The 144,179-nt window shown below is 43.0% G+C and overlaps 2 protein-coding genes across 2 annotated transcripts; both read left to right on the forward strand.

The window, feature by feature from the left end:
* The first annotated feature begins 6,037 nt into the window (after positions 1–6,037).
* On the forward strand, positions 6,038–27,164 carry clic3 (chloride intracellular channel 3). The gene is made up of 6 exons (XM_060935563.1): positions 6,038–6,432; positions 6,875–6,984; positions 15,227–15,352; positions 15,510–15,616; positions 21,271–21,446; positions 26,895–27,164. Exons 1-6 carry the CDS (start codon positions 6,397–6,399, stop codon positions 27,057–27,059), a joined length of 720 nt encoding a protein of 239 aa, XP_060791546.1. The 5' UTR covers positions 6,038–6,396; the 3' UTR covers positions 27,060–27,164.
* Positions 27,165–30,974: 3,810 nt separating this feature from the next.
* pnpla7a (patatin-like phospholipase domain containing 7a) lies at positions 30,975–113,859 on the forward strand. The gene is made up of 37 exons (XM_060935564.1): positions 30,975–31,113; positions 31,381–31,418; positions 38,329–38,366; positions 52,466–52,537; positions 52,705–52,792; positions 54,561–54,640; positions 54,960–55,048; positions 55,193–55,333; positions 64,225–64,384; positions 64,713–64,793; positions 64,897–65,025; positions 68,899–68,979; positions 69,767–69,905; positions 69,989–70,075; positions 72,301–72,386; positions 72,485–72,637; positions 75,929–76,006; positions 76,180–76,385; positions 80,247–80,378; positions 80,979–81,102; positions 83,894–84,007; positions 84,129–84,195; positions 85,367–85,516; positions 85,747–85,810; positions 86,455–86,623; positions 89,688–89,870; positions 91,610–91,728; positions 94,088–94,244; positions 101,301–101,417; positions 101,514–101,583; positions 101,671–101,787; positions 102,063–102,211; positions 102,307–102,459; positions 107,159–107,275; positions 107,864–107,948; positions 108,166–108,281; positions 111,952–113,859. The coding sequence occupies exons 2-37, from the start codon at positions 31,406–31,408 to the stop codon at positions 112,084–112,086; spliced, it is 4,059 nt and encodes a 1,352-aa protein (XP_060791547.1). The 5' UTR covers positions 30,975–31,113; positions 31,381–31,405; the 3' UTR covers positions 112,087–113,859.
* Positions 113,860–144,179: the final 30,320 nt, after the last annotated feature.

Here is a 144,179-nt window from a genome sequence, read left to right on the forward strand (position 1 = left end):
CTTTAAAAAAATCCGGGATCCAGAAGGTGATCCGGATCACCGCCAAAATTTAATGGATTGTTTCTTGTGCCCAGTCACACCTCTGGAAAAAATTTCAGAGCAATCCGTTTGTAACTTTTTCCGTAATGTTGCTAACAGACAAACCAACGCTACTGAAAACATAACCTCCTTGGCGGAGGTAACAATGTGTGAAACATTTGCTTCCCTTCTTCCTTAATAAAAGACAATCAATGACACCTGTTGTTTTTTTTTCCCACAGAATCAATGAATGGATTCTCTAATTAAACTCCACCCTGCTATTATTTTGGACACGCCCCTTTCAGTGAATAAGTCAGTTCCTCAGAGCAAGCAGCAGCGTGCATGTCATAACAGTCGGGTCTGTTGTTTTTCTATCACACTACTACACCTACAAGTAAACTATTTGCCATGCAGATATATTACTACTACTAATAACAGTGGTTCATCAGGTTACTGATGTTGTGCTGCTACTTATTTTGAACACAGCTGTATGTTATTTTGGTCACCATTATGATAGAATAATAAGTATATTATTCTATGCCACCAAAGTAAACCCCAGAACACAGTGAAAGTTTATTTCAGTCATTTTTGTAATGCTATCCACGTGATCTTTAAAGATACGATAAGTATATCAGGTTTTATTCTATCCGCATTCACTGGATATGAGCAATCGTGCACTCTGATTGGCTACTCTACTACGAGGATATCAGCTCATATACCATGAGTAGAGAAAAACAAAATGGCGGAGCGTGTTGCTGAACCAACCGAGGACGAAATAAAAACTCGACTCGAAAACAAAACCCCCAAAAAATACAAGCAACAAAATATGGAATAAAAGTATTTGATGGTAAGAATGTATCTTTTTTATTTTTCAAGAATTATTATTATTATTATTATTATTAGAGCATTTTTCACAAACTGCTACCGGTTTGTTTATATTATAAGTGGAAATTATTATGTCGAACGTTTTGTATAAAGTGTTTGTTTATCGAATTTGCAAAAAATTAAAATAAAAATGTTCCGTTTCTGAAAATCCAGTGAATGTGGATATTATGAAACAGTTATTCCACCCAATCTTGTCATACATGGCTTATAGCCAACTTGGCACTACGCGCCTCGTTGGCTCTAAGTTCATGTACGACTCAATTTCATGGAATAACTGTTAAATATCCTCCCAAAACATAACTACTGTACTATATTTACAAATACATTCAAGCTTATTTGAGCAACCTTTTATTTCTTAAGATCTTACATTACCCTACCCTTGATGTACTTTGATGGACAGACATGGGACCAAGTTATTGCTTTGCAAGTCACAAAAAAGTGTTGCCAGGCAAAACAAACCTCGCCCGGCAGCACTTATTTTATACCTGTATGTTGATAATGGTCATATTTCTCAATCATCAGCTGTCAGGTCATAGTCCTATGAAAATCCATGGCCTTGAATTTGACATTTCAGAGTCGTTCAAGGTCAAAGGTCATGGCAGCAACTGAAAGCCCATATGGGACTTCTTATATGTTGATAATGGCAAACGTCTGGCTATCATGAACCATTTAAAAATTTTGCCCTTTGAAAACCTATAACCTTCAGTTTGACCTTTCAAGGTCACTCAAGGTCAAGGATCATGGTGCCAAATGAAAGCCTATATGGCACTTCCTGTAAGTTGATAATGGTAAATATCTGTCTACCGTCAACCGTTTTTGATTTATAATGGAAAATATGTTATTTTGACCGAAAGGTTGACCTACCTGATTTAATCAGGTAATCTACGGACCGTTGCCCACCTACAATGAAAATTTGAAGTCAATCGGTGCAACTGTCTAGACGCTAGATTGTTAACAGACAGACAGACAGACACACAAACAAACCGTACTGAGGCTAAAGTGAGCACAAGCTCACCGAAATTTGACAAAACAGTCCTTCCTCCCCCACACCATGTGGTGCATAGGGTGGCACCGATCTCCGTTTCCGTAGCCCTTGGCCTCTCGCCTATTACATAGCTGGGGTTACAGTGGGGGGCTAGACCTCTGGTAACCGCAAGAGTTTGACTCCCCACTTGCATCTGTATTGCAGCGTGCCTTGCCAGACGGCAGTAGGTACCATTTTTATGATGGTCTTTGGTATGACCTGACCGTGAGTAGAACTCCCGATCAAGAGGCGGACACGCTAACCACTAGGCCAACTTGCAGTTTGACAAAACAGTACAGTTGAAGATTGATTGGATAATTGCATGAGTAGTGAGCAGAGGTACAGGCCATTGAGGGTATACAGGATGAATCAAAAGTTTGTACACCCCAACTCATTCATAGGTTGTTTTTTTTTCTGTATGCTGGCTATTTTCTCCATTATAGAACAAATACTGAAGACATCAAAGCTATGAAATAACATGGAACATGTATGGAATTAAGTGGTAAACAAAAAAGCGTTAAACAAAATGTTTCATATTTTAGTTTCTTCAGCGTCTCCAGCGTTTACCTCGATGACGCTTTGTACACTATTAGCATTATCTTAACCACCTTCATGAGGTAGTCACCTGGAATGCTTTTCAATTAACAGGTGTGCCTCGTCAAAAGTTAATTAGTGGATTCATTTCTTGCCTTCTTCATGTGTTTGCGATCAAACAGTAAATAATAATAAAAATACAGTAAATAGTCCTATTACACAACTGTAGTAATTCATATTATGTCAAGAACCGCTTGACTAAGTAAACAGAAATGATATCCATCATTACTTTAAGACATGATGTGTCTTTTAATTAATAAAAATAAAGAAAAAACATTGAATCAGAAGGTGCGTCCAAAGTTTAGACTGGTGCTGCACGTGGGAATTTCTGTCTTCTATATAATAAGCGGCAAAGTTTGTTTGTTTGTTTGTTCGTTTGTCTTGAGCTAACGTCGACATTTCTCAACGGATTTTCACCAAATTTGGTAAGTAGGTCTGAAAGGAAAGGAATAACTGCATCTGATAAAAAGTAGGAAAAAGAAAAGCTGCATATTAGATTACTATGAAATAAACTAGATAGCAAACTAATGTGTCGTGCACACAGTCAGGGATGCATATGTCATTGGGATGGTGGAAGAGCAAAGTGGGAAAGGTAGGCTTTTAGTTGCGTTTTTAAAATGGAGGAAGGAAGGTATAGGCAAATACTAGACTTTTAGTTTTATTATACATGTACACTTATATGTATTTTGTATATGTACTTTGCCAAAGCCTTATGTGCACACAGTGGGGCAAAAAAAGTATTTAGTCAGTCACCAATTGTGCAAGTTCTCCCACTTAAAAAAATGAGAGAGCCCTGTAATTTTCATCATAGGTATACCTCAACTATGAGAGACCGAATGAGAAAAAAAAATCCAGAAAATCACATTGTCTGATTTTTAAATAATTTATTTGCAAATTATGGTGGAAAATAAGTATTTGGTCAATAACAAAAGTTCATCTCAATACTTTGTTATATACCCTTTGTTGGCAATGACAGAGGTCAAACGTTTTCTGTAAGTCTTCACAAGGTTTTCACACACTGTTGCTGGTATTTTGGCCCATTCCTCCATGCAGATCTCCTCTAGAGCAGTGATGTTTTGGGGCTGTCGCTGGGCAACACGGACTTTCAACTCCCTCCAAAGATTTTCTATGGGGTTGAGATCTGGAGACTGGCTAGGCCACTCCAGGACCTTGAAATGCTTCTTATGAAGCCACTCCTTCGTTGCCCGGGCGGTGTGTTTGGGATCATTGTCATGCTGAAAGACCCAACCACGTTTCATCTTCAATGCCATTGCTGATGGAAGGAGGTTTTCACTCAAAATCTCACGATACATGGCCCCATTCATTCTTTCCTTTACACGGATCAGTCGTCCTGGTCCCTTTGCAGAAAAACAGCCCCAAAGCATGATGTTTCCACCCCCATGCTTCACAGTAGGTATGGTGTTCTTTGGATGCAACTCAGCATTCTTTCTCCTCCAAACATGGCAAGTTGAGTTTTTACCAAAAAGTTCTATTTTGGTTTCATCTGACCATATGACATTCTCCCAATCCTCTTCTGGATCATCCAAATGCTCTCTAGCAAACTTCAGACGGGCCTGGACATGTACTGGCTTAAGCAGGGGGACACGTCTGGCACTGTAGGATTTGAGTCCCTGGCGGCGTAGTGTCTTACTGATGGTAGCCTTTGTTACTTTGGTCCCAGCTCTCTGCAGGTCATTCACTAGGTCCCCCTGTGTGGTTCTGGGATTTTTGCTCACCGTCCTTGTGATCATTTTGACCCCACAGGGTGAGATCTTGCGTGGAGCCCCAGATCGAGGGAGATTATCAGTGGTCTTGTATGTCTTCCATTTTCTAATAATTGCTCCCACAGTTGATTTCTTCACACCAATCTGCTTACCTATTGCAGATTCAGTCTTCCCAGCCTGGTGCAGGTCTACAATTTTGTTTCTGGTGTCCTTTGACAGCTCTTTCGTCTTGGCCATAGTGGAGTTTGAAGTGTGACTGTTTGAGGTTGTGGATAGGTGTCTTTTATACTGATAACGAGTTCAAACAGGTGCCATTAATACAAGTAACGAGTGGAGGACAGAGGAGCCTCTTAAAGAAGAAGTTGCAGGTCTGTGAGAGCCAGAAATCTTGCTTGTTTGTAGGTGACCAAATACTTATTTTCCCGAGGAATTTACCAATTAATTCATTAAAAATCCTACAATGTGATTTCCTGGATTCTTTCCCCCATTCTGTCTTTCATAGTTGAAGTGATGAAACCTATGATGAAAATTACAGGCCTCTCTCATCTTTTTAAGTGGGAGAACTTGCACAATTGGTGGCTGACTAAATACTTTTTTGCCCCACTGTAAATAAAGGGAATTTTTTGGGGGAAAAAGTTCCCATACTGATATACTTACAAGAACATCACCAATCAACAACAATGACAATTGGGTGGCACGGGGATGTAGTTAGCCCTGTCGCCTCACAGCGAGAAGGTTCTGGGTTCAAGCCCAGTAGTCGACGGGGGCCTGTCTGTGTGCAGTTTGCATGTTCTCCCTGTGTCTGTGTGGGTTTCCTCTGGGTGCTCTGGTTTCCTCCACAGTCCAAAGACATGAGGTTAGGTTAACATGCAACGACCATGGCCTGAAGGTTGGACTGAAGTGTCCTTGAGCAAGGCACCTAACCCCGAACTGCTCCCTGGGCGCTGTAGCATAGCTGCCCACTGCTCTGGGTATGTATGTGTGTGTGTTCACTGCTTCAGATGGGTTAAATGCAGAGGAGGAATTTCACTGTGTGCTTAAATCTGTGCTTGAGTGTACATGTGACAAAGTCTTCTTCTTGTTATATTCATTGTCCTTTTGTCTTTAAGACTTATGCATGTTTCTACTTGTATGTTGCTCTTTGGATAACACAAAGTTAATGTGTCTGATTTGGGCTGTCACACCTCATTACTGAGTCACTTTTTCCTTCTATATCCAGCTCATGTATCTACCCTGGTTTGGTGTTACAAATGAGACGGTTGTTAAATATGAAGAAACTGCTACACCTTGAAGGCCAGTCAGTATTCACAAAGCAACAACAGATTACTGATGGCCCCACAAGATCTCACACTTTTACAGCACCCTATTTCATTTTCTGTAAGTGTATACATCACTAGCAGCTCCTTATGCAAGTTTGTCTCCATTTTTACCTCAGGAGTTCAAAGGTGAAACTCAAAATGACGTGTATTTGGGAACCTGGCCCGTATTTTAGCAGCAGTTTGGTGTCAAGTTACACAGTGTCATGTCATCAGCATACAGTACTGACATGAAAAAGCCATGTGTATTATCATAGTTCGTGTGACTATCGTGTCTTCCATATACGTCACTAAGAGATGTTATAAAGATAACAAAAATCACATGACAATAATGAAGATAAGCATAACATTTGTTCCTGTCCACAAACTTTCTTTGTAGCAGTGTTGTGACAGAGAGAAGGAAGATGATAGGAGTGCACTGATATGTCTTAAGGCATGTCAGTGACTGAAGCAAGAGTGAGAGAACGAGAGAATGAGACAGGTTGGACAGGTCAGTCCAGTGGGCAGGTATTCTGAATGCTCATCGGGTGTGGTGAGAGACAGGCAGCGAAGAGACTCAGATTGAAACTGGTAGTATAGAGAACATAAAAGAGCAAAGTATACTGAGTATTGATTGAGGGGGGAAAAAGTGTATTTTACATGTTGAATTAAAAGTGCTGCTCAGGTTTAAAAAAAAAAAATCAATCCTAAAGGACTACTCTTTGACTAGGATATTTGGACTTAAGTGGATGATTGGGCTTACATGGACACAGTGATGTAAACATTGCTCCTAGGTTGGCTAGTGAAGGTTTGACAGCTGAAAGACCATAGGAGGTGAGGACGCAGAACCAGAGACATGGCAGACGCACCAAAGATTGAGCTCTTCATCAAGGTCAGAGATTGACTTGCTGACATACTTTTGGATTTTCTAGTTGAAATCAGCACACTGTAAAGTTGTGAGTTTAGACAATGTTAAATGAACTACCTGTGTAACGTAATGGACTAAGTTTGTCCTGTTTGACTAAGTTTTGAGGCTTGTTTACTTCCAAGACTTGGTGTAAATGCCTGCACTTCCTGACAAACCTGTGGCAAAATCTCATAATTCGTCAACAATATTTGAAATGGCTCCATTCTGGAGAAGACAGAAAACCCCAAAGAACCAAAGAACAAACAGTCTCCTGCTTAAAACAGCTGTTTTTGTTTGTTTGTTTGTTTACAGTTATATCAAAAACTTGAATTTAAAATGTGTGAAAATACCAGGCATTGCTATATAGTATCTAATTTTCAAATGAAGCCTTTATTTTTTTTAAGAGATCAGCCTTTGTTGCCCACAGGCAAGTGATGATGGTGAAGGAGTTGGCAACTGTCCATTCTGCCAGCGGCTCTTCATGATTCTCTGGCTCAAGGGGGTTAATTTTACCCTCACCACAGTGGACATGAAAAGGTGAGAGAAATACTTGGTGATTATGCAATAATTAAAGATGTCATTAGTGTTCAACATAGCTACCCAACACTGCTATCAGTGATGTTCCACCCTACAGAGTTTAATCCCTGCCCTAATCTAATTTACCGGATAATTAAAGGTTTTTGAAAATGATAGCCACTTATAAATATTGTAGCCACTCTGTAGCATGGTAGATCTCCAGAAGTTGGGCAGGGTCTCCTGGTTCCTCATTCTTTAGATAATCATCTCATCACATCTCATTATCTCTAGCCACTTTATCCTGTTCTACAGGGTCGCAGGCAAGCTGGAGCCTATCCCAGCTGACTACGGGCGAAAGGCGGGGTACACCCTGGATAAGTCGCCAGGTCATCACAGGGCTGACACATAGACACAGACAACCATTCACACTCACATTCACACCTACGATCAATTTAGAGTCACCAGTTAACCTAACCTGCATGTCTTTGGACTGTGGGGGAAACCGGAGCACCCGGACGAAACCCACACGGACACGGGGAGAACATGCAAACTCCGCACAGAAAGGCCCTCACCGGCCACAGGGCTCGAACCCGGACCTTCTTGCTGTGAGGCGACAGCGCTAACCACTACACCACCGTGCCGCCCTCTTTAGATGATCAATGGTTCTATATTTTGAAAGATCTTCTACTTGGGAACTATTCTGAAAAGAAATCTCCGGAATAGAACCATAAAGGGTTCCCCCAGAGTGCAAACTGAAGAACCATTTAGGTGCTAGATGTAATCTTTCTTTCATTTTTTTTCTTTCTAAGAATGAACTTAGTGATCACCAATCTTCTTCCTGAGGTAAATCTATTTCCACTCTTGGGAGAAAGGTACTAGTCTATGATCTCAAGGTACAAACACTTGTCCCTGAGTGGTATTCTTGAGGTTATGCCTGTTGTAACATTATACTCTAAAGGGGTTTCATCTAGAACCTGTTATGAAACTCTGTTTGGTCTTGTATTGAATCTTTGTGGATTCCCCAGTGGGGCAAATCAAAGAAGCCTTCACAGTGGTAAATTTTATTTTTTCTAAGAACGTACCCAGTGATCACCAAGAGCCATCTTCATTGTCAGGCAAAAATATTCTCTGCAAAAGTAGGTCACTAGATACAGGATTGGTGACCTTCAACAGGGTACACCTAGAAGGGCAAAGTAAAGAACCTTTGAGGGTGCAATTAATTAAAAATAATTAATCCAGTTATCACCAAACTTGCTTCTAAAAACAGTTCCTGAAGGGTTTTTTTTCTAATTCCTTATTTTTTTTCCCACTTAGAACCTGTTATAAAATTTTATGTTGTATGGTCCAGTACTGAATCTTCAATGGTTCCCTTAGTGGGGCAAACCAAAGACCCCTTTCTGGTGGTAGATTTGAACATTTTTTTTAAAGAATGTACCCAGTGATCCCATGAGCCACTTCCATTCTCAAGTACAAAGGTACTAAACTAAGGTTTTAAAATACAATGCTTAGCTTTTTTTTGTACCATCAAAATGGTATGTTATTTGTCAGTTTATCTTCTTATAAAATATATTCTCTCAAGAGTATTTGATGGTTAATTGTTCTAACTTACTAAAGGGGTTCTTCTTGCAATGATGTACTCTTGAAAAGGAAACTATGGCTGTGTCCAAAACACCGTACTGGATACTGGTTGTCTACTGATCTTGGTGGAAAAGTCGTGAGTCATATGCAGTAAGTGCAAAGATAAATACTGCAAGTAGAAATACTTCACCTGCATGAGCATCAGTGCCGTACCTCCAGTGTAGATTCAACGCAGAAGTCTGCCACCAGCACCCTGTATGATGTAGCCTGTGATCATACAGACGTACTAGTCTATAAAACACTACACAGAAGTTGTTCATAGATGTCAACCCCTCACGGCTCTCACCTGTACTCCCTGGTAAAGAAATCCATAATTTCCATACCAAATCCATAGTAATATTTCATGCATAATAAAAATGTATCAGATCTTACCTAATACCTAATGTCAGATACAACCTTTGTTGGCTTTTGCGTGAAGAAATTAATTGACGGCTGTCTCTTTTTCTGGTTTGCATTCTTCACATGCATTTGAGATTTCATGTGTTCCCTCACGTCGTAAATTCCAGAGGCAAACACTTTCACGTCTCTACAACAAATTGTGCATTTGACATACTCACCCATTTTGGAAGCGATAATTATTCCATTGAATGTTTCTGTCCATTCGGGAAGAAAGCGACCTCCAGTTTTAGATATTTTGAGTTTTTTCTTCGGTGGTGCCGACATCTTGACCTCTTGACCTGTCTATTGTTACGCTACATGTGCTATTATTTCCCGCTCGGTGTGCGGGAAAATCACAATCGCGCATGCTCAGACATTTGGAATGGCTTGTTGGTACTAGTGGAAGTACCAGTTGAGTAATTCTAAATGTAGAAAATGGCGGCTCCCATGCATTTTCGTATTTCATGATGATTTTTTTGATGGTAATAAATCAAAATAATTTTAAGGTGAAAATGTAGAAAAATCCATAGTTGAATACCACTACGCCCGTACCATTTTTAAAATGCCAAAATCCGTCGGGAATACGGGAAATCCGTAGGGGTTGACATGTATCCTGCATACTATACTGTATACTAGGGTGGGGAGTAGCGTGCAGTACACAATGCATCCTGGGCCAGTACCAGAATCAGAATCAAGTTTATTGCCAAGTACGTTCTCACATACAAGTAGGCATATCGGATGCTCGCTGGCCGTGCTGTGAAAATTGTACATGCAGACGCTCATCTACATTTCCAAATCTGTCATTGTTTAACTCTTGAATATTTTCTATCGTGAGTACTATCATTAAAAAGCTTATAATTTCTGCTTTCCAAAGAAATTCATTTCGTTAAGATCTGTTCAGTACTTTGGGAGTAACGGCAGGTTGAAGTTGGTACAACAGAGCGCACTCTATTGACTACTTTCACGTTCAGAATCAGAATCAGAAGCACTTTATTGCCAGGTATGTTACACACACGAGGAATTTGACTCCGGTTCAACTTAGCTTTCATAGTACAGACAGAAAGAAAGTATAGGAAAAAAAAACCCCACACACAGAGAGAGTCTCACTGCAGTGAACTCCAGGGGGAGAATCGCGTTTCTACAGTGACGACCTTGAAGGCAGTGCTGGCTGGGAGAGCCAAGATAAGATTGGAATTTGTTTAGACTTAAGATGGGTAGACGTGTCCTTTTTCGCTTAACCCGCTTGTCCATTCCGGCCACCAAAACGATCCATTAATCTTTGCAAAGCCATCAACTTCTCCATGATGTTATCAATGTTGCGACTCAAATTCTGAATAGCCATTATGTTACCCATAATGCTTTGCACCTGGGGGGGTAACCAAAATAAACAAACTAAAACAACATGGTGTTGCACACTGACAGTAATCTTTTGAATTTAAATCTCCCTGAAACCTTCAAATAAGTGTCAAAACTAACTAAAACAAAGCTTAAAGAAATCTGCAAAGCCTTTTCTGTGGACTTTGAGAAATCAGTCGGTAAAAAAGCGCTTGTAAATATCGTATCGAACGCTTTGAACATCTCTACTTCGGGTGACAGTGAGTCAGCAGCCTTCTTCGTCTGTCAACATGGGTGTTCCAACAATTACTGACCTGCACAAGTTAAAACATTGGCAGAATAGCTGAGAAAGATCGACACCGATCATAGAAGAATCCACAGTGAAATCGTTTTTGCTGGGTGCTGGTTACGACGAGAATGTCGTAAGAAAATACAAAACGCTTTGTGCGTGGGAACACAAGCAAGGAATTAATTCAGTCATTGAAATACTGTAAACGCAGCAGAATTGTCAAATTTCTTTTTTAAGTTGATTTTGATTTCCTTCACTCTGATTTTCCTCGAGCTCATATGCCATTAGATTACAGTAATCTTTGGGCTGTTAGAAGAAGCTGTTCGGACTACAGGGTCAAATACTACATTTGATCTACCCATAGAAACACTGAAAAGGGAAGGACATGTAAGCTAACATACACTGCATCGTTTTCACTTTGTTTTGGGAGTTGAACCTTCAATAAAGTTGTCCTTTTCAGTTCTTTGATTTGTCCTTGTTTTTCGCACTTTTTATGACTAAACACAAAGACAGAGGGATTGTAGGCTTCGTGACTTGGGTCATCAGACTTTACTCCACCATTGAAGTGCGCAGAACACAGTCACGTGTTGTCCGTCGGTGTAAAATTTTGACGGCGAATTCTGTCTTACCACACTTTTCAACGCTTATCCTCTTTACAGTAGGTATTCTATAAAACTTTAAATCAGGAAAAGTCATTATCTCCCATGTGAATTCGAAGAAATGACTGAGGTAATCTGACTTAGTAAACAAATATAGCACCTGGTTACCCCCTCCAAGGTGCAAAGCATTATGGGTATGTGAAAGTAGTCAATACTCGTGTGACGTCGGGAAACTGCCGGTGATTTTTGAGCCACGGGAAAGTGGTCAGGCTCTCTTCTGATGGTTTTCCGACTAGATTACTCATGGATACCAATCAGATAACGCCTATTCGCCCCTTTCACATACAGTATCCCACAATCCACTGCACGGTTGGGAACTTCCAGTGGCCAGGCCCAGGCTGCAGATAACGGTACAAAAACCGATACCAGGCTTTATACTCAGTTTTGATGTTCAAATATCAGATGCAAGCTGAAATGTGATGTTATTAGATTACTTGTATATGTCTAGTTACTGGCTCCATGGTATATTTCATCAGCACAGAAGCTTTTAATCGGTCATCCTTATATTATCGCCCATACAGCCCTTTCACTTTCACTGTCTGCATTGTTTACACAAAATACATGTTCCAACTACTCAGTACTATAACTCTGGCCAACAACATTAACAGTGTACATTTACACTGATGACAAATTGTAAATGTGCACTCATTTTGAGTAGTGTTAATCTAGAAAATGTCTGAGAGACCATGTAAACCTATAATATTTGAACATCCAATATTTGAACATCGAAACTGATTATATAGCCCAATATTGGTATTATACCGTTATCAGCAACCTGGGTCTGACCACCGGAAGTTCCCAACCACGCAGTGGATTGTGGGATATGTGAAAGGGGCGAATAGGGATGTTCTCTATTTCTTACTGTTTCTGATGACGTATTCAGCAAAATTTTCCGTCTGCTAGTTTTGATGTTATGTTTCACCAGAGACTCTGAAGTGACTTTTCATAGCTTTGCCTACTTGTTTTTTCAAATCAAACTGATTCATGTACATAAACAACTATTCTAGAATATAATTGTAGTTGTTTTGATTAAAAATATTGAGATCTTAGTGGTTGGAATGAGAGTTTAAAAAACCAAAAGTCAGAAACGTGAGTGTCAACTTCAATTCAATGAACTGGAATTGTTTACTGGATGTGGCTCACAGAGTTTTTTCGAGGTTAGCCTTGAAAGCTGTGACTATTAATCGAAATAATTTTATATTATTTCATATAAACACTAGTAGGGCCTATTTAGAAATACAAAGGCCTACAGAGCACAAAGAGGGTATTAGAAATATTCTTTGATTTTGATAGAGAACGGTAGATGTGAATGACATTCAATGCTTATTTTTGCATATTTTATCATTAACATTGATTTCTCCTTCTTTGTGATGTATAAATGAGAGTTAAGATCAGCTTTATATTGCACAAATAAAGCCATTTGGTGAAAGTTTGAAGAAGAAAGTGTACCGATTTAACATCTTTACCTAATTAGCATAATTAATACGAATTAAATTCTAATTTTCATAAATTTTTATATACTTATATATATATATATATATATATATATATATATATATATATATATATATATATATATATACTTTATTTTAATAATTTTTCAAACTTTACATTCAGTATACAACCATCTATGTGCCTGCCAATTTCCATGTAAATATCTTGAAAAATAAGTGTACCAGACGGTGATGGAGGAGGTGAGGATGGACTCGATGATGGTGGTGTAAAAGTGCACCATCATTGTCTTTGGCAGATCGAAGTTCTTCAACTGCTACCGGAAGAACATCCTCTGCTGTGCTTTCTTGGTGAGAGAACAGGTATTCGTCTCTCACTTACGGTCCTGAGTGATTTTAGTGTTCAGGAAGCAGAAATACTCCATAGAGGTTACTGGGGAGTCAAACAGGGTGATGGGGGAGGGAGGGTATGGCAGAGCTCCTCCTGAAGTCTACAATCATCTCCACTGTCTTTAAAACATTAAGCTCTAAGTTGTTCTACCTGCACCAGGACACCAGATGGTCAATCTCCCACCTGTAGGCAGACTCAGAGTCCAATGAGGGTGGTGTCATCTGTGAACTTTAGGAGCTTGACAGACTGATGACTGGAGGTGCAGCTGTTGGTGTCCAGGGAGAAGAGTAGAGAAGAAAGGACATAGCCTTGGGGGGATCCGGTGCTGATGGTTTAGGAGTCAGAGACATGTTTCCCCAGCTTCACGTGCTGATTCCTGTCAGACTGGAAATCAGTGATCCACCTGCAGGTGGAGTCAGGCATGCTCAGCTGGGAGAGCTTGTCCTGCAGAAGAGCCAGGATTATAGTGTTAAGGTGGAACTGAAATCCGCAAACAGAATCCTAGCATAGGTTCCTGGGGAGTCCAGGTGCTGGAGGATGAAATGAACAGCCATGTTGACAGCATCATCTGCAGATCTGTTGGGTCTGTAGACGAACTGCATGGGGTCCAGGAGTGGGTCAGTGATGGCTTAAAGGTGGTAAAGCATAAGGTGCTCAAAGGATTTCATAACCACAGAAGTCAGGGCGATGGGTCTGTAGTCCTTTAATCCTGTGATCCTTGTCTTTTTGGGGATGGGAATAATGGTGGAGGCCTTGAAGCAGGCTGGTACATGACATGTCTCCAGTGAGGTGTTGAAGATATCTGCGAACACAGGAGACAGCTGATCAGCACAGTGTTTCAGGGTAAATGGTGAAACTGAGGTGGGGTTTACATTAGACCGTATCAGCGGATCATCAGATTAACGTTTTTAAAACGATTAACATGCGCACAGCAACACCAATACACGATTCGCCTGCACACAGCAACGCCAATACACGGATACGCTCGGCTCCGCAGGCATCCTGCGCTCCAAATCACTCCGCCCTGAACAGCGAGTGCCCTCTGGAGGGTGCGCACTCCGGCCCTGCGCAGCTCACAGAGCACGCGAGTGAAGTGCACGAGCAGTAATTCGGGACTGAGCCGCTGTGTGTGTGCTCTCAGTGCATATCGGGTATGCGCGTCACTTACCACTTGCAAGTGGAAGGATGGCAAGCCTAAAGACAATCATAACTACACAATGGGCAGTATTTGCATCAGTATTTGCAGTATTTTCATACTTTTATACTCTTTAATGAAAGGTGATACAAGGCGGAAGTCCGCGCCGTTTTCAGCAGTCGCGTCACATGACCAACGCCAGCGAATCAGGAAGGTGGATGTCACAGTGACGTTGTCCAATGACGACGCCAGCTAGAGCTCAGCACAGCGTATCCGCGTATTCTCAATGTTTACACAGCACCGGACCAGACACGATCTGGATTGAATACGTGGACGCTGGCGGATTCCCGTTTCCCGGCGTTTCCAGGCGTTTTAATGTAAACGGACAGTGCATCCGCGAAGAAAACGAGACAGATACGGTCTAATGTAAACTTGGCCTGAGTTGGGACCTGCTGCTTTGCAGGGGTTCAGCTTCTTAGAGTATACAGTGTGTAGTACACAAGTACAGAGTTTTGGACACAGCCTATCTGTTGTAGGACTCTCAATAGATCCATTAAGTTCTCCTACAGATGGGACAATCAGAGCTACTGTTTAGGTACCTAGGTTTAACATTATTTTCTAGGTATGTGTTTAGAGAAATGTAATTGGAAAACAATGTATTAATAACCATACTGTGCCTTGTGGACTGCAAATAACCTTTGAATTATTTGGATATCTGGTACCAAAATGCACCCGTTTAGTACATTTCCCAAATGTGCTCCTACTATTTGATAATGTAGATAAACTGTGTTGAATTCTCTACAAAGGTAGATTACCGAAAACAGGGCTGGTGATCTTCAAGGTTCAAACTGAAGAACCCTTTAGGGGTTGTCTAACAATTAATCCAGTGACCACCAAACCTATTCCTGGGCAATATCTGCCTTCACTCTGGCACAAAAGGTACAAAGGGTGCTAATCACCATTTGATTGCTTCTTTTTTTTCTCAAGAGCTCCAGAGGTCCTGAAGGACCTTGCTCCTGGCTCTCAGCCCCCATTCCTCCTTTATAATGGAGAGGTACGCACTGACACTAACAAGATTGAAGAGTTTCTGGAAGAGACTTTGGCACCCCCACAGTAAGTTTCACCTCGTACCATTAGGGAGTGTGTTGTATTGTCATGGTGGCATTCCTAAGAATTGGTCTTGCACAAACATTACACGAAGGACACTGAATACGTTTGTATGAAATTCTTGATAAAAGATATGACTATGTGCGCATGTTTATCATTCCAGATATCCCAAACTATGCTGTCGCTACAAGGAGTCTAATAGTGCTGGTGATGATATCTTCCACAAGTACTCTGCTTACATCAAAAACCCCAACCCTGGACTTAATGATAGTGAGAAATAGTTTTTTTTCTTCCTATGGGGGAAGGGGGGCCTGTTTTTATAGCTCGGTGAGGACCAAATGTCCACACAAGCATATACATGTGTGCGTATATATAAGGAATATCTAACAGTTTGGACGTCTTAGCAAGATTAGGCATTCCCACAGGGAAAACCTTTTCTTTTGGTTACTGAGGTTAAGGTTAGGTTTAGGTGCAGGAATAAAGTTGATTAGCTGCATTAATAATTATGTCAGTGAGAATTCTTCACAAAGAAATTATGACAAATGAGTGTGTGGGTAGGTGTAAATCCAGACAAGTTCCAAATTGAAGAAACATTCGGAACAAATGCAAATGAGTGAAAACAGTCTAAAACATTGTACACTTCAGCAATTATGATCCTACCATGCTTTGTGGCATGTATAAAAATGCTGAGCAGGCCCATTTGACCTCATTTAAATTTGAATCAGGATGGAAAGAGGAAAATATATTGGTATCTTTGAAAAAAAAAAAGCTTAATTTATGGGATAAGGGCTTGTTGCAAAGACTGCTCACAGCAGCAGAAAAGATTTCACCTTGGAATAGATTCTACAAGTCTGGAGCACCGCTCTAATGGTGCACATTTACTGACTGTGATTTTAGTGTGGTCTGTAAGCAAAACCCAGAAAAATGTTCTTCAAGTGACTGTGAACAGTCCATCTACAACTCCAAAGAGAAAGATATAGTACTTAAACAAAGACGTCGTTACAAAGACAAAAGCACCTTAGAGAGCTCATTGGTACAAAAACCACAGTTCATATTGTGAAACCAGTAATATGGTGAGATGAGTCATCATTCACCATACGCTTGATGACTGTAGTCAAGTCAAGTCAACTTTATTGTCAAATATGCTATACATGCTCGACATACAGCACAGATGAAATTTCAGTCCTCTCTGACCCACGGTGCAAACAGGCAATGCAATAAATAAAAATAGAATAATTGAAAAAAAACAAACAAACAATATAAACAGTATAATCACTCTAGATAAGAACTAGACATAGACTAAACACTCAAACAAACAATATAAACAGTATAAACACTCTAGATAAGAACTAGACATAGACTAAACACTCATATACACACACACACACACACACACACGTAAATTGGTGCAAATAAACAAACAGTCAAGGGCACTTGAGGTACAGCAGGTAAACATGAAATAAGCAGTATAAACAAACTAGCAGCTGTTAAGGTGAGGTAGTGCGGAATAGTGCACATGAGCGAGGTAAAGTGAGATGTGCGGTCCCTGAGTTCAGTGTGTTAATGAACGATGAGATGTATGTACAGTGGTGCTTGAAAGTTTGTGAACCCTTTAGAATTTTCTATATTTCTACATAAATATGACCTAAAACATCATCAGATTTTCACACAAGTCCTAAAAGTAGATAAAGAGAACCCAGTTAAACAAATGAGACAAAAATATTATACTTGGTCATTTATTTATTGAGGAAAATGATCTAATATTACACATCTGTGAGTGGCAAAAGTACGTGAACCTCTAGGATTAGCAGTTAATTTGAAGGTGAAATTAGAGTCACGTGTTTTCAACCAACGGGATGACAATCAGGTGTGAGTGGGCACCCTGTTTTATTTAAAGAACAGGGATCTATCAAAGTCTGATCTTCACAACACATGTTTGTGGAAGTGTATCATGGCATGAACAAAGGAGATTTCTGAGGACCTCAGAAAAAGCGTTGTTGATGCTCATCAGGCTGGAAAAGGTTACAAAACCATCTCTAAAGAGTTTGGACTCCACCAATCCACAGTCAGACAGATTGTGTACAAATAGAGGAAATTCAAGACCATTGTTACCCTCCCCAGGAGTGGTCGACCAACAAAGATCACTCCAAGAGCAAGGTGTGTAATAGTCAGCGAGGTCACAAAGGACCCCAGGGTAACTTCTAAGCAACTGAAGGCCTCTCTCACATTGGCTAATGTTAATGTTCATGAGTCCACCATCAGGAGAACACTGAACAACAATGGTGTGCATGGCAGGGTTGCAAGTAGAAAGCCACTGGTCTCCAAAAAGAACATTGCTGCTCATCTGCAGTTTGCTAAAGATCACGTGGACAAGCCAGAAGGCTATTGGTAAAATGTTTTGTGGATGGATGAGACCAAAATAGAACTTTTTGGTTGAAATGAGAAGTGCTATGTCTGGTGAAAGGAAAACGCTGCATTCCAGCATAAGAACCTTATCCCATCTGTGAAACATGGTGGTGGTAGTATCATGGTTTGGGCCTGTTTTGCTGCACCTGGGCCAGGACGGCTTGCCATCATTGATGGAACAATGAATTCTGAATTATACCAGCGAATTCTAAAGGAAAATGTCAGGACATCTGTCCATGAACTGAATCTCAAGAAAAGGTGAGTCATGCAGCAAGACAACGACCCTAAGCACACAAGTCGTTCTACCAAAGAATGGTTAAAGAAGAATAAAGTTAATGTTTTGGAATGGCCAAGTCAAAGTCCTGACCTTAATCCAATGGAAATGTTGTGGAAGGACCTGAAGCGAGCAGTTCATGTGAGGAAACCCACCAACATCCCAGAGTTGAAGCTGTTCTGTATGGAGGAATGGGCTAAAATTCCTCCAAGCCGGTGTGCAGGACTGATCAACAGTTGCTGGAAACGTTTAGTTGCAGTTATTGCTGCACAAGGGGGTCACATCAGATACTGAAAGCAAAGGTTCACATACTTTTGCCACTCACAGATATGTAATATTGGATCATTTTCCTCAATAAATAAATGGCCAAGTATAATATTTTTGTCTCATTTGTTTAATTGGGTTCTCTTTATCTTCTTTTAGGACTTGTGTGAAAATCTGATGATGTTTTAGGTCATATTTATGCAGAAATATAGAAAATTCTAAAGGGTTCACAAACTTTCAAGCACCACTGTGTGTGTGTGTGTGTGTGTTTGGGGGGGACTGCGAGGATGACATGTCAGATGCTGAAGGGGGGGCAGGGGGTGTGCAGGCAGAATCTGTGGCAGGGGGCAGAGGGGGGAGGAGGGGCAGAACAGGGAGGGAGTTGAGCCTCCTGACCACCTGGTGAAAGAAACTGTCCTTGAGCCTGCTGGTTTTGGCCCGGAGACTCAGCAGTCTCCTCCCCGACGGCAGCAGACTGAAGAGGTTGTGAGATGGGTGGGTGGGGTCACCTGCAATTCTGATGGCTTTGCGGGTGAGGCGGGAGTTATAGATATCCATTAGAGAAGGGAGAGAGACACCAATGATCCTCTCAGCTGCTCTCACGATGCGCTGCAGAGTCTTGCAGCAGGACACGGTGCAGGTGCCGTACCACATGGTGATGCAGCTGGTCAGGATGTTCTCGATGGTGCCTCTGTAGAAAGTGTGCATGATGGGGGCCGGGGCTCTTGCTCTCCTCAGTTTGCGGAGGAAGTACAGACGCTGTTGGGCTTTTTTGGCCAGTGATGCGGTGTTGTTGCTCCAGGACAGGTCTTCAGAGATGTGCACACCCAGAAACTCGGTGCTGCTCACCCGCTCCACTGCAGCACCGTCGATAGATAGTGGAGCATGCTGGGTGTGCTCTCTCCTGAAGTCCACAACTATCTCCTTTGTCTTCTCTGCGTTCAGACGGAGATTGTTGTCCTTGCACCACATGGCCATTTCTGTGTGGAGTTTGACTGCAAGAGCGCATGTGTTGCATACATCAAGAAAATCGTGAAGGTCTGAATGCAGGATTGCTATACTGAAGCAGTCTGGTGGCTCTGTTATGCTGTGGCAAGGTGTTTTGCTGGAATGGTTTGGGACCACATGTCCCCTTAGAGGGTCCTTCTACACAAAGACTCATTGGATGGTTTGATGAAGATGAAAATAATATACAGTAAATCATATGCTATGGATTTTGCAGTCACCAGATCTCAGTCAAACTGCAGTCCTATGGGAGATGTTGAACTGACGTATTAATGGAGCAGAGCTCCATACTTAAGAGAATATGGTAATGCATACACCTGATTTTTGATGGTTTTTGCAACCCTATGACAGCCATACGAAAGACGTATGTGTAGCACCACAGGGTACCCGATCGTAAGCACAAGGCAACGTATCTCAAACACTTGACCACTGGACAAAGAAATTTGTATCTTTATTTACATAAGAGGGTGGCATTGTGGTGTAGTGGTTAGCACTGTTGCCGCACAGCAAGAAGGTTCTGGGTTCGAGCCCAGTGGCTGACAGGGGCCTTTCTGTGTGGAGTTTGCATGTTCTCCCTGTGTCTGTGTGTGTGGGTTCCCTCCGAGTGCTCCATTTTCCCCCCACAGTCCAAAAACATCCAAGTTAGGTTAATTGGTGGCTCTAAATTGACCATGAGTGTGAATTGTTATTTGTCTCTATGTATCAGCCCTGTGATGATCTGGTGACTTGTCCAGGGTGTACCCTGCCTCTTGCCCAGAGTCAGCTGGGATAAGCTCCAGCTTGCCCATGACCCTGCACAGGATAAGTAGTTACGGATAATGGATGGATTTACATAAGATGGACTTTTATCCAGCACTTATTTTTAATTTACTTTAGAAAAAAACAAAACATAGGATTACTTACTGACACATTTTATGGAAAATATTCACGACAGTTTCATATAAAACTAGTTAAGACAGTTTTATTAGTCCACTAGCTTGTTGAACAGTTGACAGTTCCTGTCTTGTAAGGGTGGTAGACGGATGTAAGTGCAGGAAGAGTTTTATTGAAAGCACGCCAGCAGACAGATCCAAAACAGAGATAAAGGTAAAGTATAACAGGTAATGGTTGAGCAAGGCACAGACAGGATATCTGCGGTAATACAACACTCATAGTCTAAAAAAACAAACAGGATCAAAACCAGAAAAACAATACAACATACAAGGCTTGGTAACATCAGACGCAGGGTACAAAGCATATACTTCACAAAATATGTGTGTTACTGAGAGTCCTTATATGTATGCGCTGTGATTGTGCTCTACTCAGGAACAGGTGCAAGGTAATTAGTCCTAATAGCATTACATCTGCATGCAAATGCGTGTGAATGTGAAAGATGTAACCAGACAGCTGTTTGACATAGAGTATCAACTTCGATATTCGATCGTACCTCTATAGTAATGATGTAAAGTGAAAACACTGGTTCACTGCTGTCCACCAGGCACCCAGCAGAGTCACACCATAATAAATGTCGTGGTGTTGTTTCTGGTGCGTGGCATGCGGTGTCAAAGAAAGGAAAAAAATATGTATTTGCAACTGTGATGTGTATCTCATTATTGGGATCACTGTCACAAGACAATGCAGCAATTTACCGATGCAAAATACACAACGATACACAATTCAGTGGTTCGTATGCTATAATATTATTATTCCATTCAGGTTGATTTTGCGCCCTTGCAAATATTTTGCTCATATACTCATCAGGAGCTCCGCTTTTAGGCAGTGCCTCAATATCAATATTAGAAAGCGCCTCACCAGGATCTTCAAATGGATGGAAATGTGAGGGATGTTTTGTATATTTTGAAAGAATGGTGTTCCAGACTTGTTGACTCTATGCCAAGGCAGCTCATGGTGGCCCGAAACCTTATTAATATTCTTTATACTGGTTTTTCCTTTAATTATTTGCATACATATTAGCCTTTACTGTATGTATTTCCAGTGCTGGAAAAGAAGTTTCTGAAGAGCCTGATGAAGCTGGATCAGTATTTGCTTACCCCTCTTCCATACGAGTTGGATAAGAACCCGAATTTGACTCAGTCTACCCGAAACTACCTGGATGGAGACTCACTCACTCTCGCTGACTGCAACCTTCTCCCCAAGCTACATATTGTCAAGGTTCTAAACATTATGTCTTTTATTATGTGTTTGTCATAACAGGGGCAAACGTTAAGAGTCTAGACTACTGACACAAAGGTCGTAATCTAAGTACCACAAAGTTATTATTGGATCCCTGAGCATGTCCTTCAGTGCTTAATTATTTAGCCCAAATATAAACCTGTATAAAAGCGTCAAATCTCATCTCATTCATCTCATTATCTCTAGCCGCTTTATCCTGTTCTACAGGGTCGCAGGCAAGCTGGAGCCTATCCCAGCTGACTACGTGCGAAAGGCGGGGTACACCCTGGACAAGTCGCCAGGTCATCACAGGGCTGACACATAGACACAGACAACCATTCACACTCACATTCACACCTACGGTCAATTTAGAGTCACCAGTTAACCTAACCTGCATGTCTTTGGACTGTGGGGGAAACCGGAGCACCCGGAGGAAACCCACGCGGACACGGGGAGAACATGCAAACTCCACACAGAAAGGCCCTCGCCGGCCACGGGGCTCGAACCCGGACCTTCTTGCTGTGAGGCGACAGCGCTAACCACTACACCACCGTGCCGCCAAAGCGTCAAATGAATGTTTGTAATTGTAATGCAATACTTGACAGAGAAAATATTCAGAAGTCTGAGACCACATTGAAAATCTGGGATTTTTTTTATTTAAAATTGGAAAAAAATGAATTTTCGAATTTCAAAATGTTTAAAACAAAGGAAGTACATGTTCAGTATTTGGAATATATAAAATATTCAAGGTCCTGTACTACTTCTAGGTCTCTATTTAAATGTAAGTGTGCATAATCTCCTCATGCCTAATCTCTTCTGTTGAAGTATGTGTTCACATGATACTGCGAAGGATTTAAAATGTAAAATCAAAATAGAAGATGGATCATAAGATTTGGCACCAACCTGTAGAGTCTGTGCCAGCTTGCGTGCTGTGCGCCGTCATTAAAGCAAAAAAAAAAAAAAAAAGGGGGACATACCGAATACAAAGAAACTCTGAAATTCATGTAAAAAAAATTCGAAGATTCACTCAAGTTGTTGTCAGTGATATAATTTGTAATGGAAATTGTTGCATTAAATTAGAAAACAATGCAAAATTGAAACATTTTCCTTTGTGGTCTCAGACTTTTGGACCCCACTCTATCTTCAGTTGGCATTGTCATTGCCTTTTGTTTAAAGTGACTTGCCGCTGAGAGCATTCCAAGCACTTCAGGTCTAGCAGCTTTTCAGCTTTTCTCACAGGCTCAATAGTGAAACTCTGGGATTTGAACCTCAACCTTCTAATCACTAGTACAGAGCTTTACCCCGTAAAACAAACACTGCCCCATTCGATGCTATTCACAGCCCTTCCAATCGTCACACATTTTGTGCAGGAGCACTGCATTTTAACATCAGAGTATGTTTATGTTACAGGTCAGAATAGTAGATCAGGTGGAATTTTTCAACCTAGGTTAGAATTTTTAACCCAGTTCATAATTTGATACTTGTATTAAAGAGACTTATGGCCCTTTTCCACTACCCTTTTTCAGCTCGCTTCAGCTCACTTCAGCCCGACACGGCTCGCGTTTCGACTACCAAAAACCAGCACGACTCAGCTCGTTTCAGCCCTGCTTAGCCCCTAAAACTCGCACGGTTTTGGAGTGGGACTGAAGCGAGCCAAACCGTGCCGAGTGAGGTTGGGGGCGTGAGCAGACACTCCCCTGTGCACTGATTGGTGAGGAGGAGTGTCCTCACATGCCCACACACGCCCCGCGAGCGCGCTGGGATCTGTAAACACCGCAAACCCGGAAGGAGAAGAATTACGAATTACGAGAATTTCTGAAGCCTTATGCGCCTCGCCTCATCTATACGCTCTTGCCAGTCAGTATCTGTTGGCGTTGTCGGTGACAACAAGCCACAGCACCAAGACCAGCAACACTAACGACTCCATGTCCTCCATGTTTATTGTTTACTATTCGGGTCGTGAGACTACCGCTTAAAAGATCACTGAATCAGTGACATACAGAGCATCGTGGACGAGTTCGCGGAGCGCAAGGCTCGTCGTATGCCCTTCAAATAATGCGCGCAGTAGGCTATTGATGTTTTATTATGACCAGTGTTGGGCACGTTACTTTCAAAAAGTAATTAGTTATAGTTACTAGTTAACTTTTCCCAAAAAGTAACTGAGTTAGTAACGGAGTTACTTTGTCATAAAAGTAACTAATTACCAGGGAAAGTAATTATTCCGTTACATTTTGTCCCCCCCCCCCCCCCAAAAAAAAATCAAATTCAGTTAGTGTAATCATAATAAAAGTGAATGTTAAATGTGTTTAATGACTGAAATGGACACTTAACAGAACCAGTTAGTAACATTATCTACACTATATTAATATTTTTGTGGGACAATGTGAGATAAGACATCTATCAAATGTAATATATTTTTGCAGTTATTAAAATTATGTTACTAATTACTGGCCACTGACGAGGACAAACGCTTTGTTCCTCGACATAATGTGCATTGCACGTAAACACTCTTGCCTTTTATTTCAAGTAATGAAAAGTAATGGCTGTATTTCCAATGTGAAAGTGTCTCGTGTCTCCCCGCCCCACACGAAAGCAGAGTAAAGAAAGGCTGAACGAGCAGCGTGCCAGATGAGAACAGCTTTAATAAAGTAACGCAGAGCATTTTATTGTAAGTAACGGGAACGGCGTTATAACGATGTAAAAAGTAATTAGTTAGATTACTCGTTACTAAAAAAAGTAACGCCGTTAGTAACGCCGTTTATTCTAACGCCGTTATTCCCATCACTGATTATGACCCATGTACAGTATGTCGCCGAATGTTTTTTTGTTTGAGTTACATGTTCGTTTGAAGGACTTAATGTACAAAATAACATAGTTGCACCCCGTAGTGTTGAAATTGGTAAACACAGTGCATTCAGTGAGGTTTGCACCGCCCTCCTTTTATTTCTGACTCTTCCTGTCACCGTTGCAACCTCTGAGCGCTCATTCGTATGCCCTTCAAATAATGTGCGCAGTATAGGCTATTGATGTTTTATTATGAGCCATGTACAGTATCCTAATGTTTTTTGTTTCTGAGTTACATGTTCGTTTGAAGGACTTGATGTACTAAATAACATAGTTGCACCCGGTAGTGTTGAAATTGGTAAACACCGCAGTTGCGGACATTTTGTAGCCTAAAATGATGTTATGATAAGCTTTAATAAAGGGCCCGGTCATTTGCCCCGCCCCCGGCCCGGCTCTGACTTGTTCCGCCAGTCACTGATGTCACTGTTTGCGCTGCTTAACGACATCACGTGACGTCCACCCACTTTCGCTAACTCCACCCAATGTGTCCACCCACTTCCAGCCAGCACGGTTCAGCGCGGTTGTAGTCGAAATGCAACTCCAACAGCCCCGCTCAGCTCGACTCAGCCCGACTCGGCACGGCACGGCTCAGCCGCGTTTGTAGTGGAAAAGCGGCATTACTATATCTCAGGTTAGGTTTAGGGTTAGGATTTGGGAAGACTTTGTATTTTAAACTTCTTGATGATGTAATAAGAAAGAAAGCACAACTTTATTCATCACACATTTGTGAAATTTCCTCTCTGCATTTAACCCATCTGAAGCAGTGAACACACACACACGTGAGCAATGAGCACACACGCATACCCAGAGCAGTAGGCAGCCATGCTAACAGCGCCTGGGGAGCAGTTGGGAGTTAGGTGCCTCGCTCAAGGCCGTCCCATATTAACCTAACCGCATGTCTTTGGACTGTGGGGGAAACCGGAGCACCTGGAGGAAACCCACGCAGACACGGGAAGAACATGCAAACTCCACACAGAAAGGCCCTTGCTAGCCGCTGGGTTCAAACCCAGAACCTTCTTGCTGTGAGGTGACCGTGCTAACCACTACACCACCGTGCCGCCCAATAAGACTGGACTCATTCATAAATTCAAAATATATATCATTTCCATTTCATTGCAATTGTTGCTGGTCTAGTGGTTAAGATGTTGGGTTAAGAAGGTTCTGAGCTTGAAGCCTGGTTAAGTATGAAAAAAGACATTTTAAAAACTGTTAATTTGGTAGATAGGAATAGGACAGACAGACGAGAGGAAGGGGCGGCACGGTGGTGTAGTGGTTAGCGCTGTCGCCTCACAGCAAGAAGGTCCGGGTTCGAGCCCCGTGGCCGACGAGGGCCTTTCTGTGCGGAGTTTGCATGTTCTCCCCGTGTCCGCGTGGGTTTCCTCCGGGTGCTCCGGTTTCCCCCACAGTCCAAAGACATGCAGGTTAGGTTAACTGGTGACTCTAAATTGACCGTAGGTGTGAATGTGAGTGTGAATGGTTGTCTGTGTCTATGTGTCAGCCCTGTGATGACTTGGTGACTTGTCCAGGGTGTACCCCGCCTTTCGCCCGTAGGCAGCTGGGATAGGCTCCAGCTTGCCTGCGACCCTGTAGAACAGGATAAAGCGGCTAGAGATAATGAGATGAGATGAGATGAGACGAGAGGAAGTACTTGGTAAGTATAGCCAGAGAGGAAGTGGATGGAAGAAAGAGAGACAAAAGAAGTGATGGAAAATAGATTTATTGTTCTTTCGAGAACCCCTTCAAAATCCTAGCTCCTGTTTTATTAATTAGTCCCCAAAATAAAAGTCCCTTTTAAGAATCTTAGATAATCCAAAATTTTACCAAGGTTGGAAATTATGAACTCGGTCAAAAATTTTAACCCAGGTCAAAATTTTTTTTTTTACCCAAGTTGAAATTTTTGACCTATAACATTTACACCCCAAAATATGCCAAATCAAAACAGCAGATGACCCAGTCAACATATGAATCTTGAGTGATTGACAGTTTGAACCCTCCTTTATGAACTGAGGGCTGGAAGGCCTGCCCTGCTCCATCTGTCTTACATTAGCATTTGTAGTAGAGATTAAATACAATGAAGTGTCAACTCAAACACTTTCCAACTTACAATTTTACAAATAATTTTAAGGGTGATGTGCAAATATATTGGCGTGCATGCATATACAGGGTTTTACGGTAAGCACTTTCAGGGGAAATTTTGCTTACCTAAAAAATAACTGAGTGGAAGCTTTCCCCCCAAAGCATCTGTTGGTTATTACAATACCCTATATATAGCACATTGCAGTTTCAACCTCTGTCAAGTGAATTGTCAAAGGACTATATCAAAAAAGGCATATTTATCTCTATAATTATTATATTTATCCCTATTATTAGTCAACCAGTTTGGATTATTTCTTCATGCAGTGATGTAAAAAAGGCTATATGCCCATAATTGCTGTAAACATACTATTTTTAACTAGCCTGTTTGTGTATACTGACTGATAATGTTGTATGTAATTCCAGGACACTCACTACATCTGACTGCATGACATCTATACCCCTATGGAAGACGGGTTTTTTTTTAAATTACACCTGTTAATTCATTCTTTATTTGCTCTCTCTTCTCAGGTTGTGTGTCGAAAATATCGTGAGTTTGAGATCCCTGCAGCTCTCACCGGTCTGACTAAGTACCTGGAGAAAGCCTACCAGCAGGACGAGTTCCGCTACACGTGCCCCAATGACGCAGAGATCCTGCTCGCCTACCACTCAGTGGCCAAATATCTCAACAAGTAGATCGAGTAGAGCAGGGGCTGGGTGGGGCTTGCAAATGGAGTGGCTTTGGGCAAGTCTGAATAATATGTCTCGGAAATAAAATTCTATGTTAGAGGTTTCAAATGACCTTTGGTTTGTAGGTGGAGGTTCTTTTTTGTACAAATGAGACATTATGTGTATTGTGAGCATTTGCTGCCTTCTTTGTTTCATATTAGCATGTTTTTTTTTTTTTTTGTTATTACTTTTGGTGCTGCCATAGTCTGTGCGTATATGGAATCATTTGTCTGTACAATTTACAGTGTAAAATCTCATCTGAACAATATTGCTAACCATTTGAGGTTTCTGTTGGTTCCTGGTGATTTTATAATGGCTTATAATAATTACTGATGGGTTATCACAGTAGAAATGGTCCTAATGGTTGATGTGGTGATGAGTGTGAGTCATTCTAGATGAGTTAGATGCTGCTAGATGAACTTGAAGATGTCCTACAGGAGTCGGGTGGTCTCTGTCATGAGCTAGCAGAAGTAAGCTGATGTATAATGGTGATTTAATGTACCTAATAGACTTTGGTTTAATTATTCTAGACTGCAGGCTTTCTGTAAGAAATATAGGACTTGCACACCATTAGGACACAACAATTAAATTAATTGGGTGGCACAGTGGGGAGTGTTGCTGTTTCACAGCACCAGGATCCCTGGTTCGATTTTACTGTGTGTGTGTGAATTTTGCATGTTCACCCCATGCTCACTTGGGTTTCCTGAAGGTTCACTGGTTTTCTCCAAAAACATGCCAGTACGTGGACAGGTTATGCTAACTTGCTCATAGGTAACTGAAGATTACTGAAGATGAACAAATCCAACCACAATGAATATATACGAGATGTGTAAATGAATCAAGAATGAAGACCAAGTAGTCTAGTGGGAAAATGTTTAAAGGACATGGGACATGAAACATAAATGCACGCTATATCAGTTTCTTTCCATTAAAAATATGAAATAATTGCATCAACAAATACAAAATTATCTATTAAATTCAGCAAAATCGTTATATTCGTGATGATTATATGGCATTTCTGCTCGAGCTCCGATATGCATATTTTACAACCGGAAGAGCCGCTGTCATGTGATCATACGTCACAAAAACTTTCGGGTACAGCACAAGCGGGTAGATGAATATGGAGAAGTGTGAATCGTGATGATGACGAATGCGACAAAATAGTTTTTGTGTCTTGGATGACAAGAAAATTGTTTCGTTTTTAGTGTTTAACGTACATTGAACATCATGGTGTATTGCGACCTCCCAGTCAGTCAGACGCGCTGTTACTCCTGTTAGCAATGTAGCTAGGCTCAGCATGGCCAATGGTATTTTTTGGGGCTGTAGTTAGATGCGACCAAACTCTTCCGCGTTTTTCCTGTTTACATAGGTTTATATGACCAGTGACATGAAACAAAGTTCAGTTACACAAATTGAAACGTGGCGATTTTCTATGCTATGGAAAGTCCGCACTATAATGACAGGCGTACTAACACCTTCTGCGCGCTTCAACAGCGCATTGATACCTTCACTCGGAGTTGTACCATTATTTTTTAGACAGGGCGGACGGACTAGGGCATTCGCCCGCCTGGCCGTGCCCGACGAGGAGCGCTCTCGGCCGGCTTGGGAGGCAGACAGCAGCCCCTCCCGGAAGTGTGGTTTTACCATGGGCCTCATGCGGTAAGGATTAGTATTATAATTTTGGGTGTATCAATTATTGATTATCATAATTCTGACTCGTTTCGCCATTTTGAATGTTTTCATCTCGGACTCTGGAAGCATTGTATCTCAATCAATCTCGAAAAATATCAGCAAAAAAAACCTAGCTTGCAACGGACTTTAGCTAGATCTCTGATGAACTTTCAATGTATGATACAAAAATAATACTTCTTTCAACAGATCATTAGCCTTTGAGCAGAATTGTTTTTAACTTACCAGGATGTGTTATCGAGCCGACCGCTTTCAGTTTCATGGGGATTGAATGAACTCTCACTCTCAGAATCATCTGACCCGTCAGAGTAAATACAAGATCCATGTTCATGTGAATTTCCAGCTATCGGTTCGAATTGATAGGGTCTAACTTCACATCTCTGTGAAACATCGGGAATGTCACTGTCGATGGTGTTCATTTCGGTAACCTGTTTACATTAGATACCCAAGCGCTGGCTCCTTGAAAAGTTTTTGTGACGTCATGGGTCATGTGACCGCTTAGCTAATTAACGAATCATTGTTTTACGCTGATGTATAAAAAAGTTGAATAATGTGATGATTTTCACATTTTTGACGCCCTGCAGTGATTTAGATGGCATTTCTTATGTCCTTTATACATAATTATACCCAGAAAAAAATCCATGTCCCATGTCCTTTAAAGGGGCCAGCTCACCCTTCCCAGAAGCCTCTGCACTAAGTAATGAGTTGCCATTTTCAATGCCATCACTATTCCACTGTGTTACATTTGAAAAACAATCCGCAGCAATGTGGTACCAGCCTAGTTCATAGATCGTTAACTGTCACATGAAATTGAATATATTTTGTCATTTATATTTGAAATTATTTTGACTGATCCATTCCATTTTTGTTTGGTTATTCAATTTCCATTGTGGCGGCACGGTGGTGTAGTGGTTAGCGCTGTCACCTCACAGCAAGAAGGTCCAGGTTCGAGCCCCGTGGCCGGCGAGGGCCTTTCTGTGTGGAGCTTGCATGTTCTCCCCGTGTCCGTGTGGGTTTGCTCCGGTTTCCCCCACAGTCCAAAGACGTGCAGGTTAGGTTAACAGGTGACTCTAAATTGACCTTGAGTGTGAATGGTTGTCTGTGTCTATGTGTCAGCCCTGTGATGACCTGGCCACTTGTCCAGGGAGGGTGTACCCCGTCTTTCGCCCATAGTCAGCTGGGATAGGCTCCAGCTTGCCTGCGACCCTGTAGAAGGAAAGAAGATATCAGGCATATTGTGTTCAAAATTGTTTTGTTTAATTCTGGGAAGGGTGAGACGGACCCTTTAATGGATACCATTATGGCAATTTCCACTAACATACATACATATATATATGGGGGCGGCATGGTGGTGTAGTGGTTAGCGCTGTCGCCTCACAGCAAGAAGGTCCTGGGTTCGAGCCCCGGGGCCGGCGAGGGCCTTTCTGTGTGGAGTTTGCATGTTCTCCCCGTGTCCGCGTGGGTTTCCTCCGGGTGCTCCGGTTTCCCCCACAGTCCAAAGACATGCAGGTTAGGTTAACTGGTGACTCTAAATTGACCGTAGGTGTGAATGTGAGTGTGAATGGTTGTCTGTGTCTGTGTGTCAGCCCTGTGATGACCTGGCGACTTGTCCAGGGTGTACCCCGCCTTTCGCCCATAGTCAGCTGGGATAGGCTCCAGCTTGCCTGCGACCCTGTAGAAGGATAAAGCGGCTAGAGATAATGAGATGATATATATATATATATATATATATATAAACTGTTTTCTTTCTTTAACAATATTACACATGCCATTCAATTCTGTATAAGAGAAAAAAGCACTGAAACGAATTTAAGAATAAAATAAAATAAAATATGAATATTAAATTGTGACAGTTTAACTTGTGCATCTTTATTTACATCTACTAGTATTTGTAATTTACTACTATATGAGCCAAAACCTGATTTAATTGCCTGTTGTGTGATATTAACAGAGATTATGAAAGTTAAGAATGTGTTATGTGTATCTTTTGCCTCCCTGTGGGTCTGGGCTTTTTACAAATAAATACGCGTTTACGTTTTTACACCCCACCTGCATTCCGGAAAATCCCAGCTCCTACAGTAGTACGGTGGGGGGACAACCCACAGGTAAACAACATTGTCTCTGATTGGCTTGTTCAGACTGAATCAGCCAATAGCGAAAGAGAATACTGTCACGTTTCTCAGTCTGACAGCTGAAGTAAACAGCTGAGAGGAGCCCATCGGAGTGAGGGTTTGTAGAAGTTTACACAATGGCGGGAAGGATTTAGAAACCATTTCAACAAGTTAGCACTTAATATGAATGCAGGACTTTGTCTGATAACCTCTTTGCATTGGTAAGTATATTTTTGTTCAGTTTTATCGCAGTATATTAAGAGCTGTAATGTTTACAGCGAGCTAATGTATCCCAGCTAGCTAACATATGAGAGCTGCTACACAGCTAGCTAATGTTTGTTTGTGAATTATTGTCAAGACAGTTTCTTGAACAGATAGTGTCTGCTCAATTACTAATTAACGCTAGCCTGCTTTTATAATGAGGCGAAGCTGGAAATGTCATGACAAAGTGCAAATTGTCATGTTTTGAACCTTTTCCCTGTTCATAGAAATGAAAGACTACAGTGAACAGGCATGTGCATTCCCAGTAAGTAGTAACTTTTTAAATCCTTATAATCAAAGTTCTTCAAAATAACAGTCAGTCTATTATGAGAATGACATACATGCATATAAATAATAACTACACCTTTTTAGTCTACACTCATTGTTAGTTTATTGCAGGGGTTCTGTCTTTTTAGCCAGCGCTTTACATTTTAAAGGTGCAACAAGTGTTTTTTTTTTTTTAATCATTACTTGTACAAATTACCTAAAATATACGTAGAACAAGATTCTGATTCCGATTCTGAAGATTAAAAGCACACACACACACAAAGGGGTCAACTGTACAGAAAAATGGGGGCTGCGATAGTGAGGTGAGCGAGAGAGTGCAGGCAGGGTGGAGAAGGATTTCCGGAGTCATTTGTGATCAGAAAGTCCCAGCAAAAGTGAAAGGTAAGCTAGAGCGTAGTGAGAACAGCTGTGATGTACGGATTGGAGACCGTACCCTTAACGAAGAGACAGGAGGCAAAGTTGAGGATGTTAAAGGTCCCATGGCATGAAATTTTCACTTTCTGAGGTTTTTTAACGTTAAAATGAGTTCCTCTGACCTTCTTAAGTCACCCCAGTGGCTAGAAATTTCATAATGTGTAAACCAAACTATGCCCAACATTTGAGAATGGCGCGTCAAAACGGCGCGTTGATAAGCTCTTCCCTTTACTACGTCAGCAAGGGAGATGATTCCCACCCACTGTATGGATTGCCCGTCCAGCTCAAAAGTTGCCACCAAACATGGAAGTTGCGCTGTACATGGATGTGACAACACAGAAAAGAGTCTGTTTTTACTGCCGACGGGAGAGCCCCTGAAGACGCAGTGGCTTAATTTTATTTATTTCAATAATACGCCGTCGAGTCTACTAGGCTTGGCACGGTTATGGGAAAAAAACCGAACCGTACGATACGCCTGTTGCGGTGCAATACACGTATAAACCGCGGTACCCCTATTTAAGACGTTCGCCAAAAAAAAAAAAAGCCGAATGCCCGTATGAAACCACGTGGTTCTCTTTTGCGCGATTCGAAGAATTGAAGTGACAGCGGAGTGTGGATGGCAAGTGCAAAAATGGCAAGTGGGAGTGGAGAAGGCAGGTCGTCGTACATAGAGGATGCCCCCGCGGCATTCAAATCAGGTGTGTGGGAACATTTTGGTTTTCCCATTACATGCGATGACGCCGGCAAAAAATCAATTGACAAAAACGTCACAATATGCAAGCTTTGTAAAGTAAGTTCATTTTTATTTCTTCCAATTATGAAAACTCTGTATGTGACAAAAGACACCTGGTTCCTCTAGATGCCACAACATGGCAGCAAACACTCCTGACACTTTGTATAAATACTGTAGTAAATAAAAAAGCTGTTGAAATCATCCATGTCTTCCCTCTTGCTGTTTCAAAATACTACCTGGCTTTTCATCAGAGATTGTTCATAAAATGTGCTTATGTCAACTCAAACTCAGTTTGTGCATGATTATTTCATTGTAACTATAATTTTAACCTCTCTTAAATGCTGTATCCTAAACTATGTTCACTTAAGGTAAATAGTAGGCTATATGGCCAAATACAGAGTACTTAAGATTTAAAAAAAAAAAAACCGCAATACGTACCGAACCGCAGACCTCAAACCGCAATACGTACCGAACCGCAACTTTTGTGAACCGTGCCACCCCTAGAGTCTACCTAAGACGGTGTATGTTTGTCGGAAGCATTTTCCTGAGGAATGTTTCCACAACTTGGGACAGTACAGAAGCCTGGGTCCGTACCAAGCATCCCTGCTGCATCAGCCACAAACAGCAAACAAGTAAGTGTATAACTGTTAAGTCGTTTTGCTGTGTTTTAAAATCGGTGCCACGTTAGCCTTGCAATGGCTACATTAGCTGTGCAGCTAACCGCTTCCTGCAGTTAGCCAGGTACTCTGCGCTACAAAACCAAAAAGCATGCAGCATGCTCTGTTATAATAGCCAATCAAAACAGTTTTTACAAAGACCCCCACATTCTTTTTTTTTTTTAAAGTCACTTGTTCATTTTATTTGTTTGTTTGTTCAGTAAAAACCCAAACATTTGTTGAATTTATTTTATTTCCTCGCGTCGCACCTTAATGACGTCAGCGCGCGGTATTTTTCCTTTCGTGGTTTGTTCCTTCTCTCTCGCCATAGTAAGACACCCACATCCGCTTGTTCTGACCCACTGGAGGTAGCGTCACAGTGCTGTTAGCCAATCAGAGGTAACATGTTTACATGTCATGAATATTAATGATGAGAGCTGAAATCCTGTCATTCTCCTGCCACCCACTCCTCCACCAAACTAGAACAGCCTGAAACAGGAGAACCACAGCATTTTTTTTCACCAAAACCGGCTCACAGGGCATTCATTCATACTAGAGACCACCGCACAATTAATGAAAAAACGATGCCATGGGACCTTTAAGGTTTGCGATGGGAGGTTGGACAGGATAAGAAACGAACACGTCAGAGGGACCGCACATGTGGAGAGCTTGGGAATGAAGCTAAGAGAGATGAGACTGAGATGGTATGGGCCTATCCTGAGAAGAGATGCAGAGCATGTGGGAAGGAGAATGTTGAGGATGGAGCTGCCAGGCAGACAAAAACGAGGAAGGCCAAAGAGGAGATACATGGATGTGGTGAGAGAGGATATGAAAGTGGCAGGTGTGGTAGAGAAGGATACGGAAGACAGGGAGCAATGGAGACGAAAGATCCGCTGTGGCGACCCCTGATTGGGAGCAGCCAAAAGAAGAAGAAAAGCACACACAAAGGCTTTAGCAAAAGCATATTGATCCTGTGTCTGAAGTCGCTCACTCGTTCACTACTCCCTACTCACTACATAGGGAATTACTATATAGAGGACTATATAGTGAGCTCATTGGTAAAATAAAAAATCACTTTCAGACACTAGTGCGTCATGCTGTTATTTACATCATTGCTGTCGCACCGTTAAAACGTGCCGGATCAGTCGGCTGGCGGGTTTTCAAAATAATAAATACATGCATGTGTTTTTGTGATAAATCCATATTATACCGAGCATATAATTTCCCACATTTAATAAATCCAAAGTACTTTGTTTCTGCTGCATCTTTCAGTTCTTTCTTCTTAGTCACTGCCTTTTATTAAATCAAATTTGACTTTTTTTTTTTATTAATTCTTCACTCTGAACTCTAACTTTTTTATTCTTGTATTTTTTTCTATTCTCTTACTATTTTCAATTGTACTTGAATGTCTGTCTGTTTTTATAATGTTTTTTTTTTCCTCTGTCCATTCACCCCCGTGCGACTGCAATGCATGATGGGATATATTGCTTGGTTAGTGACCATCAGTTGTACACTACTTCCCATGATGCATTGTGAGATACTATGAGTCCACTATATAGGGTGTAATAATTCTCACTATACATTTGGACAGCACTACAAAACGGCGAACTCACGATATATGGCCCTTTTCCACTACCCTTTTTCAGCTCACTTCAGCTCGCTTCAGCTCACTTCAGCCCGACACGGCTCGCGTTTCGACTACCAAAAACCAGCACGACTCAGCTCGCTTCAGCCCTGCTTAGCCCCTAAAACTAGCACCATTTTGGAGTAGGGCTGAAGCGAGCCAAGCCGTGCCGAGTGAGGCTGGGGGCGTGAGCAGACACTCCCCTGTGCACTGATTGGTGAGGAGGAGTGTCCTCACACGCCCACACACGCCCCGCGAGCGCGCTGGGATCTGTAAACACCGCAAACCCGGAAGGAGAAGAATTACGAATTACGAGAATTTCTGAAGCCTTATGCGCCTCGCCTCATCTATACGCTCTTGCCAGTATCTGTTGGCGTTGTCGGTGACAACAAGCCACAGCACCAAGACCAGCAACACTAACGACTCCATGTCCTCCATGTTTATTGTTTACTATCCGGGTCGTGAGACTACCGCTTAAAAGCTCACTGATGTCACTGTTTGCGCTGCTTAACGACATCACGTGACGTCCACCCACTTTCGCTAACTCCACCCACTGTGTCCACCCACTTCCAGCCAGCACGGTTCAGCGCGGTTGTAGTCGAAATGCAACTCCAACAGCCCCGCTCAGCCCGTCTCAGCACGGCACGGCTCAGCCCGACTCAGCCGCGTTGGTAGTGGAAAAGCGGCAATAGTCCACTATATAGTGAGTCGTGAGTGATTTCGGACATACAGAAAGTCTCTCTCTGAGGAAAAATGATCTCGTTTGAGTGGATGCGGGTCCTGTCAGTCACTTAAAGTGCATATCCTGGACTAATTTTGTTTTTTTTTTTTAATATGAAAGTATGTCACTTTACACACTCATCCAGAAGGGTAATTTTGCACAAGGCCATCTGTCTACAGCAGAAAAAAATAAAATAACAAAACGCGTCTGGAAAAATCCCAAGGGAGTCTGGAGCCAGATTCGTGACGTTATGTGCGGAAGCGCCAGCAGGCTGCGCGAGCTTGCACAGCCTGTGTAGACCAAGCGCTCCCATTTCTCTCTCATTGTCCGGTCTTTTGGAAAACGATGAGTACTAATCCCATCAAGATTGGTGTTGCTACACCTTCGTACGATACATCTGTTAACCATTTTAATAATTGCGTGATAACGTTGAAGAAATTTGCAGAAAACCACCAGGTCGTTTTCTCATAAACAAACCAGCGCTGACGTAGGATTCAGAAGGAGGCGTCCCACACGCGACATCACGAAAATCAATGTTTGCCGGGAAATCCAAATGCCAAGTTTTTTCAGAGGCGGACCAATTTGCCTCAAATGGCTTGATTTCAACTGAATTTTTCTGGTATTGCGCAAGGTAAAAAAATTGCAGAGAATGCAGAATGTTACAGATATTTGACCAAAGTTTAATATAAAATAGGAGAATTACATTGATCTTGCTCCTGAATTTACCCATTATATGCACTTTAATACGCTCCATAGTCCACCTACTGTATGATTATGGAGGCGGAGCTTTGTGAACATGTTGCAGGAATCATTCACATGTCAAGACCACCAAATTCTTTAGGCTAGGTTCACAGTGTCAGTCCAAATCTTTTTTTTTTTTTTTTTTTTTTTTGCATATCCAATCTTCCTGATTTGACTGACTGCAGGTTATCAGATCTGATCTCTGTGTCCATGTGGCAGTCTTTGTTTTCTGTCTTGTAATTACTGGTTGCTATAATAACGACATTGCCCCCAGAAGTAGTAGACGTACTAGTAATGACATGAACAAGTGGCCTGAAAATGGAAGTAATTCACATAATGAACTGAAAGAGGCTTGCTTGTTTCCCACGTGGCAATATACATAGTTGTGGTGCATGTTTTTATGAGAATAATGAGATGGTGTCAGAGATGGAAGAGGCATGTTTCCTGTAAATGTGAAATTTGTGGCTTCAGAAGTCAGATGTGGGGGGAACTCATCTGAAATCCAGAGTAGTCAAACCTGAATGGATTTGAATCATATTTCCAACCATGTGTGAACATGGTTTGAAACTGTTTTGTAAAAATCGGATCTTGTGATATTTTTATTTATTTTGGGCTGTTCAGACTTGCAACATATGATCAGATTCCAGTTGGATTTCGTCTAACCGTGTGAACATAGCCTTCGAGACCTAATCCTTGGGGGGGGAAGACTAATCTTACCTAATGCACCGTTAACTCATAATAATAATACACTTTTATATAGCGCCTTTCACAAACCCAAGGCCGCTTTACACAGGAGTTACCAAAAAAAAGGCCACACTAGGAAGAATAGTATGAGGTAAAGAGAAGTTTTCAAGTTGGCTTTGAAGGAAGAGAAAGTGGAACAGTCACGAAGCGATTGTGGTAACGAGTTCCAAAGTTTAGGAGCAGAAACACTGAATGATCTGCCACCCATAGATGCCAGTTTAAAATGTGGAACAGTCAGAAATCCACAGACAGAAGATCTGAGGGAGCGGGAGGGACAGTACAAATTAATTAGCTCACGGAGATAGGAAGGGGCGAAACCATGAAGAGCTTTATAGGTTAAAAGCAAGATTTTGTATTTGATCCGAGAAATAATTGGCAACCAATGCAGTTGCTGTAAAACAGGAGTGATGTGAGCAGTGCGCTTGGTGAGCGTGAGGACTCTTGCTGCTGAGTTTTTGGACGTACTGCAGGCGATTGAGCAGTGTGGCAGGGAGACCATAAAAGAGAGAATTGCAGTAGTCAAGACGAGAAAAATAAACGCATTGACCAACATTTTGGCATCAGTTTCCAAGAAAAAAGGGCGGAGACGTGCAATATTGCGGAGGTGAAAGAAAGCATTCTTAGGCCCTGTCCACACGGCAACGGATTCAGGTGAATCCGATACAATTGTTTATCGTTTCGGCCTGGCGTCCACACAGCACCGGCGTTTTGGGTGCCCCAAAACGCAATCTTTTGAGAACAGGTTCCAGAGTGGAAAGATCTGGCAACGTTGCCGTTGTGAAGTCGTCTGGATGAGTAGAACGGCTTTGTTTACGATGACGTCACAACCACATGACTGAGTGCTTCATGCCGGGTAGAAGTGTAATGAGCTCGATGCGAGTTGTCAACAAATCCTATAACTTGGTTCATGAAACGCGCTTACAAAATATTTTTACTGTGAATATTTATTGTGTAATGGTGCAAAGTGAGAGAGAGAATAGCCCTTAGGGCAGAGTCAATCCCGCCAGCAAAAATAGGGAAAAAAAGGAGCGATCTCACCTCTTCAGATGTTGGTTTAAGTCCTACAATACATTCCTCAAAAAGGGCGTAGAAGAACAAATTAATCCATCAACGTGTAGCATTCAATTTATTCCGGACCATTAAAGACGCTGCCTTCCGCGTAGAATCATACGTCATCCTCGCCGCCATATTGGATGGGTCAAAGCGGAGAATAAAGATGCCTCATTCATGTGCTGCGTTTAACTGTACCAACAGGTTTACCATCCAAACGAGATCACATGGACCTTTCACAGGTGAGACTGGAAAAATACTTTTCATTGTATTTGGTCATTATAATGTAATTTTACGAACAAATTTTTCTGACTTTGTGTCTAATATGAAGTCTCGCGCATAATAGTTTATGCGCATGCGTCCTTACTACTTCTATTGTTCTGGTGTCTCCGAAGGGACCGTCTTACAGCGCCCCTAGAGGTGTGGCATGTGTATTGCATCGTTTTCAGCAAGCGTTGCGTTGCCATATGGACCTGATATTTTACTGATCGTTGCCCATGTGGACGCGATATTTTTTTAAAATAACATCTCGTTGCCGTTGTCGTGTGGATGTAGCCTTAGTAATTAGTTTAAGATGGGGTTCAAACGTAAGGGTGGAGTCAAAGAGAACTCCAAGGTTTTTTATAACTTGGGAAGGACTAATAAAACACCATCAACATCAATAGTAAAACTGGAGAAGTTCAGAACCTGTCTTTTGGTACCTACTAACAGAACCTCCGTTTTGCTAGCATTAAGTTTAAGGCAGTTCTTGTGCAGCCATTGTTTAAGGTCAGTGATGCAAGTCCTTAGCAGCTGAACAGAGGCTATGGAAGGGGTGATGTAGATTTGAATGTCATCAGCATAACAATGAAAGTTGACCCATCCCACGTGACGTCACGACAAATGCGGCTGACATTTTGGACATGAACTACCAGTAGTCTACCACAGCCAACAACGAGGAACGACAGCGAAGCATCGAAAGGAATATAGCCATCAAAGAAAGTTTTTACTTTCAGCAAGACTTCCATCATGCCATTATATTGTTGTGCACCTGGATGTAGTAACCATCAACACACAAGGCAAGATTTATCATTTTATCGGATCCCGACAGATGCTGACCGATGGAGAAGATGGATGGTCTCTAAAATATTGGCAAAATGATGTTTATTGACATAGCAATCGTGTGTAACGGGAAGCATTTGCATATCCGAAGTGTTGTTTACATCAAAGATAAAATAAACCGATATGACAATGACTGCTGCTGCCAGGTTGGGGACACAAACTCGTAGAAAGGAAGTGTGCCAACAGTGCCAACACACTTCCTTTGTGGTCGATTCTGCTTTAAGGTAAGATGCATTTAATTATTCGTCTGCTGTGGGTTTGGAATCGGTAGCCTGACCGATTCGTTCATGTTTGTGGTGCCATTTGTTTGTTGACGCGTGTTGAAATGGAAGATTGGTTGTTGACATGATTTCCAGTGATGCTTTGGCGCTGCTGTGGATCAGATCTGTTGAGTAGCCTGACTGTTTTTTTTTTTTTTTTTTTCCTTGCGTGTGGTATCATTGACGCGAGGTTGTTTTTTAAACATGCCAATGCGGACACGATTTCCCCTGATGAGTTATGACTTCAGACGCGATGCATGTATGGAGTCCGCGTGATATGTGCGTAAGACAGGCTTCTCATGTGTTTGGAGATCCGCGCTCTGAGACGAGCACAAGCACCCCCCCCAAGGGAAAAAAAGGGACCCCCCGAAAATATCGGCATAGTTCGAACACTGGGTTGGAGAAAGTAATGACAAATAGTGAGTGCACAAACCATAGAAGGTGAACTGTACACAGCGCCAGGGCAGTGTGATGGTATGTCTACTTTTAGATTGTGTTAGCTTATCAATGAACACACGTCACTCGACGAGTTTCACGTCTTTACGACGGATACTTAAATGTGTGTTAGGTATTATTGTTGCAGTCTAAGCAGTCATTGTAATAGCTAGATGAGCGAGAACTGAAAGGGTCTGTGCCATAAACCGTTATTTCTTCATGTCCAAAATGGCGGTCGCGTTTACGAAGGTCACGTGAGTGGGAAGGGTCAATAGGAGAAACATATAATATAAAAAGAAGGGGACCAAGGACAGAACCCTGAGGCACACCTTGAGCAACAGTAGCAGTGGATGATTTATGAACACCAATAGAAATAAACTGTTGCCTGTTTGCTCGATATGACTGAAACCAGGCTAAAGCTAAGCCAGTAATACCAAAAGAAGATAGTCTGGAAATGAGTATCTCATGATGTACAGTGTTAAAGGCAGCTGTGAGGTCCAAGAGAACAAGGACATTGAGATGACCAGCATCAGCTGAGAGCAGGAGGTCATTAACAACTCTTAAGAAAGCAGATTCAGTGCTGTGCAGATTGCGAAAGCCTGACTGAACGGGTTCATAGAGATCATTATGAGCAAGGAAAGTATGACGCTGAGAGGCTACAACTCTCTCCATTACTTTAGCTAGGAAAGGGAGATTTGAAATGGGTCTGTGATTGGACAGTGAAAAAGAATCTAGACCAGGTTTCTTTAGTATTGGTGTAACAGAAGCAATTTTGAGGGAGATGGGAACAGTGCCTAAAGCAAAACACTGATTACTCATATGAGCAATATAAGGGGAGATGGCAGCACGGGCGATTGCTCTAAGACAACGAGGGAGGCTCAGCCTCCTCTAAAAATGACGAGCATCGTGTAGGATGAATTGCGCTAGGCTTATGTTATAGCCGACCTTTTAACATTGGTATTTCAGATCCAGAATCATAGAAATATGTGCTCAACCCACTACAGTGCGAAATCATTCCCTTATAATTTTAATGTGTGCGTGAGTTTTTCCCCCTTGTGACAGCGCGATGCAGCGCAGCCTCAGTGGACTTCAATGGCATTTGGGAGCTATGCGCTTTTCAATCTCAAAATGCAAGACGATTATTGGACAAATACTGCGAAAACGCCCGCCCACGGAGTCTCACGGACTCCCAGCCTCGGTGGACTTCAATGGCATTTGGGAGCTCTGCGCTTTTCAATCTCAAAATGCAAGACGGTTATTGGACAAATACTGCGAAAATGCCCGCCTACGGACTCCGAGCCTCACAGTGGGAGGGACATGGCAGTTTCCGCGAGGAGACTGGTGATTGGTGAAAGCAGCCGGATATTTTCTTTGATTGACAGCTCGTTTCAACTATAGACAGGCAGCGGTGAATTTCAGTTCAGTCCCATGCGGATTCGCAAGTGCTGTGGTGTATTGTAAGAGATCAGCTTACATTTCGATTTCATTCATTACATACGGTTTCTACCAGCTTTTTTAGTTTGTATATATTTTCATTGTAAATATAGTGGTGGCAGTTCGGAGCAGGTGGGTGGAGCACAGAGGACGGCAGGACAGAGATCAAGTTCCAATTTAATATTTGTCACACTTTTCAGCATAACATTCACTCAGACAGACACACGACGGGTGTCTGTTCAGGGAAGAGCTCTTCTGCTCTCTGCTCTCCCTCCCTATATAGGGCGCGGTCACTGGGAAGACACACACACACACAGGTTAATTGCTCTCAGGTGTAGTGATTCTGCCACTCACCTTCCCTGACTCCGCCCTCCTGTCACAGACCGGCGCTTGACCACGCCCCCGCTGCCACATACCCCCCCCCCCCCCCCCCCCTTGGCGGGAGAGGAAGTCCGCCACGACTATCTGCGCCCCCGGCCTGTGGACCACCTTGAAATTAAAGGGTTGGAGTGCCAGATACCAACGGGTGATGCGCGCGTTGGCATCTTTCATGCGGTGGAGCCACTGGAGGGGCGCGTGGTCCGAACAGAGGGTGAAAGGGCGCCCCAGCAGGTAGTACCGGAGGGCGAGGACCGCCCACTTGATGGCTAGACACTCTTTCTCTATGGTGCTGTAGCGCCCCTCACGCACTGACAGCTTCCTGCTGATATACAGGATGGGGCGGTCCTCCCCCTCCACCTCCTGGGACAAAACCACCCCCAGCCCTCTGTCCGACGCATCGGTCTGTAACATAAAGGGGAGAGAAAAGTCAGGGGAGTGTAGAAGTGGCCCCCCACACAGTGCAGCCTTTACCTCTGAAAAAGCCTGCTGGCATTGCTCCGTCCACTGGACCGGATCTGGTGCCCCCTTTTTAGTGAGATCAGTCAGCGGGCTGGTGACGTCCGAATAATTAGGTATAAACCTACGATAATAGCCAGCCAGCCCCAGGAACTGTCTCACCCCCTTTTTGGTCTTGGGCCTCGGGCAGGCCACAATCGCTGCGGTCTTGTTAATTTGGGGACGCACCTGCCCGTTGCCCAAGTGGAAGCCCAGATACCGTACTTCCACCCGGCCAATCGCACACTTCTTTGGGTTGGCTGTGAGACCCGCTCGCCTCCGCGACCTAAGGACGGCCCTTAGGTGTTCCAAGTGCCTCGGCCAGTCATTACTATATATGATGATGTCATCAAGATAGGTGGCGTGGGGGCGGAGGACCCGGTCCATCAGCCGCTGAAACGTAGCGGGCGCCCCAAACAGCCCAAACGGAAGTGTGACGAATTGGTGTAACTCAAACGGTGTGGAAAAGGCCGTTTTTTCTCGGGATAGTAGAGTCAAGGGGATCTGCCAATATCCCTTCGTCAAATCCAGTGTCGAATAAAAGCGAGCCGTGCCTAGTCGATCGAGCAGCTCGTCAATACGAGGCATTGGGTACGCGTCAAATTTAGACACCGCGTTGACTTTCCTATAGTCCACACAGAACCGGACCGACCGGTCGGCCTTGGGTACCAAGACCACCGGGCTGCTCCAGTCACTGTGGGACTCCTTGACGATGCCCATTTCGAGCATGGTCTGAAGTTCTTCCCGAACCACTTTTTTTTTTTTTTTTGTGTTTGGGTAGCCTGTAAGGGCGGCTATGCACTACCACTCCCGGGGGCGTCTCGATGTGGTGCTCTATGAGGTTAGTGCGACCGGGCAGGGGCGAGAACACATCTGAAAACTTGGTCTGCAACTGGGCGATCTCCGTGAGTTGGGTCGGGGAGAGGTGGTCTCCACAGGGGACCGGAGAGGTACGTGATGCCAATGTCCCTTTTTGAACCTCCGGCCCCAGCTCCGCCTTCTCCGGAACCACCGACACCAACGCCACGGGGACCTCCTCGTTCCAGAGTTTAAGCAGATTGAGGTGGTAAATCTGTAGCGCCCCACCCCTGTCCGTTCGCCTCACCTCATAGTCGACGTCCCCGACTTGCCGTGTGACCTCAAAGGGTCCTTGCCACTTGGCGATCAATTTGGAGCTCGACGTGGGCAGCAGTACGAGGACTTTATCTCCCGGAGTGAACTCTCTAAGGCGCGTACTCTTGTTGTACAGGCGGGCTTGCCGTTCCTGGGCCTGCCGCAAATTCTCCTGAGTTAGGTGGGTGAGCGTGTGGAGTTTTGCGCGCAGGTCCATAATGTACTGAATTTCGTTTTTGCTTTGTGAAGGTCCCTCCTCCCAATTTTCCCGCAGCACATCTAGGATGCCGCGCGGCTTATGCCCATATAATAATTCGAACGGGGAGAACCCCATGGAGGCTTGGGGGACCTCTCGCACTGAGAACAGCAAGGGTTCGAGCCACTTATCCCAATTACGTGTGTCCTCACTTACGAATTTTTTAATAATATTTTTGAGGGTGCGGTTGAATCATTCTACTAAACCGTCCGTTTGTGGGTGATACACGCTGGTGCGGATCGGCTTAATCCCCAATAACCCATACAGTTCGCGCGGTGTCCGTGACATAAACGTAGTGCCTTGATCAGTCAGAATCTCTTTCGGGATTCCAACTCGGGAGATGACGCGGAAGAGCGCCTCTGCAATACTGCGTGCTGAGATATTGCGCAGAGGCACTGCTTCCGGGTATCGTGTTGCATAGTCCACCAGAACTAATATAAAGCGGTACCCTCGTGCTGACCGATCTAATGGCCTGATGAGATCCATCCCAATTCTCTCAAACGGGGTCTCGATTAGTGGAAGAGGGTGCAAAGGCGCTTTTGGAATGGCTGCTGGATTTACTAACTGGCATTCGCGGCACGCCGTACACCACCTACGAACATCGCCGCGAATCCCCGGCCAATAGAATCGGGCCATTATTCGGGCTAGTGTTTTATCCTGCCCTAAGTGTCTAGCCATGGGATTAAAGTGAGACGCCTGGAATACCAATTCCCGGCGGCTCTTCGGAATTAAAAGCTGCATGACACGCTCTTTAGTTTGAGTGTCCTGCGTCACTCGGTATAACCTATCCTTCATAATTGCGAAGTAGGGGAAGGACGGGGTGGCGTTCGGCTGGAGCGTTTGACCATCGATTACTCTCACTTGGTCAAACGCATGTCGCAGAGTCTCGTCTTGCGATTGTTCTAATGGGAAATCCGCGAGGGATTCCCCAATAGAGAGACGAGGAGCCGGCAGCTCCTCACTCTGACACGGAGATGACGTAGACGGCTCTGCGACAGCTGCTCCCGCCAAAGCGGCACCGGGACCTTCCCCTGTTAAATGGCAGGACCCACTCTTTATTAGGCGTGTCATTAAACTCCGAAATCCCGGCCAATCAGTCCCCAAAATTAGAGAGTGGGTAAGGCGGGGATTAACCGCCGCCTTCACTATAAATTTTTTCCCCTCTGAAAATAATGTGGACCGACACCAAAGGGTAGCTGTGAACATCCCCGTGCACACACAACTTTACCCCTTGTGCTCCCCCCCCCCCCCCCCCCAATGCCTTGTTTTGAACCAGGCTTTGGCGAATTGAGGTCTGATTACAACCAGAATCCACCAACGCCTGATATGTAGCCCCTTGGATACTCACCGGTATGCGATACGCTCCGGCCCGATCGAGGGGGGCCTCTGGCGCGTCGGGGATCCGAACCATCACGCCCACTTCCATTGCCGTGCACTGCTGTTGAAGGTGGCCCGGCTCCCCGCAGCGCCAGCAAACCGGCCCGGGCTTTCCCTCTGCACCGGTGATCTGGGGCTCACTCGCCTGAGGTGGGGGAGAGACAGACACAGAAGGGAGAAATGGGAGGGCACCACGGGTGCAGCGGGCCGGCTGGGGTGGCGCCGGCCCCTGCCTCCGCGGAGGGGGAATGGGGTGAGGACGGGACACGGGAGGAGGGGGAGAGAGGGGGGAGAGAGAGAGAGGAGAGAAGATGCCATCTGCTGTCCTGCCGCCGGGACAGCCGCCAAATGGTCCTCCGCCAGCTCGACTGCTTGATCCAGCGACGCCGGGCGGTGGCACCGGACCCACTCCGCAGTTCCTGCTGGCAAGCGAGCGACGAACTGTTCCAGTGCCACCTGGTCAAGGATTCCTTCGGCGTCGCGGTTGTTGGCCCTCAGCCACCGCCAGCAGGCGTCCCGGAGCTGCTGGCCAAACGCAAACGGCCGGCTGACTTCCTCCAAGCGCAGTGCGTGGAAGCGCTGGCGCTGCTGTTCTGGAGTGCGCCCCACGCGCTGGAGGACGGCCCGGCGGAGGTCCGCGTAGGGCGGTCGGCGGGGAGCTGTAGCGCTGCCAGCTTCTCTTGTGAGCAGGGGGAGGAGGCGCGCCGCACGCTGCTCCATCAGCCACCCCGAGGCTTCGGCGACTTGCTCAAAGAGCGTGATGAACGCCTCGGGGTCGTCCTGCGGGCCCATCTTGGTGATGGTGAGGGGAGACGGGCCCGCGGTATGAGCGTTGGTGGGCCCTGCCGATGCGAGGAGGTGCCGGAATGCCTGTCGATCTTCTTGTTGGGCCAACACCAGGGCCTCGAACCGCTCTTCTTGCTCCTTTCGGAGGGTGAGTAGCGCCTGGTGCTGGCTTTGCTGGGCCGTGGCGAGGGCGTGGACCAGTTCAGCGAACGGGGAGGACTCCATGGGGCTGTGAGGCTGCTGTGCTCCAGGTCCCGGGTTTCGGCACCACTGTGGCAGTTCGGAGCAGGTGGGTGGAGCACAGAGGACGGCAGGACAGAGATCAAGTTCCAATTTAGTATTTATTGTCACACTTTTCAGCATAACATTCATTCAGACAGACACACACACGACGGGTGTCTGTTCAGGGAAGAGCTCCTCTGCTCTCCCTCCCTATATAGGGCGCGGTCACTGGGAAGACACACAAACACCGGTTAATTGCTCTCAGGTGTAGTGATTCTGCCACTCACCTTCCCTAACTCCGCCCTCCTCTCACAGACCGGCGCTTGACCATGCCCCCGCTGCCACAATAGTGTTGTCAAGTTTGCTATCTTAGTTCCAGAAATTTCGTTTGAGTGACTGAACTTGAGGGGGCTAGTCAGCTAGCAAGAAAGCTGCGCACGGATGCCAAGCATTGCTGATTTAATTTTGGCGAAGCCATTTGCCAGTCTTCCTTTCGAAGAAAAAATTAAAGAGCAGGGTAGACCAACGCCTCAAATTGACTTGGTGAAAAAGGTAGGGAATAATACTCGTTCCTTTCAGCTCTCCTGGTACGAGAAAGTGAATTGGCTTAACAGCAAGTGACCCACATCAACAACAGTAAATAGGCTACTTTAGTAATATGTCATGGATGGACCAAAAATATAGAATCTATTTAAAATGTTTATGCTGAGTATATTATATTGGAATATATATTTTTCTGGATATGAATTAAACACAGCTACAATTTGGAAAACATTTTTAAACAAAAACACAGCCGAGAACATTTCACACTACAGACCTGGATTAAAAGTGAAGGGTTATCAAAATTGTCAATAAAACATTTCTCAGTCAAAATAAGTAAAATATAGGGAAAGTGTCATTGAATGAAATGTGTGGCACCCAGCTCTACTGCTGAGGTTCCTGACAAAGAGCTGCTTTCAATAATGATCAATTTTTAAACAACATGCCACAATTTTAAAATATAAAATGTTAAAATATACCCTCCCCCCCTCCCAACACCACCATCATGTATATTGGACAGTAGGCTAATGGGCCAAAAGAACCTGTTATTTCACAGTTTGTGACGCTGCCAACAATCAGCCAGATCAGAGGCAAGAGTATGGGCAAAATTGATGTTTTTTCTTTTAAAATCTGGAAATATCGTAACCGACCAGCCTCCCCTGTTTGAAAGACTACCAGCCGCCACTGGATGGCAGATACACAGGATTTAAGAAGTGCAGTGGGTGCAGGGTCCAGCAGACATGAGGAGGAGGACTTGGTCATAATTTCCAATACTTTAGAAGAATCAACAGGAGAGAAAGCAGAGAGACAGCAGTCAGCTTTATGACAAAGTGCTACTTGTGAGACAGAAGAATGAATTTCAGATTGAAAGTGTTGGTAAATACTGTCAATTTTATCCTTGAAAAAAGCCTGACACTGAGCAGGGGAACTGGGAGTGGTTGAGGAAGGAGGCTGAAGAAGTTTATTTATTGTATTAAACAGAGTTTTGGGTCTATGATTGCCACTCTTAATGATGTTAGCATAGTAGGAGGATCGGGTAGCATTAAGAGCATCCTTATACTTTGCGATGTGTTCAGAGAAGAGTGAAAGATGAATAGTAAGGCCAGTTTTCTTATAAAGGCGCTCTCGCCACCTTCCCTTGGCCTTCATGGCCCTAAGCTCAGAGGTGAACCAAGGAGAGGCGCGATTTGCGGAGACCTGTCTAGTTTTAAGGGGAGCAAAAGTATTAAGTGTGTTAGATATAGTATTATTGCAAATAGAAACTGTATCATCAGGAGAGGAAACCTCAGCAAATTTACAAAAAGAAGAGAGGAGAGAGGCAGAGAAGGAATGCACATCAATAGAAGAAAGATTACGGAAAGAGACAGTAGAACGCAGAGGAAGTTTAGAAGGCACACTGAGACAACACTCAACCTACATCAGAACCCGATACAGATACAATTTTTATACCAGTAGAGCAAAGCAAGTCCATGACCATGATTGTGTAGGAAAGTCAACATGCTGAGTTAAACCAAAACATTCAAAGACCGTCAAGAGCTCATCAGTAAGGGAGCAACTAATCTCATCTCATCTCATTATCTGTAGCCGCTTTATCCTGTTCTACAGGGTCGCAGGCAAGCTGGAGCCTATCCCAGCTGACTACGGGGGAAAGGCGGGGTACACCCTGGACAAGTCGCCAGGTCATCACAGGGCTGACACATAGACACAGACAACCATTCACACTCACATTCACACCTACGGTCAATTTAGAGTCACCAGTTAACCTAACCTGCATGTCTTTGGACTGTGGGGGAAACCGGAGCGGAGCAACTGTCAACATGAATGTTAAAGTCACCCAGAAGAATGACAGCAGTACAGACAGATGAGGCTACAGTTGGCAATTCATTCAGTTCAGACAGAAAAAGAGATGGTGATGATTTGGGAGGTTGATAGATTAAGATCAGCAACATCGGTGTGGCAGTAGAGGTTTTCAAAGCCAGATATTCACAGGATGTAACATCGTGAAAAACAATCTCTAAGTTTCAAACCACATCGGAAAACTGCAGCTAGACCTCCACCCTGCCCTGTGAGACGGGGCTTTGATATATCTCATCTCATCTCATTATCTCTAGCCGCTTTATCCTGTTCTACAGGGTCGCAGGCAAGCTGGAGCCTATCCCAGCTGACTACGGGCGAAAGGCGGGGTACACCCTGGACAAGTCGCCAGGTCATCACAGGGCTGACACATGGACACAGACAACCATTCACATTCACACCTATGGTCAATTTAGAGTCACCAGTTAACCTAACCTGCATGTCTTTGGACTGTGGGGGAAACCGGAGCACCCGGAGGAAACCCACACGGACACGGGGAGAACATGCAAACTCCACACAGAAAGGCCCTCGCCGGCCACGGGGCTCGAACCCGGACCTTCTTGCTGTGAGGCGACAGCGCTAATCACTACACCACCGTGCCGCCGGCTTTGATATAATGTGTGTATCCAGCTGGTGAAGACATATATTTAAATGTAGATAGTCTTCAGCCTGTTGCCGTGTTTCCACCAGCAGAAGTATGTCCAGGGTGTTTTGGATAATTAGGTCATTAATGAGTGACGCTTTGTTGGTGATGGAGCAGGAGTTTAAAAGCCCAATCTTCGCAGGAGACACGGGTGACAATCCAGAGAGGGCAGAACCTTGCAGTTTCCCAAGTGGGCGAAGAACACCGTGATTAACTCCACGAGCGTTCTTGTTGACCTTGGCAATCCGATTGTGAGTCCATATGATGGGTATGGAAGACTCCGAAGCACAATGAGCAGTCAGAGAGCGGGCAGACCGGTGAATATACTGAGGGCGGCGTGTGATTCCAATAGAGCTGCACAGATTAAATACCACGGAATCCAAGCGGTGCCGCACACTAAGGCTTTTTAATTCCTCCGGCGAGTAGGTGTAAAAGGCGGGCCACAACTCTTGGACTATTTTCCCTGACTCCCTCTGAGCGTAATCTAAATATTACTGAATATATTCAGTAATATTTTAGCTGTTTATCAGAAGCATAGTTTTTTTTTAAATTCCTGAAATTTCCACGAACGGAACACATTCAGTCCAAGCTGACATTATTTATGAGCCCGCTGTTTTCTGAATGATTGAGATTTCGGCTAAAGTTGATTCAAGTCAAGTGGCCAGTTAAACAGACTGGATTAAAATATCGCCTCTCCCTCCATATACCCCTTTTATCTTTTCCATAAAATATCTTAGATTGTCAGTATTTATAGTATTACTACTAAATGTATCTGTTTGTATGTGTTGTTTGTCAGCCTCTTTCTACCTGTAACCTCTATGGTAGCTTGCACAAGGATTCGTCCACATTGAACCTTTCTACATTGTCATGAATGTGTGAAATAGCCCATAATGTTGAAGTGTGGGGGGGGAGGAATCGGTATACCCGAGGAGAACATCATCCTGCCGGTGAAGCATGATGGTGGTAGCATCCTGGGTGCGATTTGCTGGGGGGGGATGGTGGGGATCATCCCCCCCCCTCTGGTTTTTATCTCTGTTGAAAAAAAAAAAATCCTCCGGGACAACCCCGTCAATAAAACAAACAAACCAAAAAAAAAGTTGACATGACAGGCATGTTGTGACACAGTTTTCTATGGTCTACATTGCACTCACTTTCAAAATGACCCGAAGTGGCAGCTTTGATGTTCACGAACGTCCCCAGCAAATAGATACATTGTAGATAATAACATCTTTGCGTTCTATGCAGGGATGCAAACAACGCGCCTTTTGGCGGATGCCGCCTTTTTCACGGCCGTTTTTTTTTTTTGGGGGGGGGGCGTTGGAGTGTCTGATTATAATTTCAAAGTAAATTCTGTATTAAAATTACTAAATAAGCAAATCCGTTACAGTCCATGAAACAGGAAGTATAAGGATGAGGAAAAAAAACAGTTTAAATCGGAAAGCTGGGCACAATGTGAACTGCGCCATCAGAGCAAACTGTTCATTTAGTACCGTATTCATGTATTTTAGTGATTTTCGAGTCACTGTCCATTTAATGCGGAGGGAGAGAAACATCACAGCAACGCGACAAGCAATGCGAACTTTGTTGTGTTAGTGTTCGTGTATTTAGTCAGAGAGATAGGAAGATGAATTTACTATCTCTGGTTTAGTGTTCGTTTTCATTTAGTGTTATTCATTTGATATCATCGGATGTTATTGAGCTGTTAGCCTATTGTTACCTTAATTTTGTGACGTTTCATGATTAAAAAAAAAAAAAAACACCCCCCCCCCCCCCCCCCCCCCCCCCCTTCTGGTTTTTTGACAAATCGCACCCATCGTTTAGAGAGGATGCATTTCGTTCGCTGGGAAACTGGTCAGGATTGAGGATGGTGCCAAATACAGGGCGGTCCTAGAAGAAACATGAATAGCTTCGTCTAGATCTCAATCAAGAATCTTTGAATACTTATTACAGCATTGTAGGGTAGATTTACCTCACAAGATGACAAAAGAATGTAGATATAAGCTCGGTGTACCTATTAGGCTGCCAGCTCAGTGTATGTCCATGTTAGTTCATGGTGTCTATTCAAACAAATGTCCGTTGTTTATTGTGTGTCTATTTTAGACATGCAAGAAGCTCTCTCTCTCTTGAAAGCGGACTTGAGTCTAGGCCTCAAGAAGAAAATCAGGAAGGAAACTGCCTGAGGCAAATGGTAGCTGGTTTGAGGAAGATTAATTTCCTCTAAGGCACTTTTGTTTGGCTTCAAAGACACCTCCAGTGCTTTGAAATGTGAAAGATTGGAGTCAGACTGGGCACATTTCATGACCTTACTCCTCTAACGTTCTGTCTGGATGGAGAGCCACTCTGAAATATGGGACATCAAAGTTTTGAAAAACTCTAAAGTACTGAAATTTCAGTACACAGCAAATTCTGCATGCCGAGCTTACTTCAAATTTGCATCATCGGCATTCTAAGATAGGTAAAAAGTAATTTTTTTTTTTTTTTTGAAAAGTGACCAGATACAGGTAGAATTGTATTATTCTCTAAGATTAAATGCTTTCGGAATTGTGATCATTGACACTTTTTTTTTTTTTTTTTTCTGTTTAGATGTTTCTGTGCAACACCACAAACACGTCTTAGGGCCTCTGCATGCTCTTGTGACGAGGCTTTCGCAGACAGCTTTTCGCAGACAGTTGTAATTTATCGTTGAGCGGGGAGTAATAGGCGTGTGCGATGTTATTCACCGCCACAACGCAAGGGGGCGCGAAGTCGCTAGGAGTAGTTGGTGGGTGTGGTTAGTGGAGTGTTTATCCTCCGGTTACTTATAATGACTAGAACTGGAGTCGTATAGACGTACGTACTTCCTTGATCAACCGCTCTTCGTGCTGCTCCATCTTCGTTCGTGTTTTTAAAAATGGCGGTCGTGAAAACAAAACAAACCGGGAAAGTAGGGAAGCGAAAGTGCATGTAGAGTGAACCTGGAGTGGACCAATCAGAGCCCTCTTGTCTGCGACGCTGTCTGCGAGGCTTCTGCGGTGGTCACAATTTTTGGGAGGTGCGCGCAGAGCGTCTGCGAAGGTGGGGGGGCTACGCAGACACCGTCTGCGAGGACTGCGTTGTCAGCATAAATTGGCCTTTACACGTCTACTAGCTGACCTTCTATCAGTGATTACACCAGAAAGCACATTGTCAGTAATATTTAATGCTAATTAGCTATGGTATTAGCTTTCCACGGCACTGCAGACTTTCTCATGTGCCAGAATATTTCTACACTGTAAAACCAGCGACCTGTGCTGTACCTGTTTTCGAGAACATGTAAAGTTAGTCTTCCAGGTTACCATACTGAGGCTTCCTGTCTGTCAGAGTGCAAGTAGAACAAGACCACTAATGTTTCATGCCCCCTACATTCATCGTGGAGGACCAGATAGAACCTTATAATCACGATTTATGCATTATGTTTTGCTTCAGGTTATGGCAGCTGGAATTGACATTCGTGCCCGTTTGCAGCAGTTTATGGAGGAGAGGCTGCAGACCACAATGGTACTTCACAAAGAGTCCCTCAAAACCTGCGATTATCCACTCCATTTTAGAAGTTGAATGTAGAATTTGAGAAACAAATGCTGTTACTACACCATGAATCCTTCTCCTAGAGTATATGTGACGTTAACTAGATTGTACATCATGTGTATTGTTTCTCTGTGTTGCAGTTGACAGGCATGTTGATAGGGGCTGTGGTGGCTGTGTGCCTTATAGGCATCTCTGTGCTCTTCCTCTACCGCAGATACAAGTTAGCGAGTAAGTTTAAATCTTCCTAACCTTGATCCCTATACTACTGTCTAACTTTTACCACTTATTACTATACAATTCTGACCTAAATGGAGTTCCTATCATACCATGTGTGCCCTCTATTAGCCACTTGTTATTGTGCTGACCCCAGTAATGAATAAAACACTAACGGGTAGGGCTGTAACGATATGCAAATCGAAATCGCGATACGCAGAGCCACGATCCGTATCGCGATACAAGAAGGCAGAATCACGGTACACCCTTTCAAACTTCTCCTCAGCCCAAAAACAGAGGCGCTTCCAAACTTCAATTTATGAATACTTTTACTTTTTATTTAAATTACATTTTAAACTTACTTAAATTACTTTTATTTTTTTATATCTATTAGTAAGTCGTTTTTTCGCCGACCTGCGACAATCTTCTGCGAGTCACGCAACGTCCACACTCGCCACTGGCAGAGCATTCATTTCTTTTAAGCGGTCGCCATTCTGGTTGCGACGCGGGGAGCGAATCTGAAAACAAGCAGCTCATTGGCTGGCTAGGTGTGCCACAAGCCAATCACAATCACTTGACCGGAAAGGCATGCAGTGTTGCCAGATTGGGCGGGTTTAGGTGCTTTTTGGCTGGTTTTGAAGATATTTTGGGGTGGAAAACGTTAGCAATATCTGGCAACACTGAAGGCACGTCTGCTTGGGCAGAAGCCTTCTGCGGCAGTTACATTTTGACACGCGAGCAATGTTTCACTATAAAAATTCCGTAATTTCCATCTGTTTTCCGCGATCACAGAAAATCATTGGCCCTATGAGAGTGAGACAGTGAGAGAGCCACTCCCCCCAAAAAAAAATCTTAATGGATTTACACGATTTGGAAAAATGACTTTTTCAGAACCGAAAAAACCAGAGCTTCCGGCTCAACAGTATTATTTTGAGAAATAAAACAATCTTTGGATATACATTTGTTCATTTTTGCATACATATTACTCATTCTCTGCAGTGGTCTGAATTATTTGTTATTAAATAGTTAATGTAAGTAAGTAAATGTTAATAAGTCAAATTTACTACTTAAAAAAAAAATAAAAAATCGTGGGCGTATCGAATCGTGGGTCAAAAATCGCGATACGAATCGAATCGTGAGTTGGGTGTATCGTTACAGCCCTACTAACGGGTGTGCTGTTATAGGAAAATAATCAACAATGTGGTGGTGTGATGCATTACCACCCCAAAGTTAAGAGCACAAAGTGTCGTTCCCCCCCCCCCCCCCCCCCCCCCCCCCCAGTTCCAGAGGATTTTGCCAATGATTACATATTTTTATTAGTTAAAGAACAACACATCATACTGTACATTTTTGTTCATTTATAGTCCCACTTCATGTTGTGAAACACCTGCAAGACCAGTTAGTTCCTGATATCACTTGGTATAACAGCTGCAGAGGCTTGCTTTCGCCCAAGACTGACTGACTTTCTTTTCTTTCTCTGTCTTCAATTTCACAAGAAAAAAAAAAAGACAAAACAGCATGTGTTATTGAGAAACTGGAACGTGCAAAGTCCTCCGTTGTGTGGCAAAAAAACGTACTGACAAAGCGTTTTCACAGTGATTCAGGGAAACGATAACTTAAGTGCATTAGTATAAACCTGTGACTGGAATTACTGTTAGAGACACTGGTGTAGATATTTAATCAGAATCATGAATACAACAATGGTGGTGTAGTGTAAATAGGACTGAGATTGACAGTCCCCCCCCCCCCCCAATGTAAATGGGCTGTGCTGTGTATTTTGCAGACCAGCAGACAGGTACGCCCCGGTACCGCTTCAGGAAAAGAGACAAAGTTCTTTTCTATGGAAGAAAGATCATGAGAAAGGTTAGTCCCTCATCCTATTGTGAGATTATATGTGCCTGATTCTCAGTCAAGTTTTCAAGTCTTCGAACAGCTCAAGCTCACTTCTCGTTCTGTATCTCAAACCCAACTCGTCCTCAATGATCTCACTTTGAGTCATTGAAAAGCATATTTCCCGACTACGTTTTTTTCCCGTTGTGGAGCCAAAACTTTAACCTATCAACTAGATGGCACTGTATATCGTGCCATTTTAAGGAAGATGAACATTTCCACACTTCTCATAGAGCGCTCTGTATATTTATTTATTTATTTATTTATTTATTTTTCCTTTGCTTCCTTTCAGGTCCAGACTCTGTCCTCAACACCCTTGTCTACTTCAGTGTCTAAACATCGCCCTCGGAAAAGAATTAAAGTCTTGAGCATCGCGGGACGGTATTCCTTTTAAAGACTCAAATCTATCTCATTGTCTAGTATTTGGCAACAGTGTCTTTAACTGTGATAAGTCTCGTCAAGTAGAAAGCGCAAAACTATGAACCAAGACAAAGTTTTGATATGCTTCTGGGTGTTGGCTTGCAGGATATTGCGGATAAAGAAGGAGCCCCCAACCCTGCAGCCCAAGGAGCCTCCTCCCTCTCTGCTGGAGGCAGATCTTACAGAGTTTGATGTGCAGAACTCCAACTTGCCCTCTGAAGTGCTTTACATGCTTAAGAATGTCAGGTTGGTAATTCTGACTGGTTAGACAGATTTTTTATTATTATTATTGTTTTGTAGCACGCATTTCTTGGGGCAACTTGATGAACCTCCCTAATTAGCAAAGAAATGAGGTGAAATGTTTGCTGGAGCCTTTTTTACTGCACCAGAAAACAAAAATATATATATATAATTTTTTCTGTTGGCTCTCAGTCCAGGAACAAATGGTCTAATTGAATTTATTTTGGTATCTGCTTACAGTTGGGACCAACATAAACTTATGATTCTGGAACATGAGCTAGTAGAGCTATTCTGAATGTCTAACACTGTACAGGCAACGAGTGGTGATCTCACATCATCATCATCATCGGCGGACACTCGTGATCGAGTATGTCTGTCCTCCTTCATGGTCCTTATGGGTCTTCAGATGGGCAAAGAGGCCAATCCTGGACCCACATACTTTGGGGCAATGTGGGCATGGGTGGGTAGGGGTAGTTACGGGTTTTGGTGGAACCTTATTGGTGGAGGTGATCCCTTTCTTCCGTTTGCGCTTCTGCTCTGCAGCACTGTGGATATCCTTGTTGTATTGTGCAGCCCCCTCTCGAACTGCTCGTCTCCAGGCAGGCCTGTTCTTCACTGTAGTCTCCCAGGTGTTAAGGGGTATATGGCACTTCCTGATGTTGTCTTTATACCTTTTCTTTTGGCCTCCTGGAGCACGTTTCCCTTGGACAAGCTGTGAGTACAGGACTTGTTTGGGTAGCCGATAGTCTTGCATTCAGATGACATGGCCAGTCCATCTGAGCTGGTGTTGTGCGATGATGGCTGTGATGGTAGGGATGCCAGCCTCCTCCAGGACGCTGGTATTTGTTCGGCGATCCTCCCAGGTTATCCTGAGGATTCTCCGGAGGTATCTTTGATGGAAGGCTTCGAGTGCTCTCAGGTGCCTACTATATGTGGTCCAGGCTTCTGACCCATACAGGAGAGTGGGGAGCAGTACCGCTTTGTAGACTAGGATTTTGGTCTTTGACTGGAGATCACGGTTTTCAAACACCCTTTTCTTTAGTCTTGAGTATGCCGCACTGGTGCAACTAAGGTGGTGGTGTATCTCTTCATCAATGGTGGCTTTAGATGACAGAAGACTGCCAAGATATGGGAAGTGGTCCACATGTTCCAACCTGGTGTTTTCAATAAAGATGTTTGGGGGAGTGATGCTGTCAGGTGGTGGCTGGTAGAGGATTTGAGTCTTTTTGATGTTTATGGCCAGACCAAGCTGTTTGTATGCTTTAGCAAAAGCAGTCAAGGTGCACTGTAGGTCCTCTTCTGAGAGGGCTACAATAGCATTATCATCTGCATACTGCAGCTCTGTGATGGATACGGTGGTGGTTTGACCTTTGGCCCTGAAACTGTTGATGTTTAGAAGTCCGTCAGTCCTGTACATAATTTTGACTCCCTGTGGCAGCTGGTTCCCTGTAAGATGGAGGATGCAGGCAATGAAGATGGAGAACAGTGATGGTGCAATAACACATCCCTGTTTAACTCCTGTGTCAACCCGGAATAGTTCGGTTTCATCTCCAAAGCCAGTCAATACAGTGGCAGACATGTTGTCATGTAGCAGCCTCAAGACTCAGATGTACTTATCAGGGCAGCCATAGAGCTTGGCGGTTAACAGAATCAAAGGCTTTAGTGAGGTCTATGAAGGCCATGTATAGAGGTTGATTCTGTTCTCGGCACTTTTCTTGCAGCTGACGAGCAACAAAGATCATATCCATGGTGCCTCTGTTTGGACGGAATCCGCTCTGTGACTCAGGAAGAGTTCTTTCTGACAGGGGGGCGAGTCTGTTGGCCAACACCCTGGCTAATGCCTTCCCTACGGTGGAAAGGAGGGAAATGCCTCGATAGTTCCCACATTCTGCCTTGTCACCCTTCTTGAAGAGGGAGATGACTAAGGCATCCCTCAACTGTGCGGGTATTTCCTCTTTTTCCCATATTTTGACAAGCAGGGTGTGGATGTGTTCAAGAAGGACAGGCCCGCCTTCTTTCAGAACCTCAGCTGGGATACCATCAGGCCCAGGAGCCTTGTTGTTTTTCATCTTCCTGATGGCGTCCTGTACCTCTCCCAAACTGGGTAGTTCTCCCATACTTTCAATGATGGGCAGTTGAGGGAGTTGGTCCAGGGCCTCAAAGTCAGGGGTAGTGTCCCTGTTCAGAAGCTCTTCATAGTGCTCCTTCCACCTATGTGTTATAGCCTCTTTATCCTTCATCAGGGAGAGCCCATCCTTAGAGCGAAGGGGGGTCAGGCAACGATGGCTAGGTCCATATACTGCTCTTGTGGCTTCGAAAAAGCCTCTGGTGTCTCCAGAGTCAGCAAGTTGTTGGATTTCCAGGGCTTTTTGTGTCCACCACTGGTTCTTGAGTGCCCTAACCCTTGATTGAACAGCTGCTTTCGCTTTAGCATGGGCTTCTCTTTTAACATTGCAGTTGATGTCATTCTGCCAGGTGATGAAAGTTTTCCACTTGATGTTGATAAGCCGCTGGATTTCGGTGTCATTCTCATCATACCAGTCTTGATGTTTCTGCGTCTTCTGACCAAGGATGGTTTTGCAGGATTTCATGATGGTGGAAGAGAGGGTATCCCAATGTTTTTCAATATCCATGGGGTACTGATCTGGCAAGTCTGCACTCATGGCTGCCTGCAGCTGTTGTTGATGGGCTGTTTCTCCCAGTCGCTCGATGTTGAACCTTCGTCGAGGCTGTCCTTTTTGGTGCCTCCTTTTCCGCATCAGACGGATAGACATGGTGGAGCAAATGAGGCGGTGGTCAGTCCAGCATTCATCAGCACTGGTCATTGCTTTCGTGCTGAGTACATCTCGACGGTCCTGGGAGCGGACAATGACATAGTTGATGAGATGCCAGCATTTTGAGCGGGGATGCATCCAAGATGTTTTGAACTTGTTCTTTTGACGAAAAAGGGTGTTGGTGATGACCAGGTCATATTCGGAGCACTTGGTTAACAGCATTAAGCCATTGGAGTTAGTGTTTCCAACCCCTTCTCTCCCCAGCGTGCCTCTCCATAGATCGTGGTTTTGCCCGACTCTGGCATTAAAGTCTCCAAGAAGGATTAGTTTGTCTTCCTTGGGGACTTTGGATAGAATTGTGTCCAGGTCAGCATAGAAGGCCTCCTTTACATCCTGCTGCACATTGAGTGTTGGGGCGTAAGCGCTAATAACAGTGGCCATCTGAGTGCTAGAAAGCATCAGGCGTAAAGTCATTAAGCGCTCGCTGATGCCTACAGGAAGTTCATGGAGCTGGTTGACGAGGTTGTTCTTAATGGCAAAACCCACACCATGGATTTGCGACTCATCAACAGGCTTCCCTTTCCAGAAGAAAGTATAGCCCCCTTTTTCCTCCTTCAGCTGCCCTTCATCAGCCAGGCGGGTTTCAGAGAGAGCTGCGATGTCAATTCGGAATCTTTTTAGTTCCCTGGAGATGATGGCTGTTTGTCTCTCGGGCCGATCACTGGCTTGGTTGTCTGAGGGTTCGCACATTCCAGGTTCCAAAATGAAATTTGTGTTTCTGACCGCATGGTGGTGACCCCTCTGGATGCGGTAGTCCAGACAGGGTAATAAGAGGCAGGCTATGTTTAGGGTACCTTTTCTAACCCTCTCCCTTCTTGGGGTGAGCAGAGCGGATCCTAAAAAGGGCTGCTCAGTCATGGGTGCAGCTACTGAAAAGCTCTTTCTGCCTCATCCAAGAGCTTAGCGATCTTCTTGTATCCACTGCCTGTGTGCCGGGTTGTGGCTAGGGGCTGCCAGACTACACAATCCTGCCCCCGTCACCACTTCCCGATTGCCACAGGGCTTTGTATCCAGGATGTGAAATGGAATGGGTTTCCTTTCGGGAGGACGCCTGCGCGTGGCATCTTTTAACGTGGGGAGACTGATGCGCCTGCAGCCACCACATGGTCCTTGGCAGAGAGAGGCCTGGATCCAGTGGCATGGAGTCCAAGACAACTGGAGGTCACCCTCTGTTGCAGCCTTCATCCACCTTCTCAGCCGTTGTGGTACGTCTCCCTGTTGCCATCTTCCGCCTGGTCCACTGTTGAGGTCTTTGCTATTTACCCATAGCAAACATTTTAACAAGCATGTTGTGTACATTGTGCTGTTTTACAATGTATTTCTCAACCTGTAAAAATGTACTAAAAACTATTATGCTTTTTAGTGTATTGATAACTTTATACCAGTCTCAGTATTCATATTCACCCCCACTAACTTTGTCGGAGGAGGTTGTGTTTTCGCCTCGGGTTTGTTTGTTGTGGCTACTGCCTCATAGAGACTGTAGCCACTATGTCATCGTGTTGAGAATGTAAGAACGAGTGTAACAATCACGCATGGCACACAGGTGCTCCTATTAAAATGACCGGTGAGGTGTATACAATTTGGTTCACCATTCGAAATAAATGGACTAGACGAAAGAAATCGCTTTCAGACATGTTTATGCTTATTACCGAGGGAAAGTGCGTTCCTATTTTAAAATATACTCCAGGTTGTCCCCCTTTCCTCGCCTCCTTCAGCCAGTGGTCCCACATGTGGTGTAGATGTGATGCTCTTTCGAGTTATTACAGGAAGTTGTCGAAAAGAGGAATGAGACCACTGAACTCGCGTGCCAGGCCATTTCTGGGAAATAAGAGTTTCGGTCATGGCGACAGCATGTGTATGTCCACCTCGGTTCAGACGTTTCAGTTTCGAAAACTAAGTGGTAAGAGTAGAATAATATAAAGTACAGACTAGAGGTCTGCGCGGGACAGAATTTTCAGTCCCGCTCCCGCCCGCGCCTGCCATATTTTGTCCCGCTCCCGCCCGCAAATCCCGCATGATGCAGACGTTCGCGTTATTTCTCACGAAAGTTCTTGTCATTGGCTTGGGGAATTAAACATGCTGAGCTTAGCTGAGCTCGCCACTGACCGATCCTTCACCTAGCGCACGTAGCGAGGGTGCGCGTTGCCAGGTGGCATGCGCAGCTGAGGCTTTACAGAGATACCCAACACACCTACCAAAATCTACAGTGGATAGTAAGAATATTGTACATTGCACATAGCTTATGTCACTCCTCACATTTACATTTTAGGAAATACAAGTAGACCTATAAGAAATTAATATAGACACAGCGTGATGGTGCCCCGCCCCCTACATAAATATCTACAGCTCACGTTCAGGGGTGCGTTTCAAGCAATGTACCTCTTTTTAAAGCAGCGCTTACTTCTGAAGCACTGTGAGCTTCACTAGAGGAGCTCTGCTCTTCTGCCATGATCTCAAACACGGAAGAGCGGAAAGGAATCGGAAACGTACGCGAGATTAGACCACATCCGCAAATTTAGGCATCTTAAAATGGTTTTATTCATGCCAAATAAAATATCCAGTACAAATTATATATGATAGACATAAATTAATAATTTATAAATTTTATTTTAAACACGTTTTTAGTTAGCGGGACTGCAGCTTATCACCTCTCCCGCCCGCTCCTGCATTGTGCACTCCCCCTCCCTCCCGCGCCCGCAATGAGCTTTCAAAATTTGTCCCGCGCCGCACTGCTTTGCGTCGGGTCCCGTGGGAGTGCAGGGCTCTAGTACAGACACTTGGTATATTTTACTTCTGTGATTGTTCATTTTTGGATTGCACTTTTTTATTTTTGTGGCTACTGTCTCAGAGTAAAAAAAAAATACACACACACACACACACACACACACACACACAGTGGTGCTTGAAAGTTTGTGAACCCTTTAGAATTGTCTATATTTCTGCATAAATATAACTAAAACATCAGATTTTCACAAGTCCTAAAAGTAGATAAAGAGAACCCAGTTAAACAAATGAGACAAAAATATTATACTTGGTCATTTATTTATTGAGGGAAATGATCCAATATTTACATATCTGTGAGTGGCAAAAGTATGTGAACCTTTGCTTTCAGTATCTGGTGTGACCCCCTTGTACAGCAATAACTGCAACTAAACGTTTCCGGTAACTGTTGATCAGTCCTGCACACCGGCTTGGAGGAATTTTAGCCCATTCCCCCGTACAGAACAGCTTCAACTCTGGGATGTTGGTGGGTTTGGTTTTTTTTTTTTTTAAATTATTCGTCACATGCGCACTTCAAGCACAGTGAAATTCATCCTCTGCATTTAACCCATCTAAAGCAGTGAACACGTGTGTGCACGCACACCCAGAGCAGTGAGCAGCCACACCAAAGCACCCGGGGAGCAGTCAGGGGTTAGGTACCTTGTTCAAGGGCACCTCAGCCCAAGGCCCCCCCACATCAACCTAACTGCATGTCTTTGGATTGTGGGGGAACCGGAGCACCTGGAGGAAACCCACGCAGACACGGGGAGAACATGCAAACTCCACACAAAGGCCCTCTCCAGCCGCTGGGTTTGAACCCGGAACCTTCTTGCTGTGAGGTGACTGTGCTAACCACTACACCATGCGACCGTGCTAACCACTACTTTCCTCACATGAACTGCTCGCTTCAGGTCCTTCCACAACATTTCCATTGGATTAAGGTCAGGGCTTTGACTTGGCCATTCCAAAACATTAACTTTGTTCTTCTTTAACCCATTCTTTGGTAGAACGACTTGTGTGCTTAGGGTCGTTGTCTTGCTGCATGACCCACCTTCTCTTGAGATTCAGTTCATGGACAGATGTCCTGATATTTTCCTTTAGAATTCGCTGGTATAATTCAGAATTTGCTGGTATAATTCAGAATTCATTGTTCCATCAATGATGGCAAGCCGTCCTGGCCCAGATGCAGCAAAACAGGCCCAAACCATGATACTACCACCAGCATGTTTCACAGATGGGATAAGGTTCTTATGCTGGAACGCAGTGTTTTCCTTTCTCCAAACATAATGTTTCTCATTTAAACCAAAAAGTTCTATTTTGGTCTCATCCATCCACAAAACATTTTTCCAATAGCCTTCTGGCTTGTCCACATGATGTTTAGCAAACTGCAGGCAAGCAGCAATGTTCTTTTTGGAGAGCAGTGGCTTTCTCCTTGCAACCCTGCTATGCACACCATTTGTTGTTCAGTGTTCTCCTGATGGTGGACTCATGAACATTAACATTAGCCAATGTGACAGAGGCCTTCAGTTGCTTAGAAGTTACCCTGGGGTCCTTTGTGACCTCGCCAACTATTACACGCCTTGCTCTTGGAGTGATCTTTGTTGGTCCACCACTCCTGGGGAGGGTAACAATGGTCTTGAATTTCCTCCATTTGTACACAATCTGTCTGACTGTGGATTGGTGGAGTCCAAACTCTTTAGAGATGGTTTTGTAACCTTTTCCAGCCTGATGAGCATCAACAACGCTTTTTCTGAGGTCCTCAGAAATCTCCTTTGTTTGTGCCATGATACACTTCCACAAACGTGTTGTGAAGATCAGACTTTGATAGATCCCTGTTCTTTAAATAAAACAGGGTGCCCACTCACACCTGATTTGTCATCTCATTGACTGAAAACACCTGACTCTAATTTCACCTTCAAATTAATTGCTAATCCTAGAGGTTTGCATACTTTTGCCACTCACAGATATGTAATATTGGATTATTTTCCTCAACAAATAAATGACCAAGGGTAATATTTTTGTCTTGTTTCTTTAACTGGGTTCTCTTTATCTACTTTTAGGACTCGTGTGAAAATCTGATGACTACTGCTTATAACTAATTGGTTATAAGCAGTAGCCACATGGACCCATAGGGTACCTACAGTATATTTTGTTTGTTCCCAATGTAACTCAAAAAGTAGTGAATGGATTTTGATTAAAATTTCAAGGAAAGGTGGGTCATGGGCCAAGGAGTAGTTGATTAGGTTACGATGCAAATGTGGATCAAGGATTAAAAAAAAAAAAAAATTTAATCTGTCCCCAATATAGTGAATAATTTTTTGGATGGAATTTTGTGTACAGTTTTAGTATTATCCTGTGTTACATACACTACCGTTCAAAAGTTTGGGGTCACCCAGACAATTTTGTGTTTTCCATGAAAAGTCACACTTTTATTTACCACCATAAGTTGTAAAATGAATAGAAAATATAGTCAAGGCATTTTTCGGGCCATTTTGAGCATTTAATCGACCCCACAAATGTGATGCTCCAGAAACTCAATCTGCTCAAAGGAAGGTCAGTTTTATAGCTTCTCTAAAGAGCTCAACTGTTTTCAGCTGTGCTAACGTGATTGTACAAGGGTTTTCTAATCATCCATTAGCCTTCTGAGGCAATGAACAAACACATTGTACCATTAGAACACTGGAGTGAGAGTTGCTGGAAATGGGCCTCTATACACCTATGGAGATATTGCACCAAAAACCAGACATTTGCAGCTAGAATAGTCATTTACCACATTAGCAATGTATAGAGTGGATTTCTGATTAGTTTAAAGTGATCTTCATTGAAAAGAACAGTGCTTTTCTTTCAAAAATAAGGGACATTTCAAAGTGACCCCAAACTTTTGAACGGTAGTGTAAGCAATGAGACAGCACCATGATTTTGATGTTGATAACATGTGGCTTGGCGGAGGTATACACTCTACCGTGCGCCCTTCTAGCTTTCAGTTGAATTTAATTTTGTTTTCAGCCAAATTGCCAGATCAAAGGAACAACGCTGAACCAAACACTTCTTCCCTGTTAAACCTGATGAAGCAGTCCCTTACACTGTTATCACTACAACCATACAAGTTATCTTTAAGTGGAAAAACAGTTCGCCGGGACATCTGATGGAGGTCTAAAACGACTAGTGCAGTTTGCTATTTTTATCATCTGCTTTCTTCAAAGAACTTTGCTTTCTTGTAGATCATGTGACCTCTACCCACTTGAAGATGCTGAGCACGTAGTTTAACTGTGAGAACTTTGTGTGTGTGTGTGTGTGTGTCAGAGTGCTGGGTCACTTTGAGAAACCTCTGTTCCTGGAGCTGTGTCGACACATGGTGTTTATTGAGCTGCAGGAGGGGGAGGGACTGTTCAAGCCAGGAGATGATGATGACAGCATTTATGTGGTCCAGGATGGGAGACTGGAGCTGTGTATCCATGAAAACGTAAGGGCAAACACCAGGGAACATGTCGCACGTTGACTTCAATATTTCATGCTTATTTCCAGAATTTTGTTATTTTTGCTTCAAAACACATGAAATGTATAAGATTCTATTGAAAAGGGACACGCGTGAAAAAATGTGTTCAGAAAATCAGCAGCTGTATAACTTTTGGTATTAAGTTGCTGTCTGGATACATCCAAATAAAAGTGGAAAGAAAAAAATTCTGAATAGCGCATCTTTTTATCATTGTTCCATACAAACGCCAATACCGGTAAACAGTGATTCTTTTATCTTCTTTATGTTTGCGTAACTATGTGAATATGAATCTTAGGATGGCACAGAGCCAGTAGTGAAGGACGTGCTGCCCGGAGACAGTGTTCACAGCCTGCTCAGCATTCTAGACATCATCACGGTGAGTCTCTGTATTCTTTGCCCTTCATCTAGTGCCAGACCGCAAAAGTTAATTCCTTTCTTACACTTTTTCATTCTCCTCTTTTCCCGATTGTGTTCCGTAGGGTTATCCTGCTCCGTATAAGACTGTGTCTGCTCGAGCAGCAGCACGCTCCACCATCCTCCGCCTGCCTGCCTCTGCCTTCGAGTCTGTGTTTGAGAAATATCCCGAAACACTAGTGAGAGTTATACAGGTATAGACCCAAATCTGATTAGATAGAACTTTATTGATCCCTTTGGGAGGGTTCCCTCAGGGAAATTAAAATTCCAGCAGCATCATTACAGGATAAACAGAGAATAGAAAAAAAATTCTAGATAAATTAAGTATTTACATATACAAATATTAAAAAAGAATAAAATATGGGGAGAGAAAAGTCCAGCAGGAGAGGTATTTGACATTATATTGTATTTAATATATAGTATATTAAAACTAACACTCTGTTCTATATGGAGCCCTAATATAATATTCACTTCAATTACATTTTATTTGTTTCACGCTTTTAATAACGGACAATTCACAAAGCAGCTTCACAGAAATCCAGGCGCAGATTTATATTTCGAGCCCTAATGAGTAAACCAGAGGTTACAGAGGCAAAAGGAAAAGCCCACTCAGACGACACGAGGAAGAATCTCTGAAAGGAACCAGACTCACAAAGCAACCCGACCTCTTCTAAGTGACGCCAGATAGTTAGCCTGGGCCCGCCCATCCTAAGCGTAACGCAACACGAGGGCCTGTTGCGAGCTTAGTCTGGCCAGGCAAGCTATCTACAGCTCTTCCAAGCTCCCGAAAAATCGGGAGCCAATCAACTTTGAGCATTTCCAACGGCCCTGGGTAGAGGCGTGTTCAAGGCAGTGACGTAGTAGAACTGCGACCGGAAGCCATAGATTGTTTACAGAATCTATGCCGGAAGCGCTTCATTCACTAGAAACATTACGAACATGGAGCAAGTTCTCATTGAAAACGGAGCAAAGAGCAGCCCTGGAGGTATTTATTGAAAGGAAGGACGTTTTCGCCTTGCTCCCGACCGGCTTCGGTAAGAGTTTAATCTACCAGTTAGCCCCGTCGCGTCACATATGTCAGAGGAAAGAGTGATGTGATTGGTTTAAGCTTTGTCACAGCCTTTTCTGGCTTCGACCAGTAGCAAACTGAGGCATTTCAGGGAGGCGGGTCAACCACGCACTTTGGGAAACGGTTGGGCTTAATATCTTTGCCAGACCAAATGCTCGCAGAGTTTTGAAGTCGCGTTAGCCAGACTACCAGATAGTGGGATTAGAAAACATTTACTCTTCAGGAATTGTATACGAAAAAAGTCCTGATTGCATTTCATGAGGTCCATATAGTGATAGTGATCCCCGGTCTAATCCACATCCGATGTGTCCCATACCCATCAGGTTTTACCAAGAAAGCCAATGCCAGTATGTAAAACAGCGTCGCTGAATGTCTCTTTGTTCCATGGTTCACAGAGAAATGGGAATGTAACTAAACAGGGAACGAGCACCTCATAAGCATGGCATGTGTTAACTTGCAGCACATCCGCTGTCGTAGATACACACTAACCCTTTGTTTTTATAGGGCACCGTTTCTTTTGTCCTAATTGAATGGCTCGTCTTATTTGTATTTGTTTTGGATTGCTTTCTTTCAAGTCGTTGATTTTGAAATGACGGCGTTTTTACAAAACGTTCCATCATTTTGTATGCGTTCTTTAAACGTGTATGCAAAATTTTAGTACTTTCCTTCAATCAAACAATATAATGGCTAATCAGTCGAGTTTTACATCCTTGAGTCACTTTTCTACATGAATTTAGGAGCTCTCGTAGGATATGGGGATTTGACCAAACTAATGGCCCTTTTCCACTACCCTTTTTCAGCTCACTTCAGCTCGCTTCAGCCCGACACGGCTCGCGTTTCGACTACCAAAAAACAGCACGACTCAGCTCGCTTCAGCCCTGCTTAGCCCCTAAAACTCGCACCGTTTTGGAGTGGGGCTGAAGCGAGCCAAACCGTGCCGAGTGAGGCTGGGGGCGTGAGCAGACACTCCCCTGTGCACTGATTGGTGAGGAGGAGTGTCCTCACATGCCCACACACGCCCCGCGAGCACGCTGGGATCTGTAAACACCATAAACCCGGAAGAAGAAGAATTACGAATTACGAGAATTATGAAGCCTTATGCGCCTCGCCTCATCTATACGCTCTTGCCAGTATCTGTTGGCGTTGTCGGTGACAACAAGCCACAGCACCAAGACCAGCAACACTAACGACTCCATGTCCTCCATGTTTATTGTTTACTATTCGGGTCGTGAGACTACCGCTTAAAAGATCACTGATGTCACTGTTTGCGCTGCTTAACGACATCACGTAACGTCCACCCACTTTCGCTAACTCCACCCAATGTGTCCACCCACTTCCAGCCAGCACGGTTCAGCGCGGTTGTAGTCGAAATGCAACTCCAACAGCCCCGCTCAGCTCGACTCAGCACCGCACGGCTCAGCCCGACTCAGCCGCGTTTGTAGTGGAAAAGCGGCATAACTGGATTTTTATGAAAACCAAATTTCTTGTGTAAATGTTTCTGCTGTTGATTTATGAGCGAATTTGTTTGATAAATGAGGCCCAGTGACTACTTTTGACTCGTGTGATTTCAGGCTTGAAGTTTGCATGATTAACGTATAAGCTTGTGGCAGCGGGGGCGTGGTCAAGTGTCGGTCTGTGGTCTGCGGAGTCAGGGGAGGTAAGTGGCAGAATCACTGCACCTGATGTTAATGTGTTTTGTGTGTCTTCCCCAGTGACTGCACTCTATTTAAGGAGAGAAAGCGAGAGCAGAGGGAGTTCTTTCCCCAACCAGACAACTAATGTGTGTGCATGTGTCTGGGAGAGTGTACGCTGAAAAGTGTCACAATAAAAAGAGTTTTGTGAACTCAGTTCTGGCCTGCCGTCCTTCTGTGCTCGCTCCCGGGTTTCAGCACCACTGTGACGGTTCGTATGGGTGGGTGGAGCACAGAAGGACGGCAGGCCAGAACTGAGTTCACAAAACCTTTTTTTTTTATTTTATTGTGACACTTTTCAGCGTACACTCTCTCAGACACACGCACACACATTAGTCGTCTGGTTGGGGAGAGAGCTCCCTCTGCTCTCGCGCTCTCTCCTTAAATAGGGCGTGGTCACTGGGGAAGACACACAAACACATTAATTAACATCAGGTGCAGTGATTTCTGCCACTTGCCTTCCCTGACTCTGCCCTCCGGTCACAGACCGACGCTTGACCACGCCCCCGCTGCCACAAAGCTTTACTTATGCATTTACAAGTTTCTCCTGGTACAGTAGCTCCAGTATAATACTAAAGAAGCAAACTTAAAGGAACAGTCCACGGTATTTCCATAATGAAATATGCTCTTATCTGAATTGAGACGAGCTGCTCCGTACCTATCCGAGCTTTGCGCGACCTCCCAGTCAGTCGGATGCAGTCAGATGTGCTGTCACTCCTGTTAGCAATGTAGCTAGGCTCAGTATGGCCAACGGTATTTTTTTGGGGCTGTAGTTAGATGTAGTTAGATGACGGGCGTACTAACACCTTCTGCGCGCTTCGGTATCAATGCGCTTCCGAAGCGCGCAGAAGGTGTTAGTACGCCTGTCATTATAGTGCGGACTTTCCATAGCATAGAAAATCGCTACGTTTCAATTTGTGTAACTGAACTTGTTTCATATCACTGGTCATATAAACCTATGTAAACAGGAAAAACGCGGAAGAGTTTGGTCGCATCTAACTACAGCCCCAAAAAATACCATTGGCCATACTGAGCCTAGCTACATTGCTAACAGGAGTGACAGCGCGTCTGACCGACTGGGAGGTCGCGCAAAGCTCGGCTAGGTACGGAGCAGCTTGTCTCAATTCAGATAAGAGCATATTTCATTATGGAAATACGGTGGACTGTTCCTTTTAAGAAACTAGACGTGTCTTGTCTGATTCTTTTTCGGTAAAGGGGATACAGGTACTGAAATGAGACTTGAGCAAACAGAAGCATATCTGTGACTTTGTTCTCATAACTGTGGTTTGTGCATATGAATGTTTCAGATAATCATGGTTCGGCTGCAGAGAGTGACCTTCCTCGCCTTACATAATTACCTGGGACTAACCACTGAACTCTTTAATCCAGTAAGAGAACGTGCACACGCACACCTGTCTGTTTTAGCACTTCTGTTTTGTACTGAAGTAAATTCCTGTCATGATGGGGAGCTGTTTGTTCCTCACAATGGGCTTAAAACCTACACATGTGCTGTAGAGTCATACTGAGAATCACACCCACAGTTGCAGCCACCCATACACGCACCCTCCTGATCACACGCATGCACGTGCCCACATCTGTTCAGCGTTATTTCATGCTGAATTAATTCCGGTGTCTTCGTCACTCCTGACTGGAGGTCAGCTATAAAGTGCAGTGAGAATGAACAAAGGCCTTAATCCTCATTTAAAGGAGACTGGCTTTACTGCCTTCTGGCCCATCAATCTCTGGCATTCCTCTCACCATCTAAGCTGCGACTCAAATCATAATTTGTCAGTCACCTCATCATTTCAGGAAACCATTAAAGCCCATGGCAATGGGAGCAGGTGGAGTGGTTTGTCCTTTATGACTCCTGGCCTATTTTTTTTTTTCTTTCTTGTTCATTTACTTGTAAACACCTTTTTCGCTATGTCATCATATTGGGCTTGGTTGTTTTCCACAGGCCATCACCATGCCCTCTGCTGATGTAGTATAAACTGAGATTAATTTCCTCATATACCGCAGTGGTTGGTTGGTGTGGTTGTACTTTGAGATAAGCATGTCTTGTGGCACATAATGATAAAGGCTTATATAAATCCCATTTGCTTTTCATTCAAATGAAATCTGAACGTCGGGAAATAAAACGTGATTCACTGTTATTTGTGTGCTTTGTATTGGTAGGAGAGGCAGGCTGTGCCTCTGACTGCAGTCAACAGCGTGATCGCCGAGGGAAGCCCCAGCCGTGTCTCACGCAGACCCCATTTTCACGCTCCGTTAGATGAAGATTACAGCCAAGGACCTGCAGATTCTACGGACTCGGGTACACACACACACAGACTAACATGAATTTGGATTGAATTCATTTGCTGGCATTTTTCTTAAATTTTTTTTTTTTTTGTTCAGATGGAGGGAAAACTCCTCCTTCTTCCGAGAATTTGTCTACAGTTGTCAGGAAGCCTCGCTCTGTCTCAGCACCAGTGGACAGCACAGGTAGCTCACAGCTCAAAACCATTCTGCACTGCAAATAGTGCAGAGTCTCCCAGAACGACCTATAAATGAGTACACTTATTTGATGGTGGTATTTATTCATTGAATTCTTTCATCATTGAAGGTATAGAGGATTTCCGCCTACGTCATTGTTTCCATAGCGACAATATTTATGCCGCCATTTTGACGGTCACAAATATGGCGACTACCGGTAGCGATACGCTGTTGATCATGACGAAGTCTCATTGTCGAGTATTTTATCCGGCCTAGATGACGCGAATAAGAAGCGATATCACCAGAAAATCAATGATGCTGGTGTACGTGATCCGTACACGTTACCAGGCTATCTTTTTCTGGCTTTGCAGCGCGGGTGATCTTCCTGACCTGCAGTCAGGCGTGTGGGGAAATACCAGGGAAAAAACATAAAAGAAAAAGGAGCGAGATGCAGAAAACACCTTCACTATCCAGCGACGTAGGGCATTTACAGGGCGAGCAGAGGGAGAGGTATTTGCAAAAATTGAGGTTAGCAGGCTTAGAGAACGACGTTTACCTGCTTCCACCAGGATTGTTCACTGACGTACGGAAGTACACGAAGCCCTCGTCTTTACCTGACTTCGGCCCACATGATCTGTATACCTATGTCGTTAAAAACCCATCGCCATACACAGGTATTGATCTGAAAGCGTATAAGAGTTTGGATGCCTACAAATATTTTGTGTCAGGCTGGGTAACATGCCTACATCAGCGGGTCGTCCCTGGAGCCGGTGGTCGCCATCTTATTACAGCTAAGGTTTGTTCACATTTTTATTTACTTTCGGTCCTCAGGATAAACAAAATGTTATTAAATGTCATTGAAATAACTTCTTAGTCTGTTGAGACATGGCCCGTTATAAATTTGCTGTTACCAGGCAATGACCAAGAACTGTATTATTAAGGTTGGTGTAGTTGTAGCAGTGCACTAGCAGCTAGCTGTTAGCACTAGCTAATATCAACAACATAGTAGCTGGTATGTTACTGTAGCAATGTTGTTTACGTTCAGTCATTTGGATGACTGTTAAAACCTTTCAGCCTCAAGTTTTTCCTTTACTGTATGTACTAGTTTACTGAGCTAGCGCGCTCGCTCCCAGCCTGCCCGAGCTAGCGCGCTCGCTCCCAGCCTGCCTGAGCGCGCTAGCTCAGTAAACTAGTAAATACAGTAAAGGAAAAACTTGAGACTGAAAGGTTTTAACAGTCATCCAAATGACTGAACGTAAACATTGCTACAGTAACATACCAGCTACTATGTTGTTGACATTAGCTAGCTTGACCTTCAAAATGGCGGACACCGGGGCGTCACGTGACCTGTGACGTCATGTCGAAATCCTCTATAGTTGTCCATAGGTTTTGTTTTGCTTTTTGATTGATGTCATGACCTTCTGTGTAATACAGCACACCCGGTATGACTATCTAATCTAATGAATTATTCAGATCAAGATTCAACATGTGCGGATGTTCTCTACTTCATTTTTCCAGTGTACGTTAAAGTTGCAATATTATGGTGATGATACACGGGGCAACTTTTTGGGCAATGCTGCCGAGCAATGTTGCTGGGCAATTGCGTTTTGACTCTTCTATTGAGATTGGGCAACATTGTTTCAATGGTTTTGATAATCTCTGGCAACTTTTTGAGATAAGCCAATCAGAACGTGAGTATCGAGTCATGTGACCTCCGGTGAGGTTCGGATCAGAAATTTCAAACAAATATGGCGGCCGCTCAGTGTCAGTGGAGTGAAGAGATGGAGAGACTCCTCATCTGTTTTTACGCCGGTAAGTTATTTTAATATTCTATATGGAGGAATTTACCTCACCAAAGCTCTAAAAAACAACAGACAGCTTGATTAAATGGTCACAGCAAAAATTAAGACATCGAGATATATATTTTTTTTAGCTAACTGTAAACTGCCGTTGCTAACTGTTGTTGCCCATTGTAAGTTGCCCTGTGTCTCACCTAGTTGCCCGTTGCCAGCAACATTGCTCGGCAACATTGCCCAAAAAGTTGCCCCGTGTATCATCACCTTTAGAGCTAATATTGTAAGTTGGAAATCCAGCACTCCTAGACTTGTTTGTGGGCCAGGATCCGATAATCAGATTAAGCCTGGTCCTTTACTGAACCACCCTTGCAGTCTTGTAGACTCTGACTAAGCTTAATCTGTCTTGGGGAACCTGGTCCTGAATATTCACCCGAGCAGGCGTAGCTGGTAACGACCTGAGCATGGCATACGAGCGAGCCCGAGTGGCGCTGGATGATCCACCGTCCAGCCCTGTTCACTACAAGGTAATGCTGCTGCCTGATTCCACCCCCGCCACTACAATAAAACTGGTCTATAGACATGAAGTCCACTGCACTTATTTGCTTTACCACCTTCCTTTCAGTCTATTCTGAAGAAGACCGTGACCATGCATCAAGCTCCATCTGCAGTATATCACTACACAGACAGTCGGGGGAGCTCTGATGTCCCCCCTAGTAAAGTGGGTGCCATCTTCCAAGCTGCCAAAAAAGACTTGTTGGGTATTATACAACTGCAGGTGAGTGGGTGGAGATCATATGGAGAGTGTTACACGCGTAGTCCAAATCGCCCCAGTCCTGTTTTTCTGCCAACAACGTGCAGCATCTTGCATCTTTTTTTTTTTTCTTCTTTTTAAATAAAAAATAATAATAATAATTCATGTACATGTGATATTTCACTCTTTGTTGTTTTATTAATGTGTTTACAGAAAAAAAATATGAAAAAGTATTATAGGAAATGATGCTCTGTGAGGGATGGTAAGATCCACAGATTCTAAAGTTCACAGTTTGATTGATTGCCCTGATATTATTATTTTTTATTATTATTACCTCGCCCATGACGGAGTCCACCGGGGGTGAGGTATTGTTTTCGGTCAGGTTTTTTTGTTAACAATGTTACAGGAAAACGGCTAGATCAATCTTCATGAAACTTTCAGTATCGCTGGGCATTGGTCTCAAATAGAACCTCCAACTTTTTGGGGGTCATCCGGTCAAGGTCACAAAAAAGATCAAAATTGTTTTTGTTGTCTACTGCCTTTTATATAGAGGCTCTAGCCATGATGTCCTCGTGCTGTAAGAATGTAACAGCGTACCAAATCGCACACTGCGCATGCACATGTTCCAATTAAAATGGCTGGTGAGTGTATACAATTCGGTTCACCATTCGAAACAAACGGACTAGACTAAAGAAATCGCTTTCAGACATGTTTATGCTTATTACCGAGGGAAAGTGCGTTCCATTGAGCTCTAGTGCCAGGCCATTTCCGGGAAATAAGAGTTTCGGTCATGGCGACAGCGTGTGTATGTCAGCCTCGGTTTGGAGGGTTCAGTTTTGAAAACTGTAAGGGTAGAATAAGTACAGAGCCTTGATATATTTTTAGTTCTGGGATCTTTAAATTGTTCATTTTTGGATTACGCTTCATTTTTGTGGCTACTGCCTCAGAGTAAATGTAAAAAAATATATATATATATACATTAGTGCTGTCAAGCGATTAAAATATTTAATCGCAATTAATGTCGTGACTGTCATAGTTAACTCGCGATTAATCGCAATTTAATCGCACATTTTTGTCACATGAAAAACGATTGTAATTCTCTTATCAGCATAAAAAAGTGAATGGGCTTGCTCACCGTTCGAACTACGGGGGTACTCGGGGGATCCGAGATCCCCTGAAACAGACATGAGATCCCTTGAAAACATGATTTCGGAAATGTTGGGGGGTCTCTAAAATATTGGCAAAATGATGTTTATTGACATAGCAATCGTGTGTAACGGGAAGCATTTGCATATCCGAAGTGAGTGCACGATGGAGAGCCGCGCTCTGAGACAAGCGCAAGCACCCCCCCCCCCCCCCCCCCCCATGGGAAAATAAGGGACCCCCCGAAAATATCGGCATAGTTCGAACACTGGTTGTACCAATATTTTTTTTTTATTTTTTTTTTATTGCAGAGCATAACACGTCTTGTCACAGCCACTGCAAAGTGGGGCTGGAGCCGCCGATGGGAAAACGAAACCTAAGCCGAGCACCGTGGCTCTTCGGGGGAGGGCAGAGGACTCTGGCTGTGCGGGGCGTGGCATCATGTCACAGAGCGTTAATCTCGTGATAAAAAAATTATCGCCGTTAAAATTGAGTCAAGTTAACGCGTTAATAACGCGACATTTTTGACAGCACTAATATATACTACCGTTCAAAAGTTTGGGGTCACTTTGAAATGTCTCTTATTTTTGAAAGAAAAGCACTGTTCTTTTCAATGAAGATCACTTTAAACTAATCAGAAATCCACTCTATACATTGCTAATGTGGTAAATGACTATTCTAGCTGCAAATGTGTGGTTTTTGGTGCAATATCTCCATAGGTGTATAGAGGCCCATTTCCAGCAACTCTCACTCCAGTGTTCTAATGGTACAATGTGTTTGCTCATTGCCTCAGAAGGCTAATGGATGATTAGAAAACCCTTGTACAATCATGTTAGCACAGCTGAAAACAGTTTAGCTCTTTAGAGAAGCTATAAAACTGACCTTCCTTTGAGCAGATTGAGTTTCTGGAGCATCACATTTGTGGGGTCGATTAAATGCTCAAAATGGCCAGAAAAATGTCTTGACTATATTTTCTATTCATTTTACAACTTATGGTGGTAAATAAAAGTGTGACTTTTCATGGAAAACACAAAATTGTCTGGGTGACCCCGAACTTTTGAACGGTAGTGTACACACACACTGTATGGACATGGGATCAGAAAAAAAATTTATTTATAAGCAGTAGCCACATGTCCGCATAGGGAATTTTTTTTTTTTTTGCTTGTGCGATATCTTCCTTCATATTCATCATAAGTGCTACCGGGCGAGGTTTGTTTTGCCTGGCACACTTTTTTTTATTTTTTTTTTTATTAAGTGTACATGGATACAATTTGGGATGAAATCAGGATGCATCATTCGTTTCTATCTTTTTTTTTTTTTGTGTGTGCATCTAATTTATCAAATATAGAATTATTAGTAGAGGCCCTATTACATTACAATACATTCATGGCATTTAGCAGACACTCTTATCTAGAGCGACGTACAACATACCCAAACCAGCCTGTGGAGCAGTTGGGGTTAAGTGCCTTGCTCAAGGGCACTTCAGCTATTCCTGCTGGTACAGGAAATCAAATTGGTGACGTTTTGGTCCCAAAGCTGCATCTCTAACCATTAGACCATGGCTTCCCAGATGCTTTTATTATTTAGAAGTATGACCAATAATTTTTTTTTTTGACCAATAATTTTATATTTAGATTATTCCTCCTGTCTGTCAGGCAAGTCTCACACAAGTTGGACGTGTGTTTGGACAAGCCACACTTGAGTATATAGGGCAAAAATGGAAGACTGTTATGGTGGTTCACTCACCCTGGCGCCAATGGGATTTCGCAATAAAAGTCCCTTCTTGCATCGGACCCTCCGCAAGTGACGATGAGGAGGAAGAGCGCCCATGTTCTTTTGCATCGCATTGTATCGTGTTGAATGAAATCAGCTTGTTTGCATTGCATTGCAGCAGGGCTGAATCGTATCACATTTAATAGTTGCTTCGTATGCATCTTTCAATGCGTTGGATTATTGGCAACGTATTGAAATGTGATAAAGACACACATCCTTGTGCTCTAAAGTGCAAAATTGTCATTTTGGCAGCTATTTCACATTACAGCTCCATCAAATGTACAAGAGAAGTTTATTTATTTATTTATTTATTTATAAAGTGTTGCACATTCTTCAACTTTAGTACATTCATGACTTTCAGTATCGTAAACAATATGAGTCACCTTGGTGTGTGTTTAGGACCCCAGTCTGTTGGAGGGCAGAGTGACACTGCACCAGGTGAAGGCTGGCTCTGTGGTGGCACGTCAAGGAGACCAGGTATAATCATTCTGGAACCTGATTACACAGTTTGTGCACTGGGACTGTGGAACCAGTGTTTACTTCAATTGATCTTTCAGTAATGTACCTGGGGTCTCTCTCCAGTATGTCAGATATAAATTTGTAGTTTTAAGGTGTGTGTCTGTGTCTGTGTGTGGGTGGGTGGCCTGCAGGAAGTGAGTGTGCAGTTTGTGATTTCAGGATTACTGCATGTGTACCAACGAATGATCGACCGTGAGGAGGAATCATGTCTGTTTGTGACTCACCCCGGAGAGCTGGTGGGTCAGCTGGCGGTGCTCACGGGGGAACCGCTTATCTTCAGTGTGCGTGCTCACCGTGACTGCACCTTCCTCTCCATTTCCAAAACCCATTTTTATGAGTAGGTACAAAATAAATATAAACTCATTTTGGGCATTTTTCACACTCCAGCTGAATAATTGAGTCTGTATTACAACAGCTCGCTTGGGGTGGGCACTATTATTGTACTTGGTCATGAATTTGTTCATGATGGATTACAGACTGCTAGAAATTGTGTAACTGTATGCCACTTCTTCTGTTTGCAAAAGATTGCGAAATACAACACGAGGTTGTTTATATTCATTTTTATTTAATACTGTATCGTTTCTGGAAATCAGTGTTCCTTTACTTATCGACATCGGGCAAGGATTTGGGTGAAGCCTTCCAGCCGAAACTGCTGACTGAAACGCAAACAAGACATTCTGTTTTCTTCAGCACCCCCACCACATCCTTTTCTCTTGCGTTGTGAAATTTGCAACAAGTTCTATACCAAGTTCCACCCATGCTTTTCGATGCCCATCTTTCGACTGTGTCGTCTCAGTTTCGCATATATTGTGGTTTTGGTTGACGTAAACCAACGGCCACCGTTTTATAAGTAGGTCTGATGTGCTTGCTCTGAATTTCGCACGTCAAAGGCCATCTGACGTGCCAGTTTCTTCAGTTTCGCCATAGCATTTCCGGTTGTTCGCTTGTGATATGGGAGAGGCCAGAAAAAAAAAGATTATGCTAAAAGCAGTGGTCAGATAAAACTCGAATAAAATATAGCTGCAAGCGGGGATGAGGGGCCAAGTAGCCCAGCAGGGCCGTCTCACAATCAGAGTTGCCATGGCAACTTGAGCTTATTAATATTGGACGAAATTTATGGCCTGTGAAAATTCTCTAAATTTTTTCACTAAAAGAAAATGGCTGCTGTGTTGCAGTTAAGTTGACATGACAATTTGTCGTGTCTCATCTTTGGAATCAAAGCATCATCTAACACGAGTCACCTTTTGTTCAGGGAAAAACAACACTTATGAGGCAAAAAGTTGTTTTTGCTTATTGCAGCACCCTCCAGTGGCCAAACGATAAAATGTTTTGCACATCCTCAGGAAGTGGTCCCAAGTCCATATACCAAGTTTGGTGTCAGCAAACCAAAGTGTTGCTGAGATATGCTATTACTTCCTGTTTGGTGGCTTTGCTGCTGATTTTGATTGCCACAGACAAACTGTTTTTTCAAAAATTAAAAATCCATCTTATAACTTTTGTGAGGCTTGGTCCAAAGATCATCTGTGACAAGTTTGGTGAAGATCGGGAAAAGTTTGTGGCCTTGGGAATTTATTTTTTCAAAAACCTTTTGATTGGGGGGGAAAAAAAAAAACATACCAGCCACGTCAGTTAGGTTCACATGAAAAATTGGTATTTGTCAGCCTTGAGACCTCTCACAGCATCACCAGGCACTGAATCAGGTTTTAAAGGCAAACACATCAGAAGTTTTAAGCCAAAAACACATTTTTGCCTGTTGCAGCACCCCCAGTGGTCAAATGACGCATTATATGCCCAATCTGGTTTTGATGCGTCAGTGTTGTTGAGTTATGATCCGCCTTCTGGTTTGACAGCTTTGCCACCATTTTTGATTAATGGTAATGGACAAATGTTTTTATCTCTGCCTTGGGACCTCTGAAGATACAACCACACACACAAATGACTTTTTAAGGCAAACACATCAACAGTTACAGGAACGCTGCTTTTAAAAAATTTTTTTTTTTATTCATTTCTTTATTGCGACACCCCCAGGGGTCAAATGACTCAATGTGGGGGTGTGGTTTTATTGAAGGGGTATAGAATCTGGGTATCAAGTTTGGTCTTGATATTGTATATTGGGGTGGTCCCAAAATGTATGGGAAATTTTTTTTTTTTTTTACCAAAACATTCCGACCACCCTACCATTTTTTTTTTTTTTTTTTTTTTTTTTTTACATGGGCTAAAAGAAGGCAACAAGCAAAATTTCAGAAAAATTGGTTAATGTTTAGTGGTGCCACACAAGGTTGCAAATCGGGTTAAGCCATTAACATTAGTTGGTACGTAGACTGTTGCGGAGATCTCAAACCCCCAAAAAGTCACAGTTCTAGAGGGAATATGCCACTTCTATGAAAAAGAAGAGGCAGGAAGAGTTTATAGACTGATAGAAGGTTAACTTTCATGCACTAAGGGGTTCTTAAACAATGAGCACTGATCGTAATATGCTGATGAAGTTGTGAATGTTTTTCTTTCTATGTTTTTCAGATGGCTAGCAACAGTAATACAAGTAGTACCGGTGGTGCAAAGCACAAAACCAGAAAGGACAATTATGTTTGGTTAATTGGTCCCACTTCCAAGGAACTGTCTGGGAGAAAGCGTCCTTCTGCTAGGGAAGTCCTTAGGCCAAGTTTACATTAGACCGTATCTGGCTCGTTTTCTTCGCGGATGCACTGTCCGTTTACATTAAAACGCCTGGAAATGCCAGGAAACGGGAATCCGTCAGGGTCCACGTATTTAATCCAGATCGTGTCTGGTCCGGTGCTGTGTAAACATTGAGAATACGCGGATACGCTGTGCTGAGCTCTAGCTGGCGTCGTCATTGGACAACGTCACTGTGACATCCACCTTCCTGATTCGCTGGCGTTGGTCATGTGACGCGACTGCTGAAAAACGGTGCGGACTTCCGCCTTGTATCACCTTTCATTAAAGATTATAAAAGTATGAAAATACTGCAAATACTGATGCAAATACTGCCCATTGTGTAGTTATGATTGTCTTTAGGCTTGCCATCCTTCCACTTGCAAGTGGTAAGTGACGCGCATGCCCGACATGCACTGAGATCACACACACAGTGGCTCAGTCCCAAATCACTGCTCGTGCACTCCACTCGCGCGCTCTGTGAGCTGCGCAGGGCCGGAGTGCGCACCCTCCAGAGGGCACTCGCTGTTCAGGGCGGAGTGATTTGGAGCGCAGGATGCCTGCGGAGCCGAGCGTATCCGTGTATTGGCGTTGCTGTGTGCACGCGAATCGTGTATTGGCGTTGCTGTGTGCATGCTAATCGTTTTAAAAACGTTAATCTGATGATCCGCTGATACGGTCTAATGTAAACCCCACCTTAGTGTGTTCTTTTATCTCCACAAGATACCGTAATACCAAAGGGTTTAGAAAATCACAGACAAGTAATAGCTATTGTTACTTTGAACACAGGAAGTTATATTACTGTATTGTTTGTATTAATATATGAAACAGTTAATAAGCCACATTATTTTATATTGTGTCTTGAGTGAAAATTTTAATGGCTTTGTGGCACCTCTAAACATTGTTCAATCTTAACCAAATTTCGCACAATAACTTCTTTTAGGCTATGTAAAAAAAAAAAAAAAGGTAAGGTGGTCGTAACAAAATCCTAAAAAAAAAAATTTTGGGACCACCCTATTGTATATCATACAGTTGCTGAGATATGACTTTGCTTCCTTTTTGGTGGCTTTGTCACCAGTTCCAATTGACTGTAATGGTCAAATAATTTTGAAAATCAAAAATCTGTTTGATTAACTTATTGAAGGCTTGGTCTGAAGATCACGTGTGAAAATTGGACAAAATTTGTGGCCTGTGAAAAATTTGTAAAGGTTTTCATAAACTCCAGTATGGCAAAATTGCTGTCATGGGATAAGCCAGTGGTACCTCATTTCTGAAAATCAGGCATACGGTTCAAAATCTATATGCATGAAGGCACCCCCAAGTCTGACCCATTGGTGGTGCTAAAGCACGCGAGGTGCAAACATGAAACTTGTTGAAAAGAATTAGGGGACTGTCCTCAATCAGTGTGCCAAACTTCAAAACTTTTTTACTATAAGATTCTATGTCTGTTCTGCTATAGACATTCTAGCCAGAAGAAGAAGATTAAGATGATGCATGAGTTAATTGGTCTAATTTGTTTGTGTACCAGAATCATGCGTGCAGAACCTACAGTTGTGCTGAATGTAGCTCACAGTGTAGTGCGCAGGATGTCCCCATTTGTCAGACAGATTGACTTTGCGCTCGACTGGATGGCTGTTGAAGCTGGCCGCGCAGTCTACAGGTACATCGTTAATATTCCGTCTCACGTTAATTTTCTCGTCATTTACTTAAGCTACTGTGTGCAGCTAGCGATGAGCTCCTCATGCTGAGTTTTATGTTTAACCCTTTGGTGACTGACCCCTTGAAACTGGTTCCTCCAGGAACCATGACGTTTCAGTTGTCAAGACAACGGAAAAACTAAAATACAAAAACAGAAAGATACGTCACAATGCTCTTGTGCACAAAACAAAATGCTCTTGTATTTGTATTTTAGTTTTTCCGTTGTCTTGACAACTGAAACGTCATGGTTCCTGGAGGAACCATTTTCAAGGGGTCAGTCACCAAAGGGTTTTAAGATGCTTTATTAGGTTACTTGTATTGTAGAAAAATGCTGCAATTCGTACTCTTAATATGTTGGCAGGGCTCAGTCTGCCTTCATGATCAGTTGTGAAATCCATCCAGGTTGCTGTAATTTCATGTTGTCTGTTCATTAGTGTGGCAGTGTACACTAGAATTATGCCCTCTAGTATTCTATATGAGCGAGAGAGAGTTTTAGATGTTGGTATCGGAACATTTTTAACTGAAAACTGTATTGATAAAGGTTTCTTCTGTCTTTTCTCAGGCAAGGTGATAAGTCTGATAGCACCTTTATAGTGCTGAGTGGACGTTTGCGTTCGGTCATTTTGAAGGAGGATGGGAAGAAGGAGCTGACTGGAGAGTACGGCAGAGGAGATCTAATCGGCGTGGTGAGCATCACGCATCTCTCACACGATCGGTTGCACGCTATTTTAAACCTGGATTTGAGGAAGGAAAGGAGCCAGTGTTGTTCACTGAAAAAGTACAACACCCTGTCAATAGTATACAGCAACGTGAAGATGCGCTCTCTCTCTCTCTCTCTCTCTCTCTCTAAGTATTCTAGTGCTGATGTAATTTTATTCCCTCTTGGTCATATAGGTTTTTTTTTTTTTTAATATATACAGTGGTGCTTGAAAGTTTGTGAACCCTTTAGAATTTTCTATATTTCTGCATAAATATGTCCTAAAACATCAGATTTTCACACAAGTCCTAAAAGTAGATAAAGAGAACCCAGTTAAACAAATGAGACAAAATATTATATTTAGTCATTTATTTATTGAGGAAAATGATCCAATATTACGTATCTGTGAGTGGCAAAAGTATGTGAACCTTTTGCTTTCAGTATCTGGTGTGACCCCCTTGTGCAGCAGTAACTGCAACTAAACGTTTCCGGTAACTGTTGATCAGTCCTGCACAACGGCTTGGAGGAATTTTAGCCCGTTCCTCCGTACAGAACAGCTTCAACTCTGGGATGTTGGTGGGTTTCCTCACATGAACTGCTCGCTTCAGGTCCTTCCACAACATTTCGATTGGATTAAGGTCAGGACTTTGACTTGGCCATTCCAAACCATTAACTTTATTCTTCTTTAACCATTCTTTGGTAGAATGACTTGTGTGCTTAGGGTCGTTGTCTTGCTGCATGACCCACCTTCTCTTGAGATTCAGTTCATGGACAGATGTCCTGATGTTTTCCTTTAGAATTCGCTGGTATAATTCAGAATTCATTGTTCCATCAATGATGGCAAGCCGTCCTGGCCCAGATGCAGCTAAACAGGCCCAAACCATGATACTACCACCACCATGTTTCACAGATGGGATAAGGTTCTTATGCTGGAATACAGTGTTTTTCCTTTCTCCAAACATAACGCTTCTCATTTAAACCAAAAAGTTCTATTTTGCTCTCATCTGTCCACAAAACATTTTTTCAATAGGCTTCTGGCTTGTCCACATGATCTTTTGCAAATGGCAGATGAGCAGCAATGTTCTTTTTGGAGAGCAGTGGCTTTCTCCTTGCAACCCTGCCATACACACCATTGTTGTTCAGTGTTCTCCTGATGGTGGACTCATGAACATTAACATTAGCCAATGCGAGAGAGGCCTTCAGTTGCTTAGAAGTTACCCTGGGGTCATTTGTGACCTCGCTGACTATTACACGCCTTGCTCTTGGAGTGATCTTTTTTGGTCGACCACTCCTGGGGAGGGGAACAATGGTTTTGAATTTCCTCCATTTGTACACAATCTGTCTGACTGTGGATTGGTGGAGTCCAAACTCTTTAGAGATGGTTTTGTAACCTTTTCCAGCCTGATGAGCATCAACAACGCTTTTTCTGAGGTCCTCAGAAATCTCCTTTGTTCGTGCCATGATACACTTCCACAAACGTGTTGTGAAGATCAGACTTTGATAGATCCCTGTTCTTTAAATAAAACGGGGCACCCACTCACACCTGATTCGTCATCTCATTGATTGAAAACACCTGACTCTAATTTCACCTTCAAATTAACTGCTAATCCTAGAGGTTCACATACTTTTGCCACTCACAGATATGTAATATTGGATCATTTTCCTCAATAAATAAATGACCAAGTATAATATTTTTGTTTCATTTGTTGAACTGGGTTCTCTTTATCTACTTTTAGGACTTGTGTGAAAATCTGATGATGTTTTAGGTCATATTTATGCAGAAATATAGAAAATTCTAAAGGGTTCACAAACTTTCAAGCACCACTGTATATAAAGTGTTTTAAAAAAGAAAAAAAAGCATATCAGGATTATTTCTTAAAATGGATTGTTGATCTCCGTGGCTCTAATTTTAGTGTCTGCTGCTTGTCCTAATAACAGAGCATTAGTTAATGGCTTCTTTTTCCGGGTGATTTTTCTCCCTGGCTTTCTATACATACTCTCTGCCTTCTGATTGGTTGGAGTCTTGTGCATCTCCGTGGTGATGCCCATGCTGCTAAGAATACCTGTCCGTGCTGATGCCATGGTTACATGCTGCAAAGGTTGGCGTAAATGCTTTGTCAAGAGTCACAAGGCTCCTAATCTGTTCCTAAATTTAGTTTTGTTCTACGTCATGGGCTTTTTTTAAACACACACACAAGTTTTTAATTATTCTGTTTACACGTTTATGAGAATCTGGATCTCATTTGCGGAGGCACGACACTAATTGTTTCATATTACTGCCAGTATGCTTTAAATAAACAAAATGTATATTTTTAAAACTATTAGCTTGGTCAGCAAATCATTAACTGAAGTGTAATCAGTTAAATAACTGGACAGTTTTTGACCCAAAAATGAATGATGAACTCTGCCATTTAAATAGAGATGCACAACATTTTTACCGTACGTATCGGTCACTGAGTTTCTGTCAAAGGTCAGTATTACACAAAGAAATCCTTCTTGAACTAGAAGTACAGTAGTGTTTTGATTCCTGTACTTTTTTTATGTTAACATGTAAAGATATTATGGTTATAAATTGACAGTGGTCTTAATATTAAGGTTTAAAGAAACGTATATAACATTACATTTGGTATAGAGGTTTATATGATTCTTATATTAATTATTATTATTTTTGTAATTGTTGCAAGCAGATAGTTACGGAAACTGAAAAAAATAGCAAATAGGGCTAAATTACACATGAAATGGAATATCATATTTATTTATTTTTGTGTGCACTTACACAGGTGGAGGCTCTGACCCATCAGAACAGAGCCACTACAGTGCATGCTGTAAGAGACTCCGAGCTGGCTAAACTGCCAGAGGGAGCACTCAGCTCCATCAAGAGGAAATTCCCCCAGGTACCTGACTCACTATTTATTGGAGCTTGTCCTCATTTGTACATCTCATTCTTTAATTCACCCAGTGTCTTTCCTCCTTCTTCCCCCTCCTGCACTGTCTCTATAATTATGATGATCATAGGTGGTCACGCGACTCATTCATCTGCTTGGGCAGAAGATCCTTCAGCAGGTTCATGGACCTTTAACAGGTATGTGTATCATATCATATATACAGGGTGTCTCAAAAAAATGTACTCACACTTTGAATGACGAGAAAACCTTTATTTATGAACATAGAGTGAAATGGAATAGCTTCGAATACAGAAGACAAATGTAATTGAAGAATCATGTTCGCAAATGTTCAAATTGATGACCATTATTGTCCAGACAACGCTGATAACGCGCACCAAGGGATTCGCAAACGTCACGAAACAGGTCATTAGGAATATCGTGACATTGTCTTTCAATTTCCAATTTCAATGCATCAGTTGTTCTTGGTTTGGTGCGATAATTTCCTGCCATGCTGTGATTAATTAATTACACCTGCAACACAAAAAAGGCAGCATGTTAGGGACAGTTAAAGTGTGAGTACATTTTTTTTTTGAGACACCCTGTGTGTGTATGTATGTATGCACATATATATATACACATATATATGTATGTATGTATGTATGTATGTGTGTGTGTATATATGTATGTGTGTGTATATATATATATATATATAAAAATATATAAAAAATGTGTGTGTGTGTGTGTGTGTGTATATATATATATATATATATATATATATATATATATAAAATTAATTAATTAATTATTGGGCGGCACGGTGGTATAGTGGCTAGCGCTGTCGCCTCACAGCAAGAAGGTCCGAGTTCGAGCCCCATGGCCGGCGAGGGCCTTTCTGTGCGGAGTTTGCATGTTCTCCCCGTGTCCGCGTGGGTTTCCTCCGGGTGCTCCGGTTTCCCCCACAGTCCAAAGACATGCAGGTTAGGTTAACTGGTGACTCTAAATTGACCGTAGGTGTGAATGGTTGTCTGTGTCTATGTGTCAGCCCTGTGATGACCTGGCGACTTGTCCAGGGTGTACCCCGCCTTTCGCCCGTGGTCGGCTGGGATAGGCTCCAGCTTGCCTGCGACCCTGTAGAAGGATAAAGCGGCTAGAGATGATGAGATAATAATAAAAAAAAATTATATATATATATAAAAATATGCCCAATTATAGAATGTATCCCTTGCTTTAAGAGGTTTGAAGCCTATTAATCATGGATTAATTGGCGAGTGAGTAAATCAACACAAACTCGGCAGCACTGCTAGAAATATGAGTTGCAGGACTTGATTTTGCTGCTCCGATGTGAGGATTGCTCCTGTACTTTTCCAGCCCGTAGTCTGTCTCTGCACACCACGAGCAGTAAGTGGGATGCAGGTAATCCTGCCTCCAACCTGTCCACCGTGGCCGTGTTGCCCGTGTCTGACGAAGTTCCTTTGACCGCGTTCACCCTGGAGCTGCAGCACTCTCTCATTGCCATCGGTAAGAGCATGCCTTTTCATTTACATTCAGCTGAGTTCCTGAGCCTAGTATGATTGCCTCAGCTGTTAGCGTTTCAGCATCTCATTTATACGGAACGAGCCTTTTCTATGAGAAGGATTTTCATGCATGACTCGTCTGCATTATGACTTACAAAAGGCTGTTGCTTAAGTTGCTCTAAATATGAAAAATCCGATTTCCAAGCTGCCCTTTTTTTTTTTTGGAACTGCTAGGCCCCACTCTTCTCCTGACCAGTGACATCATCAAACAGCGATTGGGTTCTGCAGCATTGGACAGGTTTGGCATCAATATGATACAGCTGTGTCTACACAAGTAGCAAAAAGAATGGATGGTGGTGGTCCAAATCAATCATTTCAGAACAAAGAATTGTCTCTAATTGCCTGTTAATTGTGTTGTCCATCAAATTGGGGGTGTGGCTTTAGTATGATCACTCTGTGACGGTTTAAAAAAAAAAAAAAAGAACAGCGTAATGTCTAAAAAGTGAAGCAACCACAGGTCTTGCACCACTACTGGCTGGCTGTAGTATATTGTGTAACTCTGCCCATCCCCGTGTGTTTCCATCTACAGTGTCTTATTCGAACAATTAGTTTTCCCTCTGCTGATCTCGTCACCTTTTTTAATTTTCCCCCAGAAATTAGTTTTTAACATTATCTTAAGTAGGAACGATGTGATTGACAGCCATGGCGACACACTGGAGTTTAGTATTAGGAGGAGGAGGATGTCTTACCATGAGTAGGTGTGCCTGACTTTGACTCCTGTCTCTACTGCACAGACTGTGACTCCAAATTTAACATTGTGCAGAGGAATTTTGGCTTTATTTCTATAGAATGAAAGGGAATGGAACCACACCGTCCATGTTTTTTACAGTCGTTCGTTTGCGCTGATGCGTGAATCAAAACCTTGATGTATCCCCCCCCCAGTGTGCACGAGTACAGGTTGTCGAGTTGGCTGGGCCAGCAAGAGGACATACATCGTATTGTGCTGTACCAAACCGACGGCTCTCTCACACCCTGGACCCAACGCTGCATCCGTCAGGCTGACTGCATCATCATTGTTGGACTTGGGGAGCAGGACCCTGCAGTGGGGGAGGTACACCTTTACAGATAAAATTATCAGACAGTATTTATAATGTCCATGCTGTTACCCCTGAAAAATCTTGTGTCCATCTGGATATGAATGCTTGAAGTGAATGCTGTGGAAATATTTCAGAAACAATGAAAGTGTAGTTGCTTTGGTTTCACTGGGGGGCCTATTAGGCCCACTTTACACGGGCACGGGGACGGTCTGAAACAAAAACGCAAAAGTCCGTTTTCGTTCTCACTTTTTTCCGCGTCTACACGACCGTTTTCAAGGAGGAAATCTGCGTCTATACGGTGACGCATAAATGTGTGGAATTCAATTGGATGTGCATGCCAGGCGGCTAGGTGGTGCTGTGAAAGACCTCCGCTATGTCTGCACGCATGCGCAACGTCTTCCGTCTTGTCTGATCTGCACATCTGCGCCGCGAAAACTTTGACTACTCTGGCTATGGTAAGTAAGAAAGTAAGTAAAAAAGTAAGAGCATACTATACCCGCCTCTGTTCATTAACGGTATATGTGCAGATTCGGTATAGATGTTCGAAGGACTCCTGGACGTTTATTAAAGCTGCCAGAGCAGCTTGAAGGTCCGTTGGATCGATGTAATCAGACATGCTCTTACTTTTTTACTTACTTTCTTACTTCCTGGGCTGGCATGTACAGTATATGACATGTATGACGTAAACGCGTACCCGACGTGAGCAGATCCGAGCAGAGTTTCGCGTATAGACCCCTTTCACTGACGTCACCCGAAACCGGAAGTAAACAGACCCTGCGCCATTTTGGAAGACCAACAAACTCGTGATTAGGGGGAAATAACGGCAGCGGTATGTGAGCCCACGAGAATAAAGTGGAGTGGCAAACGACTTAAACAAACAAATCTGAGCTGTTTTATTTATGATTTATTGGCCCAACAGTAGACTTGAAAGAAACCTGTGTGAGACTTGGCAAAAAACTGTGTATATAATGGATAAGTCTGTGCATGATCTGTGGACACTTTGAGGTAAGCAAATGCAAGAAATTCAGATTTAAAACATGCTAAATTGGCCCCAAGTTGATAACTGTATGAGGAGCAAGCCTCCCAGACTTCTACAATTTAATAATAATAATAATAATAATTTAGGATGGTTTGGGGCTTGCTTGCTGCTGCCAGGTTGGTTGTTGAGTAGCCTGACTTTTTTTTTTTTCTTGCGTGTGGTATCACTGACGCGAGGTTGTTTTTTGAACATGCCAATGCGGACAAGATTTCCCCTGATGAGTTATGACTTCAGACGCGATGCGTGTGTGGAGGTGTGGAGTCCGCGTGATATGTGCGTAAGAGAGGCTTCTCATGTGTTTGGAGATCCGCGCTCCGAGGCAAGCGCCCCCCCCCAAAGGGAAAAAAAGGGACCCCCCGAAAATATCGGCATAGTTTGAACACTGAGTGTAGGCACTGGGTGTAAACAACAAATAGTTTACAATGTCTGGGTAGCAAACAGATGGCAGAATTGGTGTCAGGTCCTCCTTATGTTTCCATTCTCCCTTGCCGCGAGTCTTATCATATGCGTCAAACCCATCAATCACAGCCAGTTTCTCCACATACCATGCCCTTTCTGCAGCTGGTAATGTACTCACATAACCAGAATTATCATCCATCGTGTCACTTTACTCTCGCTCGTACTTTGTGAGTGCATGTACTTGGTCTTCCAATATGGCGCCTAACAAAATCTCGCGGCGTGGTGACGTCATGTGAAAGGGGTCTATCGGGTAGTTTAGACGGATATGCAACGGGGGCTGTTTTTAACTTATCCACTCTGGAAGGCGTTTTCAATTTTTTCCATTTTTCAGCCTCGGAAACGCCGTCCCCGTGTAGACGAAAGGCACTTCCGATAAAATATTTAGTCGTTTTTACCCGACAGCGTCCTCGTGTAAACGGGCCCTTAGAACAAAAAATAAAGGCAGTTAAACAAGAGTGCATACAGCAGGAAGATTAAATTTGCCATTATAATGAAATGTGCAGTCAGTGTTAATCTTTCTATTTGCATAAACCACAGTAATTATGGTTGTAGTTTTCTACAAATTATCATATCCCCATGTGTGCCAAGAAAAGAAACCTGCTTGAATAGAGCTTTTAGGCACAAGATAAATATGGGGCATGTTTTGGGGTGCAGCACTTCTCAGCACCCGGCCTTTTTAAGTGTCCTATATGTTATACCAATTTGTAATTTATTAATAAATGATAAAAAGTACGACATCAGTGTATAGTTACTTAATGTTATGGACCATATGCAAGACAACCGCGAGTTGGCCTGGTGGTTAGCGTGTCCGCCTCTCGATCAGGAGATCGCGAGTTCTACTCACGGTCGGGTCATACTAAAGACCATCATAAAAATGGTACCTACTGGTGACTGGCAAGGCACGCTGCAATACAGATGCGAGTGGGGAGTCAAACTCCCACGGTTACCAGAGGACTACCCCCCCCCCCCCCCCCCCCCCACTGTAACCCTAGCTATGTAATGGGCGAGAGGCCGAGGGCTACGGAAACAAGGATCGGCACCGCCCTATGCACCACATGGCGTGGGAAGGACTTTGATTTTTGATATGCAAGACAAGTGAGTTCCTGTTATCGTTTACGTTTATAGCAGCTGTAAACCGTTATTTCTGCCCAGCCTCTCCTTTTTCCTCTCTTATGAAGTTAACGAGACAACAAATTCCGCTCGTCATATTCGCCAGCTGCGTCTTTGAACAGTGTGAAATACCTCTCGCACACAACGGTGCTGATAATTTTAAATAATTCCAAAAAAGTACACACAACTCTCATTGCAGTTTTGTTGAACCATGAAATTAGCATGGAAGTCGTGGTCCATGGCGAACGTGATTTCGAAAAGAAAAGAGCACAGGCCTGAAGCATAGATCAATATTCGGACACGTTAAACGACTTGCAATAAGAAATTGGCTTTAGTTGTCTTTGAACTTAGCCTGGTGGTTGTGGGATTTCTTAATTCCATTTTTAAAATGTAAAACATCACAGACCCTCCAAAGAGAGTCTCTCGAAACTATGAAATTCTTAACATTCGTGTCCTACCTGTGTTTCTAGCTGGAACGGATGCTGGAAGGAAGTGCAGTGAGGGCTCAGAAACAGCTGGTTTTGCTGCACCGAGAGGACGGGCCTTCACCTACGGGAACTGCTGAATGGCTCAACATGCGCAGCTGGATCTCCAGACACCTGCATCTGTCCTGCCCCCGTCGGGTCTTCTCTAAGAGGAGCCTACCCAAACTGGTAAGCCACTTGTCAAGTTGCTTGTTGCAAACAGGTTAAACTAATCCTGTGTCCGAAATCGCTCCCTACTCACTATATAGTGAGGACGCCATTTTGTAGTGCTGTCCGAAACCTTAGTGAGGATTATTTACACCCTTTATAGTGCACTCAAAGTATCCCACAACGCATCACGAAAAGTAGTGTACAACCGCTGGTCACTAACCAAAGCAATATATCCCATCGTGCATTCCGGTCGCGCTGAAAGAAATTAAGTCTCAAATTTGATTGAATAAAAGGCAGCAGCAAAGAAGAAAGGATTCAGCCTTGATTTAAAAGAACTGAAAGATGCAGGTACTTTGTATTTATTAATGTAGGAAATGCGCTCAGTATAATATGGATTTATCACAAAAACACATGCATGTATTTATTATTTTGAAAACCCACCAGCCGACTGATCCGGCACATTTTAATTGTGCGACAGTAATGACGTAAATACCAGCGCGACGGACTAGTGTCCGAAAGCGTTTTTTCACTTTTACCAATGAGCTCACTATATAGAGATCTTGCAGTCACGTGACCGGAAAGTACACAGCTGCCATCTTGTCGGTAAAAAACACAGCTGAATACTGCTGCACTCATGTACAGAATGGATCAATTTCAACCGACGGACTACACGGCTCATTTTTCTAATGAACAGAGAACTAGATATATGTCTAAAATAAACGATCTACAGATTAGTGACCCTTATGGCTTACCGGACAGAGTTTTCACGACCGTGTCAGTGGATGTTGAACTGCCAGCGGAATACCCAGACGTGTATAATTACCTCATTAACTTTCCCTCGCTGTTCAGTGGTGAAGCACTGTGTGCTTATAAATCTCTGGACAGTTATCTTTACAGAAATTCAGGATTTGTCAGCGACTCAGATGTGGCATCTTGTAAACAAGAAAATAATCCTCATTGGACGGGTAAGTCACTTAAGTATTGAGTATAGCACTGACCAGCCGATTATAGAATAAGGTAATTCCAGCTGTAATTCCAAATCGTCCGTTTTGTTTACCATGGATCTGGCGTTGGAGAGATAGAGGCTTAGCAGTGGAGATTTGACTGGCTGTTTTCTGAGCTTAGTCAACAGGCCGGCTCTGCAGCCTCGCTTTTGCTTCCGCTCCCGGCGCCGCCTCCTTCGCTTTGCTTCCGATAACAATCCACGGAGACCCCGCTGGTCTCGCTATCTCGTCCGGAATGTTGTGCATGCGATGGAAATCGCTACAAACTGTCATTTTCTGCTGGACACCAATGTCCAGTAAGTCCATACGGTTGTAGTGGATATTGAAGTCCGGTACAGACGAACAACACGCAAAAATACACACGAAAAACATAAACGTGCACAGGTATGGAGAGCTTGTAGCCGCAGCCGTTGTAGTAGAATTGTATATAGTAGGGTTTTCTAGAAGAAAAGGTAGAAGTAGAAGGCGGAAATGTGGCGTTTGACCGACAAAATGGCGTCTGTCACAATCTGGATCGGCTGTGACATCACATGCAAGTGCTCCATAGTCCTCTATGTAGGGAGTAGTGAACGAGTGAGTGACTTCGGACACAAGGTAAGACTGGGCTGTTTAGACAGTTTACTGGAGTCGGTTTGCTGATGCTTGGTCAAAATTGCGTGCTCGAAGGAGCACACAAAACCCTCTTAAACATTCGGTTTTATGTTTAAATAGCACTCAAATTGACATTTAATTATCTCCGGTGTGTGTTTTTAGAGAGAGATGTACCAGCGTGTGTTCCAAAAGCCTGCAGACCGCCACTCTGATTTCTCCCGTCTGGCACGAGTCCTGACTGGCAACGCCATCGCTTTGATACTGGGTGGCGGAGGAGCCAGGTACTTACCTTTTCAGAATAGAATTCTACTTTTAAGTCGAGGAGATTTTAAGGAATGGTAGAGTGATGCGTTAATTTTACATGAGCACGTCTTTGCACTCCTTTGTGTATATACACTATAATAAAACCAGAAAGGGGGTGTTTTTTTCCTTTTTAAATAAAGAATGACCATCCATTATCTGTAGCCGCTTATCCTGTACAGGGTCGCAGGCAAGCTGGAGCCTATCCCAGCTGACTATGGGTGAGAGGTGGGGTACACCCTGGACAAGTCGCCAGGTCATCGCAGGGCTTGACCTTGCTATAAAATCTCTTACTTGTCAGTATTTATCATGTTGTATTAATCCAAAAGAGACACTGACTACGTTTATATGCACATCCAAATCGAGCTGCTGTTGGTAATCGAGCTGAAGGTCCCAGCAGGATGCCAGAGAAATCCAATCGTACATGCACACAATGAAATCAAGCTATTGTGTGAGGTGCATTGTGCACCCGAGCCACAGATGGCGCTACACACCCCATCGTGTTGGTACACTTCCGGTTGTTGTCATGAAGAGCTATTCAAGAGTATAAACAAAGTTATCAGCAGTGTTGACAGATACTGCTGATGTTTTCCAGCCCAAAACATGTTCAAATCCGCCAAAATGCACTTAAAACCGCCTAATCTGGCAACACTGGCAGTTCCGTGTTCACAAGTTCCGTGCTCAAGCTGTTAGGCTTGCTCTAACAGACTGTATGGCTACAAACTGTCCTGCGCAGACCACTGTTTTGTAAGACAACTTATTTTGCACAATTGTATATTTTTCTAAAGTCCATTTTTTGCTTACAATTTAACTTATGTCTTAATAAACACACAAAAAGTTCAATTGTTTTTTTTATTGACATTCTTCAGATGTTGGACATCTATACACACACACACACACACACACACACACACACACACACACAAATACAGTGACTTGTTTATGTACACAATTCACAGCTATGCAACAGCTGTACAGATGTATTTGGTGATACAGTAAGTGAGCTAAATTTTAACAGTGCAAACAATGCCACAAAAAGAAAAGATTCATGCCGTTGTCATGCCGACCGAGGCTGTTGTGTTTCCCGCTTGTGGTCTCGTCACTCGTCACTTCCGGAAGGGGCAGTGCTGAAGTAAGTAGCTCGAATACGTAGCTCAATAGGGTTTACATGCACTAAGTAGCTCGGCAGAAATCGCATAATCTAGGTCGTGTAGCTCGATACCGAGAAATCAAGTTCGGTTCGATTTCAGCCGAATTAAGGTGTATACATGGCATTTTGAACTTCGATTTCAGTCGAGCAACGGCAGAAATTAGATTTTCTCTATGTGCATGTAAACGCACTGACTGACTGTGATGCAGTGCACAGTGCAGCTGAGCCAAAAATAGAATAATATTTTGTTTAATTCTGGTCAGCGATGGCATTGTTTTTCTGTGTTTGATAGCAGTCATATAATATACAGTATAATTGCATATAATGTTCTGAACGTACTAGGAGTGGCAGCAGAGTTATTAATGTACTGTTTTCAGCAGTAGAGGATTACACACCCATAGGGTTTTTAGTGCAGTCGAGCCCCATGTGTAGAGAAATAGAGGTTGCTGTAGTTTGATTGATTTAGGGGTCCAGAAGGAAGGGTTTGAGAAATTTCTGGGGAGTCACAGTCAGAGACGCACACAAAAAAAGGTAACCATAATAGATTGAAGTGCAGTATAATCTGTATTTTGCAGTCATTTGCCTTGTCTATTAATACAGCTATGCCTGAAACAATGACACTATAACAACCCTGTAATTATCTCCCTCTTTAGTCAGAGTAAAGTGTCCAAAACTTGTTCAAGTTGCTCATTAGTATAAAGCAGAACGCAACTCCCAGATGCTTTTGATGTACCCCTCTGATAGCTTTTCTATTTAATCTTTTAAGAGCACTGCCTCAAAGCCTTCCTTCACCACGGTTTCATTTTGACCTTTATGCTCCTTTTCAAGGGCTTTCTTCCTCTCGCTCTTCTCCTGTAATTCACTATTCTACCTTTTGTCATCCTGTCTTTCTTTGCATTATGCAGGAAGTGCTTAAAGGCTGTTTTTGCTGTTCTGTCTTCCTTTTCTCCCTCTCGAGATCACCTTTGTGTTTGTTGGCTTTACGCAGTGTAAATGTTATTCTGCTCATGTGCCATCGTTTTCAGCCATGAGCTTGCAGTAGGTGCATTTTAATCGGTATGGACCGGTGATGCACTCTGCACCTACAGGACCCTGATAATCAGAACGTGATTAGCCCAGATTGTTTAACATCCCTGGAGACAAAGATTGATGTCAAACGACGCATGTTAAGAATCTACTTATTCTGATAGGGGCTGCTCTCAGGTGGGTATCTTGCGAGCACTTCATGAGGCTGGGATCCCTGTAGACCTAGTGGGAGGCACCTCCATTGGTTCCATGATGGGAGCTCTGTATGCCGAGGAACGCAGCTACAGCAGGATGAGGATCCGAGCCAGGGAGTGGGCTATGGTCAGTATGAACTTGCATATTGCATAAACACTTGCATCCTACACTACACAGATCTGAATTGGTTCTGGACCAGTTGGCAATTAAAACTACGGTCGGACTAGAGCTCGCAATGCTTTACAATAGGTTATTGATGAAAAATGAGGAGTTTTGGTGACTACAGGTGAGCTAAAAGTTGTGGTCACACAGCAGGTGAACACTTGACTGTCACGCCTTCACGTGTTCGAGCTGGGCACAGCTCGAGTGGCCATGCTCGCTCACGGAGTGTGTTGTGTGCGTTCTTGGGACCCAGCCGTTATGGGAAACACCTGATATTGATTTGAGGGCAATCAGCACACACATATAAGGACGCAGTTTTCACAGAGGCTTTACGAAATATCATTATTACTGTCATGTTTCTTTCTCACCAGGTTTATGACTCTGGTTAAATACATATGTTATTTACCAACTGGGAGGTCCGTATTGTGAAATACCGTGACCGAGGTCTTGAAAGTACTGACCGAGGCCCTCTGGGCCGAGGTCAGTATTCAAGGCCGAGGTCACGGTTTGACATCGTTTTGAATCCTCATTCATGGCTGTAATGCAAATTGCTTTCTCCTCGGTATGCAAGTGCACTTCCATGGCAGGAAAAAAAAAAAACTACATTTTGCCGCCTATGTAGTCCCATATTTATGCAAAATTGAGTCATTCAGGATTCAGCCATGTTTTTGCTCGGTGTTAGCAAGTTACAGGTTTTTAGCTTTCTCCTGAAATGTTTTAATTTTGTCTTCCTCAGGGTAGTAAAACTCGCTTTCACTGTGAACACTGTTATCGCTATTAATGCTGTTCTCCTGAGAAATGCGAAAATAAATGTTGACAAAAATTGCTACTATGTTCGTTGTGAACAAGCGAATCGCCAGAGGTCCGTAACCGGGGTCCATACTGTAGGATACGGACCTGCTTGCCAGCCAATCAGAGCGCGGGATTTGATGGAAACCGGACCGTGAAAAAAAAAAAACTACTTTATGACCCTGCTTTGTGCTTTATTACTCTGACCTTGCCTCACGTTTTGTGTTTTTCAATATCGCGCCTGCTAATAATTGCTCCTTCCTGCACTTGCATCCATCTACCGCCGCGTACATGACCGAATACTTCGCAAAGTCTCTGTGAAAATAGCGTCCTTCTATGTGCATGCTGATGGCACACAAATCGGCATCAGGTGTTTCCTACGGTATAAGGGTCCCCAGCACGCACAACGCACTCTGAAGGATCTCCGAATTTAAAAAGTGCATTTACGTCTCGGCGAAGGTTAGGTTATACCGAGCCGCTGTGTTGATGTGGCTCCTGTGAGCATCGGCGACATGGATTCAAGACAAACACATCTCCAAGAGGCTCAACAAAGGTTCCCCGAGCGTCGGGAAGTATTCCCAAACCCATATGCAAGTATTCGCCGCTTAGTTTGCCAACGAAAACATCGCCACCATATTTCAAATCAGGCTACGACATTTTTGGCCACTCATGAGGTGGAGATGCACCAAAAATCAACATCTGCCGTGCATCACACAATTGGTGGTGATGCTACGAGTTTTTCATCCCCAAGTATTTGCAAACCCATCGCGAGCTATAGTGTGACCAGGGCCTTGCGTTTGCTGGCAAAAACAAAAAGATTGACCATAAGTCAGGGTGTCAATACTGAATTACCCGCTTGTGTGGCTTGACTTATTCATGATCCTGACATTGAATTAAGTCAAATTTGGAATGGAAGAAAAATACGCTCACCATGGTAGAAGAGATGATTGGCAATAAGATCAGAGAGATTGGAGCTTTCCAGCTTTGGAGGACAGGTCACCTGCATCACCAACTGTAGTCACAAAGCCTTTGAGCAGGTGGCTCTGTATGCTGCACATGTAATGCATGAAACGCAAAAAATAAAGTCAGAGCCTAATCTAGGGCGTATAATGCGCGTTTTTTTATCTGTCTGTCGCACATCCACTTTTTGGGCACGAGAGTGATATCGCGTATCTATTCATTTTGTCGCGCATTTATAAGTAGAGAGCGTGTAGTCGCGTTTTACTGAATCTTGTATCAATTTGTCAGCACCAGCTAGCAAGCACTGCGGTAAATATAGCGTTGTTTACACACCAATCGGAAAATATCGGAAAGGACCAAAGTATTCCGAATGGTTTATTTAGCGGGTAAAACAGTTCTGTGAACTATTATATCATTGGTCACTGAACCGGAAGACAGTGTATCTCAACCAATCGTGTGAAGTGTTTTAAAAATACCCAAAAGCACATGGCATATCGTTCTGTCTCATCCAAACATAACATTCAGACCCTCCAGGATTTTGCGATTTGCAACATCAACGCAAATTCAACCAATCCCCGCGAATTCAGGGCGGTGTTGCAATTCTAACCAATCACCGCAACTTTCCCGCAAATTTGACCAATCGTTGGCGTCGTCTTGCGGTGACATCGACAAACTACCTTCCGCCTTACTTCCGTGTATACGTTCAAGAGAAGCAGCATGTGCGCAGTGTTGCCAGATTGGGCGGTTTTAAGTGGATTTTGGCGGCTTTTGAACATATTTTGGGCTGGAAAACGTCAGCAGTATCTGGCAACACTGCATGATGTGCGAGTCAGTGTTTTATATAGGCTTAAATTCTGTTACTGAAAGTGTTATGTTTACAGTGAAGCACTGTGTGCACTTTATTATTATTTTTTTTTTAACTTAATACAAGAAATTAATGGATGCCAACATTTTTGCCAAAATGGTATTTTATTTTCCATTGTTTAGGCAGCTTCAGCATCATACTGTGAGATTCTGTTCAAATTGTTTTTTTTCTTCTATGAAGCCTGAGCCATTTATTTTTAGTTTATAATTATTGTTTAATTTAGTCTTCAGGAGAGACTGCCTGCACACAGTACTAGTATTAGTGTTTTTTTTTTTTTTTTTCTTACATGAAAGCTGAGGCATTTATATTATATTTTAAGGTAAATTCATGTTGTGCTGTGAGGTTCTCTGCACTTTAACTTTTGAACCAACAGGTGCATTTGGATAAGTAAAGCCTATTTTTCTGCATTTTTGTAGTCCTGGTAATCTTACACATTCTACATGATTGCTAGTTTTTTTTTTTTTGAGTGATTTTGTTTAATTTTTCTTGTTGAAAGTTAAAATTAGTATTATGTTAATGATATTCTAAAAGTAAAGATTAATAAAACTGTTCTGTTTATAGATGTACAGTTAGGTCCATAAATATTTGGACAGAGACAACATTTTGTGTACATAACCACAATGAATTTTGAACAAAACAATTCAGATGCAGTTGAAGTTCAGACTTTCAGCTTTAATTCAGTGGGTTGAACAAAATGATTGCATAAAAATGTGAGGAACTAAAGCATTTTTTAAACACAATCCCTTCATTTCAGGGGCTCAAAAGTAATTGGACAAATTAAATAATTGTAAATAAAATGTTCATTTCTAATACTTGGTTGAAAACCCTTTGTTGGCAATGACTGCCTGAAGTCTTGAACTCATGGACATCACTAGACGCTGTGTTTCCCCCTTTTTAATGCTCTGCCAGGCCTTTACTGCAGTGGTTTTCAGTTGCTGTCTGTTTGTGGGCCTTTCTGTCTGAAGTTTAGTCTTTAACAAGTGAAATGCATGCTCAATTGGGTTGAGATCAGGTGACTGACTTGGCCATTCAAGAATATTCCACTTCTTTGCTTTAATAAACTCCTGGGTTGCTTTGGCTTTATGTTTTGGGTCATTGTCCATCTGTATTATAAAATGCCGACCAATCAGTTTGGCTGGATTTGAGCACACAGTATGTCTCTGAATACCTCAGAATTCCTCCGACTGCTTCTGTCCTGTGTCACATCATCAATAAACACTAGTGACCCAGTGCCACTGGCAGCCATTCATGCCCAAGCCATCACACTGCCTCCGCCGTGTTTTACAGATGATGTGGTATGCTTTGGATCATGAGCTGTACCACGCCTTCACCATACTTTTTTCTTTCCATCATTCTGGTAGAGGTTGATCTTGGTTTCCTCTGTCCAAAGAATGTTCTTCCAGAACTGTGCTGGCTTTTTTAGATGTTTTTTTTTTAGCAAAGTCCAATCTAGCCTTTTTATTCTTGAGGCTTATGAGTGGCTTGCACCGTGCAGTGAACCCTCTGTATTTACTTTCATGCAGTCTTCTCTTTATGGTAGATTTGGATATTGATACACCGACCTCCTGGAGAGTGTTGTTCACTTGGTTGGCTGTTGTGAAGGGGTTTCTCTTCACCATGGAAATTATTCTGCGATCCTCCACTGTTGTCTTCTGTGGGCATCCAGGTCTTTTTGCACTGATGAGTTCACCAGTGCTTTCTTTCTTTCTCAGGATGTACCAAATTGTAGATTTTGCCACTCCTAATATTGTAGCAATTTCTTGGATGGTTTTTTTCTGTTTTCGCAGCTTAAGGATGGTTTGTTTCACCTGCATGGAGAGCTCCTTTGACCGCATGTTTTCTTCACAGCAAAATCTTCCAAATGCAAGCACCACACCTCAAGTCAACTCCAGGCCTTTTATCTGCTTAATTGAGAATGACATAACGAAGGAATTGCCCACACCTGCCCATGAAATAGCCTTTGAGTCAATTGTCCAATTACTTTTGGTCCCTTTAAAAACAGGGTGGCACATGTTAAGGAGCTGAAACTCCTAAACCCTTCATCCAATTTTAATGTGGATACCCTCAAATGAAAGCTGAAAGTCTGGACTTTATGTCCATGTCCATTATATAACTATAACCTGAATATGTTTCAGTAAACAGGTAAAAAAACAAAATTTGTCAGTGTCCAAATATATATGGACCTAACTGTACTCTTGAAAATATCTACCAATGTATTACTTATTTTTCTGTCCCCACTAACTGGAACAAATGAGGGATATTTTTACCCATGTTAATATTTTCTGTCCCCTGTTTCTACAACTAGTGAGGGATCTGTCCCCTATTTTCAAATTCCTAGATTAGGCTCTGAAAGTGAAATTTATTTTTTATTTTTTTTTATTTATGGTTGTCTTGTAAGGTCTAGGTTTGCTCCCAAGAAGGTATCTAGGAGATGACGAGCTGGCCCCTTTAAGTGGAGGAACACTTGCATTCAATGAAATGGAAGTTAAGGCACGTCACTCGTACAATGACCGTGCGTCACTCATGCGTCTTGCTGTCATTGCAAAAAGCCCCTACTAGCCGCGCTGCTGACTTGGTTCAGGTGTACAAAAGGAGTATGGGTCCCGTACGTAGTGTATGCGTTCTTTATTTGTCGCAAGACCCGTAGAATTTGCATGTACAGGACCAAAAGTCTCCACGGCCAGTCTGCGACCTTCTACGGCGCTGAACACACGCAAGTCTCAAGCATGGTTTTGCCAAATTTTTTACCGTAGCAGCACGTACAGCGGGTTGTGAGGTGAGGCTTTATGTAGAGAAACGGTGCGCTTCTTTTATGATACCAGTTTGCAATAAACAAGGCAAAATAAAACAATTAAAGGGCTGATGACATGAACATGACTCTATGCAATTTCTTAAATAAACTATACAACATGGCAAACATGTTAGATTTCTGTTATAATTACATGAAAAGAAGCTGTTGTTACGCAAATATCCAACTTTTAATTGCACAGCGCAAGAAAACTGGGTCCGTGGCTCGCGGCCATGTTGTGACGTCAGCGGGAGAACACGCTGCGGTTCACTGGCTGTTCTACTCAATGGAAACGGCGCATGAAAACGCCGGTGAACACTCTAGTGCTAGCTCTTCCTCTTCTGGGAGTCTAGAATTGTGTTGATCTCTTCCGAATAGAATCTATGATAGCCTACCCTCTTTACCCTTTGCCTCTCGTTGCTAGGCGGCAGTTACATGAAAGCCGCAAGCTTTCACAAGCAAATACATGATTGATATCACGCCGACTTTATGATTTACATTTATGATTATCATGTAGAATCTATAGCTCTACGTACCTTTATCTTATGTTGTTTCACAACACATGTTCTGACAGGAGGACTGTCTTTGGATCCGGCATAGCTACTAGTAGACCCCCTCCGGAATACTGGCAGTGTTGCCAGATTGGGAGGTTTCCCGCCCAGTTGGGCGGTTTCAAGTGCATTTTGGTGGGTTTTGAACATATTTTGGGCTGGAAAACGTCAGCAGTATCTGGCAACAGATACTGCTGACGTTTTCCAGCCCAAAATATGTTCAAAACCCACCAAAATGCACTTGAAACCGCTCAACTGGGCGGGAAACCTCCCAATCTGGCAACACTGTGTAGGCACTGCTGATGGTAGTAACACACGTTTGTGCTGAACTGAACACCCAAGAGATTCTTTTAAGCTGGGAAGGGTGTCAAAACAATCCAAATCGAAGTGTTCAGAGCACAGGACGGATGTTGGTGAGGGCTCCCACTTGTCACGAGTGCGCCTGACTTGCTTCACCCACTTCGCATGCAGCTCGGGATCTCTGGGAAACTTGAATAAACTTTACCCCATCCTTGTAGGTTTTGGAGCAAAAGCCGGCAACACAACGCGAAGGCATAATAACTATGTATGTATGTGTGTGTGTGTGTGTGTGTGTGTGTGTGTGTGTGTGTATATGTATGTATGTATGAATGAATGAATGAAACTGAACACCTGTCGCATCAACAACAAACTGGTAAGTTAGGAGGAAGGTTCTTTCGCTGACGTCATATAGCTCCTCCTCTTCTTTCGTCTCCTGGGTGCTGCAGCCCCGTCAAATTTGCCCAAATAGCCGCGTTTTTTATCATAACTTGTAAAATAGGCGCCTTCGTGAATTAATATATGGATCATTGGGAATTACTTTTTATGTTATAAAACATCGCCAAAGATGTCAAAAACGTGTCATCAGCACTTTAAGGTTTTTATTTGACTTGTATGAATTGCAGGTTGTGATTTTTACCACTGTTCACAAAACTGGAATGCCTATTTAAAGAAAAAAAAATTGCGGCTCCTTTGCTAAGCTTCAAAGACCCCACTTTGAGTAAGCATGTGTTGATTCACTGTCTCCTTCTTTTTACTTGTATTTAAAGGAGATGACTTCAGTTTTCAAAAAGATTTTGGATCTAACCTACCCCATCACCTCCATGTTCTCTGGAGCATCCTTTAACTCCAGCATCAATGCGGTCTTCAAAAATAAGCAAATCGAGGTAGGAGGGCATGCTGACTGGTCACAGATGCTTATAGAAATGGGTTTCGTATGAACCTCCACTAATTTTCTCTTTATCTTCTTTGATTCTTTGCAGGATCTGTGGATCCCTTATTTCAACATCACCACTGACATCACTGCTTCGACCATGAGAGTACACACTGACGGTTGGTTAGAATTCTGCTGGTTTGCCACCCACACCATTTTATTGAGTGGCCCAACATGAACCTCTTTTTCCCTCCTCTGTTTTTCAGGCTCTCTGTGGAGATATGTTCGTGCGAGCATGTCTCTGTCTGGTTATCTTCCTCCTCTGTGTGACCCCAAAGATGGACACCTTTTAATGGATGGAGGTTATATCAACAACCTGCCAGGTTCGTCTCTCCCAGTCCCATATATTTGAGTCTACGTTTGTTCATCTGTCTAATGGTTTTGATGTGGTATAAAATGCCCAGACTTACAAATGGAGGCTTTGCTCAGAATTGTGTTAGGATATTATTGATTTTGTTTCTTGCTCGTGTTAAATGTCACCGACACTGTTTTAGTCTTTATTTAATTTGAACTCGCCTGAAAGGTGTCGTCTGCTGCAGCATGTCCTTGGTGTTGTGCTTTATTGCCATGTTTTTTTTTTTTTTGTCTTGTGTTTTAGCTGATGTGGCACGGTCCATGGGAGCTAAAGTTGTGATAGCCATTGATGTGGGCAGCCAAGACGAAACCAATCTAACCAACTATGGAGATGCCTTATCTGGCTGGTGGCTGCTATGGAAACGGCTTAACCCTCTGGCAGAGAAAGTCAAAGTAAGGGCAACTGCAATTCAGCAAGGTGTAAAATAAAATTGAAATGACCTCTCCGGCCACTCATTTCACAGGGTTTTGCTTTCATGCATGTTTAGGTGTTGAACATGGCCGAGATCCAGTCTCGCCTAGCATACGTGTGCTGTGTGAGGCAGCTGGAACTGGTCAAGAACAGCGATTATTGTGAATACATCAGACCTCCCATCAACAGATATCGCACTCTGGAGTTCGGCAAGTTTGATGAAATTGCTGTGAGTGTCTTCCTGTGTGATTTTTCTTTATGTTCTAGCTTTCTTTTCTATCCAATCCAAACTCCTCCTCCCCAATTTTAGCCCCTCATTTGCTCTTTGGCTACATTAGGGATGCATTGATACCAGAGATGGACAGTAATGAAGTACATTTACTTGAGTACTGTACTTAAAGGCCATAGGCAATGGTCAGAGGTGAAATGTAGAATATCAATTTTATTGTCTAGAAGAACGACCCAAAAAGCGAATTCAATCTTCCTGGTGTCTAATTTGCACCCTAAAATTGAATAAAACGATTAAAATATACTGTTTGGCCCAATTTCTGAAGGTTTGTTTACATCTCACTTACAGTGGGGCAAAAAAGTATTTAGTCAGCCACCAATTGTGCAAGTTCTCCCACTTAAAAAGATGAGAGAGGCCTGTAATTTTCATCATAGGTACACTTCAACTATGAGAGACAGAATGGGGGGAAAGAATCCAGGAAATCACATTGCAGGATTTTTAATGAATTAATTCGTAAATTCCTCAGTAAAATAAGTATTTGGTCACCTACATACAAGCAAGATTTCTGGCTCTCACAGACCTGTAACAACTTCTTTAAGAGGCTCCTCTGTCCTCCACTCGTTACCTGTATTAATGGCACCTGTTTGAACTCGTTATCAGTATAAAAGACACCTGTCCACAACCTCAAACAGTCACACTCCAAACTCCACTATGGCCAAGACCAAAGAGCTGTCAAAGGACACCAGAAACAAAATTGTAGACCTGCACCAGGCTGGGAAGACTGAATCTGCAATAGGTAAGCAGCTTGGTGTGAAGAAATCAACTGTGGGAGCAATTATTAGAAAATGGAAGACATACAAGACCACTGATAATCTCCCTCGATCTGGGGCTCCACGCAAGATCTCACCCCGTGGGGTCAAAATGATCACAAGAATGGTGAGCAAAAATCCCAGAACCACACGAGGGGACCTAGTGAATGACCTGCAGAGAGCTGGGACCAAAGCAACAAAGGCTACCATCAGTAAGACACTACGCCGCCAGGGACTCAAATCCTGCAGTGCCAGACGTGTCCCCCTGCTTAAGCCGGTACATGTCCAGGCCCATCTGAAGTTTGCTAGAGAGCATTTGGATGATCCAGAAGAGGATTGGGAGAATGCCATATGGTCAGATGAAACCAAAATAGAACTTTTTGGTAAAAACTCAACTTGTCATGTTTGGAGGAGAAAGAATGCTGAGTTGCATCCAAAGAACACCATACCTACTGTGAAGCATGGGGGTGGAAACATCATGCTTTGGGGCTGTTTTTCTGCAAAGGGACCAAGACGACTGATCCATGTAAAGGAAAGAATGAATGGGGCCATGTATTGTGAGATTTTGAGTGAAAACCTCCTTCCATCAGCAAGGGCGTTGAAGATGAAACTTGGCTGGGTCTTTCAGCATGACAATGATCCCAAACACACTGCCCGGGCAACGAAGGAGTGGCTTTGTAAGAAGGTCCTGGAGTGGCCTAGCCAGTCTCCAGATCTCAACCCCATAGAAAATCTTTGGAGGGAGTTGAAAGTCCGTGTTGCCCAGCGACAGCCCCAAAACATCACTGCTCTAGAGGAGATCTGCATGGAGGAATGGGCCAAAATACCAGCAACAGTGTGTGAAAACCTCGTGAAGACTTACAGAAAATGTTTGACCTCTGTCATTGCCAACAAAGGGTATATAACAAAGTATTGAGATTAACTTTTGTTATTGACCAAATACTTATTTGCAAATAAATTCTTTAAAAATCAGACAATGTGATTTTCTGTTTTTTTTGTTTTGTTTGTTCTCATTTTGTCTCTCATAGTTGAGGTATACCTATGATGAAAATTACAGGCCTCTCTCATCTTTTTAAGTGGGAGAACTCGCACAATTGGTGACTGACTAAATACTTTTTTGCCCCACTGTATGTGCACCTTCACCGCCAGGGGACTGTCGTCGTGACGTCATTTAAGCCATACAGACTGGGAGCAATTCTGTGTTTACTTGCGAACCGAGCACACGTGTACGGACTTTGGTCGTGAGAGGTTGTGTAAAATGTCTGAAAGCTATAGCAATTTTGAAGTAGGAACTCCTCCAAATTGAATATCGAGAGGTGAAACCATACAATGTATGAACCTATGGCTCTTGCGAAGCACTTTGTGAATGTGGGTCACTGGTTTGACCGTGCAGCCTCGGAATTGGACAGCGACTCGGCCGACTCTGATCGCGGTGACCCCAGACCTCAACAAGACTCGCGCCCAAACGATTTATCCTGGTAGTTATGATAAATTCTTACTTTTGTTATAATGCTAAATAAGAGCCCTTTTGAAGAATAATTAAACCGCCCTCCCTAGTGGATATAGGGAACGATTACTTAACAGTGCGCCGGTAGGCCACATTAGCCTGCCATCCGTGGCATTATACTATTTATAGCCTACTCTAAGCGAGGAAATGTCCCTTTGTCTCATTTCCATAATGATTGTACAGGATTCCTCAGGATTCTTGACTTGTCAATTGCAAGCAAAAGTAAAAATGTTTACCTCCAATCTTCTCCTTTTTGCTTGAGCGTTGCTGCTCCGTTTCCTCTTTGACTGCTTGATTTTTGTTTCATGTGCACAATCCACTCTCTCTACCTCTTCTCCTCTTTCGGAAAAAGCCAACCCTCTGGCTTCACGTGCACAATCCGCTCTCTCTGCCTCATCTCCTCTTTTGGAAAAAGCCAATCCACTCTCTCTGCCTCTTCTCCTCTTTCGGAAAAAGCCAACCCTCTGGCTTCACGTGCACAATCCACTCTCTCTGCCTCATCTCCTCTTTTGGAAAAAGCCAATCCACTCTCTCTGCCTCTTCTCCTGTCTTGGAAAAAGGTAAAAACTTCTTCCTGAACCGGTCCCATTGTTACAGTTCACTGCACAACAATAAGGCAGGGTTTTTCTTTGGAAATTCCTGAACGCACGTCTGCACTCAAGCTGAACGGCAATGTAAGTAAACTGAAGTGGACTCAACTCAAGCGGTTTTGTTTGTCTTGAATGACGTCACGCACCTAGTGGTCACGAAAATCACCGAACAGAAATTCGCCGCGATCCGCACTAACTTATTTTAATTATTACTTATTAACAATACTTCTTGGGACCAGAAGATTACAGAGGGTTTTTTAACATGTAGTTTCAAATGTGCATAAATTGAAAACCTTTGCCTATGACCCCTTTTAAGTACACTTGAGTATCTGTACTTTACTTGATTTTATTATTTTTATTTATTTTTTATTTTTTTTTTTTTGGAAACTTATGACTTTAACTTCACTACATTTGAAAGGCAAATATCATACTTTTCACTCCACTACATTTTCTATCAAGGTCCTCGTTACTATGACGCAGCTTTGAAAGTGGATGTTTTTTCTTTTCTTTTCTAAAACGTGATTGGTTTTTTCGCAGGCGACACTGAGACAGCCAATCACTAGGGTCACGTCACGCCCATAGACTGTATAAATTCAAACTCGATGATTTCTCAGCAGCGTTATTTAACTTGATCAGTTGATGGCTGAATGGAAGGAGGCGGTTCTTCTGGGGAATAATGCACGCACCCATGGCCATACCTAGAACCCATGTTTCAGTTTACTGAAAGGATTAAAGATTCATTTCGTTTGAAACGTTTGCTTTGTTTGCCGAAAACGAACCACATCACAGTCTACAAAAACTCTCCATCCAACCTGCGGAAGCATATTGAGGTATGTAAACGTTTTATTCCAAGAGAAAGCTTGTAATAATGTTGTCTGTGCTTTTAGAGCGAGCGATAACGTTGCAATAGCTATGCAGTCTGGTTAGTCAAATGACTTTTTATGGATTCTCCTGCCAAGTTGCCATCGCCTTGTCCACGGCTAACGTTTACACATAGCTAGTTAACCTGGACACTGTTAATTAACATGTAAAAAGAGAGTTACGCTAACATGAATAACGTTAACTTATCTGAAGTCCTTTCAGAAATGTTTTAGCATAATCTTGCCAAATAAACAGAATGTAGAAATCTTTCTTTTCTAGTAGCGTTAGCTACCCACTATGGTTTCGAGTTTGAAAAGAGCTTTAAAGCATTTAGGCTACTAGGCTTATTTTTCAAAAGGTAGGAGTTGATTTTAAATGAAGTGGATCAAGTAGGATCTTCTCCGTATGTAGTGGAGAAGAGCGAGGTGGGTGTGGTGGGTTTTTTTTCCCTTTCTTTCTTCTGTTCTGTACAGTTGCAATTAAAGTACGTTTCTGTTTTCATTGCATCAGAATCCACTGTTTTCAAAAACAATATAGTCCTGGGGAGGTGTTTTCACTGGTGCTGGCATTTGCTTCAGCATGGCTTGCTGCTGTGTGTTCCTAGCTATGCTGATGTTTTATCAGGTTGCTTGTATTGTAGAAAGATGCCGTAGTCGCTCCTCTTGGCGTTTTCATCGAGCAGTCTGCTGTTCTTGCATATAAATATGTCCACATCGCTGTCATTTTGTGCCATTTGTTGTTTAATGCGTCGATGCACACATCGCATCATACCATGTGGGTGTCGCATTGATTTTTACAAGTGCAAGTAAATAAGCACAGTATTAGGCTGATTGTCTGTATCGGTGCATCCCTAGTTATAACGTTAGCCAGCACAGCATGCAGGAAGGCCTGTCCTGTCTGATCTACTGCACGTGTCCTCACTGTGTTGACAGGAGGTGGGCTACCAGCACGGGAAGACCGTGTTTGACGTGTGGTGCAGGAGCGGAGTGGTGGAGAAGATGCTGAAGGACAGGCGCCAAGAGGAGTTCTACAACACCAACAGGAACAATGTGAGTAATTGATCAGATCCATGTTCTTAAGACCAGCATAAGAAATCTCACAGCTGCTCACCGGGCGGTGAAATGTTGCCTTGGAGATGACCCAGGCTACTGAGACTGGGCATGAGGCCTCTCGTCTCATGTCGCAGCTCGACTGTGAAGGCAAAATATGCGCCGTCATGACAGCAGACACCACTATACAAGAACAATGTGTCATTTTCTTCTTTAAAAAAAAAAAGATATATGAAGCATCTGGTCCCAAGCGGTCATGAGTTCAAATCCCAGTGTCTCAAATCTGTCAGTTTTGGGCCAGTAAACAAGGACATTACCGCCTCAACTTGCTCATCTGTAACTTGTCTTAGTTGTAGGTCACTTTGGATAAAAAGCACGAGTCAAAGTAGTAGAATGTATTTTTAAAAAAACCAAAAAAGTTAAATATTCTTCAGAGTGAATCGTGGAAGTAGTTCTGGAACGGACAGGACGATACTTCGAGTCCTCTGTGAAGACCTTTCAGCTGATGTTTTGTGTCAGGTGTGAATTATAGGTCAGTGGAGTTGGTTCAGCAGTTGGATCATATCATCCATTTGATCTTTCTTTTAGATGGTGACTTGTCCAAACGCCTCCTTCACTGACCTGGCAGAGATCGTGTCTCGTATTGAACCTGTCAAACAAGCACTTATGGATGGTAAGTGGGAGAGAGAGATTGAGAGAATGTTAAAGAGACCTTCGGGTATTCGTGGTGCTTTTTGATGGACTGCTTTAAGGGGTTTGGCATGTCTCTCTCGAGTTGGCATACTGTGCAGCAAATTGATCTTCACTGAGTGGAGAATGTAATGTAAAATTTGATTATGTAAAAGAACCATAAGCTACATAACTTGCCTCTGTGTCTCTCTCTCTCTCAGAGGAGTCAGACTATCACACTGATTATGAGGAGGAGCAGGTGGGAAGTGCTCTGTCTGACATAGAACCCACCCACCACTGCAGTGAGCACACAGAGGAGGAACTGACTGCTGATACTGTGTGTATCCACAACCACACCTCCCTTATTTTACACTCGCTCAATTTTGGCATTGGAATAAGTATGCTCTAAGGGCTGGTGGTAATATGACAGCGTCTACAGTAGTTCTTAAAATAGACTACGTTAGGGCTGTCTGAACATATTTCCCTGTTCAAGGAATACAAAAGTTTAAAAAAAAAAAAAAAAGCATGCATGTGTTCGAGTCCATGTTTTACTCTTAGTTGAAATGCGCATCCTGAACTTTTTGGCTAAATGAGTATTGTCACTTAATATAGAATGCGACTCCAAATAAATTGAATTCATGTTGGACTTTATTTTGCATTATTTTAGCTCTATCAGTTTTTTTTTTTTTTTAAATTGGATAGAATATTAATAAAATTAGATGGAATAAAATAGAAAATTCACTTTTATATGCTTGCTTCTGTGGCTGAATCTCAAAAAATGCATTTAGTGCAAATTACCCTATACAGTAGGTATACCCTACAAAGTGAGCGTTGTTTAGTGAATAAGAAGTCCTTTTGGAATTAGATCTGACCGGAGGTGCTTAAAGCTGTACTGTCTTTCAGATTTTTCAAGTGTAGGTCATAAGAATTTTCCTCGACACCCGATTATTTTTGTTTAGTGGACTGAAAGCTACTGAATTCAAATCAGACTTCCAGTTTTATTAGTTTAAAAAAAAATGGAACAACTAATGAATTTAGGGACACATGGCCCTAAATTCTCCGCTATTTATTTATTTTTTCTTGCTTCACTGTGACGCAATACAAGATACGGCGTCATGCATGACGTGGTGGGCTTTCCCCGTTCACGCAAGGCATTGTGGGATAGAGATTTGAAACAGGAGAGAACAATGGAGGATGTGAGTGTGCGACTGAAACGTGAAAGACCGACTACAGTGACGGAAAGGTGAGAAGAAAAGGCGCATATTTTATTTACCAGCTGGGAGGTCCGTATGGTGAAATACTGTACCGTGGCCGAGGTCTTGAAAGTACTGAGCGAGGCCCTCTGGGCCTCGGTCAGTATTCAAGGCCGAGGTCACGGTATTTCACGATACGGACTGACCTTAAGCTGGTAAATAATATATTTATTTATTTTCTTTACCAAATTCTAACAGAAAACGAGAGCGCCCGAAAGGGAAAACCGAGCCGAGGCGAGCCGCCGTTTTGAATCCTCATTCACGGCTGTAATGCAAATTGCTTCCTCCTCGGTATACAAGTGCACTTCCATGGCAGGAAAAAATTACATTTTGCCGCCTATGTAGTCCCCTATTTATACAAATAGGAGTCATTCAGGATTCAGCCATGTTTTTGCTTGGCGTTGGCAACAGTTACAGGTTTTTAGCTTTCTCCTGAAATGTTTTCTTTTATTTCTTCTTCCTCAGGGTAGTAAAACTTGCTTTCGCTGTGAAGACTGTTATCCATGCTGTAAAATTAATGCTATTCTCCTGAGAAATGCTGGCAAAAATTAAGATTTTTGATAATCTTATAAATAAATCTTATATAAAAACAAGGTAAATGTCGACAAAAAATGCTATTATGTTTGTTGCTGTCAACGAGCGAGTCGTCACCAGAGGTCCGTAACTGGGGTCCGTATCGTAGGATACGGACCCGCTCGCCAGCCAATCAGAGCGCAGGATTTGATGGAAACCGGGCTGCGAAAAAAATAAGTTGTCATTTGTGAAGGAAAGGAAACGCAGGACCAAATTAATACATATCAGCGGTAAGTGAGCACCTCCGGTGTGATCATCTGTTCGTTTAGCAACAAAATGATGTAACAGTCAGTGCACGGTCAAAGGTAAACCTGCGCATGCGCACACGGACTTCGTCTGTCTGCTTGACTGCGTGAAGCGAGCGACTTCATGCACATTATTTGCTTGGGAATCCCCTCAAATTAAATAACTTCCCAGCCACAGAATGGCCTGATATTTTGAGATATTACAGAAATAAACAGATCACAACAACCAAATTTCAGAAGGAACTAAATTTCACTGATTTTTCTGAACTCGAAAGACCGTCTAGCTTTAAAATTAAAATATTCTGCGAAAAAAGTTAAGTCACCAAAGACACTTAAAATCTAGGTAATTGTGTGGCGGCCTGGGAAAACTCTTGAGATCGTGAATAAATTTTTTTTTTTCTCTCAACCACAAAGTTCTAGCACTTCATTTTTTTTTCAATTATAAATGTCTAGTTACTTGCAAAATTGATGAGGGAGAAAAATGCTTTTAATGATTTAAATCTGACTCCACTGATGCACACCAACACAATAATTTTCTAAAATCAAATTCATTTAAAGGTCCCATGGCATGAAATTTTCACTTTCTGAGGTTTTTTAACATTAAAATGAGTTCCTCTGACCCTCTTAAGTCACCCCAGTGGGTTTCATAATGTGTAAACCAAACTATGCCCAACATTTGAGAATGGCGTGTCAAAACAGTGCGTTGATAAGCTCTTCCCTTTACTACGTCAGCAAGGGAGATGATTCCCCCCCCCCCCCCCCTGGATTCCCACCCACTGTATGGATTGCCCGCCCAGTTGTAGTGAGGAGACCATAGAGGACACAACAACATGGCATCACCTAAGCGAGCGAAACATGGAAATTGCGCTGTACATGGATGTGACAACACAGAAAAGAGTCTGTTTTTACTGCCGACGGGAGAGCCCCTGAAGACGCAGTGGCTTAATTTTATTTACTTCAATAATACGCCGTCGAGTCTACCTAAGACGGTGTATGTTTGTCGGAAGCATTTTCCTGAGGAATGTTTCCACAACTTGGGACAGTACAGGGCAGGTTTTGCACATCAACTGTCACTGAAGCCTGGGTCCGTACCAAGCATCCCTGCCGCATCAGCCACAAACACCGAACAAGTAAGTGTATAACTGGTCATTTTGCCGTGTTTTAAAATCGGTGCGTTAGCCTAGCAATGGCTACATTAGCTGTGCAGCTAACCGCTTCCTGCAGTTAGCCAGGTAATCTGTGCTACAAAACTAAAGAGCATGCAGCATGCTCTGTTAAACTGAGTTTAGTCTGGAAATTGACTGTAACTTATGAGCTTATGTTTGACTATTGCTCCGCAATGCATGTCTTCTGTTGGATAAGCGATATGTTGCTGTAGTTGCTGCTTCTATCCTCTTTGGTTATGGAGTGCGTGTTCAAGCCTAGGGTATTATACGTTCGTAAACTACCACTCCGAACACTCTCACTCTCTGTGTCACGTTGAGTTTACGAAAGGAGTCCGAGGGAGAACGGGGTTTTGTCTTAGCAGCGTGGCTACAGGCGCTGATAGCAGCGAGTATGTGCACGCGCAGCTTGGTCAAGCCCCTCCCCCTCCCCCCATGGCCCGCCCCCACCCTCTACCCTTCCCCGCCTCCTGCTTCTCATTAGCAAAACGACGCACTGGGAAAAGCGCTGAAATGGGGCTTTCTCCCAGGAGGCTATATTTACGTGCCGAGGGTTCATTTCGAGAAAGGCTGCGGATATAACATCCGGAAACCTCCACGAGCCCGTTTAAAGCATCAACAAACCACCATGCCATGGGACCTTTAATAAATAAAAATAAAATAAATATGACCTTGAAAACTGCATCGTATTTACTCCTCTTTATTCATAGCCTACTATGAACGAATATATTTGATAACTCCTAACGTTTCTTAACATGCTGTGTCTTTTTCAGGATGAAGAGCTGGAAAGGGTTCACAATCATCTTAATTCAGAAGACTCGAGTGGAGTATGTTCTTTTCAGCTACAGCACACAGCAAGCCCTCATAACTCTCAGGCTCTAAGAGCCAGAAAGGTGTGCCAAGACTGACCGGTCAGCCATGACCTCTGACCTCTGTCCTCCTACTGTTGGGCTGGACTAAGACCAACACTTAACATTCCCAAAATGTCCCTTTTGGTTGCCGCTTCTTATCTACAGTAGGATTTATGAAGAATTGGGACATTTGGTCATAAATGCATTGGCTGTCAGACAGGCATGGGCAGATTTTATATTTTATAAGGAATATAACGACCTGCACCTCATGCTGTGTCGGAGCAGGAAGTAATGTCTAGCGGGAGATTTGCATAACCAACACTCTCTTCCCCGATCACTGTGAATCATTTAAGGGCAGCATCCTCAAAGCACAAATGAAAGGACTGCTCAACCTGCTCATTATTTAAAGATCACTCACTCGTCACTTTGTAACAGCATGTTGGAGCAGAACCATTTATTTATGAACATCTTAGCTGTTACAGATGCTGTTTTACAGCCCAGCTTTGGAGTATTGAGGTATTTCGTGTACATTTTTACTTTTAACCACTACGTTACAAATACACCGCAGTGAAAGCACAGGTATAGCCGAAGACCATTTCAGATTCGACAGAGCTGTCCGCATGAAGTCATAATTGCCTGGGTGTTTCAATACAACGTCTCTCGGATCAGGGCTGTAGCTTGTCCGAAGTCCGACACAACCCGCATATAATGTGAAGTTTGCCGCATCCTCCAAAAGCAAGCCTATCAATGCAATTTTTTTTTTCTACATTTATGTAATCGTTTTGCGAGATGTTTTATGTCTTCAGCAGTGCCTTTGCTCTCACTCTTCTTGATGCAAGTAAGACGAGAGCATTCACGTCTGATTCCCTTCTACCAATGAGTCTAAACATACTAACAGTCTAATCTTACACGTCCACCAAGTATAGCTGTTTTGTTGTTGTTTTCTTAAATACCACTGTGCTGTAACTGTAATGACTGAAGACGTGCACGGAAAACGCACTTCGCTGCCTTAATTTTGCACTCCTGGCCAATTTGACATTTTTAAAATCGTCACATTTAGTGTGCAAATGGTGTTAGTCACAAATTGTACAACCATGAAGAGTCTTTGACATTTACTTACAAATGTGCACTCTTCCATGCAGTCTATGGAAGAAATGTCGATTCAGTATGAAGGAGGATTTTGGTGCTGCTAGGAAAGTGAGGATTCAGTTATTTGACAAACTAATATGTGAGACACTAATTAAACTAATAAAGTGCACTTAGCTTATCTTTTGGTTTCTTAATGAAAAATGATTGTATATTGCAGTATTTTTTTTTCCAATCTTCTGACCTGTCTATAGGAGACATTTGTAATACTTTTTTTTATATTATGATCATTTTTTTTTTTCTAACGAGATCCAAATTATGAATGTCTTACAGCAGGAACATATTTGCTTAACATGCTGAAATGGCACTCCAGGAGCCATATTATCCCAGTGTTATTTATGAAGGTGAGTATCTGAGTTCTGTGAAAGTCAGTGGGCATATTCGCTAATGGAAACCTGAAGGGCTTTCATCACTGTCTATATTGATTAAAGCTGATAATGCAGGCTGTTGTATTTTATGGATTACATGACTGAGATGTAAAGCAAGACACTTATGAAATTAAATGAGTGGTTGATTGTTATTACAAGATTATAGCAGTGTAGCGGGGGTGTAACTCCATGACACTGTGTTTCTATGTTGAGTTTTTCGAATATTTGTATCTCTGTATTTATCACACAGAATTGGTGGGGCTTAAGCCAGAAGTGGATTATTATTATTATTATTAATAAAAACTGAATACTACCACCATGCTTGGAAAACACTCTTGGGGGGGATTCTCATCTCATCTCATTATCTCTAGCCGCTTTATCCTGTTCTACAGGGTCGCAGGCAAGCTGGAGCCTATCCCAGCTGACTACGGGCGAAAGGCGGGGTACACCCTGGACAAGTCGCCAGGTCATCACAGGGCTGACACATAGACACAGACAACCATTCGCACTCACATTCACACCTACGGTCAATTTAGAGTCACCAGTTAACCTAACCTGCATGTCTTTGGACTGTGGGGGAAACCCACGCGGACACGGGGAGAACATGCAAACTCCGCACAGAAAGGCCCTCGCCGGCCACGGGGTTCGAACCCGGACCTTCTTGTTGTGAGGCGACAGCGCTAACCACTACACCACCGTGCCGCCCGGGGGGGATTCTACCTGTATAAATTGCAGCACTGTCAGCATGATGTGTGAATTCTGTTTCTTCCAGTTCCTCAACTTGAGTTTATACAGTGGGGCAAAAAAGTATTTAGTCAGCCACCAATTGTGCAAGTTCTCTCACTTAAAAAAGATGAGAGAAGCCTGTAATTTTCATCATAGGTACACTTCAACTATGAGAGACAGAATGGGGGGAAAGAATCCAGGAAATCACATTGTAGGATTTTTAATGAATTAATTGGTAAATTCCTCGGTAAAATAAGTATTTGGTCACCTACAAACAAGCAAGATTTCTGGCTCTCACAGACCTGTAACTTCTTCTTTAAGAGGCTCCTCTGTCCTCCACTCGTTACCTGTATTAATGGCACCTGTTTGAACTCGTTATCAGTATAAAAGACACCTGTCCACAACCTCAAACAGTCACACTCCAAACTCCACTATGGCCAAGACCAAAGAGCTGTCAAAGGACACCAGAAACAAAATTGTAGACCTGCACCAGGCTGGGAAGACTGAATCTGCAATAGGTAAGCAGCTTGGTGTGAAGAAATCAACTGTGGGAGCAATTATTAGAAAATGGAAGACATACAAGACCACTGATAATCTCCCTCGATCTGGGGCTCCATGCAAGATCTCACCCCGTGGGGTCAAAATGATCACAAGAACGGTGAGCAAAAATCCCAGAACCACACGGGGGGACCTAGTGAATGACCTGCAGAGGGCTGGGACCAAAGTAACAAAGGCTACCATCAGTAAGACACTACGCCGCCAGGGACTCAAATCCTGCAGTGCCAGACGTGTCCCCCTGCTTAAGCCAGTACATGTCCAGGCCCGTCTGAAGTTTGCTAGAGAGCATTTGGATGATCCAGAAGAGGATTGGGAGAATGTCATATGGTCAGATGAAACCAAAATAGAACTTTTTGGTAAAAACTCAACTTGTTGTGTTTGGAGGAGAAAGAATGCTGAATTGCATCCAAAGAACACCATACCTACTGTGAAGCATGGGGGTGGAAACATCATGCTTTGGGGCTGTTTTTCTGCAAAGGGCCCAGGACGACTGATCCGTGTAAAGGAAAGAATGAATGGGGCCATGTATCGTGAGATTTTGAATGAAAACCTCCTTCCATCAGCAAGGGCATTGAAGATGAAACGTGGCTGGGTCTTTCAGCATGACAATGATCCCAAACACCGCCCGGGCAACGAAGGAGTGGCTTCGTAAGAAGCATTTCAAGGTCCTGGAGTGGCCTAGCCAGTCCAGATCTCAACCCCATAGAAAATCTTTGGAGGGAGTTGAAAGTCCGTGTTGCCCAGCGACAGCCCCAAAACATCACTGCTCTAGAGGAGATCTGCATGGAGGAATGGGCCAAAATACCAGCAACAGTGTGTGAAAACCTTGTGAAGACTTACAGAAAACGTTTGACCTCTGTCATTGCCAACAAAGGGTATATAACAAAGTATTGAGATGAGCTTTTGTTATTGACCAAATGCTTATTTTCCACCATAATTTGCAAATAAATTCTTTAAAAATCAGACAATGTGATTTTCTGGATTTTTTTTTTCTCATTTTGTCTCTCATAGTTGAGGTATACCTATGATGAAAATTACAGGCCTCTCTCATCTTTTTAAGTGGGAGAACTTGCACAATTGATGACTGACTAAATACTTTTTTGCCCCACTGTAACTGGTTTCAACTGGAGATGTGCATGGGACTGTTTTTTAATCCCATTCATGCTGTTATTTTTGTTTGCGCCTGCTTGCGGTGTTTTCAAATGAATTTAGTCGGTTGTTTTTCCCAATATATAAACGAACCAGAACGCCAGGGATGTAGCAGCTCATCTGGCCTGCCATCGAAACAACCATAACTACCCAAACAGAACTGAAATGTGACCATATGAGAGAGGACCCACCTCCACAACGAATTGTTTACAACAGAAAAATCAACAAAAGATTAAATTTTGACTCCCTAAGCAAAGATTGACGCAAAACATCGACCTGAACTGAATTCGCATGATAAGTGAGAAAGGAGATGCAATTCTAGTCAGAAGGAAATTTGTCAAGTCAACCTAGTTAATTTATTCGCAAAAAAACTTACAATACAATGCGCAAGTTTTGTGCAGAAGGTCTAGTTCTTTCAAATAAAACACTCAGAACTGAAATCCATTGAGAACTGAGAGAGGGAGGAGACACGATTTAACTGGAAATAAAGTTGTAAACAAATTGTTTACAAAAAGGAAATCAACAAACAAATTAATTTTGTTCCCTGAGGGAAGATCTAACCAAAACATCAATCAGAACTGAAGTCAGGTGAGAAATAAGAGAGGAGATAAAATTCTAACGAGAGGCCTGGAAAATTCGTTAATTGGCCTAATTACTAACTTGTCAGCAAAAACTTTGACAAAACAATAAGCAAGTTATGTGCGGCGTGATGAGTTCTTTCAAACAAAACAATCAGAACGGAAATCCATGGAGCATTGACGGAGGAGATACGATTTAACTGAATTGTGGACTTTAGACGCTACGCCATATCAACAGCTCATCGGCCTTATTGAGGTATTTCACCCACGTGACCAAGTCACGTGACGCAGCCATTTTGGACGGCACGCTTAAGTCCTTCAGTGCAAGGCGGTATGAGTTGGTGGAGACCTTTGCACATTTTAACAAGAAAGTAAGCTGTGATTCGTGTTAAATTGGATCTGTCTTTTATCACAAACACTGTACCCAGCCTTGGTATGGAGCCCTGTTTATTTATTTCTGTGTCCCGTTTCTTTCTAGCCTCTGTTATTGCGTTTTATGTCTGATGTCTGCTACATGCAACCCTAGACAAATTAACACTGCCTTGTTTCACTGCTCAGATGGGTTAACAAACACTGACCCATTTACTTTTTGCTATATATTTTATCAAAATTGCGTTAACTGATAAACTAACCTGAAATGAAATGATCACTGCAAAGTCTGGAGTACTCTGTTGGCTCCCAATCCTGTCTCTTCACAGCTGCAATCCATTTGGCCCTCTTGTCTGGGTCAGTAGGAAACCGGTAGTGATGTGTCGGTCGCGAACGATCCGGTTCAAAGAGCCGGCTCTTTGAAGTGAACGACGGGAGCCGGCTCTTCGGTGGGAGCCGAGTTGGGGAGCCGAATTAGTTTTTTGTCCTTAGGTGCCTCAGAGAGAGAGACTTTCACAAAAAAAAGTTGCTGTCCGATTGCGTCTTTGTGTTGTCTATTACCATTCAAAGGAAAAAAAGTAGCTTGGTGTACGCCTACTTTTTTTTGGTTGGGGGGGTTGATGTCATTCACAGCTGCGAAAATACGAAAATTGGTGTAATGCTTAAAGCTGTGGAGCGCAGGGGAGAGGAGTCTGTGAGGCACCTGAGGAGGGGAAAATCAGCTGTGTATTTTATACTGGTAATATAACACGGTTTTGCATTATGTTTGTGAGAAAATAATTTATTAATTGGTAAGTAAGTTTTATTTCTATAGCTAGAACATTGTTACACTGCTATACTTTACAAAGCTTTACAATGGCTACAAAAACTAAAAAATAAAATGGAAAACATCCTATTGATAAAATATAAATAATAATGTAATTAATTAACTAGTTAATTGCACCAATTAAATCAAAAATAAAACCTCAGGAGCCGTTTGGGAGCCGAAAGAGCCGGCTCCTTATAGTAAGAAGAGCCAAAACAGCCGAAATTCCCATCACTAGAAACCGGTAAAAGGAGCGTCCTGCACGCTGTCCCTGTCTGTTGTGGCAGCCCACAGCACAACAAGCAAACACCATGGTTATTTATAGAGTGCTTACTGACAAATTAATCTATTCTAGGTGTCTGTAACACCGTTTTTTTTTTTTCAAGCCGGTTCTCCCTCTCTGTCTGCAGCGTTAGTATGTAGCTTGACGTTCAAAAGGACGGACACCAGGGCGTCACGTGACCCTGTGACGTCAGGTGAAATACCTAAATAGCCAGATGAGCTAACTAGAAGCTAACTTGACCAGGCAGTTACTAAGGATGCTGTAAGAGTGAACATGGTCTTTCTTAACTTGCGTCCACATGAAACAAAAAAATTTAGTTTATACAACTTTGTTTCATCATGTGTGATCTCAGTCCTGATGTGCTAATTTCAACCAGATGTTCTGAGACAGCAAGCTTTCTTTCAAGTTTTTTTTAAAAATGTTCCTCCTGGTCATGTCTGTATTTGTATCGGTTTAAAACCACATTATTGGTATTCATTCATTTTCTATACCACTTTATTCATTGCGAATCATGGGTGGGATGGACCCAATCCCAGCTGACATTGGGTGAGAGGCGGGGTACACCCTGGACAGGTCACCAGTCTACTGCAGGGTGAACACAGAGAGACAGACAGCTATTCATGCTCACATTCACACCTATGGGCAAGTTAGAGTAGCCAGTTGACCTCGCCTGCATGTCTTTGGACTGTTGGAGGAAACCCACACAGGCACAAGGAGAATATACAAACTCCACACAGAAAGGCCCCAGGTGGCCAGCAGGTTCGAACCCAGAACCTGCTTGCTATGAGGTGACAATGCTAACTACTGCACCGCCGTGCTGCTTATAATATTGGTATATTTCAAATAACGTATCCACATTCAGTTACAGCCCTACTGTGTGTTTTGGTCATGCTGTGGCAGACTAGATTCATTTAAAACCCACTGAGAGCACAGTTTCAACTTTTTTACATTTAGGAATGCTTTCATTCTGGTGTGTGTGTTTCTGAATGCTGATGGCCTCAAGGACTGCACATCTGTGTAACATCACAAACAGCAGAGATGCTCCTGCTTCCATAAACTAGTCCTGTGTTGCTACTCATTCAGGATTGTAACATTACCAAAGGTAACCATGTTAGATTAAGCTATGAGTTCGCCTTTGCAATGTGCTTCCAGGAAAATGTGCCACAATATGCAGCATGTAGTATTAGGATTCACATCATAATACTGTAGTTTCTAAATACATTATATACCCAAAGGTATGTCGAAACCTGACCATCACGCCATAGGTAAGCCTTCCCAAACTCTCTGAAGTCCACAAGGTCCATGAGGACATGGTTTGCCAAGGTTGGTGTCAAAGAACTCAAGTGTCCTTCACCGAGCCCTGAATACAACCCCATTGAACACCTTTGGGATGAATCGGAACAATGACTGCACTCTAGGCTTCCTTGTCAAACATCATTGCCTGAACTCAGTAATGCTCTTGTGATTGAATGATCAAATCCCTACAGCCATGCTTCAAAACCGAGAGGAACGCGATAACAGCAAAACGGAGACCAAATCTGGAATGGGATGTTCAATAAGCATGTATAAGTGGTCATCAGTGTCCGGTGTCCACAACTCTTCGACCACAGAGTATTTCTTGTAGCAATTAAGTTGCTTCTAATGGAATTGTCTTTGTCTCTGCCTAGGCATTACTCTGCGTGATTAGCATTACAAAGCTTGCTATAATTATTGATCATAATTTTTTCATTGTTAAAACACTAAAACTCAGATTTACTCTGAACAAACTTTTCATTGTTGGGTAATTATACCAGACAGGAAACAGATGAATAAAGAAACTGTCAGACTCAGTTGGGGTTAAATGTTCAGATTTAACCACAGGTTTAACAAATAATAGTCATTGTTTCAATCCTTTGAGTGATAAATAAAAAATGCTAGACATAAAAATAAAAATTACGCTATCAAATTATGCATCTAGACAGATTACATTTCATTAAATTACATTACATGGCATTTAGCAGACACTCTTATCCAGAGCGACATACAATGAGTGCTAAAGTCAGGTACACGAAGTGCTGAACTTCTAGACAAGAAAGTTATAGTGCCAACTGAACAAGTGCCAGCAATACCTAGTGTAATACGGTAAAACGTGTAATAGTGTAAAACGGTGAGCCACAACATACTCCTGAACAAATTTACCACCTTTAATTTCTCTGAACATGCAATAAGTTGGTTTGCATCATACTTGGAGCACAGAGAGCAAGGGGTCAAAATAAACACTGAACTTTCACTGCCATTACAGTCAACAATGGGCATCCCGCAGGGCTCAATTTTGGGGCCACTGCTCTTTAGCTTATACATAAATGGCATACCAACATGCTGTCAGTCAGCTAACTGTCAAATGTATGCTGATGATACAGTAATTTATGCGTCAGTCAGAACATCAAGCGCAGCAGCAAAGATTCTGACTAAGGAGATGGAAGTTGTATCCCAGTGGCTCAAAGACAACCACCTCACCCTTAATGTCAAAAAGACTGTATTTATGTGCTTCTCTATAAGAAAGAAAGCCAGTTGCTCAATTAAAATAGACCAAGACGTTATAGAGGAAGTAAAGGAATTTAAATTTTTAGGTATTATTTTAGACTCAACTTAAATTTAATAAACATATTAAGAAACTTACTACGACTCTCCGAATAAACTTGAATTGTTTTAAAATGATAAGGCATCATATACCTGTTAAGGCAGCCTTACTGTTCTTCCATGCCATGATACTTTCCCACTTATCCTATTGTACCACTGTATAGAGCCAAGCCTCCCAGACAGCGACCAAACCTGTTTTGTCATTGTATAAACAGGCATTGAAGATATTGGACCAGAAACCAACAAGGTGGCACCACTGCTTGATATTACAGAAATACAAGCTCTTAAGTTTTGACAGTTTTGTTAAGTTCATCTCATCTCATCTCATTATCTCTAGCCGCTTTATCCTTCTACAGGGTCGCAGGCAAGCTGGAGCCTATCCCAGCTGACTACGGGCGAAAGGCGGGGTACACCCTGGACAAGTCGCCAGGTCATCACAGGGCCGACACATAGACACAGACAACCATTCACATTCACACCTACGGTCAATTTAGAGTCACCAGTTAACCTAACCTGCATGTCTTTGGACTGTGGGGGAAACCGGAGTACCCGGAGGAAACCCACGCGGACACGGGGAGAACATGCAAACTCCACACAGAAAGGCCCTCGCCGGCCCCGGGGCTCGAACCCAGGACCTTCTTGCTGTGAGGCGACAGCGCTAACCACTACACCACTGTGCCGCCCCGTTTTGTTAAGTTTTCTTTTCTTAAACTGATTTTTAAATGTGTAAATAATCTAGCTCCTGCTGTACTCTGTCCTTTTGTAACAAAAACAAGCGCAAGGAGGGTGGCCACTAGGGGGGCAGTGAGTGGGAATTGCATAGCAGAGGGGTGCAAAACCACTTTTGGCCAGTCATGTTTCTCAGTAATTGGGACTCAACTGTGGAATGACTTACCAATTGAAATAAAAATACATTTTGAGCTGAAAACATTTAATAGAAAAGTGAAACACTGGCTTAAAGAAAACCAAAAATGTAATCATGATAAGCAATAGATATGTGTGCACACACACGCACATGCACAAACATATAGTCCATACACAGACACGTGTTGTATGTTCTTTGCACATTGTACATTTTAATGCTATGTGAAGCATGTCTCAAGGTCACATGCAATTATATATTTTTATGTTTTATGTAGTGTTTTATGTCACCTGTTTATAATAAGTAGCCTGATCAGGGACGGGTTGCAAATTAGCCTTCTGGCTAGAAACCTTTTATGTACCACATATACAGGTTGTGACATGGTTTGCCATGACTTTATTTGTAATAATGTGCACTGCATTGTCCCTGACAAATAAACCATCAAATAAATAAATATTCTGCTGAAATACCAATACTCAAACAGCCAAGGAAACAAACCAACCATATAAAGTACAACCCCGATTCCAAAAAAGTTGGGACAAAGTACAAATTATAAATAAAAATGGAATGCAATAATTTACAAATCTCAAAAGCTGATATTGTATTCACAATAGAACATAGACAACATATCAAATGTCGAAAGTGAACCATTTTGAAATTTCATGCCAAATATTGGCTCATTTGAAATTTCATGACAGCAACACATCTCAAAAAAGTTGGGACGGGCCAATAAGAGGTTGGAAAAGTTAAAGGTACAAAAAAGGAACAGCTGGAGGACCAAATTGCAACTCATTAGGTCAGTTGGCAATAGGTCATTAACATGACTGGGTATAAAAAGAGCATCTTGGAGTGGCAGCGGCTCTCAGAAGTAAAGATGGGAAGAGGATCACCAATCCCCCTAATTCTGCGCCGACAAATAGTGGAGCAATATCAGAAAGGAGTTCGACAGTGTAAAATTGCAAAGAGTTTGAACATATCATCATCTACAGTGCATAATATCATCAAAAGATTCAGAGAATCTGGAAGAATCTCTGTGCATAAGGGTCAAGGCCGGAAAACCATACTGGGTGCCCATGATCTTCGGGCCCTTAGATGACACTGCATCACATACAGGCATGCTTCTGTATTGGAAATCACAAAATAGGCTCAGGAATATTTCCAGAGAACATCATCTGTGAACACAATTCACCATGCCATCCGCCATTGCCAGCTAAAACTCTATAGTTCAAAGAAGAAGCCGTATCTAAACATGATCCAGAAGCTCAGACGTCTTCTCTGGGCCAAGGCTCATTTAAAATGGACTGTGGTCAGACGAATCAAAATTTGAAGTTCTTTATGGAAATCAGGGACGCCGTGTCATTCGGACTAAAGAGGAGAAGGACGACCCAAGTTGTTATCGGCGCTCAGTTCAGAAGCCTGCATCTCTGATGGTATGGGGTTGCATTAGTGCGTGTGGCATGGGCAGCTTACACATCTGGAAAGACACCATCAATGCTGAAAGGTATATCCAGGTTCTAGAGCAACATATGCTCCCATCCAGACGCCGTCTCTTTCAGGGAAGACCTTGCATTTTCCAACATGACAATGCCAAACCACATACTGCATCAATTACAGCATCATGGCTGCGTAGAAGAAGGGTCCGGGTACTGAACTGGCCAGCCTGCAGTCCAGATCTTTCACCCATAGAAAACATTTGGCGCATCATATAACGGAAGATACGACAAAAAAGACCTAAGACAGTTGAGCAACTAGAATCCTACATTAGACAAGAATGGGTTAACATTCCTATCCCTAAACTTGAGCAACTTGTCTCCTCAGTCCCCAGACGTTTACAGACTGTTGTAAAGAGAAAAGGGGATGTCTCACAGCGGTAAACATGGCCTTGTCCCAACTTTTTTGAGATGTGTTGTTGTCATGAAATTTAAAATCACCTAATTTTTCTCTTTAAATGATACATTTTCTCAGTTTAAACATTTGATATGTCATCTATGTTCTATTCTGAATTAAATATGGAATTTTGAAACTTCCACATCATTGCATTCCGTTTTTATTTACAATTTGTACTTTGTCCCAACTTTTTTGGAATCGGGGTTGTATAACTAAATAGAGAACTCAAAACAGCTAACCCCAGGCTAGACCGATACGCAGTTACACAGTGGGCAGGGAAGAAGGGGAGAGGTGCAGCCTGAAGAGGTGAGTCTTCAGTCTGCACTTGAAGGTGGTCAGGGAGTCGGCAGTTCTGACCTCAATGGGAAGGTCATTCCACCAATGGAGAACCAGGACAGACAGTAGTCTTGAGAGGGCTGCGCAGGAGTGGAGAGGAATAGGGGCGACCAGTAGTAGCAGAGTGTAGGGATCTGGCTGGTGTGTAGGGGTGGCTCAGACTCTGGAGGTATGTTGGCCCTAACCCCTTGACAGCCTGGTAAGCTAGCACCAATGCCTTAAATTTGATGCGAGCTGCGATAGGTAGCCAGTGCAGGTCAGCAAGCAGAGGGGTGACACAGGAAGAACGAGGGATGTTGTGGACCAGGCAAGCTGCAGCATTCTGGATGAGCTGCAGGAGTATGATGGCAAAAGCTGGAAGGTCAGCAAGGAGAGAATTGCAGTAGTCCAAGTGGCTGAGGATCAGTGCTTGGACCAGGAGCTGAGTAGAGTAGGTGGTAAGAAAAGGGCTGATCCTTTGGATGTTGTCGAGGAGGAATCTACACATCTGGGTCACTGCAGCAATGTTCGCTGAGGAGGAGAGTTTGACGTTGAACATGACCCCTAGGTTCTTCGTACTGAGTGAAGGAGACCTAGAGATGTCCCCCAGGGAGACAAAAATGTCCAGGGGTGGAGAAGGTGGAGCAGGAATGTAGATTACCTCTCTTGCCTGGGTTGAGCTTCAGGTGATGGTTGTTCATCTGGTTCTGGATGTCATGCAGGCAAGCAGAGATGCGAGTGGAGATCTGCGTGTCAGGAGGAGGAAAAGAGTTGGGTGTCATCAGCATAGCAGTGATAGGATAGACCATGAGCAGAGTGAATCGGGCCAAGAGAGTGGGTGTAGAGGGAGAAGAGAAGCGGACCAAAGATATATAAATATCCTTGATATTTAACCAGATAAAACATGTATTGATTGAGTTTGTAGAAATCAGTATCTACTGGGGACACTTCCAGGGTCACTTCCTGGTATACTCTCCAAATCCAGCACAATCCTGACCAGAATAAAGCATTTATTTAAGATGAACAAATTAGTATCTAAGGTTAGCCAATTATCCAGTTTTAACTCACCTCGCCAATCAACGCTGCACAAAAAAGTACTTTAATATTGCGGTGACCTCATTCCTCTAGGTCCTGGGTATGACTTTAAACTGCAACCGGTGGTGAGTCTCAGGTCCAGGAGGACTTGAGTATTGGGGAAAGTGGAGTTACCCCTTAATCACCATTCCTCCCAGGTCCGCTCGGACCTGGAGTGGTAGCACCTGCCTGGGTTCCAGCTATGGGTTAAATAGTACATCACCAATAAAGTGCTGGCAGCAGGGCACTTTTCGGTGCAACATGGCAGATGATGGCACACCACCAGATGGCATGCGGAAGAGCCACTCAAATGGCATCACTCAGCAAGTCAGTTGTCACTGCAGGCCAACTTCCATAACTGTCAGGTCTGTGGCACTTTTGTGTACCACTTGGCATCAGGTCTGGAGGTCCAGAGAGACAACACAATGGGGGCACGACATCATTTGTCTTACCTTACTGTGGAAGGCACTTTGTTAGGAGAGGAGAATAGCAGAGGCGATTCTAGAGTCTGTTGTGGCCCCAAGCAAAAATTTCCAGGGGGCCCTTCTGACCAGTGTTCATCACCAATATGTTATAAGTAATCTGACACCAATGAAAAATGTATGAAACCAAAGTTTTTTAAATTCCAAATGTGAAAATACAATGGTAAAGAACAATAAAAAACAAAATAAATAAGCCCTCGGGCCCCGACTCTCGGGGGGGCCAGGGGGCCCCAAGCAGTTGCCTGCCTTGCCCGTTCACAAGCTGCGCGTCTGGAGAATAGTATGCGAGAGCTCACGAGGCCAGGCATTCCATGGCAGGTTGGCCAGGCCATTTGTGCCACTGCTGCGGGCGACTATGTTGCTCTGGTGCAGGCCTCGCGACCCATCTGCATTTCTGTACATCCTAATGAAGCAGTCATTATCGCTAGTGATGGACAGCCAACGATGATGACCTCATTCCTCTTGGGTCATCACCATTTTATTATCACATCAGAGCCTTCTATCTGTTTACTGCTTTGCTTTTACTGCTCGGTGTTCGACATTGTACTCTGTACTCCCATCACATTGCTAGGCATGCAATTCTTTCTAATCCCAACCTCCCTTAACTACACCACGAGTGAATGAAAATGAGTTTAAATATTGACTGAAGCTCAACTTCATGTATTATATTTGAGTTACTTTCAATTGGTTTTCCCCTCAAGGCCACTTCTGCTGAGGCGAGAATGCTTTCTGTCTGCTAAGTGTAGATCTCAGACTTCCTGTATCTGTTGTCTCTCAGCATGCTTGATTCTGTCCTGAATCTGAAATATGGCACATTTGGATGCGGTGATGGAATGTCAGGATGAGTGGGAGAAAGAGACTGATAAAGTGCATTGTTATTTACTCACTAGAGTTCATTTCCAGTTCAAGCAGCAAGGCTATGAAAAATGGCCGCTTTGAAGAGCAGGGATGGTATAAGTTTTAAAAGCGCCATTAGGGCCAAAAGAGCACTTTGTGATAATGTGCTGGTGAGAGATGTAAGAGACGTAAGAGAAAGCATTACTGCGGTGCCATGTTATCCATTTCTACTTCCTCCCTAATGGAAGTCAGTCAGGCTGAAGACGCGAGCAGTCAGTTTAAGTGTACATGACTGCAAGAATAAGGTGTCCAAACGAACCAATCTCATCCATCAGGTAATCATTTTCTTTTAGTCCACACTAGGTGGAGATGTAGAGTATCCTGTTATCTTGTCAGTCATGCTTAGAGTGTCTTGTGTGAATTCCCTGCAGAGTTCTTAGTTGTCTCTGGGGAAAGTGTATATGACTCAACATTTGCAAATATTTGAGCGCTGATGTCTAGCGCTCCATCTCTCCAAACATGGGTATCATGATGAATGAATGATTCTATCCATCCATCCATCCATCCATCCATCCATCCATCCATCCATCCATTATCTGTAGCCGCTTATCCTGTCCTACAGGGTCGCAGGCAAGCTGGAGCCTATCCCAGCTGACTACGGGCGAAAGGCGGGATACACCCTGGACAAGTCGCCAGGTCATCGCAGGGCTGAATGATTCTCATCTCATCTCATTATCTCTAGCCGCTTTATCCTTCTACTGGGTCGCAGGCAAGCTGGAGCCTATCCCAGCTGACTACAAGCGAGAGGCGGGATACACCCTGGACAAGTCACCAAGTCATCGCAGGGCTGAATGATTCTCATCTCATCTCATTATCTCGAGCCGCTTTATCCTTCTACAGGGTCGCAGGCAAGCTGGAGCCTATCCCAGCTGACTACGGGCGAAAGGCGGGATACACCCTGGACAAGTCGCCAGGTCATCGCAGGGCTGAATGATTCTCATCTCATCTCATTATCTCTAGCCGCTTTATCCTGTTCTACAGGGTCACAGGCAAGCTGGAGCCTATCCCAGCTGACTACGGGCGAGAGGCGGGATACACCCTGGACAAGTCGCCAGGTCATCGCAGGGCTGAATGATTCTATTAAAGGTAAATTGTGTGTGAGAAGCATAAAGCTGCAGATGAATTATAGATGGCAGTCATTTTGCTGTGATCAATCTTCTGAGTCATTGTGTTTACAGGAGCAGAGACACAAGAAGAGCTCGAGGTTTTGGTGAGAACAAGTTAAATAACATTGGAACGAACAAACAGATCTCATTCCTGAAGAGACACTGATTTGGACTGATGTGTCTTGTTGTTGCTTGGTGGGTCTTTCAGTAAGCTAGTATGCAAGTTCACACCCATACAGTGCTTGTTGTGAGTAGAATATTCCCACAGCAGGTAAGTGGGTCATTGCTTAGCTTGAGACAGGTTCCATTCCTCTCTTTTTGACATGCTTGGGATGTAAAACAACAACACTATTTGTATCTGTATGTGTTTAGTGCTCCAAAGATTCGTATTCATATCTGTATTTGGATTTATACCTGACGTGGGCATGGCTTAACCTCGATTTTTACAGTAGTAAAGATGAACTTTGCCTCTCACTATGCCCCTGGAAACACTTAATAATTGCTCTGATTAGAGATGTGCACAACAGAGGGGAACCGTCAGGGTCTTCTAGGTCTTCAGAGAAGGCCCAAACATATCAGCATTTCAAATGTTATATTTAATTTCTTTCATTCTTTAATTTCCTTCATAATTTCATTATAATTTTACTCTTCGTTGTCAATCAAATTTGCTTCAGAAATGAAAGGGTTACTGTCCTGAAAACATTAAAATCGAGTTATCCAATGAGATTTTTTGTTGTTGTTGTTGTCTCTAGGCTGAGAAGAGTTTAGAGCTGGTTCACTCATTGGTTAGGACTTCATTGCCGGGACAGAAGCCCATTGCAGTGTATGTTTATGTAGAAAGTGACCGATGAATTAACCAATCAGATTTTGATTTATAGTGAGAAGGACCAAAAATTTATCGCCCTCTGCCTTCCTGAAGGCCAACACGAGCTTAACCGCGAGTTAGCGCCGTCAGCGCAGCAGTGAAGTCACCTTCCAGTCGGTGTAGCGTTCATCAATAGTGTTAGCGAATGCTAATAAAGCGGTCAAGCCAGTGCTGTCGAGAGCAAGTAGCACAGGTTAACGACCGAGAAACTATGGCTACGTTTACATTACGTCGAATCAGCAGATCATCAGATTAACGTTCTTAAAACGATTCGCGTTTACACTAAAACCGTTAGCCGTGCACACAGCAACGCCAATACACGGACACGCTCGGCTCCGCAGGCATCCTGCACTCCAAATCACTCCGCCCTGAACAGCGAGTGCCCTCTGGAGGGTGCGCACTCCGGCCCTGCACAGCTCACAGAGCGCGCGAGTGAAGTGCACAAGCCACGATTCGGGACTGAGCCGCTGTGTGTGTGATCCCAGCGCATATCACTTACTACTTGCAAGTGGAAGGATGGCAAGCCTAAAGACAATCATAACTACACAATGGGCAGTATTTGCATCAGTATTTGCAGTATTTTCATACTTTTATACTCTTTAATGAAAGGTGATACAAGGCGGAAGTCCGCTCCGTTTTTCAGCAGTCGCGTCACATGACCAACGCCAGCGAATCAGGAAGGTGGATGTCACAGTGACGTTGTCCAATGAGACGCCAGCTAGAGCTCAGCACAGCGTATCCGCGTATTTTGAATGTTTACACAGCACCGGAGCTGACACGATCTGGATTGAATACGTGGACGCTGGTGGATTCCCGTTTCCAGGCGTTTCCAGGCGGTTTAATGTAAACGGACAGTGCATCCGCGAAGAAAACGAGACAGATACGGTCTAGTGTAAACGTAGCCTAAGATTTCTGTCTCCAGACTCTTCTTCCACGCATGCTCGCTACAGTATTTTTCACTCAGACTTAAATATTCATTTCCCTCAGTAATTTACTGAGTTACTTTTAAAATCAACATTGACAACTACACACAACGGAGCTCCCTGGTACCCTGCTGCTAATCCCTTGCAAAATCCTTTGCCCTGTTGCTTTTTTTGGTGTGTCTGGCTAAGTTTCGGCTGAGCTGAAGTCCCAGCTGTGATAGTTACAGTTCACCGCTGGTGCACAGGACTGTTTTTTTTAATGTTATTTTTGTTAACACCTTTTGTTTGTAACTTTTCAAATCATTGTTGAAGTCGAGTCACTAAACCTCGAGTTCCCAGTGTTCAAGTCTGAATCAAGTCCAAGTCTCATCTCATCTCATTATCTCTAGCCGCTTTATCCTTCTACAGGGTCGCAGGCAAGCTGGAGCCTATCCCAGCTGACTACGGGCGAAAGGCGGGGTACACCTTGGACAAGTCGCCAGGTCATCACAGGGCTGACACATAGACACAGACAACCATTCACACTCACATTCACACCTACGGTCAATTTAGAGCCACCAGTTAACCTAACCTGCATGTTTTTGGACTGTGGGGGAAACCGGAGCACCCGGAGGAAACCCACGCGGACACGGGGAGAACATGCAAACTCCGCACAGAAAGGCCCTCGCCGGCCACGGGGCTCGAACCCGGACCTTCTTGCTGTGAGGCGACAGCGCTAACCACTACACCACCGTGCCGCCCCAAGTCCAAGTCATTAAAGGAAATTTCGAGTTGAGTCTGAGTTGAGTCCGAGAACAAGACTCCAATCGCACCATTTGACAGTGACTGTTGCTGCCTTTATATGAAACTGTCTCTGCTACTGTGTTGGACTAACGTTACTGCTTGACTGTCCCATTTTAGTTAATAGGCTACAGATAAAAAGCTTGTCCATCGCTCAGCAAGCCACGCCCACTATCAACAGTGCAAATAATATGAGAGCGGGTTAACACTAGCTAGTTCATCAGTCAGCAAGCAAGCCCCGCTATCAACAGAGCAATGAACATAGCGTGCCACTTCCTTCTCTAGGTGTAGTCTTACCAAATGACGATTGAAGTTTGAGGTTGTCCCTGCTGTCTCCTCAATAGTTCTTCTACATATGGAACACATAACAGTGCATTTTTTCCCACTGCACGAGAAGTTTATATAAGCAAAGTGGACAATCCTAGGGGCGTTCTCTCCAGGCATTTTAGCGCCATTTAACCTTAGTTTGTTCCTGAACATGACGAATGAACAGGTGAATGTGCGTTCTCTTGCACGACATTAGTATAAAAATTAATGTAGATATAAATATCTTATGCCAAATCATTATGGCATGTTACAAAAAATAAAGAAAAATTCAGAGTCCTTGTCTCAAATTTATGAGTCCAAGTGCAGTTAATGCATGAGTCCGAGTCATCAGTGCTCAAGTCAAGTCATGAGTCCTTAAAATTAGGGCACGAGTTGGACTCAGCGGCACGGTGGTGTAGTGGTTAGCGCTGTCGCCTCACAGCAAGAAGGTCCTGGGTTCGAGCCCCGGGGCCGGCGAGGGCCTTTCTGTGCGGAGTTTGTATGTTCTCCCCGTGTCCGCGTGGGTTTCCTCCGGGTGCTCCGGTTTCCCCCACAGTCCAAAGACATGCAGGTTAGGTTAACTGGTGACTCTAAATTGACCGTAGGTGTGAATGGTTGTCTGTGTCTATGTGTCAGCCCTGTGATGACCTGGCGACTTGTCCAGGGTGTACCCCGCCTTTCGCCCGTAGTCAGCTGGGATAGGCTCCAGCTTGCCTGCGACCCTGTAGAAGGATAAAGCGGCTAGAGATAATGAGATGAGATGAGTTGGACTCAAGTCTGAGTCATGGACTTGAGTACTATAAGCCTGTTTCAAATTAATTTAATACCCTAATTTAAACCACAAAAACTCTGACCAGGCAGTTACTAAGGATCAGTGAATAAATTAATGAACAGGTCTCTCTTTGTCCTTTGTCCCACAAGCTTCTTTTTTGTGTGACTTTTCCTGGGATCTGGTCTCATCTAGATGCCCTGTAAACTTTTCAGCCAAACTTCCCTTAAAAAAAAAAAAAAATGAATAGTGTACCTCCTATTCGTGCTGTATTTATATCTGTGTAGACCATATTAACCGTTCATTGTGAATATTCACATTGGGTTACATCTCTCATGCATTCAAACACACTACTGTACTAACAGCAGTACATACAAGCCAGATGTGCATTTATAATCGTGTAGCAAGTTCAAAGTGTGACAGTATAAATATGACCGGCTCTGTAGTGCTCTGGAAGGACTGTATGAGCAGTATTTGTCTGTGTAAAATGGGATATTTAAAAACAATGCGTATGTTTTATTATCTAAACATGGATGGCTATTAATTACAATGGTTTATTATTTAAGCAGTATATAGTTGCGAGACAAATACATTATAACCTGTTGCTCTTCTTAATGCGACTGTGAGATATAAATGACTAAAAATCCATGATTTGTATGTACGTGGAGCTTGGAAAGAAATAACAAGGGTCAGATTTAAAAGGAGGCGGCACGGTGGTGTAGTGGTTAGTGCTGTCGCCTCACAGCAAGAAGGTCCGGGTTCGAGCCCCGTGGCCGGCGAGGGCCTTTCTGTGTGGAGTTTGCATGTTCTCCCCGTGTCCGCGTGGGTTTCCTCCGGGTGCTCCGGTTTCCCCCACAGTCCAAAGACATGCAGGTTAGGTTAACTGGTGACTCTAAATTGACCGTAGGTGTGAATGTGAGTGTGAATGGTTGTCTGTGTCTGTCAGCCCTGTGATGACCTGGCGACTTGTCCAGGGTGTACCCCGCCTTTCGCCCGTAGTTAGCTGGGATAGGCTCCAGCTTGCCTGCGACCCTGTAGAACAGGATAAAGCGGCTAGAGATAATGAGATGAGATGAGATTTAAAAGGACAGATGGGAAATGGGATGCTCTATGGAAAAACAAGTTGTTTTGACAGGCTTTGATCATATGTATCTGTTTTCTGATTTAAAGCAGAAGTGGGTGTGGTCTAAGCCAGAAACTTTTGAAAATAAAATAAATTTGAACCCTAACACTGTGCCTCTGTCCAGGGGCGCCACCAGAAATTTTGGGCCCCATGAAAGATTAGAATTTTGGGCCCCCCAACTTTGCCCATCCTCGTCACAATTGCACTATTGTCATTATTTGACTTTTGATAGCCCATGGACCTTGAGTTTGTGACTTTGTTATTACATTTTATGTATTAACCTACCAGGGACTAGATGAAAACTGGTCAGTGACTAATTCTAAAACTTAAATCTAATTTAAAATTTAAAAACTTCAATCCTAAAGCATTTATGGGTTGTATTGCTGCTTACCTCCTTCTCCAAAGGGGGGTTCAGTGGTTTGGTAGGGCGGAGGTCCCCCTGAGGCTGAATCTGTGCATATTTAGGGCACCCCATTAGTTATGAAACTGGTTATTAGCACTAGTTATTAGCACCAGCATAACGTAATATTTCATCTTGTTTATCACACAAGTCAGTTCAGTTATTAAAATGGAAAAAATGTCACTGTACAAACTGTAAAAGTGTTCTCTTGATAGGCTAATCCAACCACGTTCATACTGTTCATTTACCATTCGCTAATATTTTGAACACACATGTGAGCGATAGCTACCTTTCTTTGGGAAAAACTGAGTGACCAGTTGCCTGCCTCTCCGGTCCCTCTCAGCTTTCAGCTGCCTTTCTTTACGTTTTTGACAGCCACTCTTCATATTTAGCGATCATAGACTGTACGCACTCCACGGCTGGCTGGCTGGCTGCTGCACCGCGACACAGCAGCAAGTAGCGTTGTACTGATCAGCACACAGATTTAACGCATCGCGCTTCTACCAGAACTGGACTGTACCATTTCGCAAAAGGGGGAGGGTTAAATGACAATATGTTGAAGAACTCAAGAAATAGACAACCTTGTTCAATTAGCTCATTTTACCAGATGGAATATTGCATTGTTGTTATTTCAAAAGTCTTATTAAAATCATTAAAAGCATATTATCAGCCCCTTAAAGGGCCCCATGGCAGTGCTGGGCCCCTAGAATTGTTCTAACCTTTCCCCCCCTGGTGGCGCCCATGCCTCTGTCACTGGAAAATACTGAAATAAAATAATACGCAGGTAGAAAGTCAGCAAGTCAATGATGGTTCCTTGACGGTTCCTCAACCTCAGCTACATCAATCGGCTTCATAATTGGTTTCAGCTGGAGATGTGCACAGGACTGGGTTTTCAGTTCTATTCAGACAGATTTTATTTTTGTTTATACCTGCCTGTGATATTTTCTCAAGAATTCAGTTCGTCTTGTTTCCCAAAATATACTACTCTGACACTGACCAGGCAGTTACTAAGGATGCTGTTAATGCATCACGCACTGCTCTGCATTAATTTGTCAGAGAAGCTTCATAGCTGATCCACAAAAATATAAAACCCTCCCACTTGCATGACTTTTGCTACATCCTGCAGGATCCCAGATGCTCTAAAAATCTTTCTGGCAAAATTTTCTTTCAAAATATTTTTTTCAGTTTGAAAAATGAAGGTGGCACGGTGGTGTACTGGGTAGCACTGTTGCCTCACAGCAAGAAAGTCCTGGGTTTGAGCCCTGTGGCCGGCGAGGGCCTTTCTGAGTTTGCATTTTCTCCCCATGTCTGCATGGGTTTCCTCTGAGTGCTCCGGTTTCCTCCACAGACATCCAAAGACGTGAAGATTAGGTTAATTGGAGGCTCTAAATTGACCATAGGTGTGAATGTGAGTGTGAATGGTTGTCTCTGTATCAGCCCTGTGATGACCTGGTGACTTGTCCAGGGTGTACCCCGCCTCTCGCCCATAGTCAGCCAGGATAGGCTCCAGCTTGCCTGCGACCCTGTAGAACAGGATAAAGCGGCTACAGATAATGGATGGATGGATTTGATTAATAGCTACTATACAAAATGCAAGAATGTACACCTTTTGTACACCTTAATGACCCTAAACCCTCATTTTACATCACTTTAGTTGGCTTACCTCTTCAAATGCTGTCACATAGCTTTGTTTTTGTAGCTTCGATTCGTCAAGCTTCTCAAGCAGGATTTTTTTTTTCCCGGGAAAATGTCACATCTAATTCATAAACGGAAACCCCAAGCATATAGATAAGACCTTTATGAAGTGCAACTGTGCCAGACTGAAATAATAACAAAAGAACCAAAGCATGGGAGTTTAGCGGCAGGTAATCCGACTTGGCACACAGTTCACCTGTTGAAGGCAATTTCCAGCAGAAAGGAGAGGACTTTGCAGATAAACAAAATCATTTAAATGCTTATTACTTGGCTTGCTCAATTGTTGTCTTTTACCACAACACTGTTGAATTCTGACTGGTCAGAAAGTGCCGATTGATTTTCTGTAACAGTCATTCTGACACTATTTCCAGCTGCAAGGTTTTTTAATATGTTATCGTTTCTATAGTAACGACTTGTATGGTGGATGCTGTACATTAATTGTTTTTTTTTTTTAATTATGCTTAGTTTTTTGATATGGTTCAGTTTTCTATGGTTTACTTTTCTTCCATCCATGGAAGGAGTCTCCAGTGTCAGGGCTGTCCAGAGGTGAAGCTGCTCTTTTAAGTTTTCTGCCATGAACAAAGTTGCGTTTTATGTGTCTTCATTTACAAGCTAAATTCCTTTTGTCTTATAAACTTTAAGAAATAGTAAGAGACTGGGGTGAGTTTCCCAAAAGCATCGTAGCACAAAGATCATCGTTAAATGGTAGACCAAGCATCACAATGAACACTCTCCTAGTTAAAATGCTCTTAGCGTTAAGAGGCTTTTGGGAATCCCACCTCTGACTGGTTATAGATAGCTGCTATAATCTAAGTGATAACAGGAACTACAGTGGTGCTTGAAAGTTTGTGAACCCTTTAGAATTTTCTATATTTCTGCATAAATATGACCTAAAACATCATCAGATTTTCATACAAGTCCTAAAAGTAGATAAAGAGAACCCAGTAAAACAAATGAGACAAAAATATTATACTTGGTCATTTATTTATTGAGGAAAATGGTCCAATATTACATATCTCTGAGTGGCAAAAGTATGTGAACCTTTGCTTTCAGTATCTGGTGTGATCCCCTTGTGCAGCAATAACTGCAACTAAACGTTTCCGGTAACTGTTGATCAGTCCTGCACACTGGCTTGGAGGAATTTTAGCCCATTCCTCAATACAGAACAGCTTCAACTCTGGGATGTTGGTGGGTTTCCTCACATGAACTGCTCGCTTCAGGTCCTTCCACAACATTTTGATTGGATTAAGGTCAGGACTTTGACTTGGCCATTCCAAAACATTTAACTTTATTCTTCTTGAACCATTCTTTGGTAGAACAACTTGTGTGCTTTGGGTCGTTGTCTTGCTGCATGACCCACCTTCTCTTGAGATTCAGTTCATGGACAGATGTCCTGACATTTTCCTTTAGAATTTGCTGGTATAATTCAGAATTCATTGTTCCATCAGTGATGGCAAGCCGTCCTGGCCCAGATGCAGCAAAACAGGCCCAAACCATGATACTACCACCACCATGTTTCACAGATGGGATAAGGTTCTTATGCTGGAATGCAGTGTTTTCCTTTCTCCAAACATAATGCTCTCATTTAAACCAAAATTTTCTATTTTGCTCTCATCCGTCCACAAAACATTTTTCCAATAGCCTTCTGGCTTGTCCATGTGATCCTTAGCAAACTGCAGATGAGCAGCAATGTTCTTTTTGGAGACCAGTGGCTTTCTCTTTGCAACCTTGCCATGCACACCATTGTTGTTCAGTGTTCTCCTGATGGTGGACTCATGAACATTAACATTAGCCAATGTGAGAGAGGCCTTCAGTTGCTTACAAGTTACCCTGGGGTCCTTTGTGACCTCGCCGACTATCACACGCCTTGCTCTTGGAGTGATCTTTGTTGGTCGACCACTCTTGGGGAGGGTAACAATGGTCTTGAATTTCCTCCATTTGTACACAGTCTGTCTGACTGTGGATTGGTGGAGTCCAAACTCTTTAGAGACGGTTTTGTAACCTTTTCCAGCCTGATGAGCATCAACAACGCTTTTTCTGAGGTCCTCAGAAATCTCCTTTGTTCATGCCATGATACATTTCCACAAACGTGTTGTGAAGATCAGACTTTGATAGATCCCTGTTCTTTAAATAAAACAGGGTGCCCACTCACACCTGATTGTCATCCCATTGATTGAAAACACCTGACTCTAATTTCACCTTCAAATTAACTGCTAATCCTAGAGCTTCACATACTTTTGCCACTCACAGATATGTAATATTGGATCATTTTCCTCAATAAATAAATGACCAAGTATAATATTTTTGTCTCATTTGTTTAACTGGGTTCTCTTTATCTACTTTTAGGACTTGTGTGAAAATCTGATGATGTTTTAGGTCATATTTATGCAGAAATATAGAAAATTCTAAAGGGTTCACAAACGTTCAAGCACCACTGTAACTTGTTTCGTTGACCTTCCACAATATTACACATTACCGTAAAAGGATAAAAAGTATTAGCAGAGCTCCATACTTCAGAGAATATGATAATACATCGACGTGATTTTTGATGCCTTTTGCAACCATACAACGTCCATGTACCACTACAGGGAACCTGATCATAAGTGCAAGGCAACGTATCTCATAACCACTTGACCACTGGACAATGAACTTAGTATCTTTATTTACATAAGATAAATGGGTTTTTATCCAGCGCTTATTTTTAATTTGCTTTTTAACAAATAATGGGGGATTATTTACTCACATATATTTTACAGAAAATATTCATGACAGTTTCATATAAAGCGAGTCAAAATAGTTTTATTAGTCCACTAGCTTGTTGGAAAATTGACAGTTGTAACCAGACAACATCAAGTTAGAAAGATCAAGATTGCAATTCTAACCCTTGGAGCTCATGCACTGCATTCGGTCAAGGAGGATGTTTTCCAGTTGTTGTCGTTTTTTTTTCCCTGAAAGTTTATATCTTACTGTTTTTTGTTTCATAGCAGGCAATGTATCGTTGCATTGTATGATTTTTTTTTTTTACCTGAATTATTTCTTGCCCTGCACACTCATGTAAACATACAACCCCGATTCCAAAAAAGTTGGGATAAAGTACAAATTGTAAATAAAAACGGAATGCAATAATTTACAAATCTCAAAAACTGATATTGTATTCACAATAGAACATAGACAACATATCAAATGTCGAAAGTGAGACATTTTGAAATTTCATGCCAAATATTGGCTCATTTGAAATTTCATGACAGCAACACATCTCAAAAAAGTTGGGACAGGGGCAATAAGAGGCTGGAAAAGTTAAAGGTACAAAAAAGGAACAGCTGGAGGACCAAATTGCAACTCATTAGGTCAATTGGCAATAGGTCATTAAAATGACTGGGTATAAAAAGAGCATCTTGGAGTGGCAGCAGCTCTCAGAAGTAAAGATGGGAAGAGGATCACCAATCCCCCTAATTCTGCGCCGACAAATAGTGGAGCAATATCAGAAAGGAGTTCGACAGTGTAAAATTGCAAAGAGTTGGAACATATCATCATCTACAGTGCATAATATCATCAAAAGATTCAGAGAATCTGGAAGAATCTCTGTGCGTAAGGGTCAAGGCCGGAAAACCATACTGGGTGCCCGTGATCTTCGGGCCCTTAGACGGCACTGCATCACATACAGGCATGCTTCTGTATTGGAAATCACAAAATGGGCTCAGGAATATTTCCAGAGAACATTATCTGTGAACATAATTCACCGTGCCATCCGCCGTTACCAGCTAAAACTCTATAGTTCAAAGAAGAAGCCGTATCTAAACAGGATCCAGAAGCGCAGACGTCTTCTCTGGGCCAAGGCTCATTTAAAATGGACTGTGGCAAAGTGGAAAACTGTTCTGTGGTCAGACGAATCAAAATTTGAAGTTCTTTATGGAAATCAGGGACGCCATGTCATTCGGACTAAAGAGGAGAAGGACGACCCAAGTTGTTATCGGCGCTCAGTTCAGAAGCCTGCATCTCTGATGGTATGGGGTTGCATTAGTGCGTGTGGCATGGGCAGCTTACACATCTGGAAAGACGCCATCAATGCTGAAAGGTATATCCAGGTTCTAGAGCAACATATGCTCCCATCCAGACGACGTCTCTTTCAGGGAAGACCTTGCATTTTCCAACAGGACAATGCCAAACCACATACTGCATCAATTACAGCATCATGGCTGCGTAGAAGAAGGGTCCGAGTACTGAACTGGCCAGCCTGCAGTCCAGATCTTTCACCCATAGAAAACATTTGGCGCATCATAAAACAGAAGATACGACAAAAAAGACCTAAGACAGTTGAGCAACTAGAATCCTACATTAGACAAGAATGGGTTAACATTCCTATCCCTAAACTTGAGCAACTTGTCTCCTCAGTCCCCAGACGTTTACAGACTGTTGTAAAGAGAAAAGGGGATGTCTCACAGTGGTAAACATGGCCTTGTCCCAACTTTTTTGAGATGTGTTGTTGTCATGAAATTTAAAATCACCTAATTTTTCTCTTTAAATGATGCATTTTCTCAGTTTAAACATTTGATATGTCATCTATGTTCTATTCTGAATAAAATATGGAATTTTGAAACTTCCACATCATTGCATTCCGTTTTTATTTACAATTTGTACTTTGTCCCAACTTTTTTGGAATCGGGGTTGTAATTATTGTATAATTTAATAGCAATTATGAGCATCTTTCCTTTGTTTTGGATAATCTAAACCTACTGCAGATCGATCTCAGTTAGTCCTTATGTCCAATAATATTTGAACGTAACTATATAGTGATGATGTAAAGTGAAAGCGCTGGTTCACTGCTGTCCACCAGGCACCCAGCAGAGTCACACCATAATAAATGTCGTGGTGTTGTTTCTGGTGCATGGCATGCGGTGTCAAAGAAAGGAATAAATATATATATATTCATAACTGCGATGTGTATCTCATTATTGGTAAATTTTTTTAATTCGTAAAATTAAAAAATTTTAAATTTTAAAATAGGTATTTTAAATTCATAAAATATGTAATCATAGTCAGATTTCTGGAGTATAAGAGGAATAACAGTAACTCTTCTTGGAAAACAGTTAACTTTGGTGTTGTATCAGGCATCTGCTTCACATCACACTGCCATGTCATGGATTATGTTTCTATAACCGTACACGTCCAAGTGTTTTCTTCTTTACATATCCAGCTCTGTTATGTGTAATGACTTTTCACATTGATTATACAAACACATTGTTCATTATTAGCTCATCCGGCTGGTAGGCGATGAGCTTATGCCATCATGGATTGTCCGTCATCCATCTAGCATCGTCCACATTTCATGAAAATCGCTGCTTCTCTCTCAATTCTTCACCAATTTTTATTCTTTTTGGCAGGAAGGTAGGTCTGCCAGGGATGCATATGGCTTCTACTCAAATTTGCATAATTGCAATTAATAATGAAGATATGGAGTAATTAAATCCTAATGAGCAGTTTCCTCACAAATCGCTTATTCTCCCTCAATTCTTTACCAATTTTGATTCTTTTTGGCATGAAGGTAGGGGTACCTAGGGTGCATATAACTTCTACCCAGATTTGCTTAATTACAGTTATTCATAAAGTTATGGACTAATTAAGCCTTAATGAGCAGTTCAATAAAAATCGCTTCTTCTCGGTCAATTCCTCAACGTTTTGGATTCTTTCTGGCAAATATTTGAGCTGGATTGGTTGAGAGTAGAATTGCACAAGGTGGCCCACTTTAGATCGTTCTTTCTGGACTAGATGGAGCCAGAGTGAGCTACACCATCATTGACGGTCTCGTTACTCTTGGCATTAATTTTGATAAGATGGAATATGTGCAAGCAGTCAATAATCTGTTCTTAATTATCGTGTGTGTGTGTGTGTGTGTGTGTGACAGAACAGGCTCCGTAATGAAGTATGGCGTGTTGGTTTTCCAACTACAAAATGGTTAAATTAAATAGGATGTCACTGAGTGTGTAATGAGTAACACAAATTGATGATACCAAATAATGAGCAAAATAAATGAACGATGGTAAATGTAGGTTAGAAATAGTAACTATTTGAAAATGCGACAAGGTCAATAAGAGCAATGCGGCAATTATTTCTTCAGTGTAACTCAGATATTTCAAATTAAAGTACGAAGGAGGTTTCTGATGAGTGGAAAGCAGCTCTGTTTCTCTCACAGTGATACTTTTATGTGGTTATATTATACAGTACTGAAAGTGCAAAAGTCTTAGGCACATGTAAGGAAATGGTGTAGAGCAAAAATGGCTTGAAAATAATGAAATGAAATGTTTCAACATTAAAAAAATACTATAAACAGTCATCAGTAAACCATAATAAGTGAAACAAAGTCAATATGTGGTGTGAGACGACCCTTTGCTTTTAAAAAAATAGTAGTCTGAGGGGGCGGCACGGTGGTGTAGTGGTTAGCGCTGTCGCCTCACAGCAAGAAGGTCCGGGTTCGAGCCCCGTGGCCGGCGAGGGCCTTTCTGTGCGGAGTTTGCATGTTGTCTGCGTGGGTTTCCTCCGGGTGCTCCGGTTTCCCCCACAGTCCAAAGACATGCAGGTTAGGTTAACTGGTGACTCTAAATTGACCGTAGGTGTGAATGTGAATGGTTGTCTGTGTCTATGTGTCAGCCCTGTGATGACCTGGTGACTTGTCCAGGGTGTACCCCGCCTTTCGCCCGTAGTCAGCTGGGATAGGCTCCAGCTTGCCTGCGCCCCTGTAGAACAGGATAAAGTGGCTAGAGATGATGAGATGAGTAGTCTGAGGTACAATGAGTGCAGTTTTATAAGGAAATGAGCTGTAGGTTTTACTGAGCATCTTGGGAGGCATGGTGGTGTAAGTGGTTAGCGCAGTCACCTCACCGCAAGAAGGTTCTGGGTTCGAGCCCAGCGGCTGGCGAGGGCCTTTCTGTGTGGAGTTTGCATGTTCTCCCCGTGTCTGCGTGGGTTTCCTCCGGGTGCTCCGGTTTCCCCCACAGTCCAAAGACATGCGGTTGGGTTAATATGGGACGGCCTTGAGCGAGGCACCTAACTCCCAACTGCTCCCTGGGCGCTGTTAGTATGGCTGCCCACTGCTCTGGGTATGCGTGTGTGCTCATTGCTCACGTGTGTGCGCATGTATGTGTTCACTGCTTCAGATGGGTTAAATGCAGAGAGGAATTTCACAAGTGTGTGATGAATAAAGTTGTGCTTTCTTTCTTTCTTTCTTTCTTTCTTTCTTTCTTTCTTTCTTTCCAGAACCAGCCACAGTTCTTCTAGATACTTTGTCACACTCGCTTCTTAATTTTGCCCCAAAACCCAGTAGCCTTCATTATGTCTCTCATCTCATCTCATTATCTGTAGCCGCTTTATCCTGTTCTACAGGGTCGCAGGCAAGCCGGAGCCTATCCCAGCTGACTACGGGCAAAAGGCGGGGTACACCCTGGACAAGTCACCAGGTCATCACAGGGCTGACACATAGACACAGACAACCATTCACACTCACATTCACACCTACGGTCAATTTAGAGTCACCAGTTAACCTAACCTGCATGTCTTTGGACTGTGGGGGAAACCAGAGCACCCGGAGGAAACCCATGCGGACACGGGGAGACCATGCAAACTCCACACAGAAAGGCCCTCACCGGCCGCTGGGCTCGAACCCAGGACCTTCTTGCTGTGAGGCAACAGTGCTAACCACTACAACACCGTGCCACCCCTAATGTAGAAGTCATCAAATAGAAATCTATAACAAAGTTTGTATGGAAAAAAAATCAGGTGCCTAAGAGAGAAAGAGAAAGAACCACTTGAGCATTTAATCAGATAGCACTGGCTTAGGAAACATGCTCTGTTGAAATGAACAGGCTCATCTCCACAGGTAGATAACTATTAGGCTAGAGCAGGATGTGACATGGGCAACCTCTGCAGTTTGCCATAAATTCAGCACATCACATAGTAAACGACTAATGACAGAAAATGAGAGCGAGAGAAAGAGATGAATGAAAGGTTGAGAAGGACTGCGTGAGAGGGCAGGAACTGAAATCAAGGATGAATGTGGATGGGATTAGAAGAGTGAGGGTATGGGACGAACACAAAAGCAGTGCTTCAGCATTATGCAGCTTTCTCAGCGTGCTTCCAGAAAACAAAGCGTTTTCATAATCTTTTAGACACACAGGTGGGATTTGGGTTTTTCCGGGACTTGCTGTTTTTAACCCCTCTCCTGCCTAGCAAGCTTTACTGACAGTCTACTGTATCTCAAACGCTAAGCGTGGGGAGAAAAAACTTGGTTCTGTGACCTGATAAAAAGAAGATTGAGTTTGTTCGTATGTTGAAAGTAATACTGTACAACACAGCAGGCGGTGGTCTTGTACGAAAGAGGTCATGTGATCAGAGTTATTGTCACCTCAAAGTTGATTACTTCCTATAACAGCACATCCTAAAGTGTTTTATTCCTCTTACACAACAACAATTTTCTCATTTCCTAATTATCTTTTTTCCCCTTTATTAATGACATAATGAATGGAATATATCTGATATACCACGAAAAAAGCCATTATTATTATTATTACAACCCCAATTCCAAAAAAGTTGGGACAAAGTACAAATTGTAAATAAAAACGGAATGCAATGATGTGGAAGTTTCAAAATTCCATATTTTATTCAGAATAGAACATAGATGACATATCAAATGTTTAAACTGAGAAAATGCATCATTTAAAGAGAAAAATTAGGTGATTTTAAATTTCATGACAACAACACATCTCAAAAAAGTTGGGACAAGGCCATGTTTACCACTGTGAGACATCCCCTTTTCTCTTTACAACAGTCTGTAAACGTCTGGGGACTGAGGAGACAAGTTGCTCAAGTTTAGGGATAGGAATGTTAACCTATTCTTGTCTAATGTAGGATTCTAGTTGCTCAACTGTCTTAGGTCTTTTTTGTCGTATCTTCTGTTTTATGATGCGCCAAATGTTTTCTATGGGTGAAAGATCTGGACTGCAGGCTGGCCAGTTCAGTACCCGGACCCTTCTTCTACGCAGCCATGATGCTGTAATTGATGCAGTATGTGGTTTGACATTGTCATGTTGGAAAATGCAAGGTCTTCCCTGAAAGAGACGTCGTCTGGATGGGAGCATATGTTGCTCTAGAACCTGGATATACCTTTCAGCATTGATTGTGTCTTTCCAGATGTGTAAGCTGCCCATGCCACACGCACTAATGCAACCCCATACCATCAGAGATGCAGGCTTCTGAACTGAGCGCCGATAACAACTTGGGTCGTCCTTCTCCTCTTTAGTCCGAATGACACGGCGTCCCTGATTTCCATAAAGAACTTCACATTTTGATTCATCTGACCACAGAACAGTTTTCCACTTTGCCACAGTCCATTTTAAATGAGCCTTGGCCCAGAGAAGACGTCTGCGCTTCTGGATCATGTTTAGATACGGCTTCTTCTTTGAACTATAGAGTTTTAGCTGGCAACGGCGGATGGCACGGTGAATTGTGTTCACAGATAATGTTCTCTGGAAATATTCCTGAGCCCATTTTGTGATTTCCAATACAGAAGCATGCCTGTATGTGATGCAGTGCCGTCTAAGGGCCCGAAGATCACGGGCACCCAGTATGGTTTTCCGGCCTTGACCCTTACGCACAGAGATTCTTCCAGATTCTCTGAATCTTTTGATGATATTATGCACTGTAGATGATGATATGTTCAAACTCTTTGCAATTTTACACTGTCGAACTCCTTTCTGATATTGCTCCACTATTTGTCGGTGCAGAACTAGGGGGATTGGTGATCCTCTTCCCATCTTTACTTCTGAGAGCCGCTGCCACTCCAAGATGCTCTTTTTATACCCAGTCATGTTAATGACCTTTTGCCAATTGACCTAATGAGTTGCAATTTGGTCCTCCAGCTGTTCCTTTTTTGTACCTTTAACTTTTCCAGCCTCTTATTGCCCCGTCCCAACTTTTTTGAGATGTGTTGCTGTCATGAAATTTCAAATGAGCCAATATTTGGCATGAAATTTCAAAATGTCTCACTTTCGACATTTGATATGTTGTCTATGTTCT

The sequence above is a fragment of the Neoarius graeffei genome, chromosome 12 (assembly GCF_027579695.1).
Source record: "Neoarius graeffei isolate fNeoGra1 chromosome 12, fNeoGra1.pri, whole genome shotgun sequence".
NCBI classification, from domain to species: domain Eukaryota; kingdom Metazoa; phylum Chordata; class Actinopteri; order Siluriformes; family Ariidae; genus Neoarius; species Neoarius graeffei.

What these genes read in the sequence shown, in the direction of transcription:
- clic3 (XM_060935563.1), top strand. Translation starts at nt 6,397, where the DNA reads ATGGCAGACGCACCAAAGATTGAGCTCTTCATCAAG. An exon ending in GAGACTTTGGCACCCCCACA is followed by an intron (nt 15,353 to 15,509) that starts GTAAGTTTCACC and finishes TTATCATTCCAG; the next exon opens with ATATCCCAAACTATGCTGTC. An exon ending in CCAAGCTACATATTGTCAAG is followed by an intron (nt 21,447 to 26,894) that starts GTTCTAAACATT and finishes CTCTCTTCTCAG; the next exon opens with GTTGTGTGTCGAAAATATCG.
- pnpla7a (XM_060935564.1), top strand. An exon ending in ATCACATGGACCTTTCACAG is followed by an intron (nt 38,367 to 52,465) that starts GTGAGACTGGAA and finishes GTTTTGCTTCAG; the next exon opens with GTTATGGCAGCTGGAATTGA. An exon ending in CCAGCCCTGTTCACTACAAG is followed by an intron (nt 72,387 to 72,484) that starts GTAATGCTGCTG and finishes CCTTCCTTTCAG; the next exon opens with TCTATTCTGAAGAAGACCGT.